At 37.6% G+C, this 119,404-nt stretch overlaps 1 protein-coding gene across 1 annotated transcript; it reads right to left on the bottom strand.

Annotated features, from left to right (window-relative positions):
• Positions 1–21,409: 21,409 nt before the first annotated feature.
• LOC309672788 (rab GTPase-activating protein 1-like) lies at positions 21,410–84,109 on the bottom strand. Its single transcript, XM_082484383.1, has 13 exons — positions 84,086–84,109; positions 61,363–61,527; positions 57,274–57,466; positions 54,976–55,186; positions 53,945–54,119; positions 53,041–53,201; positions 52,103–52,213; positions 48,937–49,003; positions 47,597–47,699; positions 46,081–46,247; positions 41,195–41,342; positions 26,401–26,494; positions 21,410–21,656 (listed from the first exon to the last, which is right to left on the bottom strand). Exons 2-13 carry the CDS (start codon positions 61,492–61,494, stop codon positions 21,458–21,460), a joined length of 1,761 nt encoding a protein of 586 aa, XP_082340509.1. The 5' UTR covers positions 61,495–61,527; positions 84,086–84,109; the 3' UTR covers positions 21,410–21,457.
• Between the last annotated feature and the right edge of the window lie 35,295 nt (positions 84,110–119,404).

Genomic DNA, 119,404 nt, shown 5'->3' with positions numbered 1-119,404 from the left:
TGCAACAACAGATTAGTCCCCGAGTACAGCTTTAAGCCATAGCTATCCATACCACAAGCAGAACAATAGGAAGCAATTTTTATTCCTCCTCTTCCCACTCCTCCTATGGGGGAGGAAGAGGAGAACAAACAACACTGTGCACAGGCATGGCAGCAACCAGTACTTCTCCCTCCCTTCCCTGGGCCAGTTCGTGGTGGTCACCAGAGACACAAAGGGCCAAAACATCTTAAAATGTACGTTACAATGTCTCAAAGACACGAGGGCACGTTACATAAGCAAAGGTAAAGCCTAAAATTAAGTGGACCACGGAAACTACATGCTCAGTGCATCTTGCTCAATACAGATTTGAATACTGGTAAACTACTAAAGCTTCCAAATGTTACAGTGATCACTGAGTCACCTTGCTGACAGGTCAGATCCAGCTGATGTACAAAACCGCAGTGCCTATTACTCTGTGCTCAGAGTACCGAACTCTGATAACAAGCCCTCACATCAGCCAAATGTTTCAGGTCTTGTACAAGAAATCCAGATACTGCTAAGCAGGTAAGAGGGAACAGAAAAATCAATGGCAACCTCTGCTGGTTGGTTTTCAATACAGGTAAAATGTTTCCCTTTCGTGAGTTATAATTGAAGGGACAAAGTGATTCAAAAGTAAGGAAGTTTAATTTCTTTCTCTGTGGATATATGAGCAGGCTTCCTTCAGTACCGAAAAAAAAAAAAAAAAAAGTCAAAGTCATGCTGTAAGCTGCCAGTGGCTTTATCACCTCAGCTACTCCCGCAGCCCAGCTTCCAGTGGCATTTTCTAAGAAGCAGCAGTGCAAACTGCAACAGACTGACTGCACTAACTGGTACTGTATTTCATATATATTTGGAGGCAAGTGAAAACTAAAGCAGAAATCAGCTAGTCCTGACGAAACTATGCAATTGCAGACAGAATTTTACAAGGTGTGGCAATACTGGAATGTTGTATTAGAAGCAGCACATTAAAAAGCGATATGGAAAGTTTTCTATCTGTAGATTAGAGACACATTAGGGACTCTAGCACAGTTTTAAATAAAACTTGCTTCAGGATTTTTTTTTTTTAATTATTATTTGCGTGTCAAGAAAAGGAAACAAGAAAGAGAAAACAGTTACATTGGAAGGATTTAATGGCTGTCACCAAGGCAGTATTTTACATGGTGGATAAATTCCATAGCTGCTTACATCCAGCAGAAGGACTAAGCACTCCTTCAAGCTGAATAGAAGGAGCAATTCCACACCTTCTTTATGAATTGCATCAGCTAGAAACAACAGAAGTTACCACCCAAAACAGAAGACTCACACCATCTGATCCTGCTGAAAACAGAGGAGATGTGGCAGGAGCTCGAGCTTTGTGTATAAAAAGAAAGCCCATGAAAGCAGTGGTGATGTGTGTGACCCTGTAAAGAAGCGAGATAAAGCCTCTCAGGCAGAAAAAGTCCATACAGAGGTAGATCTAGAAGCTCCAAGCAAGGCAACAATCTATTACACATTTCTTTTATTCAGAGAGGAATAGGAATATTTGTTTTCTAACTCTTTTTTTTGTAAGGCAACAGGACCAATAGAAGCAATTCCTGCAATGCGCAAAGCAGTATCTCAGTTGCACCACTCATTTCTAGTTTGAAGTCTTCCAGGACTCTCCATGTTAAAATATTGGATGGTCAGCTGGATTAAAAGGACAACAATAATTTCTGTAAAATCTTTTAAAAACACATTGATTAGAGCAGAGAGATGCAGCTGAGAGTGTGGGATGAGGAACATAATAGTTATTTACTTAGATGCAGACCTGAATGACAACATTGATATAAATACCAGCTATTTATCTTCTTTTCTTCTCCCCAACTCTCTCTCTCTTTTTTTTTTTTTTTTTTTTTTTTAAGTATTACTTTCTTTTATCCACTTTCTGCTTAGCCTATAGAACAACGGCATTTCTTCAGTTTGCTCTATTTTTATCTTAACTACCTCTGGCATTTACTTGTCCCCCACATCCTACAGACACCCTGGTTTTGTTTTTAATGCCTCCAGAAAAGTTCTGTTCTATAACGCTCGTAGCTTGTAATGCAGCTTAGAGTGAGAGGAGGATGAAAAATTAGTAGTTGCCTTAAAAATTGTGTGTAAGTGGTTAGTTTTTTTACATCAGGCTAGTGTTTGAAGTTGCTCTCTGAATTCATATTGCTGTATTTAAGGCAGAAATCAGTTTTATTTATTATTTGTAATATAAAGCCTCTTCCCAAAATCCACCCACTACAGCTCTCTATTTAAAAAATTGCCATGAAAATCTCTAGCTTACAGAGACTACACAGGAATATTCACCTGAGTACAGGCATATAATATGAGATATGAAGTATACATACATATTTATAACCATTATTTTTTCTCACAATACATCTTAAACTTCTTAAACACTTTTTGTTGGATGGCATCTCTGGATATCACCTGGTCCAACACCCCGCTCAAAGCAGGGCCAACTTCAAGGTCAAGTCGAACATCAAATTTAGGCCAGGTTGCACTTGGTCCTATACCCAGCTGAGCTATGAACATCTCCAAGGATGGAGTTTCCACAGCTTGCCTGGGCCCCTGTTCCAACATTTGACCACTCTCACTGTGACTGCCAGTATCTGCTAAGAATTCTTCTCATTGCAGTTTGTCTTCATCATCACCAAGAATAAACACACTTGAGCCAGTGGTAAAAGACCAAAAGTGTTAGTTCTCAAGGATACTACAGTATCTTGTAGAAAGTTTAAACCCATGAAATATCTCTCCACCCGAGAGTCTCATTTATCAGTTTTGCTATCACAGACCAGTTTCCTTTCCTTCTCCCACCCACTCCATAGATCATAAAGAAAGCATTGTAAAATGATTTATGGCAATGTCCCTCATACTCCAGTGACTGCAAAAAAGACCAAGTGATAAAAGTTGCACAGCTACATTTTTGAAATGTAGATGACCTTGTGGAGCACTTACCTCATTGTCACAGGAAAAAATTATCCCCAAAGCCTACATAAGCCTCTTCTGCGTGAGAGGTGAAACTGAATTTGATGGCAGCAACAGAGTAGGTTCTATAAGGTAGGGAAGAAGGAAGGGGCTGGTATAATTTGGAATGGATGGTGGAGGGAGTTCAGGTAAGAGGCTGGAAGGGGAGTAGCTTTCTAAAAGGTCAACGTATGAGGGATGTGGAAGGCAGCTAATGATCCCTTTTCCTTTTACTATTACTCCAGCAGGCTCTGCTTCAGCCTGTTCCTCTGCTGGACTCACACCCCCAGTCCTTTTCTAATACTGTTTCTAACGAGGCAAATATTATGCAGTATCATATAAGTGTTAGGTAATTAGGATGCTGTGATACAGAACAAGAAATTGGCAAAAACATTTTTTTTTCCTGTGTTGTGGTAGATCAGTAGAGAAAGATGGGCATCCACATTTGCAGGTTTATTGTGCAGTCATTTCATGCTGTTATTTACCAATTACATTTAAAACTTCTAAAGTTTGAAACTTTTAAATTAGCTACTAACATTATTCATGTATTTAATAAATATTAAGCAACTTTTCAGTGTAAATTGCTACAATCTCCCTCTAAACATTACCACTGTGATCTCATGGATTAGATGGTTACTTTTCTGAATTTTACATTAAAGAACATTTTTCTTCAGGAAGAGCTTCCCTCAAGATTATATTGATGCTCCTATGACAAATGGAATGCACTTTACAAGCTCAATTCGGAGCAACAAATACCACTAAACTTCTGTGCCTCAAATCAAGAGAAATAAAACACTGTGCAATAAACTATCTATCAGGAACTGCATTTACTTTGGGGAAATGCTGTGAAGTCTAATGAATGGTGATAATTTGCATGTTCCAGGAATTAAACATAGCATTTGCTTTAAACAAACAGCACTTAAAAACAGTACTTAAGCTACATAAGGATACTATTTACTAACTGACCACATATGGCAAGAAAAGCTCCAAAATGAATTAAAATGGACAATGTAAAAACAACAAAATGTCTTTGGATGGTATGAAAAGAAAAAAATTAAGATGTGTGCCCTCAGACAGTTTCATGTGTCTGCCACTAAAACTAACCCACCTGCCCTTAAACTAGCAGTAGTTAAAAAAAAATAAAGTATACCGGCTAAAGAATATAGGCTTATTATCTACCACCACTCCAGGAATCCTGATGGAGGGCCCTGTTATTTGCATTGCTTTTCCTTTAGCTCCTGCTTTTGATTGCGTGACTAATGTTTAGTTAGTGGTTTGTGAAAGCATACTGACAGTCTAAAAGAACGTGCATTTAATTCAAAATTGTCCCTCTGCATTTCAAGTACTATAACAAACCCGTGTCCTATCCATGCAGCTGTCTTAACATAGAACATAGCCTCTACACATGGAAGTACATTAGAGTGAACAAAAATGAATTAGCTATTAATTACACTGCTTTCAAGAGACAATTAAAATTTTCACCTGTTAAATCACAGGACAAAAGATAGCAATTAAGAGAACTGTAAATGAAAAAATACTGAAATTTAGAGAATAGTCTGAACAGTGCAGGTAGTATTACCCTTTCTTTTCCCGCAGGAATAATTTCTCATATTTTAAAATAATACTTAAAAGATTCTTGTAATACTGCATTCATACAAACTTTTAGAGGCGTGTTTTGACATAGTTGTGTTTTTACCAATACTTTTGTCTATATCAAGCCAGGAATTACATTCCATAGCTATTGGTAGGTATTCTAAAATGATATCACAACTAGGCACCAAAAAAGTATACGTTCCAAAGGATTGCCCCTGACTTGGCAGAAGCATAAGCTCAGTCAGTATTAGTAGTAATTCCATTTCAGCAGAGCTAGAATAATAGATTTGAAGGCTACTAAAAAAAATCCCAAACACTATGATCACCTGCTTTGATTTTTCATACACTGCAAGCCAAAGAGTTCTTTTAAACTATGGCATGCCCTTTTAAAAGGCAACAAATTTTGATTTAATGAGTTCAAATGACGAATAATTTATTGCAGCCTTGATTAGGAAGCCAAGTTCTAAGGCCTGTGCAAAAGCAACTACTAAGATACAAACACAAGGATCAAACCCGTGAACATCTGTCAGTCTTTCAAAATCAGAAGTTTGGACGCACCAAAGAATAAAGTTGTGTAGTACCCACAAATGTGACTTTCATTCTTCACTGCCTTTTAAAAACAAGTGACCAAAACCAGCTGCACCCAATATTATTTCTTTAAATTCTCCCAAGAGCATCACTTCTATTTCATCCTCAAAGCTTTCCTCAGAACTCAAAGTCAAGGCCACGCATCCATAAACTACTGTGTGATCAACACTGCATGCGCTTCCAAATCCTTCTCTATCTCAATACCGTACTTCTGAACATCACAACCATAAACCTGTATGACAAAAACCTCCCCACCATAACATTTGGCAATTTTTAATCTGTGCTGAAAGCTGTAACACAGAACATTCATGTGCAAAATTTATCATCTTCTCAAAAATAGTTTTAAAACCTTCAGAATTATGCACTTCAATTGTCTTTTCTAAAAACTGGCAGCTAACATCAAGTGACAAATTCACGGACACATGTCAGAAACAGATTCAAATCCACTTCTCATGGATGCGCTGTAGGTTAAATGGTCACAGTACATTCTCCCAGAACATCTAGTCTAACCTAGATGGGCTGGCTGGAAGCACGTGCTTAGTCACATGGAAAATTTACATTTTGATTTGCGTACATAATTGGCACATTCCACCCTAAACTCTTCCTTTAATAGATTTTTAAAAATAGTGCTTCCTCAAGGAGACAAGAGGCGGCTCAGAAAAACATTGAACAACTAGGATCATTTAGGAGAAAAAGTTATGGCTTCAAATGTTGGTGTAGGCAAAAATCAGTTAAGAACTAAATATTCACTATTTGCTTTAGTGCAAAATCTACTGAGGAGCACGTGGTACTGACCCCAAATTTGGACTAGTAAATCCAATTCTGCTATTTCTTGAGAACAATAAAGCTGAAAACAATCAAAGTAAATTGTGAATATTAGAAGACTATCTTTAAACAAAGTGTTACTCAGTATTACTATTCTATCACTTTTGTGAAGAAATGGAAGAGAGGAACATGGAAAGGATATGGCATGAAAACTATTTATAAACTGAAGCGTGGCACAATTTCTTTTTATGGATTTTAAGCTCATCTTCATTTAGACCAAATTTTCCGCCCAGCTGGAACTGCAGAAGAGGTATCGCTTATATTCTTTTACAGCATGGAGTCTGTATCAGCACACACTTGCATCAGTAACCATACATGAGAAAGGACCAGGAATAGCTTCCTATGAAGAGGGGTCTAGATGGAAAATTTGCAAACAGAGGCAGTTGAAGTAGACTCCTAGGTAACTCACAAACATGTAACTCAGCAATGATAGATGTTTGGAAAATGCTGCAGAGTTACTGATATTCAAGTTACTGATTTATTTTTTTCCCAGAGTTAAAAACTAGCTAATTAAAATTTATAAAATCATCTCACATTTGATAACTGTGTTTCAAGATTAATAACATCTAAACACATTCCACTTCCAATAACTAGCAAATTTGGTATTAAATAAGTTTGATTGTATTAGATAATGAGGACGTTTATATTTATAAATAGAAATTGGCACATGTAAAATGTTATGAAAGCTGAGAAATTATTTTTTTTATTAAAAAAGAAATACCAAACCTGACATTATTTGCCATCTCTAAGAAAAAAAGAAAAAGAAATTAAAAATATACTTTATCAGTACTAAAAATAGGTTAAATATAAAGACAGCATTTTTTGAGAGAATCTACAAGTCCTTTTCAAAAGGATGCTATCAGGGAATATAAAAGTCAAGTCTACAGATAAACTTTAAGTCCAACTTCTTTCACCAATATTAAATTCACATGGAAACCTTTCCCTTCTGCTCAAAATTACGGTTTGAAGCTAAACATCAATCTCTTTATTCGTGTGTTTTTAAGATATATCACATATAACTTCCCAAAACTCGGAATATCAACACACTGAACTAAATACTGGCCTCTAACTAATTGATAACATGCCTGGGAAGAGCCATACAGGAATAAATGGAAGCACTGGGTCCTACCTGCTATCTTTGCATAGGATGCTAGTGGCCATCATTTTTATATGGCCACTAGAATTAATTCGGCTTGAAAAAGCATGCAGCATGTTTTCTGAACACTCTTCTTCCCAGCATGTCTGTAATGGCTGCTGCAGGAACAAACTGAGCATAATTTGTTCTCATATTTTAATGAAAGATGAGATAAAGAATAACATAACAAAAACGGAGTTACTGGCTGCAAAACTTAAACAGTAATCTTTAAAGCAATCTTACAGTAAGGAACAAGAAAACAACCAAACAGAAAGAGGGGCAGCTTTCAATAGCATAAAGAAAAATGCTTCCCGTTATCAGTAGCAGTTTCCTGTATCTTATTTATAGCCATTCCATGCAATGAAATAAAGATATTGGAAATGACTAACAGTTATGGTTTTCTAATACATTAACTGCAACACATAAAAATGAAATCCCAACAGCAATTTTCAACAAAGGCTTTATACAGTGTCTTGCATTAATTTTTCTGCATAAGTTATGAAAACACTCAGTAGTCAAAAAATTGTCATAGAAATGGAATAAGGCTAGATTAAAAAAAAAAAAAATTTTTTCAGCTTATGTTCTAACCAAAGTGCTCACAGGGGAAGAGCTTTGCTACATTTCCTTTCCCCCCTGAAAGTTCTTTATAAAATAAAGCAAAAAAAAAAAAAAAAAAAAAAGTGAGGAAAAAATGGTTACATTTAAAAAGCTGTATTTTATTGTTATGGCAACTGGTGTGCTAAAAATAAAGAAATAAAGTTGTTATGGCAACTAGAATTTTAAAGGCAGTCAAAAGTAGAATAATCAAACATTCTGCTGGCTTAAAATATAACGTCTATGACTCAATTTTCAGAAAGAGCTTCAGAGACATGTAGTGGTTAGGTTTTTTTGGATTCTGCTCTGGGTATCACAATTAGTACAAGTTTCAGAGAACTCCACAGAGTATAAGGGAGGAAATCAAGGTGAACAGAAAATTAGTCATTCGAAGTTCTCATGGTCAGCAGGAAGAAACACACACCTTATGCCACTTAGTTAATGTCCTGGCGACCTTACCAGTTCCATAAAATGTATCAGCTTATTCCTTAAATAAACAGCAATAGGACAGTATTTATGTCATCACAATGATCGAAAGGCACTATATACTTAATTTAATTCATTAAGTATCTTTTAAGTACTGAAAAGTACCAAAATTCATCCGTCTGAAGCAGCAGAGTTCTGCCCCTTTATATGTATGGAATCACAAAGACAACTATAATTACAAGATCATAATGTATTTAAATTTCTGATCCATGCTTGATCATCATTACAGGGCTCCTAGCTATACAAGCACTTCCACAACAATCTTGGAGAACTCACTGTCTCCCATCCAACACTTGTCAGATTGTCAAAATTACTACTTCTATTAAAAAAATTAACAGAACTGTGCACTGTGAAATGTTCCAAAGCCCATTCTCAGATAAGCCTTAATTAATACTAAGCAAAATATTTAACAGATACTTCAGAGTATTACAACTAGAAACACTAACTTATACTAGAAATATTTGCACTGGAACCATGTACATAGCATGTGCTAGCATCCCAGTGTAAGCCAATATTTTAACACAGTATGTGTCTTGTGTTTTGTCTTCACTGCAATTAATCGAGGTTCCTACTAGTGTTACTGATAACTCTTTTCTGGCCCATATGAAAAGTCTCTCAGCCCAGCCAAAGAGAGATTTCAGCAGGCATAAGTAGGATGGTCAAGAATACAGATCACAGTCAGGTTCCTCCTTCACTTGTGCTAAAGGGAAAAGAATCAGATTAACTCCTTATTGCAGCACAAAAATCAAGCGATGTACACTGGAAATTCAAACAACACACACGGGAGTGCAAGAAGGATAACACAGACAAATTTCAGTATATTTTTGTAGTTTTGCTTCCCCAGCCTCAGTGTTAATCCTTGAGGCTAGATACACAGTTAACTCACTCCCTCTTAAGCACCATGTGAAGCCACAGGTATTCCTAGAGATGCACATAATGTAGGAGAATACATTAAGTAATGAATCTGTGAAAGTCAACAGCTTCTGCAAAGGAAACTCCGTGTACACAGTCACTATACATGACTTTTCATCAGTCAGGATAAGTCTTAGACATATGAGTATCAAGGCTTTAAATCAAAGTTTTAGAAGTTTTCCATCTAATGATTAGGCTAAAGGAGCCAGGTTGCATATTTCAAGCTTTGTTGCTGACTCAACCAGCTACTGAAGACAAAAGACATGCTGTCCTGAGCTTTCTATGAAATTAGTTTCCTCATTTTCTAATATTCTAAACGTAATCAAGTGCATGGTTGCCTGAAATGTAAGTTTTGAGTTCAAAGAAAACATGCAGCAGTCCTAATATCACTCTACTTAACTGACAGCTATGTAAATCCATTGCTTGCATTCAGCATCCGGGGTCACATTTCTTTTTATATCAGGTATAGCCATTCTGAACTGAAAATAAATAAATATATATACACACACATATATACATATAAAAGCATCCCAAATGAATATTTATTCTAACATTTGCAGGCACATTTTATCCCTAACTTGTTTCTATATTTTCAATTTTCCATAAAAGAAGAATTTGAGAGCAAGCACTTTCATAGAAAGGCCAAGGAAATCCTGGAAGGTGTGACAATAAAGACCAAAAGTGCTTTCTGAAATTAGATTTACAAAATCATGAAAGAGAGGTGGCATTGTTCCAAAAGGTACCTCTAACTCCTTTGCCATATAGGTAACAAGAAGCATAGTTAATTAGACTGCAGTGTTACATTAACTCAACTAAGGCTATCTGAAGGCTGCCCCAAATGGCCTCACCTCTCCTTCCTGCCCTGCCCCAGCTATCTGCTCACATCTCACCCCTTATGCCACACCTAGCAACAACACAGCTACGCAGCGAATCAGTCTCATTGCTGTAACAGAGAAATGGGGAAGTTTTCTAAATAAAAATCTATAAATTATTGTGATGTATCAGCCTTGCAATTGCTAGATAAGAGTGTACAGAAGAGACAGAACATGCACTAAAACAGATGTCTTCTGGCAAGCATGCAGCCCGGGTAAGGCACAGCCTGAAACTGCACCCCCTGTATACGACAATTTAGTTTTAAATTCAGGTTGCGTATTCTATTACCCACTCAAAAAAAAAGGTTGTATTTTGAAACTGGATTGCTTTTGAGAGAAACCAGCCATATGAAGATGGCTTTGTCACACGAAGCATATGATTAAAAAAAGTGAAGCTCCATATCATCAATATTCAGCTGTCAGCTTAAAAAACAACTGATGAAAATTCACAAGAAAAAAAAATTCTTAGCTGCCAAAATATTTGGGAATGTCCATAGAAACACACGTAAAAGATTATTAGAAAGAGTATATGCACTAGCAGACTACAATTGATCTCCTTTTGGTTAGTTTACCTCAAGAGCTACAAATTTGCTTGCTGACAGGGGAAATTACTCTTAATTGGTACGAGCATACTCATCACTACAAAGAGAAAAAAATGTTTTAATAGATACACGCTGTAATGAAGATCTATAGGTCTCTCATCTCTTCTGAAGTGATTACAGTAAAATGTAATACTAGCTCAGTCCCTTAGAAGAATATCCTAAAGAACGTAGGAATAATACTGTCATTTGCGATTTTATCATAACAAAGTCATATATAAATTAAGGTAGCAAAAGGTATCAGAGTTCACCCCTATATTAAATTCCAGTTTGAATTTAAGTGATGTATTCATCACTCACATATGCTTTAATTTTTCTACACACGCAGCTCAAGCCTTTCTGGGTTTTGTTACTATTTCAATTACTATGAATTGCCCACTGCTAGCTGCAGGCTGCTATCATAAAAAATGCTTTAATAAAATGTTGACCACCAGTACTGTTGATAGCAAAGGCATTTTAAGAGACTTTAAACACCAACTGTGATTCTTTGGAGAAATAAAAAAAGCCAGATAAAGTATAATTTTGGATCCTTTGATTTTTAGTGTTCCTCTCTAAGCATTTAGAGCTCTATGTTTAATTCTTACAGCATCAAACATTATTGTATTGAAACCAGCAGTTAATAGTCAGGAAAAGGTGGTTTGCTCTCTTAAATAAATGCATTTAAGATTTTTGAAACGTTAACCTTCATAAAATAGTCACAGGAAATATTGCTTACTATAAAGACTGACTCCTGCATCTTTTTCTGCGTAAGCAAGTATAGCCCCAGATTGGGCTTTTAGAGAAAGCAGTTCCTGATGGTTTGAACAACCTTTCAAAAAAATCACACAACAGAATCTACAAGGAAGTTACTCTCTGCCTTAATTCAGTCACAAACCATTCCAAATGAAAATCTGAATTTCTAGCTGTAATTTGTAAGAGACACAGTAATTTTTTGATAGAGTCACTGTATTTGCATATGCAAACCATTTGCACATGCCAACACAGCAGTTCAGCAACCCAGTGACACACAAATGGCCTTCGTATTTCAAAGTCAGACTGAAGCTGGCCTGAAATTCTTTTGAAGACTAACATTACTGTTTATTTACATGTGCATTAACAGAAACTCTTCAGCCTTACAAACAAGATACTTAAAATCCAATTACTCTCATTTTCAGTGCAGTCTTCTGATTTCCAGAATGTAGATGTCATACGGATAACATCACCTAATTCCTCTCATTTTAACTGCTTCATTACAGTAACATACAAACCCCCACCTCTTCCTCTCACCTTCAACAGCTCCAGCCCTTGAGTAATGCAGCCTCCTGAATGCCAGTTATGCAACCTTTGTTTGAAAGCAGGGGATGGTTAGGAAGAAGTGAGTTTGAGATGAAAGAGTAATACCAAGAGAAGGTTGATAGTTTTAAAAAAATAAATAAATTATGCTTTCAGGAATTGCAGCTCTCTTGCAATGGTAATATGTACATAACAATTTGCTTTGTCTAAGCTGTGCCTTACGCTCTAACAGATAGATGCATACACACAGAATGAATATGCATTACATAATGACAACACGCACTGCAGAGAACTTCAGAAAACGATCCAATTTTACTCAGTCATGTAGAATACCATTGTTTAAAACGTCTTCTTCCTATGGCTGCTCTTTCAGCATCAGCATCATTACTGCTACAGGAAAACTGAACATGTATTAACAAACCAATATTCAAATTAAAGTAGGATACCTATTAATGTTTTATCTAGGAAAGCATATAATGGATTTTTAAAACGAGCTCTGAGGTGCCAAGCATTTACCAGAACCACCAGCTATTGCTACACACTCTACTGTAAAGAAATAGTGAGACACTGAGACATCCCTGCCCCACCCTACCTAACAAAACACTTTTTATCTGCATCAATGTACATATATCCAGCGTCTATGAGATGTATCAATTTTAATATCAAATCTTCCAGTAACCATCATTTAAAACTATTCAGGCCATAATACTGATATTACCCAATGTTTTATCATTCTATTCGGAATGATGGGCAACTATGCTCCCCTGTTTTTGCAGATAACGAATTATAAATTCACACAAACAAAACAGAATACAGTCTCCAAGAGGGCAAATACAAATCTCATTTGCACTCCACCCATCAGAACAAACATGTCAATTGACATGACTTTTAGAGCCGGTAGGTCATACAGGGACCCAAGAGCCAGGAATTGTATTGCAAGTGTCATTTTAGTGCTATCATAAGTAGTTACATATGGAAAAGAAATTGCAGGAAAATTCTTAATGTGGCAGAACTTTTAATAATTTTATGCAGGCTCTGAAAAAAAAATATTATTGGTGTTATTTTCCACCTCAAATATCATACCTAAAAGTTAAAATTGAGATGACATAAAAATAAAAATTACTAATGGATGCTACTCCTTTTTCTTCCTGAAAAGAGCTGTCATTAAACTGAAGAATTTCTTTGAAGATGAAGAGTGAGAACAAGATTTTCCCTTTTGTGCACACAAAATTGAAAGATTTTCTCCAGGTGAGCTCTAAATGAATCAAAACTTGGCAAATTAAATTCACCTCAGGGACATTTTATTCCTGAGTTTGTAAAAGTAATATTAACATTTACTATGAAACTAGGTACCCTGGTACATTCATAATAAACTAAACCTTTTATCTGAAGTCTGAATTTAAATGAAGCTATTTAAAGAATTAAACTCCTGTCAACTTCTGCTCTTCAGAGGCAATATTTTTTCACTAATTTGTAATAAGGTATTTTCAATTCATATATACTTTATTATTCCACAGTATGCACTGCTAAAATAACTCAAACAAGTGGAAGACTGTCAACACTAACAGCTCAACTTATACCAAAAATGAGGCATCCCAGCAATCCAACCATCATATAATCTGACATTTCTCTGCAAACCACATTAAATTATAAAAATATCAAGAATCTACTTGCCATTAAATGAATGATCTCAGTTTAAGAGAAGAATTAAGTAACAGTCAGCCTATCAGAAAAGGTGGATAAAAGTAAAACTTAAGAAACTGCCTATGGATACTGAATTTAAAAGAAACATGAAATGGGAAAAGTTGCACGTACACCTCAAAGCGATCAGTTCCTCTAGAATTATTTTGCTTAATATCTAAGGTTCTCATTCAAAAAGCAATAAAACAGGTATTAGTTACCTTTCTAATAAACTGAAAAAACCCACAGTCTTCTTATAATGATAATTGATCCCTATATAAGGATCCTTATACAAGCATATAGCTATGCCATTCTTCATATCTAATCTCTCTAAAAGTTAAAGACAACCATTCCTAATTAGTACAGAGAAGAAATAAAGATGCAAACAAAAAACTAGAACAACAAAATATAATAGATCAACATTTCTGAAACACTTTTACTGCTGGGAAGTTTGTTCAGTGCAAAAAGACAGGCATGCTACGTTTCTAGTATTTGTAATCACAAACTGGGCAAGGTACTGTCTTCAAAGATTTCAGGATGCTTTCTTGCAAAAGGGGGACCTTTATAATTTTCAGTATCTATTTGCCATAAGCACGTGTCAAAAAAAAAAAAAAAAAAGATGGTAGTCATACCAATTTTGGCTGTAGTCCAGAACAGCAGTCTATTTAGAAACATGACAGTGCTTCACTTCACAGACACATTTTTGAAAAACAACTGCAAGAAGAAACCCGCGTGTTACATGCTACTCTTGATGCTCTCACACTGTGTGACCAGACTGCTTAACAGACAAAGCTCTGATGAAATGGGTCACTCCCCACTGTACTGGGCAGAGAACATACAAGTTACTCCTCACTATCCACATACATAAACTCCCCCATTTTCAGTTAGGACAAACAGATGCAGCATTCTGAACACAAACATTTCCTACAAAAATACTCTAATGTTTCAGTCCATTAACCAACCTGCTGTGGCAGCTGGTGAACAGTCATCTTTTTAATTAGACACCCTTACTGATTAATTAGTCTCAGAACACTGAGCAGTGGAACCCTGCACGATGCCATTGGGACAAAAAATATTGCTCTTCCAAGTGCTAACTTAATATCCTTTGGTATTGCTGCAAATAACAAGCTTGATTAATTTTCTACTCAAACTAAAATAGCCTTCCTATGTAAGTAATTCTCTCAATCTACAACTAAACTGTTTCAACCCAACATTTTCAAACAAATAATAAATAAATAAAACCCCCACAAACATGGCATCATGGTGCTGGTTTCAAAGTTAACTGCATTTGATCCTATTTGCTTAGGCACAGTGGCTCATTTGTAATCTCCTCCACTTTCCATTTACTAACTATGCAAGTAAACTAGCAATAAAAATTAAAAAGTCAAGTAAATATTAAGTATAAAGCAAAGAAGCAAATACTTTTTTTTTGTTTGAATAGTTTTGGTAATACATTTCTACATTAGGTTTATATGAAAGTTGATCTTTACTTCAGTCCTTCAAGATCAGTTTGCAGATAGATGCACTAAGGAAAAGAGATAATTAAAGTTAACTGAATGCATTGAAGACTACACTTAAGCAGATGATGACACTTCAACAACGATACTTGCTATTTTTAGCTATCCTATTTCTAACTTTTAATTTTGGACAAGAGACCACTATTGCACCTTTGGGAGAAGAGATAATACAGACACCCATTTGTAGGACTTCTCACTATCCTATCACTATGAAAAAGTTTCTGTTTTCAGAAACTGCTTATAATAATGAAATACAGATGTTAAAGAATTTCAAAGATTTTTCTCTACGGTAGGTCTTCCTTTTCTGTAGAGATTTGTAAGACAAGTGTTAAGATTGATCCAATGACCACCCAGTTGGAGGCCCGCAGCAAAGCTACAGCACGTCACCTCTGCCAACAGCGAAACAGGCTGGAACCCACAAACCCACCCATAAGGAGGAAACAGAGACAAAAGGGCAGCAACGCGGTCAACGATTTACACAGGCTGAAGCCAGCAAGCTTCTGAGGGAAAAGACCTCACCATGAAAACTGTTTGGCTTATAGAGTACCAAAAACTTGTCAAAGAAACAGTTTGTTGCCACTAATCCAGAGAAACCCAAGAGGTGTAGGGATGACCTTACAGCCAGCACCCCTTGTCCTCCGTGTCACACACCGCTGATCCTGGCCAAGGCAGCTGAACAGATGTACCACAGGGCTGGTGACTACATGGATACAACAAAATTAATGTGTAACATGTAATTCCATCAGTGTATGCAGACTGCTTCTATTTGCCATCATTTACTGTTCTTTTCAGCAAACAAATGCTAAAGTTTAATTTAGTATCTGGGCCTGCAAAACTGGTTAACCTGAGAGGGATCCTTAACTTTCATTTCTTTCTTTTTTCTTTATAATGAAAGGATTTGTCTTGTAGGAATCAGAAACAATAATAGTGGTTCAAACAGAACAGATAAACTACATCTATTAGCTCTAAATTTATTAGATTTCATCCAACCTAAAAACCAAGACATTTGTTCCATCTTCTGCAGCAACGGAACATACTTTCATATAACTGGTTCCTACTGCATGAGAATTACACTTCTGTGTGACTACTGCCAATTTCAAATTATTATATTACTGAGATCAGTTATTTTCATGATACGGCAATTTTTAATCCCCAAATCAATGCCTCTCGTATTTGCTTCAGACTTTGGAAGAATTCTTACGATTTTCACTCTTCCGCAGAGTGGCTTGAAATGTTATTGGCCCAGATGCAAAACACCATTACACAGTCGGCAGACAAAGCTAGTTTTCGGCCAACTCTTCTGAAGCCTCACCCTTTAATTAGTTACTATCTCTAACTGTTCTGGGCACATGCTCATATTGCCAAAGGAAATTATGACAATAAACAAACAATCTTATTTTTGGTTCTCGTATAAGTCATGTGGAACGACAGCCTTTCAGTCTTGCTTTAAACCTCAACTTCAACTCAAAGTCACCAGCCATTTCAAAAATGGGCATTCACATTCATATGCAAACTTTCATTGGTTTTGAGTAACATAATATTACCAACTTCTACTTTATCTGAAACCAGATTTCTTCTTCTGATCATACTTTGAAAAATACTGATAATAAATTTAAAACAGGTTTTGTTTTCTTAAACCAGAGCAGCAGCAGCATTTAAAAGTAATCTATATATGCTGTTAGATGAACTTTACACACACAGTTAATTTCTTAATGGAAACCAGACAGTAAACTGAAAGTCTTTTATACAGAACTGATACATTTCACAATCAGAAATCCTACCTTAAAATGGTCCATCCAAAAGTTTTCAAACTACAGAATGTGAACAACTGTCCTCTTTTTCTGTTTTCGTTATTTTACTTGGGCAACTACACACAACCCTGACAGGTCTTAATTTCTAAACTTAGGAAAAAGTACTTCAGTGGAGGTAATTTCAAGAATAATTGGTAACAGCACTACAAAACAGGCACCCAGTCCATAACACTGAAAAGGATGGAAAGAAGTCTTGCCCGACAAATTCAGCAGCAAGAACACATACAAGAATGAAACCATCAAAACCACAAAAGCAGAAGGTTAATAATAGGCAGCATAAGATATAACGAATAAAACATCTGTCTCAATTCAGGTGCAACAAGTGTTTTACAGTAAGTTGCTTTATGACCGCCATCAAGTGACAAGAGATTTCTAACGATTTACACATTGACAGTGCCTGACACCTCTTCTGAAAGGGACAGCGTGGAGTAAGGGCAGCAGAGTGGGGCAAAGTGGAGTATAACTGTTGCTGAAGACAATTACCAGTCACCTCAATTGTAAATAGGGTAAACTGTGGCTTGCCATTGGTCAGTTTATCTGAGCTCAAAATATATCTTGTCATGGGAAAAATTCATCTGAGTCTCTTGAGAGGAACCAGTGAAGCTGAACAGGAAAGAATGTAAAGTAGGCAGGAGAAAAAAAAAAAATCTATCAATGATATAGTTTATGCATGGTTTTCTACTTAACAAATGGATCTGACATTCTTTTACAAAAGGTCTATATACATGTACCAGTATTACCCCTTCATTATCATCACACAAGTAGGTTTTTCTCACTCTGATTTACGTTTGTGTTTTCCTTAAATATACATATATATTTAAAGATATGTATTTATCACTGGTGGTATATCTTTTATTTTCCCCTTTCTTTACTGTGCCACATACAGCGGGTCAAAAGCCTATGGCACACATGCCAGAAAGGTAACTAAGACAAATTTTGATTGTCATACAGTACAGATTTACATATATGTCAGAAATGAAGCAGCTGCCAAATCACAACTCCTACTCTCTAAAATTGTATGCAAGACCTACTATTGTGCTCCAGTCAAAATTTCTGAGAGGCTCATGGTAATCACCAAGCCGGAACTCAGCAGGAGACATGAGATGTAGCAAAATAGAGCTTGTCAGTAAGAAAGTATTTGTGAGAGCAAAAGTATTTCTTTCTCCCTTCCCTCATGGAACTCTGAACTCAGGTAGAGATGGGAAATGTATCAGCATCTGAATGTTCTGATATGGGGAAGGAAACACAGTTCACTAGATCATTCTTGACAGACTGTTGACCTCCAGTGCAGAGGACTAGAGGACATGCCTTTTGGAGAAAATAAGTACAGCATTGATTTTCCTAAATAAGACAGAGATTTTATTTTGCTTTCTGTGCTGAACTGAAATACTAAAACAAGCCCCAAATTACTCTCTCCTACAGAACACATTGAACAACACACTCCTCTAACTAAAAAATACTGCAGTAGATTTCAGAGCTCTGCATACAGATGGATATATACAGTATAACATGCATTCCTGATCTGTTAAGCAATGTGTACGATAGTTCCCTAATCTAACATTCTATTTTCACACAAACTGCATGTAGCTGGAGTGGAACAACAAATGTGCCTGTATTGTGGTCTCTAAAGTAAATTTAAATGTTGAGAGTCTCTTATCATTCAGTTCATCGCAAGGAACACGTTTTGGGGTGCCAACAATACAATTCTCATCCACCACTAGTGAGCACAGTTTCACCAGGAGTTAACCAGCAACACTGTAGTAAAGTTCCAGTTTTTACCAGATTTCTCTCTGTTCCCCGTAAGAGGTAGTCATATATTAGGTATCATATGTTCAATACTAATAATTCCAGTGATTGGGTTCACCTTTTAAGCTATGATAGCAAAATGACAGTTTTCAAGATTTGTTCCTCAAAGATTCAAGATTTGGCCCTCTGAAATGTTCGTTAGGAAAAAATTTCTTTGATTACTTTAGATCTCATAATTAAAGATATCAAAGATGCTTTTGAAGCCAAGCCTCATTCAAGAAAACTTACTGGTAAGTACTGGCTAACACTACGCTATAGTACTCTATTGCATTTTGCTATAGAGTTACCACAGTTCAGCCATGTTATTTTGATCACCAGACAAAAAATCCCAACTGCATCTATATAAACTTACTTTCTTACAAATCCCTGGGTGCAGAGATTTTTCTAGTGATTTCAAGGTGCCCTCTTTCTCACTGAGGTACTGCAATTGGCAGCTTAGCCCAACGGTGCAGGTAAGGCTGGATGACCAGAAAGGGGAAAAGGTTGGGGTACTGGGAGAGCAGGCTCTTATGAAAGAGCTATTACAATGAGCTAGGAGACAGAGCAGCACGGTGTTACAAAAGGTTCAAGGGAACTAGCTAGTAAGGGGGAGCTGTTTAAGGGGGAGACTTGTACCAGGGGGAGTTGTATGAGGAGGTAAGCAGGTAGCAGGTCAAGTTTGCAGATGTTTATACCACCTCCTACTTCTTGTATCTCAGCACACTTTATTCTCAGTACTGCAAGCACAGAACAATGCCACCTCTAACCACCAAGGAATGTCTTACAGAAATATGCTCAGGAATGCACGTGCTTACAGAATATACTACTGAAGTGGTCAAGACACCCACAAAAATATCCAGCTTCCAGAAGTGTGCCTAAACAAAAGAGTAATGTTAAGTAGAATGACCAAAATAGGAGACAATGAATCTGTGTAAATGTATGCATAAACTGGAAGAACCAAGACAAAAGCCATCTGTCTGGTGGAAAGAATAAATAATTATGGAAAAAACAAAGTACATGTTGTTGGTATATTGGGATGGTAGCATACAAACAATGAAGAAAAAAGAAATCAGTTCTGCTATTTCATACAGAAGAAGAAAGTGAACAATCATTAACTCTGAAGTTTAACATGCATATTATTATTGACACATGTAAGATAACACTACAACAAAGATTTTAGTAAGATTCAGAGAATAATATATACACGCCCCTCTCTCTCTCTCTCTCTAAAATAGCTTAATTCACCTTACAAAAAATGGGCCTTAGCTTTGGTTTGGTAGATTCTCTCCTGTTCATTTCTTTTCATGAATCCTTTCATGCAATGTATGCCAAATGATGTGATCACCAGCAGTTATATACAGTAAGACTACAGAAAAAAAAATTGTGAATTCAGAATAAAAGTGATTTACTTCAGGAAAAAAACCCGAGTTTGAATAAATGCTTCAGTTTAGAATAAGATTTAATTTTATAATCCATAACAGCATAATATTTCATATTAAATACTGTATGCAATATCATCTTCCAAAATATACATCACTGAAATATTTCTGTCATGAAAAGGACAAGTGTAGCAAGGTATTTTTAAGGCATAAGGCCTTAAAGTCAAGCTAAGGCTTGTATTTTAGAAGTTTTCTACTCCCTCCTCCGCTGTGAAACAAACATCTTCCCCACTTTTGGAAAGCAAGAGCAAAATAATGGAGGTGGTTTTGATGCAACATGCAGCTGACAGATGTCCTGTGAATGGTTTCTAAGGAAAATGTAACCCAACTGCAACGTCAAAAAGAAAAAATTACACTACAAAAACATCCTTCTTTATTGGTAAAGGAAAAAGTCATGAGGACAGCTCTCAGCCTGGCGATGCTTTTAAACTTTACAAACCTAGCAGGTAGGTCAAATTAAGAAGACAAGTATCAAAAGTTATGACATTATGAAAGGAAACTTTTACTAACAACGTGTACCCCACAACTTTTGTATGGACAGATGATTCATTCCCTAGATAACAAATCCAACACTTTCTATGAGCAACATATAACATCTTCATCTGTTTCTGCCATTATGACCATTTTTGAGACAACAAAACCAGCAGCAACATTTTTGCTGTTTTTCATCAGAGTGCATAAATAGTCTGCAGTGGCAAGAATTTTAGGACCCCAAATTGTGAGTTTACCTCCTGACACTGCACAGAGTTTTTATTACTACACCACAGTGGTACTCAACCTTTCAATCACAGCTATAAGCAGTCTGGAACGTCTAGGCAGACAACTTATTATAATATTTACTGACTGCACTGACGACATTAGGCTAACAGAATGGAAAGAGATTCCCAAAAGGATTCCCCTCTCAAATTGCACATACAGCAAGGAGACTGGTTTCTTGGTAGGTAAAAATGTTTTTAACTTTCTTTTTTAAAATAAACAACAGAACAAGAAATGCTCAATTTTTGAGGTTTTGCTTGGTTTGGTTTTTTAAACTAAAAACCAGAAAATTAAGGCATAAAGAAAACAGAAACTGCTGAAAAAACAAAGCAATGAACATGAGTTTATTAAAAAAAAAAAAAAAAAACCACAACAAAACACCTGAACAACAAGCTGATGTGCTTATTATCATCACAGCAAGCGAATAGAAAGCTAAATGTCAAGCATTACTACAGATATAGGTCAGCAATTTCTATTGTTAATGCCATTCAGCAGGTACCCATGGCAGGAGGTAAAGTCACAATTTCAGTTGCTTAAACCAAATCCACTTGTTTCACTCTTTTGCTAGTTTTCCACTGAATAAAACTGCTGCACACCAGAATTCATTTTAACCAAAGAAAAAAAGAAAGAAAGAAAAAAAACACACTTACCATTGTGATGAGAACTCTATATTTATCCAGCATTGCCTGGCTATCATGGCATCCTGCCAGCAACTGCCAAACCTCTGCCCTTAGCGCTTCTGGAACACCACTTTTCACCAGAGTAGATAATCCGTTTGGTCTCACAACAAGATTGTTATGCCTGAGAAACAGACAATCATTTGCTTATTATACTGTAACTACAGGAGTAGAAATCAAGATAAAACATATAAAAAGTTTTTAAGCTTTCCAACGCTATTCTGAAAAGTAGAGTCAGCAACTGCAACATAAACTTTTCTTCCACTTGTTATGCTAATTAGCATTTGTCAGATGGAAAGCAAAAATTCTGCAAGGATTTACAGTAAGAACCAGTGGCAAAGTGTAACGATACCCAAATTCTCTAGGTGTAGAGAAATAAATAAAAATTAAAACAATAAACAATTGCAGAAATTGAACTAAATAGGCTAACGAAGAACAATTTGAATTGAAAGAGAAAACTATGCCATTTGTGCAGACAATTCAATTTAAATAGTTATCCAACACACATGTTTAGCTTAGGTTAAGAAAAGGAAATTAAAAACAACCTAAGCTGTATAGAGAAATAAATTTTGGAAAACAAATAAAAGCCAGTTTTAAGAGTACTAACACGAAGACAGAAGTTCTGGTTTTGCACTTCATGCCAAGAGTATGTTGCAAGTCCCACAAAGCAGTAACACTTACACATACCTTGGTAAAATCTCACTATTCTGAATAAATCTGCCTATTTGTTTGAGCTGGTGTTTGACTATCTGTTTATACTCCCACCAAGAATGTAGGAAGACACCTGCAGGATGACTTTTTTTATTTTCCAACACTACATAATTAATCTTATAAAAGTTGGTATATAGAATTATGAAAAGGCCATATTCAGAGAGACTGAATACTAAAGATATGTTTTTTCAAAAATAATCCAGTCACTGAGTGCATACACTTAGGATAAAATCACTGCACATGCACAATATTGCAGAGCTTTCAGTCACAGATGTTTAAAAATCCTTTTCAAGATAATAGCGTTTACTGATCTACATTAAACCTCACTTTGACTTATTATGGCAATTTTCATAGCAATGCAGCAGGAAGACCACGTGAATTGATTCTTTATTCTTTCTAATGTAGAAAGTGCTTTGTTCTGTTATTGTTTTGACCATTGTTATGTTTTTCAACTCTGCTGGCAGGAGAATAGTGAGAGTGGCAGTTTAGCCAAATGCTAGCAAGCTGTGATTAAATTAAATAACCTGCAATTTGACCCTCGATTTTAAGTAAATGTTTAGAGTACTCATTCTTTGAAACAGGTCATTAAGATGTGAACAGTTTACCACTACTGTTTAAATTTAAAAGGTGCTCTAAATGAATTTTTACCTATATATATATATAATGCCTTGATTCCTTTAAATACAGTAATTATTTTAAATTTTAAATGTGTAGTACAATACAAGTAATTTCAAACTTTATCGTTCAGTTAGCCAAACTAAAACCCAACTAGTCCCTTTTCTCTTCTTCAGTACATTTTGCAGCAAGTCACATTAAACTAATGGTCTTGTGATGGGAAAAAGCTAGAAAGAAAAATCAATATTCACAGAAATATTAAAAGGACTACACGCTCTAAGCAGTAACAAAATTATGAGATGTCCATTCAGGAATAAATAAATAAAATACACCAGAAACTTAAAGCTCAAGTTGTGTGAAAATGAAGCATTCATAGCACACTTCAAATCAGTTTGGTTATTACAGGATTTGGTCATATGTGTTATATGAGAAATACAGAAGGCCTTCTCTGAGGACTTGGCAAGCAGATAAAATAAAATGAAGAGCTAAAAAGATACATTCCCATAGAAACGTAACAGGGAATTTTTCAGTGACACCAAGAAAACAATACAAATAGCTTATGGCAACAACTAACAGAGATGCAAATTCCATGCTGTAATACCATCCTTACTACTGAACATATTCACAATTGAGAATTCAACTTGCTACAGTACACCAGATTTTACTGGTATTGTCACATATTTAGACGGTTTTATGGTAGAGGTAATACTTTAGCAACATTAGTCCATGCAGTAAAGCATAACTCTGTTACTTCAATAGACAGCTTCTCAGTTTCTGAATGTACATTTGGGAAACAGCTTGATCATTAATAATCCTTGCTCTGTATTCTAGAGTAATGAACAAATATGCATTTTTCCTTCTTTGTGTAGAGGCCCAGGCACTTTGCATTCCTAGACACTTTCTGATACCTGCTTGTCTCAGACTGTAACAGAAACAAGCATAAAGTAAAAGCTTGTCTTATTTTAGTCTTATCCTTTGGCACATGGGAAAAAATGGGTCATTCATGGATACTGACATCTTTAATTTGTTAGAAAGTGCTGTAATTCTCCTGCACAAAATTCAAAGACATAATTTTAAAACATCAAAGAGCAAGGATACAGAACAGCGATGCATAGACTATGCTCCAACTTGACAAACAAATATTTATGATCAAAGACTGCTATTGACCATTAATACTTTAAAAAAAAAAAAAACAAACACACATCAGAAATAGTTAAGTACTCCGATAAACTAGCTCAGCTTGCAAGAACAACTTTAATGTTGAGGATGCAGTAAACAATAAAATAAATTTAAAGATATTCCATTACTTTCCAACTGTTTATTCTGCCTTCTTGGTAAATTATCTTATTCTTATTCCTGTTTGTATGTTTGAAGGAGACTCTTGGAGCAATGCTTCTGCTGAGTCAAGTCTGTTAGGTTACAGTGACATTTTAATGAAATGACAAGAAGCAATCTAAGTGCAAGAAATTTTTCATCTAAGAGACAAATCAGCACACCAGTTCTCCAAGTGGAAATGTTAATTTTTGTTTATTTAATTTTTTTTACAAGTGCTCAGATATTCTACTAGCATATGTTGCAGTTTTCAACACACTAGATTTTATTTCAATCTATTTTTAGTTTTCAAATTGTTAACATTTTTCATCTGTTACTCTTTCCCAGTTTTGTTCTTAAATTGTAACATAACACTATTCAAGAATTCAAGTATTTCATACACTTGAATTTATCTCAACAGGTAATATTGCTCTTAAAAAAAATGTTTGCTACTGCTAATCTTCAAGCTGGCTGGGATCTCCCATTTCTCATCCCATTTTTAACTCATTTTAACTAAGGTGTTTTAACTCAGAGAATCATTTAGTAGTTAAGTGCAGAAGATATGTTTGGGCTTCAAAATAGTTTACTCCAAAAGTCTTAAATGTTTTGCCTCATTGAATAACTTGAAGAAATAGTTGGTTACGTGAAACTTGAGAGAATGCGCTGTGGACGGTTCTCTACTTCAGCATGCTAGACAGGAGTCCAGATATTTCTCAAGGACAAAAGTTAAAACTAAAAGAATTGACCAACAGCTAAATTAAAAAAAAAAAAAAAATACAACCAACCAAAACCAAACCCTACAAAAAATGCTAGAAAATTAGCATCTTCCAACACAAATGCAATGCAGATTGAGACAAACCTGCCACACAGTTCTTTAAAGACTCAAGATGACCTTCCTCATTGGCCTTGGGGTGCCAGATATAAAACTGCAAACAATTTATAAACTCTCTCTTGGGATGTCCTTTAGGACACTCTTTGGAAAGTTTTACACAGCTCCAGAGCGGATCTGTTTACAGCCCTTTCAGGTGAGGAAAACACACTTGTCTATAGGGAATCAACTGGGTTCCACATTTTCCTCAGTAAGACTATTTGTACAATTATTCCATTAAATATTTGTGTTTGCCTAAAAAGATCTTTCATTAAGGCCAGAAACTTGGATGACAAAATAGTTAAAAACAAGCAGGAGGGATGGGTTCTGAAGGGAAGGGTTCCAGTAAGCTCAATAAAATCTTGTGATGTCTCATTTAGTAAACTTTGCATGAGATCTCCATTAAAGATGAGGTCAGCAGCAAGAGGCTGTGTTCCTCCAAAGCTACAAAGTAGTTCAGTAAAGGGAGGAATTGACCAAATAAATCCTTAACATGTTTTTCAGCTCTCTTTTCAGAGTTAGGAAAAGGAACCTTTGCCAATTGCAGATTAAGGGCTTCTGCTTATTTTTGTCTCAGGCAGCAGTAGCTATTACTTACATAGGGAAAACCAAATAAGTGGTTCTGGCATTTGCTAGTAGTATAAGGTCTCTCAGAGGTAGCAAACACAGACTTTTTCCTCTCTTGGCAAAGTATACACTGCTACTGAAGCACTTAATTAAAGTACAGAAATAACAATGTTGAGAACATACTCTAGGCTTACAAATATTCTTCATTTTACTCTCCAACAGAAACAGCTTCAGTGAGGGTAACAGTCTTTCTAGAATTCCTCTTCAAGTGCTTACATATAGCACATTAAAAAAAATAGAAACAAGAAAAAAAAAAAAGTGTTTCTAAACAAATTAATCCATTAAATATACTTCATACATACGTTGTGTATCTAAGCACAAATAGCTTAGATAGGACAGACTGGAGTTGCTCTGCCTTTTGTAAGTGCACTAAGAGGCACTGAGTTTCATGACAGCTTATCCAGTCCCAAGGAACACAGGTGGCCAGGAAGTTCTGCATTTGAAGACTCACATCTGCAGTGTGAGCATACACGGACGTATTCTCAAACACTGAACAAAACAAGATTTTTGCAGCCACTGTGCAAGAGACTTGTCAAATAACTATAAATTAAAATAAAGAAGATTTACCAGTCCCTTTTAAACTAGGTTTAATAAACACACTTTAATGTGTTTTGTAGTTTAGTTTTTTAACTGCGTAAGCTGAAGAATTTCAAATATCCTGCTCAAGAGCATACAGAATCATAAAACAAAGAAAAGGTTACTGTTTAAAATCTAAATTTAAGAAATGAAACATTACCATCTCCCCAGTAATTCTCCCCAGGAATACAAAATCTTCTCAGGACAATCCTTTGACACATCACCAGTGCCACTGGAGAGTTCATTATCACTCTCTGGAAGGAAAAAAAAAAAAAAAAAAAAAAGACAAAACAAGAAAACAAAAGCATGCACAGATTTACCAAAGAGAACAGACATTAGAGATGCATACATGTAGGTCTCAGACTAATTGTTCTCACTTATCAGTTTTAAAACCACAAAAATATATACAAAATATTAGTGGAACCATAAAGAATGTTCAGCAGACTTGACAAAACAAGTGTATTAATAAAGTTACCATAAAGTTCAAGAGAACAAGACTAGGGAATAATTCACAGCACTGTTACAGGAAAAAGGGCTGGGATCTAGAAAAGCATTATGTGAGGAAAAGATTCAAGGCTGTCAATTATCCATTTAATGAAATTTCACAATGCAGTATTATCTAGAAGTCGCATCCACTCCAGACTTCACATAAAGAGAACTCTCTTTTAAAACACAGTAGATAACGCTACTTCATTATGCTGCATCCCTTCCATGCCATTCTGCTCTCATGTGGCACTCTGATCTCAAGAAGCCTACTCAGAGCCACAAAATAATATTTTTTTAATGAAACAAGTTCATGGATGAGCAGTAAAAACACTGTGCCATTAAAGGTCATATTGCATAGAATACAAAAGAATGCTTCAAAGGACAAGAAACCTTGTAAGCATAAAGAATAAAACACTTATGGAGGAATATATGTCATTATCTTTTCTGATTTTGTTTATTAATCATATAATGTAAGCCTGGGATAGTGTGCTCAAATAACCATCCAACCCAAGTAACCATCCAATTTCCAAGTGTCTTATGGGTCTATGCAGCTGTCCACAGTAAGTTAAAAAGTCTAACTCTTTAGAGCAGCTCCACACGTGAACATGGTTTTGCAATTATTTGGACTTTTCCCAGTTTTATCTGAATAAAATACTGCTAAAAATTAAACGAGTAAATTTCAACACCATCAAACATTGACAGGGCTCCAATTCTCAGCATCTTTACTATGAAACACAGCGACAGCCCCATTATCCTCTGAGGCCTCTGAAGCTACAGACAGCTTAGATGTTAGAGTGTCTCCAAGGTTGTTCTTTCCTATGAACTGAGCTGTCACAAGAAGCTAAAATTAAACAAAAAAGGAGGACCAAAGCTATATCCGCTCCCAAAATACCTTAGATACTGTCTTCAACACAGCTTAGTCACATTCGGTTGCTGACCTAATATCTTTAATTCCTCAGGTACATTAAACACTTCAACTCCAACTTTGTGTAGACAACAGTAGTAGTTCAGGTAGAGGAGGATCTTCAGTACTTATACGATTATCCTCTTAAATCTTCATCCTTGTCATTCTCATTTCAGTTACACATTTCTAATTTATAGTCTCAGCAATTGTCAAATACAAGTTGTCACTAAAAATACCATCAGTGCTTGAATTTGACAATGAACCATGAGGACAAAGACAGCATATGCTGTATTTCAAGGACAATTAACAGGAAAAATGCTGCCCTGAGAGAAGCATATCAGAAATCTCTTTGTACTTCAAATTGAATATTAGATTAGCGAAATCCTCTAGCTTGGAACCTGTATGTACAGCTTTACAGGCCCCAAAATACAGACCAACCTGCATTTAAATACTTCCCCTTTGAATTTAAAAACAAACAAACAAAAAAAACCAACAAAACCCTACCCACACTCATCATAAATCTATAGAAAACTTGATTTTAAGGTTTCCCAATCTTTTGCATACATTCACTAGATCTAAAGATATGAAGATCTAAAACTCCCAAATTTATCATTTTAACTAACATTTGATATAATTATAAAAAGTTTCCCAGTAACCATAGGAACCCATTAAGTTCCAGTGGAAGAAATGTATTTGAAGACTCAACTTTCCTTTCATTTTAAAATTCCAAAAAATATTGCAAAGGAAAATTTCCTCGCTTACCACCCAGACCTCATAATATCTAAAAAAAAGTGAAATTAAAGCAATTAAATGCATTACATTTTTTAAATTCTCTCCTCTCCTGATTTGCCTAACCAGATCAAAGAGATCGATTCTAAATGCAGCCCTTATACTTCCCACGGAAACAAGGAAAAACAATTTTGAGGAAACCTTCTCTAGACTGAGTACATCAGCCATTCAGAGACACAAGGTATATGTTAATGATACCGGTACATATCAAGAATCTCAAGAAACCTGGCTCACGCCAGAAATTTATCATAAACCACAATTTCAGAAAGGTTTCACACATTCAAGGTAAAGACAATTCAGCACAAAATTCTGAAAGGAGAGATTTGAATTACTTTGGAGAGACTGAAGAACTACAGTGCATCTCTACAAGAGCTACTGCTGAAAATATACACAAGCAAATCTTGCAGTCTGAAACAAAATCTGATAAAGATGAATAAAATCCCCAAACAGACCCAAATATTTAAAAATTAATACTTTCAGGAACAAAGCACACTAGTTGTTACCTGATCCAAACCTGACCTTGCCAAGGAATACCAACATCAGACAACAGAAACAAACCCCTTATTTTCTCACTACACTAGTATTCCATGCAAAATTCTTCGAAGTTCTTAAGGAGATCAGTGTTACATATCATACGTATTCCAGCAAGATACATCACAAAGCTACAGTGCTTCAGCCTTGAAAATTCTTTCATCTGGAAGGCTTAACAGTATTTGGAATGTATTATTCAGTTATATGTCAGAAAATCACAGGCCTTAATTAGAAATGCCATATGCTCCCTTTCAAAAGATACTAACGTCAAACTTCAAAATAGAACAGGGCAAAGGATAGAGAATAAACAGCTTTAAAAATGTCTACTTTGTTTCCACTCTAAAGACTATTAACATATTCTAACCTGTGTAAGCATTTAGGTATAAATTAAGGGGGAAAAAAAGAGAGGCTGTGGGAGGGATATTTAACTGTAGATGTTCTTCTCCGAAGTGTACTTGTATACATTTTCCTCCACATTCTATAGCAGCTATAAACCAGCAGCATTAGCCAGACCATGATTTTATCCACCCTTATTCTGCTGGGAATGCCACAGATTGCTTCTGCTAGATGTACTGTATACTCCTCTCCTTTATTTGCCCTAACCTCTCAGAGCCATTCAACTGGACAATAAAATTGATGCCTCATCAGAGTAAGAGGAGGATGGCAGACATCTCGAGGGAGCAAACCTGAGGGGCTAGGCTGTAAATGTGCGTACACAAAAATAGCCTTTAAGAATACTTACAGATAACAGTAAGCCTCTCGGGTTTTTTGTTTGTTTGTTTTGAATTGCCTTTTATTTCACAAAAAACTCAACTTTGTAGATGCCTCATGAACCAATTCCCTCAACTCAGTCTCTGTTTAAAGCAAGCCTGAAGGATCGCACTTCCACAGTGAGCATCGCGCTGCATGGCATCAGCATAGAATCATAGAATACTCTGGGCTAGAAGAGACCTCTGGAGATCATCTAGTCCAACCTCCTACTCAAAGCAGCTCTAGCTGGATCGGGTCTCTCAGGGACCTGAGTTGGAGGGTAGTTTTGAACACCTTCAAGAAAGGAGATTATAGAATCTCTCTGGACAACCTGTTCCACTACTTGACCACGCTCATGGTTTAAAAACAAAGAAGCCAACCAACCCATCAAAACCATCCTTTCATCTAACCGGAATTTCCCAGATTCCACAAAACCATCCTTTCATCTAAACAGAATTTCCCAGGTTCCAACTTGTGTCTGGTGTCTCTCAGCCTGGTGAAAGAGTCTGGCTGCATCTCCAAGTCCTCTGATATAGTAGTTGTAGACAGCAGTAAGATTCTCCTCTGTACATTTCCTTCTCCAGCCTGAACCAAGCCAAATTCCCTCAACCCCTCATTGTACATTGTGTGCTCCTGTCATCTCCCCAGCTCAGTGGCCTCCACTGGGCTTGCTCCAGTGTGTCAATGTCTGTCTTGTAGCAGGGAGTCCAAAACTGGAGAAAAAAAAAAAAAAAAACACCTCCAAACACAGTCTCACAAGTGCTGAAAAGAGGGGATGGTTCGCTTCCCCAGATCTGCCGGCTAGACACCTGCTAATAGAGTCCAGGGTGTGCTTCGCTGCCTTTGCTGTGAGGGTACAATTGCTGACCCGTTTTCAACTTTTTGCCTGCTGGGATCTTCAGGTACTTTTCTGCAAAAGGCACTTTTTATCTGGGTAGCATCTAGACTGTCTTGTCACATGGGGTTATTCTGTCATGAATACAGGACTTTGCACTTGCCTTTGTTGAACTTCATGAGGTTCCTGCCAGTGCACTTCTCCGGTATGTCCAGGTCCCTCTGAGTAGGAGCCCTGCCCTCCAGCATTACTGACCACTCCCCCCAATCTGCTGTTGTCCACAAACCTGCTGAGGGTGCACTCAGTCCCATCATGCACATGATTAATAAAGATATTTAACAGCACTGATCCCAATAATGATCCCTGAAAGATACCACTACTTGCTGGCTGCCAGCTGGACTTTGTGCCATTGATTGATTCTTTCATCTCAGCAGTCCAGCCATCCTTCCAACCATATTATTTTTCACTTATCCAGTTCCTATCTCATTGACTTAATGATAAAGACACTATGGGACACAGTGTTGGAGTCCTTGCTAAAATCAAGGTATACAGCATCCACGGCCCATCCTTTGTCAACAGCACAGGTCACATTGTCACAGAAAGTAATGAGGTTGGTCACAATGACTTTCCTTTCATAAATCTATGCTGGCTGTTCCCAATGACCTTATTTGTCTTTCACATGTTTAGAAACTCCTTTTGGGAGGATTTGCTCCATGACCAGTCCCATAGACTGAAGTTAGACTGACCTGAAACTTCCTTCTGGCCCAATGACACTTGCTTTTCTTCTTTTGGACATTTGCCATTTGCATGAGATAAATATGGAAGCACGTACAGATATCACTCAGGCTGGGGAAGAACATCTGGATGACAGATTTTGCATATAGTCTGTTTTGTCAGTATACCTATAGACAAACGTGTAAAAAGCCGTCTCTCAAAAATCTGTAGGGGCATGCAAGAAGAAACTAAAGAAAGCATCGAACTGAAAAGACTGGCAGCCTATTGGATATACATAATTTTGTGCCTGCTCCATTTAGAAACACTCATTACATAAATTATTTATTATTTGAGCAGACTTTTCAGAATAAGGCACAGAGAGTTGTATTTTAAGTGGCCCAGGACTAACTTTTATTACGTAACAATATTGACTAGACTCGATTATAACTCTCTCTCGCTCTTTCGAAAAACAGACTGCAACTTGCAGAAGTATGACTGTTGGTATGAAAGACCTCTTAGCACTTTAGCAGCACCTTTAGCAAAATAAACTATGGCTCATTATTCTTGGTAACCAATAATTTAGAAAATGCTTTTCAAAGTATCCAATCTTCCATGTAGCAGACACACCTCCTTGGATTTCGTCTGATCTATGATAGCCTGAAAGGCTGTTTTTAGTGGAAAACAAATAAAACTTTCAGAATTAAAATTAACTTTGATATGTAAAGGCAATAAGGTTATTTTGGGTTGGCGAGTGCACGTTTGGTTTTTTTGTTTGTTTGTTTTTTATAATAAGGTGCCACACAAGACCACTCTATGCAGTAAAATGGCTGTACACATTTGGAGCATGGTAAAACCATGAGAGTCTGACTATCTCCCAAGAAAGCAAAAGAGTGATTAAGATGAGCCTTATGAGACAGCTCCACTAGGTTATCCAAGTTCTTACTTTTTAACTTGACTAAAGAGAACACAGGTCTTGATCATACAGTCCCCTGCAGATATTCATCTAACCTAATGTTACAAAACCTTCAGTTACCTCCCTAAGCAGTTCATTCCAAGGACTTCATTATTGTTACTCTATGGACTATACCTGTCATTTCAAACCTAATTCTTTCTACTTGCAATTTATACCAATTACCTTTTTCTCCTAAACAATTTTAGCACATCTCACTTCCCCCCCCCCCCCCAAAAAAAAAATTAAAGTCTTTGGTTTTATTAATTTATCAAAGGACAGATTCTCCAGATTTCCACTCATTTCTGATTTTTTCCTCCTATATTTTTTCTTGATGAGAGGTGTTGAAACAAAATACCGAGGCAGCAAGTGTTCAAAAAAAAAGAATTACACACACAGTAATTCTTTATTATCAGCAAATATGCCACAGGAAAAAAAAAAAAAAAAAAAAACATAGAGACAAAATCTTGGCCTCTTCTTCACTCTCATTTACTGTGGTAGTGCAAGGCTTTTGAGCCCACAAATAAAGAACATGGAGCACCTTTGGAGAATAACTCTAATATTCACAGCAGCACTGACAAGTTGTGCAAAGACTGTAACAAAACTCTGTGAGAAACCAACTCAGAAAAAAAATCAAATAGCAGAGATGTTCCTCTCTCTAATAAGGTAATTAACAGACTCTTTCGAACACAAGTAATCAACTGTGTTTATTGGTATTTTCCATTTTTGGCTTGAGGAAATAGATTCCGTTCAAGATCTCTTACCTCCACTTCTGTTGACATGAGCATTAAATATGCTGGAATGTTTTTCATCTTCCTGTTTTTACAGTGAAAGAGGATTTTTTTTTTTTGGTTTCGGGTGTTTTTTTTTTTTTTAATGGGCCTTTCTTTGCATCTTCCTTTAAAAGTTTTCCTTTACACAATACTCCCCTTATCCACGTTTAACACCAATTATATAGCTACAGAACTACTTTTCCAATAGATTCAGATCACCTCAAATATGACAATGCCTTAGAAGTGAAACTCATTTTTCAGTTAACAAAAAAGGCAAATAAGGCAGAAAACTATACTGTTGTTTCACAGAGTTCAAGCATAGAAGTAAGTCAGTGAAGTACATCCTAAAATGAGTAGAAATGCATGAATATAGCAGATAAAAATCAACAGGTGGGATTTGAGCACTGAAGTGATGAAGAAAAAAGGATTTTTAATGAGTTTTAATTGAGAAGCTGTTACAAATGAAATACAGAGTAGGTGGAACTGAAAAATAATATAGTTGAACCAGCCTGAAGGAGAGGGAAATTAGGTCATGAAGATAGGTGGGAAAAGAATTTGAATACTTCAAAAATGAGAAGTTTGATTTTTATGTAGGAGAAGAACAAAAATGAAGGGGGAGATGAAGTTGGCAGCATATTATCAGGGCAACAAGATATAGACGTTACTGACATGGAATCATTCCACACATACTAGATAAAAGAGGATCGTGAGAAAGGCCACAAAAAAAAGCAAGTTTCCATTTATAAGGTAACAGGAAATTATGTAGCATGAACTATAGTTTTACCAGGAAAGATAAGAGTGAAACAAAGTTTAAGTCATGAAATTCATTCTAATATTAAATAAGGTAGATTTTCAGAAAGGTCCAACTTTTCAGTGCATTACAAACTGTTTTGACGAAGACAGAAAGATTGCAAAATGCCTTCCAAATGATATCTTTATGAAATTACAATCCTCAGTATGTTTTCTAATTTAGAGGGAAGAGCAATAATCAGGAGCAGAAAAATATGGATTTATGAATATGAACAAAAATAGATTTTATTAAATTCTGCTCATAAGAATCTTCTGCTTTTATGCAAGTTAGATAATTAACTTGAAGAAAAAATAATTTGGCAGCTACTGGAGTACATATATAGAGAGTAAAAACAAAAAAAAGAAAGATACCTGAATTCTTTACTAAATGCAAACTAGTAATAGCAAAAAATACTATTTTTGTTCTTATTCCTTTTTATGATTTGTAAGATACACAATTTTCACTTAGAATCATTCAAGCAAAAGCTAATGCTGTCAAATCTCAAAATTTTGACTACCTTGCAAGCAGTTTGCAAACTTAATTACTTCTCTTTGTAACCGAAAATCTGGATCCCAAAGCCCTTCCATTTGATAAACACTGAACGAGGGTGGAACAGCATGGGATTGGACGATGTCTGTTTTTCAGTCGCTGCATACAACAACGATTTTCACAGGCTATAAAGAAGGCCGTGCAAAATCTCTCAAAGGACACACATTTCTACTTTGAAACAATCCTGTTAGTTGTGTGAAATAGCTAACCAAACTGACTTCTTTTTTCAGTTCAACAAAAATTTCTGCATTTAAAAACATATCTCAATTCTATGTCATACAGTTTTCTACACAGGCCCTGTATTTCTGTTATATTAAAAAAGAATCATTTAAAAACAACAACAAAAGACCACAAAAATAAGCCTTAACTGTGCATCTAAATCTGAGTGTAGAAACATGTGCAAAGAGATGATTCTACCCTTGTGTAGTGAACATACAAGTGGGCCACCATGACATATCTAAATTTGATGTACAAATGCTTAAAGCTGAATAAAAGAAAGGAGAAAAATTATCACTTCGGTTCAGTAGTTTTGCTCCCACACAGATGACAAAGCCAACTAAATGCTGCACAGTAGAGGTATTCTTGTAAATATAAACATCTTCCACATGCACTGTGCTGTCTGAAAATTGACAGGTTTGAGAACACACAAGAAAAATCAAATTTGAGATGCTGTCACAATTCTAAGGGAATGCAATTCTTTACTCTGCATTAGTAATTTACAAATTTGTAGATTAGTATCTACTGCCATATTTGATATAATCAAATGCTAAACAAAAAAAATCACCATTATAAACACAAAAATTATATATTGCCTGCCATTTACTTAAAGTGCCAAGGCAGTATACAAGGCACTTTAATTATAAAATACTTCACAAAATACCAGAAAGCTAATGACCAAAACTAAAACCACAAGAATCTCACTTTGAGGTTAACAATTATTAGTAAAAAGCCGGGGGAACTGTTTGTTGAGAAAAGTCTTTTTCATCATCTTTATATAAAGGTGGTTAAATAAGGTAATTTTTTCAATGATATGAAATGTGAAATTATATGGGCATAGTAGTGGCAGCTTGAGGCCACACAAAACTATGGCACTCACGACTGAAACCTGAGAAGATCCTCTAGCAATACGAAGTTATAATTCCTAATAAGCCAACAGGACTGCAAATCCTTTCTAAAATTACTTTCAAACTACCATACTGTTTATAGGCAGACAAGGAAAAGACAACCGCTACCAAACTAAAGCATCCAAAACATTCAAAATAATCTGCAATTGCTTCCAAACAAGATGCAAACAACAATTTATGCTCATTTATTACTGAAAAATGTCTATTTTCTACCATAATATGAAGTGATTTTATGTAAACTATAAAAAAAAAAAAAAGAGACTGAAATCAAAGAAACAGATTTCACCTATGTACCCAAGGAACTGAAAACTCCCTTAATTTGAAAGAATTTTTTCCTATCATTCTGCAAGATTAAACCAAAAGTCATCAACAGATTTCCCTGGAGTATTCATGAACCGTAGGCCAGAATTACAGAATTATATTTTGCCTTGAATTTCACAAAGTTAGTGTGAGCAACAGATTTTGTCAGAGAAAGAATCCCTACATACAATGTGCTCCCAGATGCACCTTGCAGGAGTGTCTTGTGGACACTAGAGAGGAAGAGAGGAATATAATAGCTCAGAGTAAGTCACGCTCATTGCTTAAGGGCCTAGCCTGCAAACCTGGCTTTACAAGTGAACTCCAACAGCAAACTCCAACAGGGTTATAAGACAGCAAAGAACTTGAGTCCCAGTCAGGTGACCTTCCCTGTACTTCCATCTCCCTATAAACCGCCAACAGAAACAACCTTAAAATTCCCCAATTTACCATTTCATTTACAACCCTGCAATTTCATTAAACACTTCTGTAACCCACAGAAGTGCTTCAAATTCAAAACATTTCAAATACTTGCCTTTTAACAGAAAGGCCATACTGGCATGAACAAATTTAAATACAACTGTTAATCAACAAGAACTGCCACAATTCAGGGCATATTAAAAAAATAGTCTTCTGCACTCAGTTGGTTGTTGCTGTTTGGTTGTTTTTTTTTATATACTATGGAAGGGATCGTATTCTTTCTGGCAGCACAATTGATAGCTGCAGAAGTCAACTGAGTCCATTTTTAATAAAAAAAGTTAACTTGTAAGGCATGAAAATAACCCAATGCAAGAGAATGGATAGCAGAGTCCCTAAAATGACATCAGGCTCATCAGGAATATTTTCATTTGGAAGCTATATATCTGCATTCCTCAGAAGTGCTTGTATTTTAAAACTCATCTCTTACGGAACTGCAGTAAAGGGTTCTTGTCTGAAGATAGCCACGAGCCAAATGACCTCATGAATTTACGATTCATAAAGTTTTAGTTCATTTTTATGAAGACAGCAGAAAGACTCCAATAGTGATTTAATTGATCTTATTCAGGACTCACCAACATTGCTCTGTATTGGATTAATATAACAAAGAGTTCGTATGAATTACATAAAGCTATTTTTAGTTTGGATAAAAATGCAGAGTTGACTATTTCCACACTACTAATGTCATTCTTCTCAGTCATCCTCATTTGTTCACACTTTCCCTCATCGTAAACTCCTATTTTATCACAAAATACTCTCAATAGCTCTATTGACTCCTAAAACACCACCTCCTCTACTCCTTTGCTTTTTGTATCCTGAAAACAGTTTCCACCAACCCACAACATTTGACACAGTATCCTAATTTAGTTTGTCTGATCATCTCCAATCATTTAGTATTGCCCACTCCTTATCTACTGTACGCATACATATCTACTGTCCAATACACCACACTCAGATTTCTTTGAAGCTTTCAGGGTCCTCTATCCTTTCATTTCTATTTTCATTGTCAAATTTCACCATCTCCACACTGAATTTCCATACCTCTTACATTATTTTTCCTATTGTATAATATGTCTTTCTTTTTGTTCTTGGAGTCAAGACAGCTAGAGAGCACACAAAGTTTTACCCTTTTAAGTTTGTTATTTCTTCTCTTTTGCTGCCCTTTCTTGCTTCTACAGCTTCATACTTACACATAACTTCTTCTTCTTAAAGGCAAATAACTAAACACCAAACACATTTCAAAAGGATTCTTTTTGTTTTAAGTCCACTGGTTTATGGATCAGTATCCACTATGCTGTCAACTGCATTCCTGCTCAATTCCCAGCTGTCAAAAAAGTAACATGTAAACCATCAAGAAATCTATTGCTGCGGTAAATAAAAACACAAACTCAAACAGCACTGCATTCCTGGAAGTTATTTGAGAATGTTCTAGAGGAAACCTACAACTCATGCTGAGAAACTTTTGGAGACTTGGTAGGCATGTTATCTTTCACCTATCATGAATTACCTGTTTCAGGATGTCTGCTAAACATGTCATGTTTAATCTGCATGCAATTTATAGATTGGAACAAGAGCTAGTAAACAGACACTTGGGACCACATCAAACTTCAGCAAAAAAATCTTCCAAGTCAGTTACAATCAGGCTAAAGACTATTTTCTGGTTTTATACAGCATTGCTCCCACTTATAGTGATCCTTAACCTTCTACGATTATTCTGATTCAAGAAGAAACTCAAATGGAGTTATCTAGTGTTCTCCTGAAATGTTACGTTGTAGTTTAAGAAAAAAAAAAAAGTAGTAAAATATTAGAGCCAAAAGAAGGTCATCATTTCATGTCTGGTCTAAGCAAACACTGCTGCTAAAGAAGCCAACCTATTCTTCTCCCTTCTCCTTTGTTATTTGTTTCTAGGACTACATTCTCCTTGCAAATGCTTCTGCTGGAAAGCAATTTTCTCCAATCCTTAAGCTCACGCATGCAGCCAGCCACCTCATCCTGCCATAGAATGACACTACAATAAAAATGCACTATGCAGCTTTGCGTTTTTTGAATAATACAATGTACAAACCATCACTTTTGTACATGTTCTCAGTTACTCTTAATGCTCCAAAAAAGAGAAAGATTAGTTCAACCAATCGGGCTCTTCACCTGTTACAAGGTTCTACTCAAAATTAAATATTAACAATGTACTTTTCTGCATATTGAAAAAAATTATACTTAAATCTGTTTTATTTGAAACCTTTCCAGAAAGAGTAAGAATTTCCTCATTATATATTTGAATCTTTTAAAATTATATTCTGAAATTAATAGAAAATTTCTCATTAAGGAGTGTACCTTACATTCTAGGTTTTGACAAGAAATCATTAATATTAATTAAATTTTTTAAATTATCTCCAAAGCAAGGAAACTTAAATGACTGGGTTGCCAGGAATATCTATTACAATATTAATAATTTTTTAAAAAGTGAGTTTGATCTGAAAGATCTCTAAGCAGCTATTGCACAATCTTTGCAAAGATCTTCATTTTTTTATATAGCTGTTCAGATGAAAAATAAAGCTAAAATGAGAAAAGAATATTAAAAGCTAAGAATATTATTTAGGGAATATATGATCTCAATTTTCTATAGGCATTTGCTGCATATTGGAATGGGACTATGCCTAATACTAGTATAGTAATTATTTTAAATCATTATTGGGGAGAGGGCCTTTCAGTAAGACAAAAAGAACAAGAATATTGGAAAAAAATGCCTTCTTATGAAAATCTTTATTCATATACTCATGACATAAGACATCCCACTGAGCTGTGTGTATGCGCACACAGAGACTACACAGAAATCAGGTAAGGTGCAAAAGAGGCATGCATTCTTACATTATACAAATGAAACTGCAATGTATAGTGCTTCTGAAGTAAATTAAGTAATATTCTGTGGGCATGTAGGATATATATGAGGACATAGCAAAAAAAAAAAAACCAAAACAAAAAACCGAACAGATAATAATCCTCAATATCTGTAACGGGAACACCAGCCTCTGGCCTATGAAATAATAAAGTCCTTATAATGGACACCTGCCCTAGTCAGGTTGCAAGCAGAAAAATAAAAAACCCCAAAACTTATACGGCCAGGAAGCTACCATTCTTAACATTAAAGTAAAGAAAAAGCCTTCTTCCAAGGCTAAGACAAGACATTGTAAACTCAAGGGTTTTTTTTCCATCATCATAATTAGTACCCTGAAAAGAAAAAGAAAGAAAAAGAATGAAGAGATTTATTTAGAACAACTGCAAATGACTCATTTAACCTGCATATCCACTAGGATAGATAACTTCTAGGAAGATAACTCTAAATGCAGTTTCCATGAGAACAGAGTCACATCATGATATTTTTAATGTCTTCTCTTAGGAAGTAATCTACATTTAAAATATGGAAACTAGCATTAGGAAGCTAAACCAAAGTTTAACTTGGGTTCATACCCCAGTGGAATACTTTTACTCTATAATAAAATAAAGCCATGCTATAACAGCACCAAGAGGACAATATCCACATTATTACTAATTGCACTACATTCATCAAATTTTGCAACAGTGCTTTACTACTCCTAGTAAGAAACAATGTTAAAAAAAAATAAAAAATGTTCAAGTAATTGCTTAAACTCTATACTACCAAACAAGCTCCAGAAAACATTCTGACTATACAACTCAAATATCCAACAAGGAAAAGAACACCCACAGATGTTCAACTACACTACACTGAACCACAAGACCCAAAGGTCAAATCTGAAGTAATTCTTGCTATGAACAGTAAAGCAGTCGCAAATACCAATTAAATATAAAAGCTCCTTTAGAGAAAACAGTATTTTTACAATTCAGAAGTGGTACTTGATAAAAAGGAGGGAATAACAGTGATAGTCAATGCCTATCCCACTCCCTCCCAGGAATCAGTAGAAGGTTTTCAATTCACCAAAGAGCGCTTGGTTGTGGGCTTTGCAAGCCTGGTGCCACCTGGGATACGTGGGTTGGTTTTTTTTGTAACTAGAAGAGAGTAACCATACCTGTCTGCTCCTGACTGTTAATCAGAGGGTTATGCAATTTGTATTGCATAAACTAATATCCAGCTACTTACCTATAAGTAAGAATCAAGGAGGAATTTTTCTGCTGTATTAAGTGAGACTTTTTGTAGTATTGGCAGACACTGCCAGAAATTTGAATAACAACTTTGTAAAACTATCACAAGTTCATGTAGGTCAGATATCCAAATCGAAAATGGGACATAGAAAGCCTATTCTGAATGCTATGGGCTAACCCTCAGAGTACAATGAGAGGACAGGAGGCCAAAGGCCTTCAAAAGAATGAAGAAACAAACAACGACAAAAAAAAAAACCAACAGTGGGAAAGACACTGAGGTACTGTTAGCTTTAGACGGGGCAAGCAAATACACTTGGTTCATGAAAAGCAGCACAATCCCACAACTGCACCAGCAGATATTTTGATAAGCCCTAGTTATAAATGAGGAGAAACTAATTACATGCCAAGAAGACAGTTTGGGGATGGGAATTCCCCATATGAGTCTGTCTGGGATTTTTTTGTTGGTTTTTCTTTACAAACAGGCATTTAAAGCCCACCATTTCAAAGCCCATTTCAATGCTGTCCTTTAGCAGCACATTCAAGACAAATGGCTTCTGATCAGAAGAAAACACATCTTGAAAAGGTTTTCTACCTTGAAAGCAGAGCACAAGTGCCTCAGTAACACATTTTGAAGCACACAGAAAAACAGACATGCTTTGTCTGCTGCTGCTACTGGAAGAACTCCAAATAATGGGTTGGTAAAAAGGCCATTACTAAAGAACTGTTGCTAGCAGAAAATTATGTGTGATCTTTTTGTCCAAAACAGTTGTATTTCTAATAGACACTAATAGGAAGAATTAAATGAGTAAATTAACAGCAGAAATATAATAGCACTATCTATGGGAACTGTAAGCGCTCATTTATTCTTACCTTCTTCTGCCTCATCCTCCTGGGATGAGGACATAGGACCTCCTCCACTCGTTGGGCTGACCAATTCTTCTTCTCTTGCAGATTCTCTTTGTAGACTGACAACTTCATAAATTGCATCCCCAGCACTTGTGTGGCTTTTTCCTTCAGACTAAAACAAAATATGTGTATGTGTTAGGTCCCCACTGTTGATAAATGAAGTTCTAATAGCATGCCAAAACCAAACCCAAACACATAGAAACAAATCTCCTATCAAGGCTAAACAACAGTTTGGGCAAGACTCCCTCAGATTTCTTTGCAATGGCACCAGTAGACTGGCAGTAACTGACAGCTCTGTTTCTTTTTAAGTTTTATAGGTAGAAAGTATAAATAAAAGTGCATTATTTCCAAAGCTGCCTCTTAACAACCATTTTAAGTATTGTTCAGATCAATGATAAAAAAAGCTTTCCAATTTAAATAGCTATAATGAGATGAGGCCAAAGAGAAACCACAGCAAAAGAAAAGACGAGAAAACAAATAGGAAAAATATTTGAGTAAGTGACATCACAGAAACAGGAATCAAATGCCTGAGGGAGGCAAAAAATTTAATGGTAAAAATTTTTAGTAGGTAAAGACAAGACTAAAGAAGAAACAAAACCTCATATTTTTTGAAAGCCATAAACTGTGAAAAGCTCCTTGTAGTGTTTTACTCTCTAAAAAAATAAATGAAAAATTCATCTTTCTTCCAGTAAGTATAATTTGTAATATACTCCTTTCAGTGGGGAAATATTATTGGCTGTACCTAGCTATAAAACTTGTGTTTGTATGCCTAAGTTTTATTTATTCTTACTTTTAGATACGTGCACGTGTGTGTCTGTGTGTGTGTGCACGTGTACAAATCATGAATATCTGTCAATCTAACAGTTACATTAACCTGGAAATTTGAGCGTGGTATCTGTAACCATATATATTTGAGGACAGAATGTCTTCAGGGGAAATCATTTTGTTCTGTAGAAGTTGTTTTTCTTCCAAATCTGTCTCTTTAGCAATTTGGTAACTTTCAAGGCAAACTACCTCAAAGGTTTGGGGACAGGGGGAAGTTGATTGTTTTCTTTTTACTTCAAGCTGGAAAAGTTCATAGTTTAAGTCTTTGATGTTCAGTGGACTTTCACATGAAAAAAGTAGTCAGTTACCTATACTTCAAGCACTGGATACAAGGTTGCAAGTTTCAAAATAAAAGTATTAGTTTCTCCTCTGAGTTACAGTTCTGAACACAATTATTATTCAGTGACATGCAATGATTAATATATTTGTAGAGAATCGTATAAAACTGCAGACTAATGATTGTATTAAATGAACCAGCCCAAAGTGTTGTGCTATTCTGTTCTTCGTGCATCTTGCCTGATCTGTTAAAATAAGGTAATTTTTTGAACATATTAAAAACATCAAATTAACCGTGAAAAAGAACACAATTTCAGCTACAGAATATTCAATTTGTTTAAAAAAAAAAAAAAAAACAAACAAAATTATGATAAAGTTGGAAGACTCCATGACACCTTAGCTGGAGATGCACATGAACTGCTGACCAGCACTTGCAATTTCAACAACCTGGTGAAATTATGCAGATGGGTAGCTTAAATAGGGACTGCTTGGACTGACACAATATAAATTCTTTTATATTGAGAAAACTTTCCTACTGCGTTTTAGATTAACCGTTCAGATTTGCTTCCTTTAAAGCTGATACACCCTGGAAGCAGTGGCTCCAATTACCAGCCAGTTTTACTGACTGAACTTCTCAAGAAGTCAGCTTAATGAACTTCAGGGTATAGGCATAAATACCCTGCATTTTATAACATTTAGCAGGATGATATTAAAGCCATTATCCCCGTTTTATTCTTACAGAACACCATTATCAAGTAATTACAAAGTACTTGGTTAAATCAATCAAGTACAAACACCACTAATATTATTAATCATTTCTATCTATAGCTTTTACTTTTGAGGGAGTAAGGCATGAGGTCCTATGGATTTGTTGTATGTTACAAGAATTACAAGTCTTCACCTCCTTGTACATGTTCTGGTTAACTGCAAGACCCATCTCTATAAAATGTAAATAATTTGGTTATTTGTTTTTTCTGAAGCACAGATTTGGTATCTACAGGAATCTACCTTTACAAGGATCACGTTCTAATCATGAAAATGCGCATGAGTAACACAGTGAGATAAACAGATAGATAAGACAGATACATAGATAAATAGAAAGAAAAATCCTAAATCACACAGCAACCTGCATTTACGTCATTCCTCATATCTGACTGCACCTCACCAATCTTGGTTCAGACTATTAAATCTATCTGAATCATTACTCAGAACAGCTCCGATTTTCTTCTGCCAATTCAGACAGGTCCCATTTACCCCTTGCAGGAAAATGCCATTTCATTGCTTGCTTCCTTTTGGAACATCAGTAATGAATGCTTCCTCACTGGAATGGGCATGTTGCTGACAGACCCCAAGTCTAAAGTTTCCTCTCAAGGACTCTACATGCTAGAACTTAGAACTGGGCAGACTGCATTCATGCATGTCTCACCCACAGTCAAACACGCTACATTTGCACAATGACCGACAGCATTATTATCATGACTTTACATCAGCAGGAAATTATACCACAGGATTTGTTGTCCTGCACAGAGAAGCCACCTATGTTTGGAGCTGAGGCTTTTGATATTGTTATTTTTATATTATTATTTTTTATTATTATTATATTGATATTATTATTTTGGTATTGAGCAACCAGGTCTAGTGGGAGGTGTCCTTGCCCATGGCAGGGGGGTTGGAACTAGATAATCTTTAAGGTCCCTTCCAACCTAAACCATTCTATGATTAACCCACTGTTACATTCCCTAGAATCTACTTAAACTCAGCTGCTTTCTGGCTGATCCAAATGCCATCTGCAAAGCTATTTTCAAAAAAGTAATAGCACACTGAGGTACAGTGCCTTTCAGAGGTATCTCCAGAAACAGCTATTGCAATACAAACTTTCCATCTGATAATTGGCTAAATAAGATTTGCTACAGGTCAACCAGAGAGATTCTGTCATCCAGAATCAGGACTTAGTCTTATAGAAAGATTACAAAGATTAAAAGTGTTCCTCTCCCAAAAGTCTGCAGAACAGCTCCTCAGAATTTTACAACAGGAAGAAATGAATCTGTTTCTTCAGGGTGGGGAGGCAAATGTATGTTGCCACATTATAAGGGGTGAGAAAAAAAAAGAAAGCATCCATGTTACTCAATTAAAAACAGTACAGTTGCAAGTGGTTTAAAGTGAAAGTTTAACTGATTATAGATAAGTATCAAACAGCTGAGAACGTAATATTTTCAAATGTGTTTTCTTTAAATTTAAATTTTATATATAGTCAACATTTGCATATAACGGGTTTCTCAGATTTTCTTAAATTCTAAGTTGCTACACTAAACTCTAGAAGAAACAGAGAAACAGCATTGCATGAGATTTATTTACTAAGTGTTAAACACAGCTGCACTTTTGTCATGTAATAATCAACATAGCTTGTTTTTTCAGACCTATTACTATGCCCCATAGGAAGATGACAACTCAAATATTCACATTAGGCTCAGTAAAATTAAATCACTGCTCTTTGATTTCATTAGTCAAAGATGATGGACCACTATTCCTATGTAAACAGTACAGTTAGCCTTTGCTGTTCACTTTTTGAACAAATACCACAACATAAGTTTCTGGAGAAAGCAGGTCAACAGTTGCTGCAGGAGGATGCAATTATGCATCATCCTACAATGATAAAGGGCACACATATGTACGTTATGTACCTCACCCACTGCCAAAAACGGAAGACACTTTAGCATTCTACTCAACAGATAACTATTTAGCAAACATTACCAGATGGGATGGATATATCATCTCTCAGTGCTCGAGGAAAAAATAAATGCACATTAATCACACAGGCACAGGACAAGAAAGCTAACATAGAGGGGACACACAACTATGCATTAAGCTTCATCTTAATCACTTCCCTCTCTGTAGAATCGAGCAGTGTTTGTACAACTTGACTGAAAAGCCAAACTTGAAGGGACTGACTTCAGAGAAGGTTTTGTTATAAATGGTTATTTCTTTACTGCTATTTGAACATTTCATAAGGTTATAGTCACCATCTTGAAATAATATGAAGAATGCTAATTTAATAAACTTATAACATTAATGCCCTCACCTTTCACAAAGCCCTGAGGCAGTGAAGGACAAGAATGTAGATCATTTTTTACCCTCATCAGCAACTACAAGGGAGAAAACATGGCAGCTTCTCCATGAATCAGAACTTACTTTTCCAGATAATCTTCTTCCAAACTTATCTTTTGAAAACATGGAGAAATCTACCTTCTCAGATACTTTGAGAAAACAAGAGCAATAATCTAACTCTCTTAAACCTCTGCATAAGGTTCCTTTCCCTTTAATTGATTATATTCTTACAGCCACCTACCTGCACATTTTGAATCTCAGTAGCCAGGATTTCCCTTTGATACATATTAGTTGATTTTACAATGAAAAATTAAAGAGTCATTTCCCAGTTTTCCCAGTCAAATGGACTGCTTTAGATGCCTGCACAAAGGTCAGACTGTATGAAATTATAGAGAATTCAACAGGCAAGTTCAAAATTGTTTAAGCCCACAAAGCCAATGACTTATGACTCACTATAATTCAGTTTGCAGAGGCATTGAACATTTATCTATGCTCCTTAACCATTGTGCATTTAAGGATCTCAGCAATAAACAGTTAAAAGAAACAAACTACTGAGGTGCAGGTGTCATGATAACTTTTAGAAAGGTCAAATTATGACAGACAAAACAAATGCTCCCAGCATAAAATTAAAAACCATGCAATACCTGCTTTAGCTTCATATAAAAAGTTTCTGTGAAGGTTTTTCTGCTGAAGTACCAGAAGCGTTCATTGGCAGGGTACACACGCACAACAGTCTCCAGCAAAAACCGGACTGGCTCTACTACTTCAGTAACAACCATATCCACTGCCACAGTCATGAATACACGCTTATCTAAAACAGAAAAGCAAGTCACATACATAAAGAGTAGTCAAAGTTCAAATTTCTCTAAACAGTAAATGACAGAAGGAAACTTGTTTAAATTCAAAAACCTTTCTATGTAATTATTGATTCTCTTGCACCCATTTTATTTATCTGAGTTCTACACTCTACATGCCTGCTGCATAGAATGAGGGTATGCGTTAGTGTACCAAGTAAATGACAACTTTTTGAAACAAAGACAATCTGCCTTTGTTTTAAAGATAGGAGCAAAATGTCATGCAAAGAAAAGAGCATTAAGATACATGATCCATATCGAACAAAAGGAATGTGCACAGGATAAGTTCACAGTTTAAAGTATAAACTTACTGCTGAGGGAACACATATATAGCAAATCAGTGTCAAGGAGCTCCTACAGCATTGTTTGGTTTTTGCAGGTGTACAGTGCAAGAAAAGGATTGTTGCTTCTGGAATCATTCACCACAGAGAGAGGTAGTGACCATCATTTTCCATCATAACTGATATCTTTCTTGCAGGAAGCACAGATTTTTAAAATAAACTTTTAGAATCAGACATTACAGATTGCTAGATTTTCTTGTCTTATCAGACCAAAGAGGCAAGTGGGCATTAAAAAAAAATAAAAAAAAAAAAAAAACACAAACAAAAAAGCCCACACAAACAAACAAAAAAAAACCACAAACCACACCACACACACAAAGTCATATCATAAACCAGAAACTGTGTCAAGCTGCATAGCAAGAGTTTTGCCTATAGGCTACAAGAAATAATGTGGTTTGAAAATCCAGCAGCAAGAACAGTGACACCGGCTGTATATACTTCAAGCAACTGATGTGAGCTCTGCCGTGGGATAGGAAACAAAGTCCAGATTTGCATTGAAACCTTTTACATCACATCAGAGAACATCAATTCTAGCAGTAAGAAACTGTGCTATACAATCAAGCACTTCAGTGTTTCTCTCCCAGCTGCCCCAAGATGAAGAGATTGTAATGCTATTTGTAATCAACTCACCTCAAAACTAAAAGAAAGAGAATAGCAATGCTCAGACTTACACTGCTTTGCTGAGTACAGAAGGTAGAAAACTTCTGCAAAAAATCACAGTAATCAGGGAACAGGCACATAAGCCCCAAACACTAATTTAATGTCTCTATATGAGTAACACACGGCTCTCTGAACAATTATTCACATTTCTACATTACATACGTTTATACAGTAAAGTTCCTAGCCATGGACTCTTGGAACGCAATGATGTATGTACTCAGACCTATGCACCATGATTTCCAGGAGAAAATAGATACGCCAAACCCATGTCAGGTAAAACAAAGTTACAAAGTACGTTAAGTTACCTTTAGGAGTTTCCTCATTAAGCACTAGGAACATGGGTGCATTAGGATTCCACATCCCAGTAATCACATAAGCCTTCCCATCAGAACTCTTTCCCATGGATTCCTAAAAATAAACACGTACAGGATTCTACTAAGAGTCATGGTTTGAGACCAAAGAGATTGAGCATGGGGAGGTGAAATAGTTCGAGGAACTTCAGAGTAAGATTGTGTTCGCTCTAGAGAACACAATCCAAATAAAGAATATGAAATAATGTATTGAGAAAGGTTATAGAGAAATGGGAGAGAAAGAAGAAACATTAGAAGAGGAGAAACACTACATAAGAAACTGAAGACTCTAAGATACTTTATCAACATATTTTTTTCAATGCTTATTATAAGCATGAAAGCATGGTGGAACGTCTGCCACTCTACTTTCTGAGCAGCTGAAATGGTTGCTTGGAGAGGATGAGTTAAAAGAAACTTCCTAAAATTAAACTCAGTATACATAGAAATGTATATCTTAGCAGAGTAATATGTTAACAACACCAAAGGTCAGGCTGATTTTTTTCCCCACTCAGTAATTATAACTGACTTGCTCAGGCATGGACTTATATTTGTAAGTATGCCAATGGACTGGAATTCCAGTTCATAGGAAGTTGAGATTTAAAGAGCCAAATTTCAGGATAGTATGCAAATAAATCATCAACACGAGTAAAGAAATGGGCTAGGTAAAACTGGGATAACTGTACCAATACAAAATGTCTGATTGGTTTAACTCAAGCACTTCTTGACTTGAAAATGGTTGTATTCTTATCCATGGCATGAAAGTAAATTGATATTATCAGAGAAAGTATCATTACTTTGCAGTTCTCTTAGAAGCAACTCATAAGAAATTAAGATTGTAGAAGACAAGTGAATACTTCAAACTCTGAGCAAGAATTTAAATTCAAATGAAGTAAATAAAGGCAAAGTTTCCAGCGCCTAGGAAAAAATAAGACCACTCCCCTGATGCCCAAATATAACAACAATTATTTGCTCTAAATTTTAAGGCAACAAGGTTAACACAATACAGAAAGCTCAGTTATTTGTAACAACCGTCAGCTGACCTAATCAGTGTCTTCACCAATTGAAGAAAAAACAAGATGCCACAGGTTTTTACTTTAATTGAAATGTTTTACCCATCCTATGTAACAAGTGTGTTTCTGGTTTTAAGATATAAACCCCAGGATTTAAGAAACAAAACAAACAAACAAACAAACAAAAACCACAACAGATGAGAGGTTTGTTTGGTTGGGTTTTGTTTGTTTGTTTTTTAAATCACCTCTATCTTACTAAATGAATTATTTATTATTAAGCATTACCATGTCTAGTAGATGCATGTCACTGTTCTTCACATTTCGTCCAGGGCTCAGTAGCATCCCAAAGCATCTGTGAAGTTTATTTAAAAAAAAAAATTTAAAAGATAATTAGCTTTTCAAAATACAAAAGTATTTTGTTGAACATAATGGCACAGCCACCTACTGCTTCTAATTTAAAGAAAACCTTTCTTAGTAACTTTTTGTTAGTGTTATGGCAACGCTTAGGAAACATCACAATATGTATTACAGAAGTGATAATGAAATTATTTTCCAGAATGAAGATGACATAAATCAGTGTCTGACCTGTGAACAATCATTTATTCTTAAAGACAACTTAGAATAATGAGTTTAAAGATACCACCAATTCCTATACATTAGTGATGGAGACTGGCAAGAAGAAATTCACCCTCTCCCCAGTCCATTTTAAAAATTATTTTTCATACAACCATACGAAAAGTTACAAATTCACACATTCTATCACTCATGATGTCACTGGTATAAAACATCATGTAGCATCATGGGCCCTTAAAAAAACATGCTGAATTTTTAGACTTTCATTCTTTATTTTTTTAAAGCTGAACTTCTGTATTATACAGGGCCTTGAATTCCAGAATTCCAGTCCAGTTATTTAACAAGAAAATGTTCTTGATATTTTTAAGAGTAAAAAGAATAAGAATTCCAAAACATTCTTAAAACATTCACATTTTCAAACTTTCTGAATATCAAAGGCACTACTCAAAAGAGGACCAACTTGAACTGGGTTCCCCAGGACCTTGCCAAATCAAGTTCTGAGCATCTCCAGGAACAGAGAATGAATGATTTCTTTTGTCAACCTGTTCCAATGCTCAACTGTCTTTGTACTGACAACAACTGGCCTCATTCAGCAGGGGAATTTCCAGGGAAGTAACTTGTGTCTATTGACTCTAATCCCACCACTCTGCATCTCCAAGAAGAGTCTTGTTCCATCTCCTCCATATCCTCCGACCAGGTATTCGAATACACCACAGAGTCCCCCCATTCTCATCCTATTATAAGTCTGACCAAAGGCAGTTCTGTCATCTGGGCAATCCACTATTTATAATTTTCAGCAAACATAAATTGTAAGAGATTGTTTGAACATTCATAGGTTAGCAATGAAGAAAGAATAGTTTCCCAGCTTTCAGGCAAGCACACTGTATCATGAACAGAGATATAATAGCAACTATCATTTCAGTAATGCTATTAACTGTAAAAGTCTTAAGATATGCAATTACTAAACCACCTAGTAAATTTTCCCCCATTACATTTGGGTATATGATTTTCATTTTCCACCTCATTACACTGAAACAGCAACTTCCATCCACAATTGTATTTTTCCTTCTCTATATCCTTTCGCTACCAGAATCTTAAAATTAAAGTGGTAAATAAAACAGTAGACAACAATTTTGATTTATCTATATAGCATAATGCAGTGCCATGTAAAGCAACCAAGGTAGCTAGGATGCTAGGACTTACATTTAACCACACAAGCAGGCTTCTCTGCGAGACTAATTAGACCAGCCAGAACATTACAGTAGACTGACTACTTTCTGTTTCTGATGTAGAAATAGCTCTGAAAGGGCTATAATTTATAATAATAGGGGGGTCACTAGCTTCTGGTATACCTGCTAAAGAAAACTGTAAGGGTAAGATTCAGTGGCAGGCAAAACATCTATGGTCTTCAAAGACAACAGCTCACAGATCTCCTAGCTCTTGCTGTACTTCTCTCAGATGTACACAAGTGCTGATGTGTGCCAGTCAAAATTTTTGGGAAGTATGCTTCCAAAAGAGTCAGAGTCAGGAAGAAGTAATCCCTGCCTCTCACAGAAGCAGATACTTAAGATAACTGGCAGCATCCTGCTACTAGAAGAGTCAGGGCTTCTCTTCCCACTAAGTTCAAAGAGCAAAATGAGTTCAAATGTGCTCAGTACCCTTACTTGCAGAGGAGGCAGATTTTACGCAAATAGTTGTCAACACATTCAGTCTCCGATTTGAGGAGGCTGAAGAACACACCCAAGATTCAAAATGACCTGCATAGACTGTGGGCCTCAGTCTTGCCACTTCTGACATGTTGAGTTTTCTGCACTTACAACTGGGTACCAAGTGGCTATGTGCAGGTGCACTACTCTTTAAATTCAGCTAGTTTCTAGACCTGCAAAAAAAGAACTGAAATTATTCTTCACTAATATATATTTCCATTTATATAAATATAAATGCTACCCACAGATAAGGCTGATGGTATTAAGCTAACATGACAACATGATCTTTAGGAGTTTCTCGTACTGCTGAGCAACCAGCCAATACTCTTTTGGTAATATTGCCATCTGGTGGCATTCGCTATTTTTAAAAATCGAGCTATTGAGAAGGAATTTCCTAATTCAAATCAATACAATACTACTGCACTAACAAGAGTCTACTGCTAATGAACACATTGAGTAACTTATTCTTCACATGCATGGCCACTTATTGTGCAAATGCTTTGCACAAAGAGTTGGATTATTCTGCCCAAAAGGGATTCCTCTCATGTAACTTCCAGGAAATACAGCATGAGTCATCAACCATACCTGAGCTCTTCACCATCACTTCAAGATAAACATTAGAATCATATTATAACAAAACTACAAAGGAATCCTACTCATCTTGAAGACTCCACGAAAAGATTGCATCTTCTAACCAGCAGGTTGAGTCCAAACTTGTCGTGTTCCAGTACATTGCTCTAACAGATTAATATGCTCCAAGGCATAACATAGCTCAGACAACCTAACTTGGTCCCTTTGACTAAACAGTGAAATGCTGTTAATGCAGGATTACAATAAATGTGTGGGTTTGCACTACTTAAAAACAACAGAAAGCAAAATCAAAAGCATTTGAATGTCATAAGTACCCTAACACCACACTGAAAAAAAACATTTAAAAAAAAAAAAAAAGGAATGTTTGAGCCTGTTTCTTGTTTTTACTTAAAAGTCACACAAATACTTCCAAAGAAATTCAAAACTGAACCATGCATCTATAAATTAATTCTATTGCGCAATCCTACTTTCTGTGTTATTGTTGTATGTTTTCTGTCACATAACTCAGAAAGCCAGGGAAAAGTACATCAAATACAATTCTCTCAAAAACTTAACCTATATTATTTTTATAAGAATCTTACCTTTCAATGGCCAGTTCTTTGTTTGAGAGTTGCTGAACTGTAATCACCACTTTCTTCTCAATTCCCTGTTTAAGCTTGAAATATAATTTCTCTCTATCCTTTGGCACAGGGCTAAAAGAATAAAGAAACAAGTTTCTTTAGCACAGGTATAGAAGATTAACCGTTAAGTAAAGAAAAAAAGAGTAGCAGCCCACTTAAACTGTTAATGGCTCAACTAATTTGAGAGACTTTCTCTACCTTTTTTGACAAGTTAATAAACCGGCACTGAAGAAAAACAGACTATAGGCTCACACTTAGTATACTAATTGTCTAGGGGATTTATAGAAAAATGTATCCAAAAACGCATGGGATATTTTGGGTTTTAAAATTATAGAAAATATGCTCTATACTGGCTATGAAGCAAAAAAAAATAGGAAATTTTCACAGAATTAACTCTTATTATCAACTCTCTCTTCCACTCAAAAAAATCTTGTCATTAACTGTTAGGCAAAGAATACTTTGCTTCCGTGTCCCCTGTAAGGCTTAGAGAAAATTACATTTTCTAAATCTTCAATAAATTTGGAATTCAATAGCCTATTTAAAAGAAAAAAAAGCATTCACAAAAAAAAAAATGAGACCACTAGACCGGATTTACTCAAGAAAACTGGTTTCACTAAAGTTTGTAAAAGACTTCCTATTATCTTTTCCATTTACACAGGCCTACCTTGAGCATCCCTACCAGAAATCATGTATTTAAAAGACACTAACTTGAAAAAGGTATCCTGATTTTTAATCTTTTCACAGAAAACATACACAGAAGAAACTGTAGTAGCAAAGTAACAGCTTCCTTTTTATAACAAGTCTATTTATGAAAAGAGGCCAAATCTATTTTACTGCAACATAGTAGCTGTGCATTCTGCACAAAGAGATTTCTACTTTTCCCTTTCCATTCAGATTACCTAAAATTCCCTTTTCCATCATCTTCTTTGACTTCTAAGGAAACACTGAAAGTGTACACATCACTATCTGGAGTAGGAAGAACAAAGTCCTTAACATGATCAGATGCTTGTTTGGAAGAACGTTTGAACGCTGTTGAGAAACTATATAAAATTCGGCTGACCTGCAGAAAAGCAAAAAAATTAGTAGTTTTATCAAAAATAAGAGTATTTTTAATGTGGTATTATGATGTATTTTTGAAGGACTTAATAATCAAGCAAATTCAGTAACAACAACTCCTATTTCCACTCATGTCACATTCACTGCTCATGGAATGCTCATTAAGTTAATATACAGTACAAAATTAGGAATGCAACTCATTAGAGGACTTGAATAACGTACTTTTCAGGTTGTATATTTAACAACACAACTTACAGCTTGCTCTTGCAGATGTCAAAAAAACAAGGAGATTTCTTCTTTTTCAACCTCTCAGTTTTCCACCCTAGAAAATCCTTTTCTCCCAAACTATCACTTAGTTCTTCCTAAAATATCTAGGGCAGAGTACTGTAAAATGAGTCTTAGTAACTCACAAGGTCTACACTGCAACCTTAGACTGAAACCTACCCAAATGAGGCCTGAAAAACAAAATATTTGTCTTAAACTTAGGTTTTCTAAACCTTCCCAAACAGTGCACTTTGGCATTTTATTGAAACACTAATAGAAGAAAATAATTATTAAAAATAATTAATTATATTAATATTCATGTATATTAATATTCATGTGCAACTAGCTGCACATTCTGTGAAATTCATTATATGTGTTAACGTATTTTTCAAGGCACTATATACCATTTCCATGTCTGGAGTAACTTCTTAAAATACTGTTTGTATCCTTTTTACAAGTCACTGTACAGCATTTAATACTTACTGCCTCTTTAATCTCACAGGAAAAAACGTGGATCTGGAACTCTTCGGTTCCACAGCTGCTTTCAGTAAATGCAAAACAGTCACTCTCTGAAGTCCCATTTTGTCCACGCACACAAAACAACACCTTATAGATTGGAAAAGAGGCTATCTCCACATTGCTTGATTGATTTATTATTCTGTCAAGGGAAGGAACAGGGAAAATAAAAGAAAAAGGTCAGTAAAACAAACAGGCCTACCTAAAAGGCTTTTCTGCAATTAGATAAACAAATACCTAAACTGTAATTACTACTAAATTCAAGTACCCAACATGGGCAGTAGGAAGAGAAATGTCAGGCTTTCCAAATTGAGGAGTTGAATGTTTAATTTCTTTTATACTCCATAATATAGACAAATATAGTATCTCTATAACATGCAATAACGATGACCATCATTGCCCTGCAATCAATAATGAAAAACATAGACGTAGAAATGTAGAAACCACAGCAACTGTAAAAATGCAAATTGTATACAAAGATCAAAGAAAATTCAACATTACAAAAGAATTAAAATCTCTGTTTAAGAAAACATTAAGAAACCATTATTTATTCAGTTTGGTTTTATTATTTATACAAGACTGTATAGCTTAGCAAAAGCTTACTGCCATGTTCAGGTGAATATTAAAATCACAGATCTAAGGGCTCATACAAAATTTTAAACTCCTCTCAAACTCAGAACACAAAAAATATTTCAGAAACTTCAGAGAAATCAACAGGGGTAATACACTTTCCAGTATATCTCTTATTATCATATTTGTACAGAGATGCAGGTAGAAAGATATGCTTTTGTTGACACTGTATGGCAACCACAACCACCAACTATGTACCTGCACGTTAGATTTCAGCATGCATTTTGTTGCTTCAGAGGAATTCCTCAAAAATAACTGTCTTCAGCAAGAACTTTAGGCACAAATCCAGCAATTCTACTTCCCTGACTAAGTCAGAATCCACCTTTAATGTGTCTGTGCAAGTAACAAAAGAAACATTTGTATGTTACCTTACAGAGCCTTCTGGAATGTTTGGAACATAAAGAGTCACAGGTAAAGGGGCTTGACTTGAGGATTTCATGTTTGCCATGGCATGTAGAGCTTCCGGTTCATTTCGAGGGGCAGACACCTTTGTGCAACCTAAGTAAGTCAGTTTGTTAAACAATACGCTGTCCTCTTCCAAGGGTTCACTGGGAGAAGATGCCTTTGGTGCAGAGATTTCTGAAAATAAAGAAACCACTTCTTTAACCGCTTGTTTTTATTTTCACACATTGTTTTCTGAATGAATTCCATAGCAAAATCTCCCACTTTTTTTTAAGAATGGACCAGCTCCAACAGTAAGAAATCCACTCAGCAGCTTAACATTGTTAAGTCTATTCCAATGCAGGTTTCCAAGTATTGCATAGGTTCAAATTGCCTTTTGGTTCTTTTAGCAGCACTAGAACACAGTTTTTCCTTAAGCTCTATTCCCCAGATGTTCTTTAGTTTGCCTATGCCTCCTTCTAATTCCTACTCATCATTTTGCATAATGATGCCTCGTTAATTTTCTTCTCTCCCATGCCTTTCCAGCTTGTGCAGAATTATTAAATGTGGTTCACACTTCTGGATAGCCACATTAAACTGCATGAAACCATCAGGGAGCTGGAGAAAAGAAAAGGGATATCTGTTTGCTCCTCTACTCAGCAAAAGAGAAGCATTCTTTTTCCACTATCACACTGCTATGGACAGGGGTGACCTCGAGGGAGCTTTTAGGGATTTTGTTGTTCTTGTTTTGTGGTGGGGTTTTTCTAAGGCATTTTGACATTTCAGAAGCAAGAGGAGAGGTGGAAGAAAAATTCATAAGTATGGAATCAGAATAACCTAGGTTGAAAGAGACCTCTAGAGGTCATCTAGCTTTAACTCCTGCTCAAAGACAGATCAGGTTAGATTATGTCTAGTTTCAAAACTGGATCAGGTTACTCAGGGCCCTATCCAGCTGAATTTTGGTATATCTGAAGATGGATATTCCAAACCTCTCTAAGCCATCTGCCCTCTGTTATTTCTATTTCTTATTACTGTTGCTAATATTTCTGTAATACTTAAATCATAAAGGTTGCAAATTGAATTATTTCTATTGAAGAGCAGGGAAAAAAAGTAAAGTATTTACAAATTTTTTTGTTCATTCACGCTAAGGGTTATGTTCTATTTGAAGCACATCAGTCTAAAAATCATGTCAAACAGGGAGGCAGTAGGTAAGTTTCTCAAAACAGACCATTTAAATACAGCATACACGTAATTATGAGAAGGATGTTTCCATGATGCATAAGGTGTATATCTTATGCTACCACAAAAAAACTTTTTTTTTTTAAACTTCCCAAACAGATGTTATGGAAATTATCTGATACAATGCCACAGAAATGATCTGCATACTACTGAGGGAAAAAGAACTCTAAATCAAGGCCCACAGAGATGGCCTATTTTACCTATATTGGTATTCCTAATTTTTTTTAAAGTAAAAGCTATCAGAAGGTAACTGAAAAGATCCAAATTCTTTGGTAATTATTCATTTTCTTATATTATGTTTCAGAGTTATTAAAAACACCACAGCAAAGCCACCACTGAAATACGTATAGACTGCTACCCTGCACAAAGCATAGTCAGCTCAATTCAGAAGTAAAAATCCAAATGAAACAGAGAAGTCCAGATGAGCTTTCAGCCTTAGATTATTCAACAGCTTCTAAATACTTCTGGACCTAAGGAACAGACAGGCTTGGGAGGTAGGGGGCACTTTACATAAAAAGCTTTCAGTCCTCCCTTTTTCATCAAAATTTCAAATACCAGCTAAGTACCACAATCATTCCTAGCAAATGTCAAATCTAAAGCTGTCCTTACTGATACCTGGTGATAAAACCAGGGCTGAAGAGTTTATCAGTTTGCTCAGGGTGTATTTCATTTGCAGGTTGTACTGTCAATGAACACCACCATGAAATTTCTCATAGTGCACCACCATCATCTCCAACTCATCTGTAGTCTGTTTAGCAAGTTACCAAGTTACCTGATACTTAACTCCTAATTCTTCTAGGGCTGGAGAAAAAATGAAAATTATCTTGACCAAAACAGAGCAGCACAGGTTATCGATCTGACGATAATCTATTCCTGTCTAAAATCCACAACTAATCAGAAAAGGAGAGAAGGCTCCAGGGTATTCTCCAGTGTAATTTTGGAATGAAGTTCCAGAAAGCTTTATATTCATTTTAAAGTTAACTGGAAACTGCATAAAGGAAAAAAACTGCCATATATCACTGGGGGGTTAAGCACTTCAGCAATACCTGTAGCAGAAGGGTCTAAAACAAGGTGCAAAGATGGCTGATATGTTTGACCTGCTGACCTATCTCCAGCTGCCTGGCTGCAGGCATCACTGGAACCTTCTTGGAGAACAGTGAAATCATTCTGGTCTTTTTCAGAATCTCTCAGTATCTCTTCCATTGCCTTCTCCAGCTGATCATCTCCATTTGAAAATACCTGTAAGCAGGAGATAACATTTTTTTAAAGCGACCTGTAGCTTTACTTTCACTATTATTTTTCAAACATATAATCTTACTAATTGCAAAAGTTAAGAAACTTTACTAAACGCAACACCACACTAATCATCTCTAAGACTGTATCATAATATAACTGACATCCATTTTACTAACTAGAACTAATCATGCAAAGCTTCTGATACCCACTAAACATTCACAGAACATGACTCATTGTATCTTTTCTTTTTTAATATTTAATACTACAAAAATTAGAAGTTATTATATTAATTAGCAATAACCAGTAAGAAAATTGTGTATTTTTATAAATTACCAACTTAATGTACAAACAAAACACTTAACATTTAGCTTGATGTCAACTTTTCAGGTGTGCAGTATTAAAAAATAACCTCAACACAAATGAAAAGCTGTGCTTTGTGGGCAGTTTAAATGACCAAAATAAAAATAGCTACACTTTCTTTTTCCTAAAGATTACTGAGAATAAGAGAAATTCAGCATTCTCCAAGAAATCCAATTTTTTTTAAAGATGTCCTGAATAAAGCATCTTTTTCCCTTGGTAATTCAGCTCATTTCAACTAGTCTCTCTTCCCTTTGTGCCTAATCCTTATATTTCCTGTTCCTCAAGGTCTGCTCACTGATCTATACATGCTTACAGAAAACGACAGGCAGCAGAATGACATTCTTTTGATGAATAAAAAGGACATTATAGACTTTTATTTATTTCTTACATAATTCTCCACCTGCAGAATCAGTGTTTCACAAGGTGATTAACTTAAAAGCACCATGAGGACAAGTAACCTGGCCACAGCTGCATTCTTCCTCCAGAGTCGCATAATATGCCAGCAGTGGTGCCAGATACTTGCGTTCTAGTTTCACATAGCAGTTGGCTGCTCTTCCCGCCCACCAGTCATTGTTCACAGCAATTTTCCTGTGTCTTTCAGGACACTAATATGTACCTCAAAGCTTAGCACTAAAGCACACTGGTGTCAAGGATCTCAGAATCAACAAAATTAAATCAAGTATAATCCAATGTCTCTTCCCATTCCATATAATGGACATGTTCTCACTGCTAGTCCAACAATCATCCATCTAAAAGCTACAGACCTCTCTTGAAAAAACAGGTTTGTGTGTTTAGATCCTTCATTCAGAAGAAAGAGATCAGACTTTGTTACAGATTTGTCTTAAAGAAAATCTACTTTCCTAGTCACATTCAAACCATTTCAGTTCTTTCATCAATTGTCCCACACATGGGGGGGGGTGCAAGTGTAAGGAAATGGCAAGAAAATTATAAGACACATTCCCCAGAAAAAAAAAAAAAATAATACAGCCTTTCACAAGTACTAGCTTTTCAGACCAAAAAAACCCTCATGGCCAATAACAAAGTTGCATCACGGATTCTACCTCTGGTTTATCTGTCTCTTTCCAGACATAATTACTAAAGAAGCAGCTGGTGTTTAATACAGACAGAAATCATCAGCTGTAAATAACTGCTAAACAGTTATGCAAAGACAGACTAAGTACTTATTGTCGTTTCAAGGGGAACAAATTCCTATTGTTCCAAGCAGACCAAAACCAGTAAATCAGCTACTGCAACTGGAGAATTTTCTAATTAACCAATCTGCTGTCACCCAAATGTAAAAATATTCTGCTTTTTAGAGGTAGAAAGCATTTAGAAAAGGTCTTAGTCATGCCTAAAGTAGCACTAAGCATGAAAACTAAATTAAAAACTAAAAAAAAAGATCTTCTGTGGTCTATTGCTATGCAGCCTAATTACAAGCGCTTAAGATAACAACAGTCAGAGTCTCTGGTCCCTAAATAAAGAATACTTACCGTTTTCATAGAATGGTTTAGGTTGGAAGAGACCTTAAAGATCATCTAGTTCCAACCCCCCTGCCATGGGCAGGGACATCTCCCACTAGATCAGGTTGCTCAAAGCCCCATCCAACCTGGCCTTGAACACTTTCAGGGATGGGGCCTCCACAACTTCTCTGGGCAACCTGTGCCAGAGTCTCACCACCCTCACAGTAAAGAATTTCTTCCTAATATCTATTCCAAAACTGCCCTCTTCTAGTTTGAAGCCATTACCTCTCATCCTATCACTACATGCCCTTGTAAAAAGTCCCTCCCCAGCTTTCCTGTAGGCCCCCTTTAGCTACTGGAAAGCTGCTATAAGGTCTCCCCAGAGCCTCCTCTCCTCAATGCTGAACAACCCCAAGTCTCTCAGCTTGTCTTCATAGGAGAGGTGCTCCAGCCCTCTGATCCTCTTCGTGGCCCTCCTCTGGATCCGCTCCAACAGGTCTATGTTCTTCTTGTGCTGAGGACTCCAGAGATGGACACAGTACTCCAGGTGGTGTCTCATGAGAGCAGAGTAGGTCACATCCCTTGACCTGCTGTCCATGCTTCTTTTGAAGCAGTCCAGGATATGGTTGGCCTTCTAGGCTGCGATCACACATTATTGGCTCATGTGAGCTTCTCATCAACCAACACCCCCAAGCCCTTCTCCTCAGGGCTGGTCTCAATTCATTCTCTGCCCAGCCTGTATTCGTGCTTGGGATTGCCCCGACCCACATGCAGGACCTTGCACTTGGCCTTGTTAAACTTCATGAAGTTTGCACAGGCCCACCTCTCAAGCCTGTCCTGGTTCCTCCGGATGGCTCCCCTCCAGGGTGTCGACCACACCACAGAGCTTGGTGTCGTCAGCAAACTTGCTGAAGGTGCACTCAATCCCTCTGTCCGTGTTGCCAACAAAGATGTTAAACAGCATCGATCCCAGTACCGACCACTGGAGAACATCACTCATCACTGGTTTCCACCTGGACATCGAGCCATTGACCGCAGCTCTTTGAGTGAGACCATCCAGCCAATTCCTTTTTCACTGAGTAGTCCATCCATCAAATCCATGTCTCTCCAATTTAGAGACAAGGATGTAGTGCGGGACAGCGTCAAATGCTTTGCTTAAGTCCAGGTAGATGATGTCAGTTGCTCTTCCCTTATCCACCAACACTGTAAGCCCATCATAGAAGGCCACCAAATTCATCAGGCATGACTTGCCCTTAGTGAAGCCATGTTGGCTGTTACTGATCACCTCCTTGTTTTCCATGTGCCTTAGCATAGTTTTAACTGGCCTGTAGTTCCCCGGGTCTTCCTTTCTTCCCTTTTCGAAAATGTGGGGTTACGTTTCCCCTTTTCCAGTCAGTGGAAACTTCACTGAACTACCATGATTTTTCAAATATAATGGAAAGCAGCTTAGCAAGTTCATCCACCAGTTCCCTCAGGACATGCGGATGGATTTCATCAGGTCCCATGGACTTGTGTGCCTTCAGGTTCCTTAGATAGTCTCGTACATGATCTTCTCCTAGGGTGGGCGGTTCTTCATTCTTACAGCTCCTGTCTTTGCCTTCTGCAACTTGGGCAGTGTAGTTAGAGCCCTTGCCAGTGAAGACTGAAGAAAAAAGTAATTTCAGTCCCTCAGCCTTCTCCATATCCTGAGTGACCAGGTCTCCTGTTTCATTCCGGAGAGGGCTCACATCATCTCTAGTCTTCCTTTTATCACTGACACACTTACAGAAGTTTTTCTTGTTGCCTAAACTTTAATCTGAAGCTCATTCTTTGAAAAGAACTTTTTAGTGCTCTTACTAATGTATAAATCAAAAAAAATACTACCAAAACTGACCCCTGAAGGAAAACTGAACTGCCACTTTTGGACAGGTCTGCTTAATCTGAGCTGTTAATTTCACTGGTAATGAGCAAGGACAAAAATTACAGTCTAAAAGTCTCCTCAAGCACACACAAGTATCTTTAATCAACTACTCAAAAGAAGTTGCAATCTTTTTATCAATACAAATCTTACTACACATTTAAAATAAAGTAATAGTAAACCTTCAGCTGAGGTTTTTCATCTTTTCCAGAGGTGTCTTCAGATTGCTGATGAACCAGGACAAATTCTTCATTAGCTAACGTGGATACACTTTCTGGAGTCCTACTGGTTTTGCTAAATGTTTTGACTTCCATCTCAGGTCAATAGTCTCCTCCTGCCACAAGAGCCTAACAAGGAAGGAAAAATATTAAATAATTAGTTTTGAAGCTGTAAACAATATGCTAATAGGTGTAATATGAAGTTGTTTTGAAATAATCTAATACTTAAAGTTATATGAATGTATTATACCATATTCCTCAAACTCCGATTTAATTGGTGTAAGGAATCTTTTTTAAATAGCAAGTACGATTTTTAGGATGTGTGTTTAAAAATTCTATGATTTAACAGCAGTGACTGTTATCTCTGTATATGGATAACACATGAGGAAATTTACCTCAGAGCTTCCACTACCCTTGTGTTTAATTTTCCAGGGTCTGCTCCCTCTACCTCCTGAATTCCTGCCCTTTATTCTCTCTCATACAGGTATATGTGTCACACACGTTGTGCAAAGATACAGGTTATCTGAAGGCTAATTTTCCAAAAACTGCATATCAAAGTGTATGCTAACCACATGAAAACATATTTAGCAATGGATTATGTTAGAATTGGTTTTATTACTTTTTGTATCCATAGGTGATGAAGTCAAAGGTGATACTAGACCACAATCACATCTTTCTCAGAAAATTTATCTGAAACCACCTACAACAGAGTTAAAATTAACCATGCTACTTAACAAAAAATCCAGAAAAAACAAACAAAGGAAAAACTATAAGTATTATGGAGACCAAGAACATTTTTTCCCTTGTCTGCACAGCAAAAAATAAATCTAGAAACAAAACAAAAAGCAAAACAACCATCAGCCTATACTTTACAAGCTCATATAAAAATACCGAACTGAAACCATTCCTAGCATCTTGGAATGAAGACAGCTACTGTAGGTATCCACCAAATAAAGACAGTATCACCTACATTAATTCAGAATTCATTCCCTAAGAAATCAGGGAAGACAAAAAATGAAGAACACTATACTAGACTTTTTATATTTTAAATGGATCTAGGTTTTTATATTTTCTGTGTTAAAAAAAGAAAACACGTATTTTCAGATAGGCTTGATAAATAGCACGCACTTCCAGATATGGTCTATTTCCATACCAGTTTACTAAAAGCACTACTCTTGCTGAGTGATGGGAGTTATTGTGCTTAAGACTCAGAGTTAGGAAGAGTCACATATAGCACAGGGGGAAACAAACTGCTATTGTCACCTTTGCAAGGCTGGAAAGTGCCTAAAGATAGGTAGCTCAAGCAAATGTCTGTTGTGACTGGTGAACAAGGACAGGTTTAGCTTCACATTGCTTTTCATAGTAGTACCAAGGTGCAGAACTGTGCCACGCTTGCTTTTCAGTTACAGTTCCAAAACACCAAATGATCAAGGAAAGAATTCAGATTTAGACTTAGCTATAGAAAACCACAAAAACAGCACTTAAAAGAAGACATGCGAGTTCTCCACCAATCTGAAAAGGCATTACTTAACATGCTAGCCACAAGAGGCAGTTTAGCAACTTCAGACGAAAAAACAAATGTGGGAACCAGACTACTTTCAATACAAAAATATTTTGTATCACTTCTGAAACTACAGTCAACATGCTTTTGCCCTTTCAAAGACCTGGCTTGTCATAACCGTTTATACATGCAAATCCACGAAAAGATTTTCCCTCTCCCTAACCTAGCGATAATTTTACCTATCAACCCAGTGAGGGTATTATATGTAGAAATCTCAGAATAACTAAAGAATTCAAGTTCTTCAGATAACTGACTTGTATAGCATAAAAACTTGTTAGAAGATTCACATTATAAAAAACCCACTAAACAACAGCTATAATATTCAGACAGTGATTATAAATTTGGATTAGCAGTTTAACTTGCTCTGTTGTCTTTCCTCTCTCCAGACTAAGCATGAACTCACAAGCATGAACAGTTTTCAGACAGATGAGGTAAACTGAGCTCCACCCAAGCCTAAGTAATAGATTCACCGCTGAAGTAAGTTTTGTTTCAGTGTCTCAAAACACCTCTGCTTAAAAGATCTTTCTGGCAAAAGAAAGACAAAGTTTTAACACAAGATTATAAGTATGTTATAAAAAGTTTAAGTCAATGTATTTTTTGAACAAATGCCACGTTGTAAAAATGTTGCTGAAGAGCTTGTCTATTATTTGCAATAAACAGAAGGTCTAAGTAAAAAATACTAATTTCAAAGTAAATGCATGATATAAAAGTGAATGTCCACTATCATAGAACTCTTCAAAGGCAATGAAAGGACATAAAATTGGGTTCCCCATGTACAGCATATCCTGAGTAATCATTAGCTCTGCAGTTACACCACCATTGGAGAAAACAGCAGAGGGTGACTGTCAGTCACATCAGGAGCAAAGATCTAGTCTACCAGAAGCCGCTCTCCCTCCCACTCCATACCTACTATTGCTGGACTTTCTGAAGATGCCAAAGACAAAGCCTCACCACTATTTCTAGCACGTTTGCAGAAAGGAGATATGCTACTTTGACAATTTTTTGTGGTTTAGTCTATTTACATTTACTTTTTTGTGCTTACTTATGGGAGAATAACACAGGAACTCCAATACAAGATGGTGCTACTATATTAATTATCAAAAGACAAATGCAAGCTGCTAACATTACCATATCATCAGTTCTTTCTGCAGCAAAGTAGGAACTGACAGGCACACTGTGAACTAGGAAAAGTTTTTGGTAGCAATATTTTAATAACAAAACCAGGGAAAATGTAACATTTGTAAAGCCAGAGAAAATTATGATCGTGCAAGTAGAGAAGCATACTGATGTACAAAATATTTGTTCTTGCCCTATGTGGATAAAGGCAGCTTAAGAGAATTCCTACTTCCTAAATTTTAATCAGAAAGACAAAGGAAATATTATAAACATTAGATGACTGCAAGGAGTTTCTCATTCAGATCAGATACTTAAAAGCATACCATACACATTCCTGCAATTACATTTGAGTTGCGAAGCCTTTAATGTCATTAAGAGAGTACTCCAAGCTTGCCTTTACAATCAGCTTAAACCACCACATCGAGTGCACAGACATACCTTTTTCAATACACAACTATGGTAGCTGAAAAAACGACCACCCCAGACTCCCTAATTCTAACCTTTCATTATAGCCTGCTCCAACCTGCCATCGCTATTATCACTCAAATGCCCTCTATCCCTTTTCAGTCAAAACAAAGGCACATTAGTTTCAGTTTAGTAGTAAAACACAAACAGGTTCGACATTCAGGAAGCGAATGCCTCAACCAGAAGAATGCAGTTCTACACTCCTTAGCTCACACAAGTACTGTTACAAGAACACATCTACAAACCACTCAGGTCTTCTGCTAAGACAACCTCTTGATGTCCATGCTAGAGGACTTGCCACGTGGCAAATTAGTAGCAGTGCTCTAGATCATTCGAGGAAAAAGCGTGTATTAAAAATGAAAATCTCAGAGTATATAGACTGTTTATTTCTTCCCCTATTCTAGTCACATACTATTTAGAAAACAAAAGCATATTTTGTAATCAGTCTTTGATCAAAAATAGCTTTTAATGCTAGAGACAAACTAAGTACCAAAAATCATGATCAAGTCATTTTCAAATTAAACAACTTGATTGAAGTTCATGTCAAAGCTTAAAAATGTAACTGTGAGTCCCATGAAGATTATCAAGATTTATACCATCTTAAGTAGTAAGCTACTTAGAGGGAAAAAGTTTATTTCTATTTTTACATTATAAAGGCCCATGATCTAATACTTCAGCTAAGGACTTCTGAGGAAAAGCAGTAAAAAGAATAAAAACCTCCCTGAAAGACTCATGCATTAAGGTTATTTGGGGAAGGGAAGGGGTAGAACATCTGAAGGGTTTTTTTATTCTTTAGCAACAAAAAAAGAGATACGTGCATTCTGGACTTTCCAGTCACCTCCAGTCAGTAGATGGTTATGTCATGTCATTTCCCTTTTGTTGTTAGCTTTAGTCCTATCAAGGACTTACTCCTTGTTTACTCACTACTGAGTTATACACTTGAATTCCCCTCTTTCCTACAAAAGGTAACGAACAAATGACAGTGTTCCCTATTAGACACATACAAAATCTAAGAACACACCTATACTACTAAACTCATAAATAAGTCTTTTTTTTTGCTCGTCCTTTCTGATGAAATGCTGAAAGTTAAGAATGTAAGAATTTATTCTTGATTGCATTAGTCAGAACATATAGACAGTTGTACAGTCTACAATCATGTTAAGTTTATTCTCTGAAGTTAGCAGCAGACAATCCTGAAGCTGAATGCCATCTCATAATACCGATGAAAGAGGATTTCGTCTTTGATTTATCAGTTTAAAGTTACTGGGAGGGCAGTAACCAGCAGAGAGGGGCTGACAGTCAGGGACAGGAAAGTCAGCAAACATAATGCACCCCAGTTACTTTTGCATGAAGTCCAGTGGCTTAGTTTAAGCCGATAGCGCAGCTCAGTTCCAAATGAACAAACGTGGCCGAGGTGTAAACACACACACACCTTCTGTTCCGCCAACACTGCTCCAAGGATTAAAACCTCAGACCAGATGGTAGCTTCCCAAACCACCAGAGCCAACAGTCAGAACTGCTCTTCCAACAATGATTCAGAAAGATGACAACAAATTGTGCTTTGAAAGTTCTCTTCAAGGTAAGAAATACTGGGAAGTATGTACTACTACTGCAAGAAACTAGTTTCTACAAAAGAAGCATCTTGAATAGTCATGCTCTTTCCTATAGAGAAGATCATTTTTCCTCCACACTGATGAAAAATAACACACAGAAAAAAAATTCTGAAACCCAGCAACAAATACACAGAAGGAAATTTTCCTAAACTCAGCTAAATAAAGCCAAGTATGATAAAATAATTAAAATTTTAAAAAGTAACAGTTTCAGAAAATTCTTTCTGACAAACAGGTTTTGAGACCAAATGATGCTGCAAAGTAATTAATGATGATACAAAGTAATTAATCACACTTACCTAGTTTTAAAAGGAGGGTGGGTGAGAGGTGGATCTTGCTCCAAAAAATATCTTTAAGTTGTAGCAATACTACAACGACTGAAGAAAAGCTGTTGCTTTTCTCTGTGAGCGTTATTGTGTAGTTTTGGTCAAGTCACTTCATCTCTCTGTTGTACTTTAGTTCCCTGTGTTTTGCTTATACAAAGTCCTGGACAAAAGCTAACTAAACCATATTACTTTGTATATAGGTGTTTTAGAGCCAGAGACCAGAACTTACTACACGTATATATATTGTACTAAGCTTTAGGAGTGCAAACCTAGCGGCTTCCAGAAAGGCATCCCAGGTTCACTGCAGCTTGCTTTACAGCTTAAGCAGCTGAAGAGCAGGAGAAGCTGAAGAACAGCAATCCTGGAAGTCCCAGGTGGATTCAGCATTGTATCAGAGTAAGGGACACAGGACAGAAACGCTCCTAATTCCCTCCCTCCACACCTCTTCCATGTATTTCACATTGAATCCAGACTTGCAAAACCCCACCGCATGCAGAAAGACAAATACCTAGGTAGTGATGTATGCCCACAGGATTGCTGGGCAGAGTAGCTCAAGACAGGGCACTGCTGGCAATACACAGTCACTATTACAGCAGAAAAAGAATCAAAGGTAGGGCTGCTGACTTCCCAGAAGGGAGCTGCTTTGCAGACTTGATTAGATTCAAAAACTTCCTCATCAAACTGGTCCCCAAAAGTAAATACCAATTTTTACATGAACCAGTCTTCTGAAGCAGTTACCAACCATTTTGGGGTTTACTTTCAGTTTGCGTTCAACAAGTATTTCAAAGTTACTGCTCAAGTTCACTGCTGGCAGAGGAAAAGAAAAAATAAAAAATCTTTTAATTTTGTTTCAGCATTATAACCAACAAAAAAACCCAAAAAATATTTGATAAAAAGTAGAGCTATGAAATAAAAGGAAAAGACAACAAAAAAGCAAGATAAATGTTGATCTACCTATTTCCAGTTAGCAACAAGAAACATGTTTTAAAAGGAAGCTTCCTGCCTTCTTGAAAGAAGGCAGTCAAGAGAAGGCTAATTCATACTTTCTTTTCACAAACAAATAAAATTGGGTCCTGTATTAAAGAAAGGTTTTCAAACCCATATAGTTTGCCTGATGATCTCAAACCCCAAATAAGATACTGGTAAATAAGTTCTATTTCAGAACTAAGGTTCCTCATGGGCATATCTGGAAACTTTCTGAAGAGGAAGGTCCAGTACAGCTATGCAGAGATTCATCTTCTGCTAACAGATGTCCGAAGAACAAACGTACACTGAAAGGCATACTTTATTCCCTTTTTTTGAACCACATAATACAATGCACAACAGCAGAAGGAGCATTAAGCTGACTGAACCTGAAATCACAGATGCTACATGACTCAAATTTCTAGTTTACTGAAGTGATGTGGTTACATTCTAACTTGCCATTTAGAGAAATGGAAGCTGGACAGACACTGACAGTTTTACACACACGAACATACATATAACTGAGTGTCTCGACCACAGCACTTTACTTTTAAGAAATGTGTCAGAACTATGTGTTAGCTCTCACTCCATGCGCTTGCTAACATTCATGAGGCACACAGAGCTCGCACCCCTACGTGCTTGCCAACATTAATGAGGCATACCTTCCCCAGAAAGCTAACAAATGCTTCAAATACACAAAGCTTTACCTTTGCCTTCTCACTCAGAATAACCAAGTATATGAAATTCCTTATCGTTGTTGAAGCAGAACAGCTAACCATCTTCCCCAAACCTTTTCTTCTCTATTGATTGAGTGTAAATGCCAGAAGAAAACCCTAGGTTTGAAAAAATCAGTTGGTTTAAATCTCAGTGAGAACAGCAGCACTATAATTTTATCCTTAATCTCAACTTCTCTTTGTGCAATCTTTATGTAAGCAACTAGGTCTCTATGTTCATACTCTGGTTTATTATCCATAAATTATTTCCCAGTATCTTATCTCTGGCAGTGGGGAAAAAAAAAAAAAAAAAAAAAAACTATCTAAAGCACACATGGGAAAAACAAACAAGCAAGCATTTACTTGGCTTACCGATACTGTTTCACAAGATTAAAATCAACCTAATACAGAGAGATGACTGCTGTATAGTGATATTATAAATAAATATACATATATGTACATAAAAATTCTTCTAATTTTGATGAAAGCAATATTAAGAATAGAAAAACCCAAACAAACAAAAAACAGAAAGCCCCCACAACTAGAAAGTAAACGCATAGCTTATTTTGGCAACACTGTCTCCTCTGGGAAAGCCAACAACTAATATGTAGGCAACAGCAAATAATTAGTCTGTTCATGGATGGCAAACTGTTTTTAATTGTTGTACCGGGTGCCTAGATACAGAGGTTTTGCAGACTGTTTTCACACATCAATTTTACAGCCAAGGAATAACAATTTAAGGAAAACAGAATCAAAAGTAGTACACAAGCTAGAAAATGTTTACCCTTCTTCAAAAACATACTACATCCACACCTTATCAAACGAATTTTAACGAGCACTTTTTAAGCACACTGCATTATGAATACTGAGACATTTATTATAAAGGAGAGAAGTAGCTTTCCTGACTTGAATCTCTGGATTACGCATAAACCACCGAACCACTTAAACATCACAAAGATTCATAGTTTGGAGTGCCTTGGGGAAAAATACTGGGTTTATTCATCTTAAAGCTAAGATCAGCTGAGAGAAGAACCCTTCCAGAGGAATGTTAGGCATGTGGTTGGTACTTAAGTGGAGATGACTCAGGTAAGAAAGCAGCTGACATTTACAGCCAAACAGAGAAACACCATTTCTCCTCTTCAGCAGAGATCATCAATCACTGCAAATCAAAGGCATGAAGGAAGATGACAAGCAAATTTAAAAACAAAACAAATCCACTGATCTGAACACCTAAAAGAAGAAGTATCATGAACACTAGATGAAATATCAGTCCAGGTAAGTGAAAGAATATCAGTTAAGCTGCTAGCTACAAAGGTAACCTCCTGTCAAGATGGGTACTTCCTTTTTCTTTTTATTTGTGGAGTTTGAGCAAATAAGAGTCATGGAGGACAAGCTACACGACAAAACAGAGTTAAAATAAGGTGGGGGGAATTCTTTTTAAAATGAAACAAACAATTATTCAGGCCTAAGATTCGTCCATGCACAGAAGTTAGTGGCATAAGAGACATCAGCTGAAGAACAAATTACACTAGCATACATGCTTCTTACTGACACAAATTAATTTATGGTGTTTACAGGCATAACCAATGCTAGCTAATCCAATTAGTGCTTAACCAGTTTAAGGAAATACATTTGATTTTCTGCTAATTAAAAGGGGGGGAGGGTGAAATCTTTCTCCTCCCTAACCCCTTCCAAAACGTACAACTTAGAAATAAGTGTAAATAAGATGGCTTCTGCTACCCTAGAGGAATTACCAGTCTTCATTTGTACCTTATTAAAAAAAAAAATAAAACCACACCTATATGTCAAATTCTGACAAACAGGTTTACTCGGTAGCCTACCAGAAGTTCAAACAACTATCTTAAGCACAGTAGCTGATTCTGCCTCAAGGATAAACCAAACAATGCAAATAAAACAACTCTAGTATAGCTTCACACTGTTTCACTGTCATCAGCTAAGCACTAACACTTCAGCTTCTTGAGCCAGTAATGAATTCTTAACTTTGGAAAATATAAAGTAGCAACAAAAAGTATCCAATTTTTCCTAGCTGGAGTTTGACAAACTTGGATTTCCTACTTTTTTCATTGCTACATGATGCTCACAGTCAGCATTCAAATTGAAACCAAGCACCAGACGATTTACTGAACTATACAGCCACTCACTCAAAAATATAATGACCTATATTCCAGAGGAAAGCAGCAGCATAAGACAATAACTGTTTTAAAGATATTATTTTATGGTTTATTCCTTAATAATAATAGTGTTGGTCTAATTTAGCCAATGGGACAACCTGTCTCCATTAAATATATTGAATATTTCAACCAGGTATTTTCTCCACAAGCTGTTATTTCCAATAAGAATTACATGATGTAAAGCAAAAGAGACCATATGGAACAGCAGTATGATACAATGCAGTAGTGTTCCTGGGTGCCAATCTTTCTCCTTGCCAAACAAGTGCCTTATAAAGTGTCACTTCCGATATCAGTGAAACACACAAGAAATCTTGAATCATTGCCTGGCACCGACTACCTGCAGAGTTAGTAAAATCCTTGTTCCTCAAAGCCAGAATTTTAAGTTATGACAATTGTTATCTTGAGATTTGCAATATGCATTTTGGGAATATTAAGTTTTGCAGATTTAACTTGAAATCGCAAAGTTTTGTTCTTAACCACAGATGCTCCCTTTATACTACCAACCACAGACAATGAGATTGCTATTTCTCTATTTCTCAAAAACAGTTCAACTGCTGTCAGTCCAGCAGACTAGACTAGACGATGTTTCAAGTTCTCTTCTAATCTCATTTTCTTTAGTTATTTTTCTTAATTTTAAGTCTTTCATTCTAGTAGTTGTGCAAGGCAATCATGAGTTGTAAATGAATAACCACTCCAAACTTTTTTATTATTCAGTTAGATTTTCCAAGATTGCAAGAACTACGAGTTTGGATTTGACTGCCACCTAGACCTCTACTGCTTTTGTATCAAAACTATACAGTTTCTACAGTGCACCAAAGACTTTATAAGAAAGAGAAACGTTTCCTTTATAATATGAAACAAAACCAAGCTTCTTGTTAAAAATAAATACTTCCACACACTTTATGCACTTAAAACCCTCTAGGATCCAAGCTAAGATCTTAAATTGTCACTTGAAAATTTAAGTATTTAGCTATAACATGAAAAGACGGAGAAACCACAGCTATTTTAAAGACCAAGATTAACTGAAAGTTAAACCTCCTGAAAATTAAGATAACTGCTTGAAATTGAGAAATACAGAAAGGTGTACCTGACAATTAAAAGCCACTCTACACGACCCTGTTTGTAACTATTGTCTCTCTTAGTCCTATGAATGATGCAGTGCAGTGGTTCAACTAGCATTCTAATTTTTATTTGACCAGTAAATTCTTAACACCTTCTACGAGCCAGAACTAATCTCCTAGAATTCCACATTCCTGGGGCAAGTTTTCATAACTATATTCTGCGATGCAGCTCTACTGCTAATTTCAAAGGCCTTGACAGGTTTTAGAAAACGGAGAGTGGAAACTCATGAAAGAAAATAAAACTGTTTCCTTAAGAGAAAAATTATCTTCCATTGCTAAGAACAGGTCAGTATGTAATCAGAGTGCTGTATTAGTACCAGGTATATCTATCCCACCTAATCACATTGTGGGGGGAGAGGGAGGGAACACAGGGCTTTCCTTCACTTTCTGCTTTTTCAATATAAGGTCTGAAGATAAAAACAATTTGCTCATGTCATTGATCAAGAGGAGAAACCCAAGGTTTGGCCTCAACATGCAGATCACTCTTAAAGTTTTCAAAGGAACCTAAACTTTTCCAGGAACTGGTATGAGATGTGCCTGTGAAAGTTTCTGAAAGATGCATACCAAGGAATAATGCATATCTTCCTTAATTGAAACAGAACTTTTTTTTTTTTAATGGCAGTATGTTTTTTGAGAAGATTTCTCCATGTAATCAACTCTAATCAAATCATTCCAAATCCATCCTGTAATCCAAGGAAGAACTACTGCTTTACTACTTGGAAAGGTAGTACCAAAAAAAAAAAAAAATAACAATAATCAACTAGCCCTATACAAAAGCCTGTTCATTCAGTTAATAAACTATTAAGAATATTTTATAATTCTGACAAAAAAATGACTTGACCTAAAGGAAGAATCCTTCAAAGCTGTGTGATCAAGTATCTGAAAAAAATCACACAAAAAGATGTTTCTGTTGCATTACCTGAAGTTACCTTCAAATTTTAACCCAAGAATGGTGTGTGCGTGGGTATGTGTATAGATAAACTAACACTGGCAGATCACGTATGACCTTGCTTTTCAGAAGATGGTATGCATGTTTCCTTCCAAAACATTTTTCATACCAAGCCCTGGAAAGCTTAAGAATTTCTTAAGCACAGTATTTCCTCCAGACTGCCTGAAAAGAGAAATGGGAAAGAGAAAGAACACGCGTGCCCTTTTTCCAAGACAAAATTTCTCCTCTTTACACCCCAGACACCATAACAAGCAGAATTTATTTTTCCTCCTAAAGGATTAAAGAAAGAGCTAACTTTAAAAAAAAAAAAAAAAAAAAAAAAAAAAACATGTAATCAAAAGGCAGGTATGATCTCCTGATGATTCTATTTTACACTCTTGTTTAAACATTCCTTGTAACAGCTAACAAGTACATTTCAAGATATTAGAGAAAACAAAAAGCCACCTTTAATCAATGATTACAAGGAAGAAAGGTTTTCAATAGACAAATTAATCTGGGGCTGCCAAAGAAAGTTTTTGGTTTGGCTATAAAGGATAAATTCTATCTTAAAAAAATCATGACAAGAAGACTTTTTAGATAGTTCTTACGGTGAAACTGTCACTGTGCTCAAAGAAAAGCAGCTCAAAAAAATTTATTTTTTTTTATAAATAAGTGTACTCTCTTAGCCATATCACCATTATCTACATCTTATGCACCTTGTTTATTAAATTGAATGACTCTCGTTGATTATATTTGGTGTAAGCCTCAGGCTAATCTAGACCAGTCTATAAAATCACAGAGTAAGTTCTTGCTGGGGAAAAGGTATTTAAAATAATACAATATAGTTCCTCATATCATCAGCAAGTATAACTGCAAGAATCTTGCAAAAAGCTGACAGAACTCTCATTAATTTTCTTGATGCAATCATCTTGTCTAACATTACCCAACAACCATGACCAAAACCAGTATGTCTGTTGAGACAGGCTATCCAGAGTAAATTGAATTAAGTGTTATATCGTATTTCTAATTTGATACATTCACCTGCTTGCATATCACAAGAAATCCTGAGAAGCCAAAGAGCTGTACAGCAATTGCAGATACCTCTATTCTTTTTTTTTTTTTTTTTTTTTCAAATCACAGTCTCTCTCTCAAAGTTTAAGATAGCTTCCCATATATAAACATGCTGTACTATCAGTTTCAACACAATTGATGCTTGGTTGTCATTAAATACAGATACAAAAGCTTACTATCAATGTTTACATACTAAATACTTCCACAAAACATTTTTATTTCTGGAAACAAGGGGAGGAAGTTATAGGCAGCTAATCTAAAATATAAAATTCATGGAAATGTGAAGAAGTATGGAATATTCTATTTAGCAGTTATATAAGCATACCCTTTCCACAACAGTATTTTCAGCATACTACCTTGGTCTCCATTTAGGGAGAGTGTTAAGTTATGAACTCCCTAAGCACAGTACAAGCTAGCAAAATGACAAACACACAGTTGAGAGATTGCAACTGACAAAGTTGGGCTACCCCAACCAATCTCAGAGCTGAAGTGTTAGAATGGGTACAACTGACACCATCAGAGAAAAACCCATGGAAAAGCAAACCATTTACAAGGAACCCAAACCCAAAATACACAGGGCAACCTAGATGAGCACCAGCATTCTACCACACACCCAAGTCAAAGTTGAGTCTTCAACAAGCCCAACAAAGCATCCAAGCCCTACCCGGGCAAAAAAGAAGGCTGTTCAGAAGCCACAGCAAAACAGATTATATTAACTGCATATCTCACAGTGTAAGAATGTAATCTATTATGGCACCTCACACGAATTTTCTGGGAAGTGTACAGAATAATACAACTACTTTTTCCATGCTCCACAATAGGACCCCAGGAATTCACTTACTACCAGGAAGAACAAAAAGCAGAATCACAGAGGCCATGGAGAGAAACTGGGACAGTATGCTGGAAGAAGGATCACTTGCCTTACTAGAACCTTTGACTTCTCTGGCTACTATCAAAAACTAGGTAATAAACTACACTTCAGCCTGACCCGTTTATGATCAGTCTCACTTTCTGATGTCTCAATATCATGAAAGAAAAGAAGAATCGGAAAAGGGAAGCTATAAGGGTCAAAGGCAAATACCGCAGTCACAACAAATATGAGGAACTTCCAACTTCACGTTAGTCTTTTGGGGCTTGACAAAGTATTTTCTTCAACGTTTTGATCAGCAATTTCCCCTCTCCCCTCACAGTTTTTATACATCCCTACAGCAATAAACAATAACAACATTCAAAACAATGTAAAAATCAGCTAGCGACTTTTCTACCGTGCCCTTAAGTCGTTTTCATTCCTTACTCTTTTTTTCCTCAAAAACATTGAACACTTCTCTCAGGCAGTTCTCAATTTCTTGGAAATTTATACTACAAACACTATTAACAATTAGGATCAAGTATAACAAGAATAAAAACACCTTTTAATGATAGAAATGTACATCTATGAGCAAACACAAACTCTGTTCACATGAACAGAAAAGACTAATATCTCCATGGGCTAGTCTTCACTGCACCACCCCATCTGAGTTCCAATTCCAGTTTTACTCCCAGACCAACTGCTGACACATACAAAAAGTTCTCTTTCAACTCCATTGCTGTTTTGCACTTCAGTGCTCACAAACACTTAGATCCAAGCTGAAAATGTTGACACTTACAAGCTAGAGATATTTCAGTAATATTGTGAAGATGCAGCAGGTGTAGAACTGTCTAGAAAACCTGCAATTCTTCCCACTTTCTCTACCAAGATTGCACAAGTATCCAGTCACACACTGAGACTGGACAGCTTAAGTGAATGACAACTAACCCTAAAGAAAGAAAGGAGGATTAGAGCATTTCTTCAGCCAGTTCAACACTTGACTACACAAGCACCTACATTAGCACAATAAATGCACAGAACACAGACAAAAACAAGCAGCTAGGACCGAGGAAAGCTATTGCTATTGCAGCACTGCCACCAACAAGTTACTTGTGAGAGTTCTCTTCAAAATAACAGGCAATAATGAAAGTATACACCAATGGAACAATATAAAACAAAGAGTTCACAGAATGGAAAAAAAAAAATCCTTCTTCTGCCACATGCATTTCAGATGGCTCAGCCTAAATCATATAATCTGGTATTCGTTTCTCAGTAACATCTAAAAAAAATAATCACGCTCCAATGAAAAAAAGTATCAGTTCAAAGCATTCAAATTCTTAATAAAGGGTAATACATCAGTACTTTATCTCAGGACAAAGAAAAAAAACTCCAAATTATTTTTGCAAGCTTCTTTTAAAAGTTTAGCCACTTATTTAATTTCTCCTCCTACTTCTAAATTAAAATTCTGGACCTTGTATTCTGTATCTAAAGACACACACACACAAAGGCAATGTATTAGATCAAGATTATTTGCATTTTATTTTCACATTGATTTGCCTGCAAAGCCCTGAGAACTCAAAAAGCATAGCAAAGCATTCATCCTAAGTTAAAATTTTGGAAGAGGAATAAAGAGTTAAACAGCGAAGAGAAAAAATTAACATACTTTTTTTTTTTTGCAACATATTTGTTCAAAATACAAATACGCATATACAATATGTGTACACAACATACAGATACGTGTATTGGAACAAATCTGTGGATCTCAGCAAAATAATTTTGCCCAATTTCAGAAAAAAAAAAACCACAATAATAGTTTGCATACACAATAGAAGCACAAATGAGAATCATCTTACTTATTATACTGAAATAGTAGATAACAAGATTCTAGATCTCTGTGAAATGCAGTAATCTAGTCAATATATCTAAATTGAATTACTTCAAGCTGTTTCCCACTGGAGAAATTTCAGTAAGTGCATATTGCTACAGAATTTATAATTGAAAACTTCTACCTCTACATCTTGCAATACAAAACTTGCCATATAGAAGTTTTGGTAGGGAAATAAAAATAATTAAAAAAAAAAAGAATGCAAGAGACATTCTGACACAAGTATTTGCCTGCAAGAACAGACCAGTGATTGGTCATAAACGATAAATTAAATTACTCAAAACTGATTCCTTACATTGAAAGGATTACTGCTATGCGAGTCTTATAGCAAGTATCAAGAAAGGACTTTGCTGTCACTTACATTCACACCCATTCTACTCCTCACCCATGTCACTGACTTACTATATGATGTTGAGCAAATTACTTCACTTCTAAGCCCAACATTAACATGGAAATCATACTCAGCTTCTTAACAAATGGTGTTCAAGTCACTGACTGAAATCCTCTTCTAACTGACAATTTACTGATTCTCAAAAATACCTTTCACTTTTCTTTTTTCTGCCCTTTCTGTCTTTACTATTTAGAAATCATATGGGAGATGCTAAGAATTTGAGAAATTAAGCCAGGGAGTTGTCCACCATCATCAGTACTGAGCTTCACTATTTAAGAGTTTGCCAGCAGCCTAATGTAAAATGAAAGATAGCATTCGAAAGGCAAATGCACACACTGCAGACCATTAACTACAGTGGTTACTGAGCATTGTTTTGCATAAAAATTTAACTCCACTCAAATACTTTTCTACTGTATTAGAAATTAACTCAGAACTCCCAATCATGCTAAAAAACTTATTTCTAGATTAAATGGATACCAAAGACCTATTCAGACAGAAAAGCTAGACCAGTAACCGACATACCTGAGCCCATAATCAAGTCTATCTTGGTACTGCTAAGTTAACAAAAGTACATCAGCACAAATCACAACACTTAAACCAATTAAGAAACTGAAGGCAACGTCAAGCACATGCAGAGAGTTTAAACCAACTAAGAACTTTGCCTCAAACTATTTGCACAGACTATAACTCAACAACCCTCGCTCTAATTTCTTCCTGAACAACTGAGAAACATAAAACTCAAAGATAACAACTTAGGGGTCGAATGAATGCATGAAACAAACAATCCCCCGCTACTCATTTAAAATGGTTCAATTTCCAAAATTTTGGTTTATTCCAATGATTTCTAAAATGAATTTATTCATTGACAGAAAACCATGAAATTAATTCCAATTGAAAGCACTTACATGCAGACTACATTAAGTTAAATATTAATTGAACCATCTTGCTGCTAAATATCAACATCTCCTTTTTATCTACAATGCAAAAATAAAGGAAGAGCATACACTGAAGCTGTAAATTTCTACCTGGCGTTAATAATTTTAGGGGGGTGGGGGGAGATATGGTTCATTTTTCTCATTGTTTTGTCCCCTTGGCAGCACAGTACAAGTTGCATTCTACATTTTAGAGTGGACTCACTCCCTTACCACAAGAGCTTAGTAATGCTTACTGCTTGCTTAGTAGAAACTGACATCTTTCGTTCAAACATTTCATGCTAAGGTTAGAATCATTTATTAACCAAGACTTCAAAAAAATATTTTTTTCAAAGTTTTACACATTTCTAGATATGAAAGGGTAAAAAAAAACAGTTTTGATCTCTGCTTCAGAAGCACACAGAAGGTAAAAGCAAGCAGAGGCTACCCAAGAAGAATACAGAGACACAGCCTGTGCACGCAAGGATGGCATTAGGAAAAACAAATATCAAGCTGGAGCTAACACTGACAAGGGATGAAGGGCAACAAGGATGGACTCCTGTGTCAGCAGCAAAAGAAAGGCTAAAGAAGAAGTGCTCCCTCTGCTCAGCAGGACAGTGACCTAGTAACAAAGGTTAGGGAAAAGGCTGACAAATTCAATGTGTTTTTTACCCCAGTTTTCACTGGTAAGGTCTGCCCTTCAAGCCCCTCATACCCCTGAGCCTAGTAGCAGAGTCTGCTGGAGTAAAGAACTACCTCCAAAAGAAAAGGACAGAGTTTGGAAGCACCTAAGGAAATTGGAAATACACAAGTCCACAGGACCATACGGGACGCATCTGAGAGTCCTGAGGGAGCTCAGTGTCATTGAGACTCTACCACTTTTTGAAAGGCCATGAGATTCAGGGAGATTCCTTATTACAGGTAAGAAAGGCAAACATCACACCCGACTGCAAGAAGAGCAAGAAGGAGGATGCAGGTAACTACAGATCAGCCAGCCTCACATAAGTCCATGAGAGGATTAAGGAGAAAATCCTTCTTGAAGCCATTCCTATGCCCAAGGTGGTGATCGGGAATAGCTAGCATAGCTTTAGCAAGGAAAAATGATGCCTGATGAACACAATACCTTACTGCAAGGTGATGACTGGCTTAGAAGATGATGGAAGAACACTGAATGCAGAAGGCCACTAACAACAGTCTCCCACAGTATCGTTACAGCCAAACTGGTGAGACAGGCACTGGCTAAGCGAGCAATAAGGTGTTTGGGAAATTGCCTGGACTGCTGGGCTGAGAGAACAGCAATCAGCAGTACCAAGTTCAGTAACAGGTGGATACAGTCACATCCCTTGAGGATTACCACTGAAAACAGTAACACCTGATGTCTTTATTAATAACCTGGATGGTGGGACAGGGTGTATCCTCAGCAAGTTTGCCAATCACACCAAATTGGGCAAAATGGTCAATAATGCTGGAGGGCAGGGCTCCTACTCAGAGGGACCTGGACATACTGGAGAAGTGCACTGGCAGGAACCTCATGAAGTTCAACAAAGGCAAGTGCAAAGTCCTGTATTCATGACAGAATAACCCCATGTGACAAGACAGTCTAGATGCTACCCAGATAAAAAGTGCCTTTTGCAGAAAAGTACCTGAAGATCCCAGCAGGCAAAAAGTTGAAAACGGGTCAGCAATTGTACCCTCACAGCAAAGGCAGCAAAGCACACCCTGGACTCTATTAGCAGGAGTCTAGCCGGCAGATCTGGGGAAGCGAACCATCCCCTCTTTTCAGCACTTGTGAGACTGTGTTTGGAGTACCATGTCCAGTTTTGGACTCCCTGCTACAAGACAGACATTGACACACTGGAGCAAGCCCAGTGGAGGCCACTGAGCTGGGGAGATGACAGGAGCACATGATGTACAATGAGGGGTTGAGGGAATTTGGCTTGGTTCAGGCTGGAGAAGGAAATGTACAGAGGAGAATCTTACTGCTGTCTACAACTACTACATCAGAGGACTTGGAGATGCAGCCAGACTCTTTCACCAGGCTGAGAGACACCAGACACAAGTTGGAACCTGGGAAATTCTGTTTAGATGAAAGGATGGTTTTGATGGGTTGGTTGGCTTCTTTGTTTTTAAACCATGAGCGTGGTCAAGTAGTGGAACTGGCTGTCCAGAGAGATTCTATAAGCTCCTTTCTTGAAGGTGTTCAAGACTACCCTCCAACTCAGGTCCCTGAGTGACCCAATCCAGCTAGAGCTGCTTTGAGTAGGAGGTCAGAGTAGATGATCTCCAGAGGTCTCTTCCAGCCCAGAGTATTCTATGATTCTATGCTGATGCCATGCAGCGCGATGCTCACTGTGGAAGTGCGATCCTTCAGGCTTGCTTTAAAAAGAGACTGAATTGAAAGAATTGGTTCCCTGAATTCCAGCAAGTCCAGTGGAGGCCACCAAGCTGGCCAGACGGCACAAGCATGTGACATACAATGAGAGGCTGACAGAACTGAGTTTGCACAGCCTGGAAAAGAAAAAGCCCAAAAGAATCCTTATCGCTGTCAACTATGTAACGGAAGGGGCCAGAAAAGACAGAAAAGTGCAGAAAGGACTCTTATGGATGGTACACAGTGACAGGACTAGAGGCAACTGACACAAGTTGGAAAGTAAATTCCAATTAGCTTAAGGGAAGGGGGGGGGGAGGGGCGTCACCAAAGGGGTAGTCAAACGGGGAAACAGGTTACCCAGAGGGGTGTTAAGGGCTGGAACAACGTTATTTAAATTGCTCTTGCTTTAATTTCAGCAGAGAGCTGAATTAGATGACCTCCAGAAGCCCCTTCCTACCTAAATGATTCTATTTCATTGATGTATTATGTAATCTGCCTACAATTCTATTTCATAAACTTTGATTCAGCTATTTTTGCATCAAGTTTATTACTTTTAATCATACATTTAAAAAATTCAGTTGTCCTGTACATATAGTAAGCATGCATCCAACGTGGTACACAAAAACTTAAGCATCTCTGATCTACTTGCCTTAGAACTTCTTCCCTTTGTACCACTGTGCTTCCCCCATAACTAGGGAACATAAGTTTTCAGCAGCAGAACCATTTCACACTTTTAAGCTTACTTGATATAAAAACAAACCCACACTTCCTTTCATATCCTAATTCGTGTTTCAGGGATGACCAGAGTGGGAAAGCAAGAGGGTTATGACCCATCTCACTTAGTGGCAAAACCTAATTTTTCCTCAGTCCACTTAAAAACATTAGAAAGACCTTTGTCCCTGCTGTTCTTTCCAAAAAATAAGAAACATTGCACCAAACAAACAGAGGTTCTCCACAAAGGCCTTACTCATCTTTCAGAGTAATCTATTTAACTATGCAGGTTTAGGAAACCCATTTAGGTACTTATTACAAACAGTCACACACACAACAAACTCTACTTTTTCTCTTTCAGCTTCACAAAGTTCCCTCTTGGAACCTTTTCTGATACCAAAATTAAATAAACACCCTAAATGCCACAGAGATAGTTTCTAATAACCTACACATTGGTTTTGTTTCTTCTTGAAGAATGCAAGAAAAGGTGAAATAAATCAATTTCAAACTCTTCAAATATGGCTTTACTTATGAACCAGGACTCTGTGAAAGAAGAAAGAATCCCTTCAGCAATCCAGGTAATCCAGGTTACCATAACAGCTCTTTTAATAGCTGTACCAGTATAACAGAGCAAGACTGAGGCTGGAACAAAATGCCAAAGATATGAATTTCAAAAAACAAATCTTATGAAAATATACTTGAAGGTATCCTCATAGCCATTAAAAGGACACTTTTATGAAGCTCAATATGAATCCTTGAAATGTGCATTTTAATTTTCACTTAGAAGGTAGTGATTAAAATTCATGGGGAAAAAACTGAGAGTTATTACAGGAAAAATTAGTATAGTTAGTGGTCAAAAGAGAAAACAAACGTTCAGTGTTGCACTTCAACACGTTTTTGCATCCATTTGTTTAAGACTGCTGCTGCTTTTGGTACCAAGATCAAAAGTGCCAATATAACATATCAGTCCATTGGCTACATAAAATGGGTATAATCTAATAACAGGTTAATCCAGACTGGAAATCAGAAGATGTGTAATTACGAAGGTCAGTCAAGTTTGAAATAGCCTTCCAACTATATACAACTGATTATTTTTAAATTAGAGCTGAATAAATTTACAACAATGCCGAGATCATTCCTTGAAATTAACAAATCAACAAAAAGTTTAGAGAAAAGAAAGGATACGCAAAGGAGAGAGCAGAAGAAAACAACAGCTACTTCCGTGGACACATGGAAAGAAAATAGAGACATGGAGGTGGCTCTTTGTCGTGGTTAGGCAGTAGTCCATTTAACGTTGCCAAAAGTAAATTAAAAAGACAAATGACACCATGGCTTCATAATCAATGTAAACCAGTACTGATAGAAAAAGAGAGAGCTCCTACCACCCTTACTATCATTTGCTACTTTCACTACAAGTGGCATAAACCAATCAAAAACACAGGGTGGCTTCTTTTAGCAGTAGTGCCTTCTTACATTAACTTACTGACCATAAAACCATGACCCATACAAGTGCATCACCCATCACAACTTACGTGACTGTATCAGGACTGTGGTTGTCCCCTCCTCCCTATCAACACACTTCTTCCTCGTCTGGATTGAGACAATCTCCATATGACCAGGCAAGTGTGCTGGTTCAGGAAGTCGGTCTAACCAAAAAAGTAACTCAAGGAGGAAAAAAAAGAAATAAAAGTACTACTTCTTGACCAGATTGGTTCTCTTAAGTCACTTCCCAGCTGTGGAAGTCCCATTGATGACATAAGGGAAGGAGCATCCACAACTCACATTGTCTTCAAATGCTACGGAGTACATACCAGGAACATAGTTTCCACAGAAAGCCACATTATGCCCTGGCCCTTTTTGCAATGCCCTTATTAACATTACCAAATCTTAATCTGTGAATCACTTTTTAAAGGACCGAATTCTATTTTTAACCAAGCAATACATTTCACTGTAACCATCTTAAAGAAAATACTGCTGAGTACTTCCAAAAATGCTCCGGTTTAGTTTCAATTCTTCTAACACTGGAGTCAATTTGTGCTTATACTTGTAGTCCCTTCAAGTTTAAACTGTGAACTAACCTCTTAATTAGTATCATTAATACCATATAACCCACATAAACAAACAGAATTGGCTCCAATCCTACTTAAAAGAGACGTAACTTGCAGAATTAATCTTATATCCCCAGTAAATCTTCATGAGATCTGCAGCATGAGCCAGTCTGACAGGCACTCAAGATTTTGGCCTATATCACAGAGATTCGGTCAAATAAAGCCATGGTACCTTTCCTGAATTTAAAGGGATAATAAAATGTTGCTTGTAACATCACCAAGATCTCTCTTTGGAGACAGAAAGGACAGTTGCCCTTCTTCAAATTTTTATTTGAAAAGTCACCAACAAGGTTGTAAGACTACAGCTTGACAGTGAGAGAGAAAAGCAATGCTTACTTAGACAAGCTATTTCTTATTTGTTGCTGGATTTGTTTCTGTTTCGAAGAAGAATTGACACTTTAAATCTTTTTTTCCCCTTCTTACACAAAAGAACGGATGCATACATACATACAGCTATGAAACGTGGTAAGCTATGAATTATTTACAATACTATCAAAAACAAGCCATCTTAACAACACAGCTTTGAAAGAGTGACAGCAAGAGCAAGGTACATGCCACACTTCAGAAACTTAGAAACGAGCAGAGTTGCCAAGTCCATTTCATTTAGAGTGCCATACCCCCTTCAGATGGTTTCAGCAAGTTTTGACGTACTCTACCTAAAAACAAAGATTTTTGTACTGGATCACTGTTAGGGAGGGCCTAACTGTGGAAGGGGGCTTGGAAAAAAGAAGAAAAAAAAAAGAGAAAAGGAAAAAAAAAATACACACACACAAAAAAAAAAAAGTGGATGAATCCGAGCCCTGTAGACAGCACAGATTTAGGACAGTAGTTTGCTAGTTTTGGCTCTTGGGAAGTGACTTCACTTTTCCTAAGGAGGAGGAGGAAGGGAGATGAACATTTCCACAACCCTCTCCCTTCCCTCAACAAGAAAACAACTTTTTTAAAATCCCCCACTTTCCTCCAGCTCCGCTCCTCCCGAGGCGGCATTACTCCAGCGCCCAGCCGCGCACAGGCAACTCCCCCCGAGACACAAACACAAGAAAACACGAAAAAGCGGCACCATGCCCCGAACGGGCACGCACCTCCTGCCTCCCTCTTCCTCCGCCGCCGCCGTGAGGAGGGCCGGGGCAGGCGGCCGGCAGCTCCCGGGGCCGCGCAGCCGGCCCAGAGGCGGCGGCCGTGCCGGCAGGGCCCGCCGAAGAAGGAAGCCACCACAGGTCACCGGGCACTGTCACCCCGTGACACGGGGCGGGTGGGGCGGACCAGCGCCCCTCTCCGTCCCCGCCGGTTCTCCTGAGGGAGCGGCGACGCTTCCCGCCTTCACCCCTCAGGAGACCCCCCCGCTCCCTCCCCTCACCCCGGCGAAGGAGGCCCGGGGCAGCGTCCCCCTCTCTCACCGGTGGCAGCCAAGCCGTCCTCCCCGCTCTGCTGCCGCCTCCAGCCCGTCCTCCGCCCGCCTCCGCCACCGGCACTACTGCGCAGGGGAGCGGGGAGGGGGAAGCCGAGCAAGAAGGGCTTGGCGGGCCGCGCAGCCGCCTCAGGGCCGGGCCAGCGCCGTCCACATTCCGGCGGCGGGTGGATGGCGGAGCGGGCGGGGGCGCGCGCGCGCGCGCGATACACTCCCTTCCCCCCCCCCCCTCATCCCCCGCCGCGCTGAACACGGCGCGAGCGCCGGGACCGAGGGCGGGCGGAACGCGAGCGGCCCTTACCCGCCGCTACAACCCCTCCGGCGGTGCTGCTCGGACGAAGGAGGATTCACACGGGGGTTCCTGCGCCCGGGACCGTCACTGTCCTGACAGGGCCGGTTGACCGTCGAGGAGCGGAGCCGCCACCCCCCCGACCCGAGTCCAGCGTGGCTTCATGGGAGCGGCGGCCCCGGCAAAACGTTTACTCTTCGGCCCTTGAGAAGGGCTGACGCCTCAACGTGCCAAAATTCGTGACCGCAACTGAAGAAGAATGGAAGAGACCTACAAGTCATGGTGCTCTTTAAAAGAAAAAAAAAAAAAAAAAAGACTTTTTTTTAAGTTTGGCTTTTGATTTTGTACCCCAGTCTCACTAAGCGGTAGATTGTGTTTGCTTATCAATAGTGTTTTTGCATGGTTAAACAAATATTTAATATTCAAATAGTAAATATATGTGTATGTTTAAATAAGTACCAGCATTGTTTATGTTTAAATAAAGTATGTTTAAATAATGAAAGATTGTCCTGTTGGCTTCTTTTCTCTCTATTTTTGTCTTGTGAAACAAATTACGTTTAAATTAACCACATAATTTATACAGCTTGTCTGTGTTCTTTCCATGTCAGATGTGGATCGGCAAAACCTTGGGGAACGTCAGACCACAGCCTTACATAAAATAACTTTGTTGTGTGAAAGGCGGCGGGCTGTGTCCAGTCACCCCGGGACAACCGGGTTCCCCGTGCGGGCCCTGTTCATAGGCTGTTTTCTCCTTGCTGGGGTCGAGAGCAGGGAACGCTGCGCTCCTCACTGCGACGGCAAGAGAGGGGGTCTGCTCCCACAGCTTGTGTCTAAGTGGCGCGGGTGTTGAAAGGCCACAGCGCTGCCAGCCTCCCCTCTCCTCCTCGCTACCTCCTGCAGAGGTGCGCCGCTGGGAAACTTTGGGGTAAAGGTTGAAGCACAGTTACTTGTAGCAGTGATAATCAGACTTCTCTGATTCCAGAGATCTTTTCAACGCGCTGTTAAGAGCACAGCCACTGAAAGTTGGTACGTCCGAGTGTTTAATTCTCCTGAATGCTCATTCGTATGCTGTAAGAAAACCAAAGCACATTCTCAATAGGCAAACAGGCAGAGAGATGGTTTATTTGTTCCATGGTCTTTTTGCATTGCAATGCTGTAACGAACCACTCTCAAAGCTGGCACGGCGAGCGCACAAAGGAGAGCATTTCCCAGAGACAAGAAAAGCAGGACTGTTTGGCCAGTTGTACACTATGTCAGCCCCCCACTTTGTTGTTGTTAGTGTTATATGTCTTTCCCAGTTGTCTGCAGCTGGTGTAAATTAAATTATCTTCAGATTATTTTTATCACACCACAGGGTTCAGGTAAACCACAAAAACGTGGGGAAAGAAAAACAATGAAGGGGGAGGAGAGGAGCGATTTTACTGAATATTACAATAGGGGCATAATAAGAAAAAAGTTTCCCTGGCATTGTATTCAGATGCTGCACGCTTATGTACGAATATGGCTAATAAACAGGAGGAACTGAAAGTCATATTAATAACCAAAAATAAGAATAAATTGTCACAACTGGTTATTGTTATGGAAAGGTAGATTTTGTTCAGGAAACATGGGTAAGAGAAAAGGAACATAAGGCATAGAGCTAGTGAAAATATTTGGATGATGGCAAAAAGGAAAGGTAAAGAACGGTGTCACAGCAAAGACCCGTTAGCAACCCACAAACTAAAAACATCAAGTGCATGGTACTTTAATTTGAATAAAATAATCCAAAGCATAGGAACTGGTGATAATGAGACCTGAAATAGCAAGATACTTACTCAGAAAGGAATTTGGGAGACTTATATGGGTGACGATGGTCATTAAGTAAGTTAATAACTTTTCAAAAGGAAAGGAAGGAAAATCAAGACAATGGACTTGAATAAAATAATTTTTGGTAAACTCACAGTTTGAATGCCAAATCCCACTGTAGCAAATCTAACAAAAATTACACTGAAAAGTTTGCCATTTCCCATAGAATCAACATGAAGACCACAAACAGACCATCACAATGAGAAAGCAAGCTAGTGAGAGAAGAGTCTGGCTAAATATAAACCATTTCAATGGCTTTTGAAAAACACAGAATCTAGGTTAAATTATTAAAACTGACAACAAAGTGACTGCCGTAATACACTGGGAAAACCCAGAAAGGTTAACGTACAAAAGCGCTAAAACTATCAAAGAGCCATAGAGCGTAACAGCAAAAAGCTTACATGAAAGATTACTGGGGAAGAACTGAGTTGCTCTCAGGTGGGTGAGGAAACTATTATCAGGTCATGTGAGAAAAAAAAAAGCCTCTTTTTTTTTTTTTGCTTTGTTCTTCTCCAAAATGTCAGCTGTAATCAGATAGCTTACACAGTTAATATTAGCAACATAAAAACAAATGATCAAGGTAAACAAAGGAAAGAAATTGAATCTATTCAAGTAAGATGCTTACAGAAGTCATGTGCCAGGTAAGTTTCAGCCAACATATTTAGCAAAATGCCGAAGCAGTCTCAAAGCTATTCGCAATCACCTTCAAGAACTCAGAAAAGATAGCTGAGGTTCCATAAGATCAGGAAAAAGAAAATGGTACCTACCTTAAAAAAAAGAAAGAAAAGGATGTGAGTCAGAGGCTAGTCAGGTTTACTTTGTATCAGGCAAAATACTAGAACAAATTATTAAGCAAATTATTTGTAAAGCCTTGGATGAATAATTATCAACAATAACATCTCAAAAACAAATTGTGGAAACTTGACTTCAGCAAGGCTTCTGCCAACTCATCATCTAATACTCTCCTAAGAAGGAAATAGGAGCATCAGCTACACAAAACTTACGCGAAATGGTTAGAAAATGGCACTCAGAAGTAGTGTCAAGTGATTCACAATGATATAAGGAGTTTGTAGCAAGTGAGATCTCCAGATCCTTACATCCTGAGTCCTGAACTGCTTCTGTGATGCAATAGGATAGAGAGTATTTGTATCGTATTTGTGGAGGATATCCTTTTCAGGTGAGAGCGGCAAGCATTTTGGAAAATATAATTAGAATTGAACAACTCATGATGAGTTGGAACAAAGAGCTGAAGTAAATAGGATGTAATTCAATAAGGCGAGAACTATTACCTATAGCTGGGAATAATTGACTGCAAAAATGTAAGATGGAGACAAAGTGGCTAAGCAGTTACTTTACAGAAAGAAGTCTTGGTTCATAGCAATTCACAAATAGAAAATGAGTCAACAGCGATTTGGTGTTGCAAACAATATCACTGCTTTACTGAAATGTAGAAAAAGACTGTCCAACACAAGAAGAGCAAAATAATTCTTCCACTCCACTGAGCTCTAAAAGGCTTTCAGCAAAGAACAGTTCTCAGTTTGGGGCACCTCCTTTCAATTAAACAAATCTCTGTGGAGAATGTAAAGAACTACCAGAAGTCTGGACAACTTGACCTTGAGTCATACTCAAGGATAACTGAAAGAAGTTCAGTTGAATATCTGAAAAGTCAGACATATGAATGTACAGCCTAGGAAAACATGAGAACTCGATGTAAAGAAAGCAGTCTGTATGTATATGAGAAAAGTGAATACACATACAAGCCCATCTGTTTGATAATGGAAATAATTTTCCACTGCATAATGAGCTCTTGAGCTAAAACACTTACAGAGACTTTCTTTTTTAGCATACTTAAATCCTCATATCTTTAATATCCTGTGAGGTGTGATAAAAATCCTGAAGATGTAGAGCATCCATACATTGGGAAAAAAAAAAAACAAACCCACAACTTCTTTTAAAATCCACTAAGGAAAAAAAATCAATGCCAGGCCTCTCCTGCATTATCCACTACGGGGAGCTGAAGCGTAATATTTCTGGACAGATGGTGATAAAGGAATCCAGTTGCATACTTAATTGGAGCTATAAAGCCCATGAGTATTAATTTCCACAACCTGACCTCTACAGAGCTCACATATAAATATTTGTCTTGATAGAGGGAATTCCATTTAACCTTCTCTGAAGGATAATGGAAAGCCAAGGTTATCCAGCGTGTACTCTGAACGGACATCTCCCGCAACCAGTCCTTCTGCCACTGCCAGAGACCTGTCTGTGTCAGAAACAAGCAAACTACTGGATCTGGGTGGGGAGGTCTGAAAACATACTTGAAGAATTCCTATTTAGGAAGTAATTAAGCCTATCCCCATAACTAACAGGAAGAAAGTATATAGTTCAGAATAAAACCACCAAATTTGGGGGCAGGAATGCTGGGAAAACATATTTACACATCTATTTTAGAATATACTAGTGTGCAACTTGTATGGATGGCATGGTCCCAGCAACTTTTTGTATGTTTGTATCATTCTTGTTAAATCAGAATTTCCAAAATAAAAATGAAACTTTAGTGAGAGTTTATAACTGATCCTGCTGTGGTCTTTTTCTGCTGCAGCGTAGGCACTAGCATTATCTTGGGGATCTCGCCTCAGGCCTTTACAGTGTGTTTGAGCACACTAGCCTAATATACCGATCTTATTGCTGGAGTAAGCTTTAAAACCCAGAAAAGCAAGCGACTTCTTACATCTTTAGAACTAATAGCATTGGAAGGAAATACTTAGGAACAGCTCACGCAGTGACTTTTCTCCAGGGAGGTTTGTTACCCTTAAAATCATAGGGCTGGTGCCAAACATCATGTGCCAGAGGTAAAATGGAGTCAAATTCCCTCCAAAAGGTAGTTGTTTAATAGTAGTATTAATCAATACTTGAACTTTATGGGAAGCACTTTGCTTTTTGAATAATTATTGACACTTTCTAGATACAAACTGTGGACAAGTTAAGTTTGATGCATTAAAGATGTTCAGCACATTTCAAATATTCTAATTAAACAGTGACACAGCCCTAAATAAACACACTGTCCACATAATCAAGAACAGAATATATTTTATAATGTGGTTGTTATTTTCCCATATTTGGTGGTTCAATAGTACAGAAATGAGTTTACAAGTTATTTCTGACAGAACAAATCAGTAAGAATCTGACAATGGTTGCAACTGCAGTAATAGCTTATTTTCAGCAGTATTAAGTGGGAGAAAACATACAGAAGTGTTGTTTCTAGAGTTTTTAAGAAGAAAATGTGGCCTTTGTGTTAAGTTACAACTATAGATGTAATTTCCAAACTCCTTCACCTTTACCTGCCTCAAAAAACAGTGTTATTCTATTTTACAGTGAATTAATTGAGATCTACACTACCCATAGTCCCTCAGAACTAAGATGGAATGGAATTTAGTCCTGGATTCCTAATGAACAACTATAAAGTATTTTGACATTTTAATGAGCTAGTGTATAAATGCAAAGCCATACAAATACATTTTAATTAAAAATGAGATCGTGTCTACTGAGGTTTAAAAAATTACCAACATTCTTTTTGTAGAAATCAAATTATTATTTGTTATTCTTACATATTACTGCTACATTTTAATGAGATTTGGTATGTTCTTTTTGTATGTTGCAGATTTACAAATTTAGGGCATAATTTCCTTGTTACTTTTGCATGATTCATTTAGGAATGCAGTTACTCTTTAGAACATTAATACCTTATTGACTTTAGGTATCATAATAACAGCAATACAAAGACCTATGAGGAATTACTGACAAAAGAAGACTTGTGTAACTTCCCTAAAATATGTATCCAAAGAAACAATAGAATGGAATCAGATAGCTTGAATAATAAAGAGCATTATAACACTTTTGTGAATTAGACACAATTCAGTAGTTGAGAACCATTTGAAAACAACATCCAGAAGGACTCCTGTGGTATATAAATGCATAAATCTACAATACAGTTTTAATTACAAGTGCAAAATCCTTTCTGCTGGGATTCAAAATGTTTAAAAAGAACAGAAACCCTTTCGTGGCTACACACTTTTTAGAGCTGTGATCTGTAGTTTGCAAGACATAGCTCAAGACATCTGCATTACACCATCAACACATAAAATCCTTTTGCTACCTGTCAACGTGTCCTGTGCTTGTGTGAAGAGAAACAATGTCCCTGTCTCTCACTAGGCACAGACTTTTCTGGCTGTTAAGTTCCTGATGGTAATAAGATTTCTTTTCACACTTAAACTTCTCATGATAAATTTAAATTTTTGCTGTCTTTCAGCCAAGTGTAACTATGTATGACTACGTATAAGACTGCAAGCACGTAAAGGCATTGTGCCGGTCCTTTCTCTGTGTTGGGAAAGAGTGACTGGGCTGTTTGTCACCTTCTTGACCCTGTCCTGTAAGATCTGAATTGAGTGTCAGGCTTCAAATGGCATTGCTAAATTGGTGGGCTCAGCTCAGTAAATGGTCAGTAAAATGAAAGGAGCATCCCTTCTTTTCTGGGGTGGAGGGTGGAACAGGATAGGTATCAAGGAAGCTTCCTCCTTCTCAGAAATGTGGATTTGATGATTTAATTGGTATTGAGTTCAGATTTGATGGAAGAATTTGAGAGTTATATTGATCTTCTGAAGACCTTGAAGACCTGCAGAGACCTAGAAGTAGAGATAATACTGTTTCACATAAGCTGTGAAACAGTTGTGTATGTAATATAAATTCACATGATAATGTATGTTTTACAGAGGTCTTATCACTATGACTTTTATTCTTTCTCTCTCCTTCTTGTGCATGGCATTATGAAAAAGCAACAATAGAGTCTAAATCTATATCAAAATTACCAAACCATTAAACAGTGTGGGGAAGTCAAATCAATTTTCTTTATATATTTTGTGTAACTGTTGTATGCACTGTATATAGTGCACAAGTTAACATCAGCTCACTCATGCTGTAGCCAATCATGTATCAGTCAATTAATGTAGACTATAATTGTGCTTGCCTTGGGTTGCTCAAGTGATTATAGCTCTCTATCAAAAAAAAAAAATTAAAATCTTTTATAGGGTCAACAATATTTTTTCCTGGTACTTATATAGTTCCAATGCTTACATTTCATGCTGCTTAGTTAGATCTTTATCTTGTTTTAGCTATAAGAAACAAAATTAGGTAAGTACAAAATGTATGACAGGAAATGCTACTCTCCCATCACCAAGTGCTCTGATGTTCATATACATACACTAAGTATATCTATACATATTCATATATATAAACATACAGCCATACCCACATAAACACAATGTGCATTGCACGCGTTCTCTGATCTATGTATCTACAACTGTTCTGATGCTACATCTATACACTTCTGCCTTTAAAACCCAGTGTCCATAAATCTAAATGTGTTGACCTCCTTCAAAAATGAAAGATGTGCCTAAAAGCTGCCTTAAAACACTGCATCTGAATCTTAACATCATCAAAGCTTCTGTAACTTTAGGCCCTTCTTTGGTAAGCTGCAATTAGTAGGCTTCCCTAGGGAAGCCCTGCAAAGGTGTAAGGACTAAGAAAGGAAGTGTATCTTTATATGCTGCAAAAGGCAAAGGGGAAATAAAGCCTTCCCTATTGTCAGCATATCCCTACCCGACAATGTGTGTATCTATTATGAGAATCCCTGACCTTCAAAGCAACCCCTCTTCGTCTGCAAGTTCTGAAGAATAAGAAAATTGAAGTTGTGTGAGAAACTGTTTTCTGAGGAAAACATCCATCACTTGGCTGTTGGTAAGATCTGATACCTAAACAGACAGACGAGCAGCAACGGCTATGGGATTCAAGGTTAACAGAGCACCGGTCTCTTTCAGGCTTCAGAGAAAAGCTGAAAAATGAAAAGCAACCAAGCAGTTCTGGTTTGATGAAATAGTATTTCCTGTGACGGAAGACTTCAAAAAACTTGAGAAACAATAATTTACTATGCTATGATGCAGCTTAGTATTTAATAATCATACAGAATTACAAGGACTGGTCGCAGATTTCAGGTGGGAGCCGTGGTTCAAACACAATTTTCCTTCCACCTTTACTGCTGAGAAAGTTTAGCGATACCAAAAAACAGTCCCTCCCACCAATGAGGTAAGTTATTTTTTCTTTTGCGTACTTTTACCCAAACATAATTCCTTAGATTGAAGGGGTGCAGAGCCCCTTCTAGAGGTACTGGTTTTATAAGCTGTGCCTGGGCCTGACTGCATTTTAATAATCTATGAGCCTGGAAAATATACTGGGGTTATGTTTTTATCTCCTGCTAATAAAATTACATGGGTGGGTACATCAGTTCTGGTAGTCGCATTGGTCTTCTGAATAGTATTTCACAGGGAGACAGTTTTGTGGTTTGTTGAGGTCTTTGCCAAAGATTCATTAAGGCTAAAGGTAGTGTGTGCAAAACACAGTTATTTATTCAGCTGCAGCATAAATTCTTGGTGCAAACCAATTCTTCAGCACTGTCTGGGCTAGTGCATCACCTGGATGGTAATGCATTTTTGCAATGGGAATCAGGTATTGCTTCAGTAAAATGGGAAGGTTTTCCATACTTGCCCTCCACATTCCCTGGGAGTCTTTGGTCGCTTTGTTGCTTTTCCAAGAGTCAGCTTCTTCAGCAGGAATAGTCAAATAAATCTCTTCAGAAGCAAGCAACACCAGGTCAGACTGTTGCACTGCTTGTGAGCCCAGTGGTTCATACGGCAGTTGTGTTGGGCTTTAGCTGCAACATCGGCTAGACCATTTGCCATTTCTTCTTTTGTCCTTCACCAGTGTGGGCTGGCTGATGAACAACAGCTAGTTTCTTTGGCAACTGTATGGCTTTTTTTTTTTTAGTAATTTACTCCCACTAGAAGTTATACACCCACGCTGCTTCCATAATGCCCAGTGGCATGGCACACTCCAAATTCATATGGAGAATCAGTATAAATATTTACAGCCTTTTTTCTGGACAGCTGGCAAGTCCTTGTTAATGCAATCCATTCTGCTGCCTGTGCCCTCAGCTTCAGACTGAGCGATGAAGCCTCCACTGCTCCCTCCACAAGAGTTACTGAATAACCCGTAGCCCAGTTGCTGTTTACATAATGTGAGGATCCATCTACACGTAGTTCCATATTGGGATCTAGGAATGGCACATCTGTTAGATGTCTGGGTGTCAGCTATACAAGATTCCTTAGAGGTACTGGCTATTAACAAATCATCAGCATATTGTACCAAAATAGATATTTTTTTTTAAACACACCATTCTGCAAAACTTTTACTAAAATTCTAGAAAAAACAGTGGTGGACCCAGGGAAGCCCTGGCAAAGACTTGTCTACTTCTGCTGTATTTTTTCCCAAGTAATTGCAAAAAATGTATTGAGGATCCAGATGGATAGGTACTCTGAAAAATGCAGCGCATAAGTCAATTACAGAGTACCAATTAGCATTTGCTGGAACTAATGTAACAATCGTAAAAGGGTCTGGTACCCCCAGGTGAGGAACTATGACCCACTCATACTGCCCAAAGATCTTGCACAAACCGTTAAACCTGTTTGATGTTTGGTCCCAGTTTGGGTTTTCTGATCGGTAGGACAGCAGCATTGCAAGGGGACTGACATTCTACCAGTATTTCCTTTTTTATATATGCCTCTCTTAGTGGTGCTTCACCTGCTATGGCTTCAGTACGCAATGGATATTGTCAGATCAAGGGTGAGTTACCATCTTTAGTTTGAATATGTACTAATGTGGCTGATTTGAGCAAGCCCCTATCCATGGGGTTCCATCCCCACAATGAAATCGGTATGTCTTTTAATTCCTCCCCAGGAACCACCCCTCCCGCCCCGCAAGACGTGGGTCTCCCATAGGAAACCCCCCAAGCCTTGGTCTTCCTGGGAATCCCCCTAGATGCCTGGGGCTGCCCAAGCTCCTGGGCCCTACTGGGAGCCCCTGTCCCCACACATCTGGGTCCCCTCACTGACCCCCATGTCCCCCCAGGTCTCATTCACCATAAACCTCTTCACAGCCATGGCTGGAGCCACCTTCAGCCTGCAGCCACACTGCATCTTCAGGGGCAACCTGGCTCTGCTGTGCCTGGGTAAGGGGGCCCAGATGCCTGAGTCCACTGCAGAGGGGTTGGGGACAGGGGCAAGTGAGTCCCCAACCACCCACCACGTGTCCCCTCTGTCCCCACAGGCACTACCATCCTGCTATTTTTCATCCAGGCTGTGGTCTTCATTGTGGGGCTGGGACTCTTCCAGGAAAACTACAGGGGAACCAGGAGTCCCTGACCCTCCATGGAGGACCCAGGCACCCCCTAATGTATTATAAATTGTTATATTGTTAAAAAGCACTTATTTTTATAAATGGTTATAAATGTATTTGTAAATTATTAAACATTATAAGCAAATTATTCTATATTTAATACAAATGGATTTATTGACAGTCGCTATTTATTCTAAATTTCTCTACAGTCTGGTCCTGAGCCTTGCAGCAACAATTCACCCCTTGGCCACTGGCTCCTGCCCCGGAGGCAGCAATCTGCGTACCCCCCAGGCCAGGGAGGGGGCATTTACCCTTCTTATCTGCCCTACACAGAGCACGGGGTGGGTATCTGCACCTGGGGGAGCCTATCTGCCCCTGGGCAGGGCATTTTCCCTGGAAGGAAGATTTGCCCTTTGGGGCTATATCTACCCCTGGGGAGGCAATTTACTACTGGGGGGGTTACTTGCCACTGGGGCAGGCATCGACCCTGCTTCCTGCCCACAAGTTTGCCCCCCAGAGCCACTGATCTGCCCCACAGCCCCCATCTGCCCCCAGCCTCACTTGCCCAGGCACCATGGGCAAGGACCCACGGGGACACCGGTCCCACAGGGCCCAGGCAGAACTGTCCCCACAACCAATGTGACCCCCTCAGCGTGATTTATTACCCCCCTGGGGGGGGGAAATTTCTCCCCCCATAGCCAGGATGGGGGCACAGACCCAGCACAGATCCCCAACACCCACAGCTCTGGAGGGGTGTCTGCCCCAAGCCAGGGTTTTGCTCCCCCTGGGGCCACAATTACCACCCCAGGCCCACTGTTACCTTGAGCTTGAGCTCTGGATGACCCTCATGACTGCTCAAGGGATGACTCCCTCCTGCAACGGGGGGAGAAATCTTCTCTTCAGCCAAGTCATGGTGCACTCTTTTGGAGGACATATTGCCAAGAGCTGGGAGGAGGCAGCCAACAGACAGTTGGAAAAGAAGCTGAAGATCATGCAGAAGGAAAGTAGAAAGTCAAAATCTCCTCCTAAAATGCCAATCATTATTCAAGATGACAGCCTTCCTTCAGGTCCTCCCCTGCAGATCCAGATCTTAGAGAGGCTGACAACAAACGGCATGATTAGTAATCCCAACTCTGCCAGTAGACCAGCCTTCCCTGTGAAATCCTTGGTGCAAAGGGAGGTGGAGTATGCAGAGGCCAGGAAACAAATATTGGGCAGCACAAGCCCCGAAGAACAGGAGAAACCCATTCTAGAAAGACCAACACGGATCTCCCAGCCAGAAGACACCACACAGCCCTATAATGTGATTAGGCAGACTTGATGATCTTAAGGGTCTTTTCCAACCTAAGTGACTGTATCATATGGTTTTTATTTCTCTATTTTTTTTATTTATTTTAGCAGCTAACATTGAAAACTAGACTGAGGGTCAGATTTTTATAATTTTAATATTGCATTCCCAAGATTCCCCTTTAGATTTGTGAGCTTGAGAAGTGCAAGACAAAGCCAGTTTGTTTCAGTCTCTGCCTGCTGACACTTGTAACTTGTAGCTGTTACAGCTGAGAGATCAGTGAATGAATGAATGCTTGCTCTCAACTGGTTTTCAATGTTTGACTCATGTATGCAGGGTAGAAACCGTTTTATCCTGTCTATTTAATATGCAAATAAGAGTATATATGGGTATGTGCTTCCTGCGGAAGGAAATCTAACCAGAGGGTGGGTTTTGTGTATGAAAATAGAGGACACTCCTTTTTTTTTTTTTTTGCAGAGCACTGTGTGTTAATGGAAACATTGATAAGAAAAGCTGCTGCCAGGGAGAGACAGTGATAAACTGCAACATAAACAACCTTCCCGTATCAAATTGCTGAACTGAAGTTCAACTACAGCCAAGTTGTAAAGACTGAGGACTTTATGAGGAAGCTGAATAACTTACTTTCTGATGCCTGTTTTTACATGCAGGTAGCGTGTGTCTGCCTAGCAGAGCTACTAGAACACCAAAAGCATTGGAGACAAACAGACTGGAGAAACTGTGGCCTTATGTATGAGAAGGAGAAACTTCCTGAAAAGAACAGAAAGCATGCTTCTCAAAATATTTTGAATTTATCAACAGGCTAAAACTTTTGCCCGTACCGTAGCCTTCCATGTGCCTCAATGAGTATGTAATAAATATCCATTAATCTCTGAGAAACTGATGTCACTCTTGCTAACATGAAAATAACTGCATGTCTTAAAACTGTATACATAATGTAAGCTCCATCTGTGCTCACAGTAAGTTCTGATCCTTTCACTGTTGTTTCTTTAGCAATTATATCAGTAGCTTATGTAGAAAAATAACACCAAAAGTAGTTAACTAGCCAAACCACAATTCCACTCTTCCTGTCTGGTAATGGCATCTAATTCCACTATTACTTACTATTTTTCATTCAACTTCCTGATTCCCTTTAGTGAATTTCCTTTTTCTTCTGTAAATGCCACCTCCTTCACCTGCTGGAATCAACAAAGAGTAGGCAGTATCACACAGCATGTCAGATTACTATAGCCTTCAACCAATAAATCACCAAGTTTGAAAAAATCTTGTTATTTTATTAACAATAAAAGATAGCAACTTCTTTTTATAAAACCTGTGTTCTTTTTAGCCAAGCTAAAAAAATAAATTTAATAGTTAGAACATTAAATTAAAATTAAAAAAAATAATCTTTCAAGGTTAGAATTAATGATGTAACTCTTGATGACAGTTTACCAAAAACAGATGAACATATACAACAGGAACAAATTATACTGTACATTCACAATTCAGAAAGTTCTGTGTTTCCTGCTGAAATTGAATTGCTGGAATGGTGTGTAAGAGCCTTTTACCAGTACAGTAATGAGAGACAGGAAACTGAGAATACTGTGCTGAAAAAAAATTTAAAAGTGGAGGAGGAAAAAGGTAGCGTTTTGCATGTGTGAGAATTTGCCTGTCAAAGTAGACATGATATGTAGAATCCGGTAAAAGAATGAGGGAAATCACCATACAGCTATGATCTCTGGAAAATAATTCAGCCTATCTAAACAAAATTTATTTTTGTATACATGTCTCAAAGATATCAAAAATCCCCAAGGGATGAAATGTAAAAAACGTCCCTCTGCAACTACCTGAACAATATACTTTTTAAAAACTGCTAGAATTGAGATCTGAATAAGCAGCAGCTACTTGAGACACACTAATATAAAAACACCTAAACTTACTTTAAGCAGTTATTCATATGTTAGGATTAGGTAAGGCTTACTTAGTTCTTTACTTTTATTTTCCTGTGGGAACTGATAGTCCCATTTGTTGGAAGATGCACTGGGCAAGTCTTGTATCAGGTATTCTCAAACCAAACCAGTACAAAACTTTGAGTCTTTACAGATGATACTAAGCAAGAATAACTCCTGGAAATCATCAGCATGTTTTCTTTTACTGCAGTAATGTGATGTGACTGCAGAGATGTAAGACAGTCCCACTTTTTACTTGTAGTATGAGTGCTCTACCTGGGAAATTTGATTGGAAAAATTACTCAGATAGCAATTTAGTCATAATGTAATTACTGTAACTTGCACAAGTATGGAGGATGCATAAAGTGTAGCGGTTGGAACAGAAGACCAGACTGTGGGGTTTATTCCTCATCATGCCACTGCTTGCTATATGAACCTGAAAAACCTCTACAGTTTAGCTTCCCCTGCAAAGTGAGAGTAAAGTTGTGGTTTTACATGCAGCTAAACAAAGGTACTGACTTGCCATAGAAAACCTGCGCTGACTGCATTGCTCTACCTGTCTTTCATTTTCCCCCAGCTTTACATAAGGAAATCTGCCAGAAAGGAACAGAAAACTACATTGCTAATTTAGGTCGTTCTCAGCTTTATACACATACCCAAGCTGTAATTCTTATAAAATGTAGTTTTCTTAATTCTTTACCACCTCAACTCGTATGTTCCTTTGCTAAGCTCAGTAAAAGGCTGTTGTAAAATGTGATGCATCAATATTATGAAGGAAAAGAAAATATTTCAACATAATTACCACTGGAAGAAGGAAAGGAATTAAAGGGTCATACTTCTGCTTTTTGTTGAGCCAGAATAAAAAAGAAAATAAATCAAGGAACTACAGTGCAAGATAACGAGGTGGCAGCATATGGCACTTGGCAGAGGCTCTAGACCCTCCCCAGGGGACGGATTCAGAAGCCAAACAGATGGTTATTTCAGCAGAGGGCACCAGAACAACAAGTCTGTGGTAGTGACTTTGACTTGCTCTGCCCAGTGAATATTAAATCTCTAATATCCTCACAGCCTCCAAGTGGGTGTGCATCCTTGTTATACTGTGAATTCTTGTACCTCATAATGCTTCAAAATTTTTGTCACACTTAGAGAGAGGTGTTGCTGAATGACACTGGAAACTGGGATTAAAGCAAACCAGGCAATATAAGCAGGAAGGCAGTAAGGAGTACCATGAGAATCTGTGGCATACTACTATGTCAACATATTGCATCCCTAAATGATAGTGGGACAAGGAGGATAATGAGATGGGACAGTTAAGTGAAACTCCTAATCAAAGGGATTAGAAGGGATTCTTCATCATTTCTGCTTTTTTTCACAGCAACTGAAGCCACAGTGTATCTTTATATAATTTTTTTTTTGCATTCCTAGCAGCCTGAAAACACAAATGTTAAAAACAGACTGATATTCTGCAAATCTATGACATATAGCATGAAATAACTGCAAAAACTTTTGCAAATTTTTGAACAAATCTGATAATGTTTGGTGGGTTACACAGCATTATTTGCTTGTGCAAATTGAATGGCTGAGAGAGAAGCATTCATGGAGGAATATTTTTACGCTTATGCACTTTACGTTCCTTTACATCATTCAAGCTTCTGTTGTATAAAGGAAATCTGAAACCTTGTAGGTTATGGTCAAGATACTGAGCATGTCCTTCCAGAGTTAAATGCTTTATTTTGCTACCATCTTATTATTGTTTTAAAACAAGCATATACAACTAGTTCTAAAAGTTGTATCTGAATTACATGGACTTGGATGATATTCAGCAAACTCTTTAATGAGTATTGGAGTTTTTTGCAATGATTACGTTGGGCGGATATGCTTCAGTCTTCTGCTCTTGTCAGTGGAATTTTATAAAAGTGCAGGAAATTTAGGTTTTGTTAACATGATAGTCAAGCACACAAAAGTGCTAAAGATTTTCTTTTCTGTTATCTTTTATTTTATGTGATATATTCAAGAGTGTGAAATAACAAGGACAGTTTTTTAAATGCTTGCAGCCAGCTGGAAAAATATTTAATTCTTGCCTTTCATTCTGATATCACAGGTTTCAAAATGAGAAATTTTCCATTATTATCAGCTTTACAGGTCACACAGATAACTAAAATAGCAAACTGAAACATTGCCAACACATTAAAAAAAATTTTCTTTTTACAAAGACAGCTATTCTGTTACCACAGTTTTATACCAGTTCTATATGCAAAGAGTAATATAAAATTGAATCATGAGATGATACAATTTGACAGTTACACTGGTATTTTACCTATTTCTCTCAGTCACACAGGCTAATATGGAGATTCATTTCTAATGTATAATCTGAAGAACATTACTAGGGTGACCACAACTGCAAAATCTAGAACCAGGCCTATATGTTATCCCCTTTTGGAACAAAATAAAAGAAAAAGAAGCACTGGAAATTTGAGATGGTATGTTGTAGAATCCAAACTAATTCCCGTGGGTTTTTAAGGACGTAAAGGAAAGAACAATGTGAATAACTGGAGATAGATTACAACAGATTTAATAATAAACTGAAATGAGATATGAAAACAGTAATCCTAAAAGCAAATACTGTTTTGTTTTTCATATGCTAAAGTCGTGTGTCATGCAGGAAAAAATGCTGCATAACCAGAGAAAGTAGACATTAAAAATAATGTAGGTATCTAGTGGGATCAGTTCCCAAAGATGGAACAAGCTCATGTACAAATTTCTGAACTTTTAAAATCCAGATTAAAGAATAATCATTAGAAAAGCGTTACTCTGACAGAAGTCTAAAATGGGGTTTGATATTTAATGTACTCATCCTTGCAATGTTATTTAGTAAGAACCATAGGTCATTTCAGATCCCACTTCTTTAAATTTAAACAACGCAGTACTGTGTTAAGCTATGTTGTAATATTGAAAATTGTTGGCAACAAGTAAATACTGGTAACACAATTTACTAAGTGTAACAGAACCAAGTGCTGTTGGGAAGAGGGAAAGAGGGAAAACATAAGCTACCTGAAAATGAAAACTTTTCAGCAATATAGGAATCATATACAAGAACCAAGTACAGGAAGTGGTGGAAGTCTCCAGATTGGAGTATTAAAAACCAGACTGAACAAAACACCAGAATTATGTACTGTGTATACAATCACCTGCTATAAACCAGGAAGTAAGAGGATGTCCTCAAGCCTTGACCATTTCTAGTTTCTGTGCCTTTGAACAAAGGTTGCAGAGAACACTTACCGTTTTAGCTCCTAGTGCTGGCTTTGTGTCCAAACAGGGTGCTAAAAACTTCAATAAGGTTCATATTTCTAGCATAACATTTAGGAGAGGAAACTGCAAAAGATAGCAATTGCTGATTGAAAATTTTCTGTGGTTTGTACAGTTTTAAATCAGAATAATAGGATGAAGACAATAATTAAATTGACTTAGAATAACGTGCAGAGATGTTAATTTTCAAGAGGGAGGACTAATTAGATAGGAGTATAATGATTCAGGTATTTTTTTCTTTTTAACAAACTATGCTGCAATTTGCCAATTGGCTATATGAAAGATTTTGCTTCAGGACAAGGACTCTTACATAATTAATACAGTCATTAAGAACAAGTGGTATTAATGTTTCATTGTGGCATTGTAGGAAGTATTACTATGCCAATATAATGATAAAAATGTAATAATGTACTAATATGTGATCATCCCTGACTTCCGAATCTGGCTAACTATGATATTCTTGATTAAATAACTAATTCAGATATTTTATTGTGTAAAGATTCTAATGCTTACAAACACTGATTGTTTTAGATTTCCATTTGTAGACTAATAAATCTTTCCTGTTAATCTCCTTGAAATAACAATAAAACCATAATGCTTAAGATTCATACTTCCATGTTAAACTTCCCAATTTACACATCTTTTGTAACTCACAGTAAGTTAAATGTGGTCTTTGTAAAGATCTTAGCCTTTTGTGTTAATAAGATTCCAAATGCCTGCAAATATGGCAAGAAAACCCTGTTTTCAGGAATTCATTTAATAGCTGTTCTTAGTATTATTTTATTCAAGCCCTAATCCTTGGTAAGCATTAAGGTTAATTGTTTTGGTGGAAAAGACTAAATAATAGAGACAATTTCTTCAGTAAAACTGAGAGAAATAATAAATTTAGCTACTATTACCACATTTCTTGTGAAGTGAATGCGAAAACCTGTCTGCAATCAATACAAGAGTCAGAAATAGGAGAGGGAGACTAAGCTATCACTACACTGACTTTCCCTCAGGTCCAGGAGTCCAGCTTTATTATTTGTTTCCATGTTTCTGTCTGCATGTCATGACCCCGCTTCCTTTTGCATGTCGCTGTCTCAAGCCCCTGGTTCTGGGCCTGGTTTCTTTTGACCTGACATAGCACTGTTTTAATGGTATCTCAAGGTCACGTAGTCTTCTGCAGTTTGGATGTTGAACTGATAATACAGTGCACGCTCCTCACAGTGTTTTAAAGTGTTTGGAAGTGCAGTGATTCCATGTCTAGCACCCTGCCCAATGACCTCACACCACCATTGATCCCGCAGAGCCTCCAACTGGGCATATACATGACAAAACACCTGGGGAATAGGGCAGGACCACCTAACCCCATTTTTGTTGTTAAATTTGGAAATAAATTTGGACAAATTCCTTAATATTTTACCCCAGAGTTCATCTTCTCATAAAATGGGGAAGCAATTTAATGATACCTTGAAATAGTCTGATGTTAAATAATTAGTTCTCAAAGCATTTTAAAACTATCAGTATGTGCTAACTGAATGCAGTGCGTCGTCATCATCGATACTTGTAAGACATTTTATAACTCCATTTTAAAATTTCTTCTGTAGCCCAACTGTAGTTCAGGTACTGCGCAATACAGGAAGGCTTGGTGGGGCCCCAACACATCTTACCTGTGGTATTGTTTGAGGCTGAGGATGAATCAAATGTATCCTGCAGCAAAGAAAGCTACGGGGGACCTCCTCCATCGCCAAGCCCAGCTCTGCTCCTCCCCATGGGCCTGGTGGGCAAAGCAACAGGGTCTTTGCCCTGCACAGCCCCAAAGAGTGTGCCTGGATGGGGAACAGCATTCGTGTTTTTTCCCCTCTGAGTAAGAAAATAAACCAGCCCCCAAGCTCTTAAGATTTGACGGCATGAGGCAATCACAGGGGGGAAGAAGAGCACCGCAGCGCACCCCGATTAGACGAAGCCCTCCCCTGCTGTGGACGCTGAGGGAGAGAAAATGGCGGGCTGGGGGCTTTGGGAAGCGCTCAACATGCAGAGACCTCCTCAGGGCTACACTTAGCCTATGAACAACCCCGTAGCCTCGCTACGCCCACCGTGATCATGGGCGACAAGAAGATGAGGTAGAAGAGCGAAAAACCCACCCAAAAGGCGAAGGAAGGCAGCGAGGAGCACACACCACCCCTGACAGAAACCGACGGCGCCCCCGCCCTACAGCACCATCCCTCACTCCGCCGGGCTCCCCCGGCGCTCTAGCCCGTGACTCGGCTCTTTCTCTCGGTCCCGCCCCGCCTGCCCGGGGGCCGGGCGCAGGAAGGGGCGGGCGGCAGCGGCGAGGCGGTGCAGACAGGCAGGCAGCGAGGGGAGGCAGCCGACGCACAAGATGGCCGCTGCTGCAGTGGCGGCGGTGGAGGGGCGGCAGGCGGCGACGGCGCTGGGGGGGCCCCGGGATCTGCGGGTGCTGGTGGAGCAGGGCGCTGCGGCCGCCCCCGTGTGCCGCAGCTGAGGGGGGCGGTGGTGGCCGCTGCGGGGAGCCCGGCCCGTGTGGTGAGTGCGCTGTCTCCTCTGCCCTCCCCCCCAACCCCCCCGCCTCCCCCGCTGCCGAGCTCGGCTGAGGGGAGTGGGGAGCCGGGGGGTGCGGGGAACAGTGGGGCTGGCCTCGGGAACGCTGGCGGGAGGACTTTGCTCCCCTTCCCGGGGAAAGGAGGCGGAGGGGCGGACGCTGCGCTTGCTTGTGGGGCCCTGTGCCTCTGCCTGCCTCGCTAGGCCTCTGGCTCCTGCCGGGCTCGATTTCCGAGTGTCCCGGGCAGGGAGAGAGCTGCGGAGGCTGCCGACCCCGGTGCGGGGGAGGCGGAGGGGGGTGGGGAGAGTCCGGCGCTCGGGTCCGGCCTGGGGCGGGGGGGGTGGGAAGAGGCGGCATCGCCTCAGGCTACGGCAGGGAAGGGACAGGCAGCTTTTGTGTGGCCTGCGCCTGCTGTTGTTTTTCTAGGAGCTCTGCGTGCCTGGAAAGGAGAGAAAACGCATCCCCGTGTCGCGCTCGGTATAGTTAAACGAACAAGGTGGGGGTGGGGGATATAAGGTCAGAGCTCCCCTCTTCCCGCGGTCGGTGGGGGGGGTCAGACGGACGACAACCCCATCACCCCCCCCTCCCCCCCCGGGTTGTCGCTCTTTTGTCTGTGGTGCCTGAGGGAAGAGCGAGGTGGCCCCCGACCTCCCTCTTGCGCGGTGATAAGACAAAACAGAAACTCCGCTTACTTTCACTAGTTTTTTTTGTTTGTTTGTTTTACCCTGGTGTTGTTTCCCCTGTTGGATTAACAGGGCAAAGATGGGTAAGGTTTCTGGCCGGAGTGCGGTGTTGGTATAGCTGTATTTTAGTGAGCTTTGGTGGTTGGGAATGTCCTGGTGTCAGTTTTTGTCCTCAAAAGCTATTGTGAGGCCTGTGCCGTTTTAAAACGGGGAACTGATGCGTTTGTTTTTTTTCCTAGGAACCGGGAATACTTAATTTTCTCCACATGCATGTATGCTTTTTTCCTCGGAGTAGCTCTCTTATTCTTTTATTTTCGGTCAAGTATGAATGGAAAATCTTCTGCCCTTCCGGTGGCAGCTACTGTTTTCTGTGTGTTTTTACTGTATTGAAAATGGCCGAAGTAAAAAATAAAAAATAATTGCAAAGATGATTAAAAGGTCCGCGGTAACCTGGACTGTTGCAGAGCTGCTTTAATCATTGTAACTGGTTTAGCAACACTATCTTCTAATTACTGTGCTTGGAAGAGAAATGCAGTTGTTAAATTCAGTGTTTATACTCTATTTGCATCATATAGCCATAGAGTTGTTAGATAATGCAGCAGTACTATGAAGTAGAAATTAATATGTTCCTAAACTTACCTTTTTTGTTCCCTTCAGGCTTATAAGGATGTGGCAGGCATTAGTTTTTATTGACTGAAAATGTCTATATTTCTGTGTTTGAAGTCAGTGAAGCCAATAAGAGACTTTATAGTTGTATAAATAACTCAGTGTTCCTAGGAGGAGTGTGTACCTTATTGACGGTTTCTAAGCTTCACCAGTAGCACCATGGCTTTCTTCGGTCCATTAATACACAATGTTGATATGAAATTATGGTTTCCACTAATATAAATAGAAGCAGACGTTATCAGTTAGGCGCCTTTTCTTTTCCCCGCAATAGCTTTACCTTCCTGTCCTAGAAAAGGTTCTGTCAAAGCAGACAGCTTGACAGGCTGCTTTGAGGGAAACTTAGAAATGCAGGTACCATCAGTGCAGTCTGCTTTGACAACCAGAGACTTGAGTGGTGTGCTTGTCAATCACTTTTGAGCAGCAGTAACCTTAATGGAGATGAGTGGGAAGTTACTTGTATGTTTTCTGGTGTGGTGTTTTTTTTTTTTTTTTGTCAGCTTTGTATCCAAACTAGCTTAGTTTAAAGCTAAATATTTTAGAAATGTATGATGGGACTATTAAATGCTGATAATGATTTAAAAACTGGTGTTCCAATGAACAGATGAATGTATGAATCCAGAAATTGTGTACATTAATATATCAGGGTTTAATTTACGGGTATCTTAGGACATGTATATTATTATATAAAGTGGTTGTGATAAAACAGATGAACAGAAATCAACAAGATTGCTTTTGGAAACGTCTGCCACATTGCCAGTGATTCACCAGAAATCTGGGTGGAAACCATTATGAATATTTTTGAATTAAGCATTGCAGAAGCTGAGATTCAGTGAGCGTGTATATTAAAATATTGACTTAATTTCTTCATATGTGGTTCAGAGGTGTTGGGTGAATGCTGATGGTGATCATCTCTGATGGCGATTGCAAAGACTGACACCCCATTTTATTTAGGGTCTATATCTTATAACTAACCAGTGCTGTAAAAGGCTGTTTCATGATACTTAGGGAATTGACCTTTCCCATTCTGTAATACATAACAATATGAAGGATAGTTACTTTTTTTTTATTCCACCCAAGAAATCATATGGTTTACATGCTGGATAACTGGAAAAAATGTTTCATCCGTTTGAAAGAACTTGTGGAATCATAGCTTTCAAACAGTGTGAAGTGTAAGGCTGAATTAGAAGGAAAGAACTTACCTGCATTTAGGCTCCCAAACATTCTGAGCATCTCAAAATAGCTATGCAACAGTCACTATAATGTACCTTTTTAGCAGATGACCTGTTACAAAACATTTAAATTTTTTTGCAAAGCCTGCTCATCGTTTAAGATTATTTTCCCCAGTGGATTCATGGGATCATTTTGCAGATGAAACTCCATGTGGTTTTGTGGTTCTTCTCACACCCAGTAAATCTGGTGGTTGTTTGCTGGAGCATCCCAAGTAATATCGGCTGTTATGCCAAAAAAAAAAATCTTGACTCAAAGTACATGAGAGATAAGCCATAGGGGAATTTGTAGCTTGAAGTTAATGCCTTGGACTGCATTTGGTAATGAATATGAAACCATTGTCATGCAGGAATAAAGATATAATATGCTTCTGTTGTGAAAGACTGTTATATAAACACCCTGCACCAGCTGAAATTTCAGTGTGACCTTCAAGATTCTGTGTAGGCTATATTACAGTAATGCAGTCTGAAGTCTGTGGACTCATGGTAACTGAGAAAGAAAACCACAAATATTTACTTACGTTGTGTTACTTTCCTTTCTGTACAGAGATATTCCACAGTGCATGCTGAATTAGGTGCAGTTCCCATCACTTAGTTTGACCGCTTGTTTTTCTCAAGAAGTGTGTCTCTTGACTGTTATCTTTTGCATCAGTTTCATTTTCTTGGTTACCAGTACGGTAAAAGTTAAAATGGTATTAGATTTCAAAGGGGTAACTGATTTCTAATGAGTTTTTTCATTTGTGGAAATGCGTAACGGGCAAGAAGGTGCAGAAGTTTTATCATCTTATTGTAAATAGTTTTTTCTCATATAAATAGACTTTCTGGTTAAAGTGAGGAAATAGCTTTCCTGTTACTGCATGGTAGCAACACGTTGCGTGCTACCAGCTGGAGAAGGAAGGGACTTTTGTGATAGAAATATCAAGATTTCTAAACCATTTGTTGCAAATTTATGTTCTCAAAAGCAGTTCCAGTTGTGCAGTGCTCTGTTGGAATTTATAGAGGAGTGTGTTTCATGAAAGTGTGATGGGCATTCCCTTATCACTCCTCTTTGATATTTATTTCTAATACAGTGAGAAGGAAGGCAGCTACATGTGGTATGGGGCAAATAGATTGCAGTAAGACCGGCAGAATAACCACGAGTAGGTATTGCTGCTACCTTTGAGAAGGTAGCTCTGGCTCAAGCTTGAAGTTGGTGTGAGTGAGACACTGTTGAATTATGCAGATGAAAAATGTTATGTTGCGTAATTAACAGCATCTCCTGAGTATCAGCATTGACATTGGGAAAATCTAAAGAAAAACATTCATTCACACAGGAAGAAGGACCTGTACATCCTTTTCAGCCTTTTACCTGAAAGCTTCTGCTCAGCATGCTTGTTTTTTTTTAATTAAAAAAAAAAATAATAAAAGGAAGAAAAAAGTATCTTGGGAGATGTAAAGGGCACATGTACAGTAATACCGAAAATCTCCTTTTCACTTTATTCTATGCCTTTACAAAGAGTATTTTGTACAATGTTAGCCACACTGTTAAAAAAGGGGGAATTATTGGGAACATGGAGAAAAAACTTCATATGGTAGATGGTTGGGAAGAAGAGAGAGGAGGCAAGGGAAGAGGATTGTTTTGACAGACAAAAGAATTCAATTTTTCCAATTTTGTAACATAAGAAGTGGAATATATGCAGTTGAACTGAAAAGCGGTGCAAGTGTGGCTGAAGGAAGGAACAGATCTTTCATTTGCTTCACATAGATAGTGGCACAGGTTGCTATGTAATTTGAGACAAAGAACACAGAAGAGAGTATTTGTGTCAGACAGGTAATACTGTTGTAAGGTGAGTCAAGTTGAGCATTACAAAAGCTGGAAGGTTGTTGACAATTATTCATTCCAACCTTGAAGTCACTAAAATAGCCGTAAGTGACATGTTCTTGCTCTATACATCCCTCTTACTACTGATTTATTGAAAAAAGTCTTGCAAAAACACTTTTTTTTAATACTTCACATGAAGTGTTATTTCTAAATTGCACAAATACTTGGTGTTTAGGGGTGCCTCATGTTAATCTGAGACTGCTGTAGTGGGACTGTGCTTCAGCTACAAGACAACTGAAGAAACAAAGCATGTGGGTTAGCTGCAGTAACTGAAATGTGCTAGTCTGGGAGAATCTAGATCGTGCAGGTGGTTCCTGATTTCTTTTGGTTTGTTTTTTCTTTCAACAAGGAAAGTCTGGCTTGTCTCATCCCCCTACTACGCCAATTTAATCGGTGTTTTTACAACGATCTAATTAACTGCTGTTTAAAAGCAGGCTGTTAATCTTAACGTACAATCTGGGCATTCCAAATGTCATTATTTTTCAGGACGCTTCCATGTTTATCAGACCCTGTCAGGATAAGCTTTGAAGGTTGAGGTATGGTTGTTTTTAAACCTGTTGTTCATAATAAAATTGTGGTTGATCAGCTGATGGAGCAGTAGTGCTTGCAGCCTGGTTCTAAAGGTCTTTTCAGAACTTCCTCCTGAAATAATTTCTAGCAATTACTTCAGTTCAAATGGTGAGCAGGTTGGTAGGTTTTTCAGTTACAATTTTTAACTTCCGTATTGCTTTGAAAGGAGACTTCTACTGGAGTAGCGGGAATCTTGTCTCTCTATTATGCCTTGAAGGTTTTCGGGAACCTGCAAGCTAATTATTTTTGGTAAATTGTGGCATGCAGTGTTGGTCTCCAACTCAAATTTAAGAGTTATCTTTTGGGCAAAAGGAGTGAGGTTCAATGAAGGTATTACGAGGTGAATGAATTGAAATCCATGCCGAGAGGGGTGGTTTTAATTACCTACTTATTAATAAACCAGCTTCTGTGGAACACTCCCAGTGTTCAGTAGCATTTAATTTTTCTCTGTGCTTTGTTTTTAGAGTAAGCATTATGCATACTGACTTAGCACTCTTCACGTTTTGTAGCAGTTGTACTTTAAATGAGTAACTCTTCCATGTTCTACTACAGTGACTGTGTAATATAAATGCCCTTCAAAAGTGAGTGAAATAAAACTCTTTACTGTTGACTTACTTTTCTTGTAAGTCATATTCTTTCAGCTTGTTTGCCCCTGCTCCCCCCCTTTTGTTATCAGTTTAGAATGGAAGTCCTTCAGGTACTATTTGGTGTTAGGAACTGTACAAACAAATGGAAGTGTTAAGACTCCTTCCAGTGTTTGCGTCTGATGAATATGGGACTCGCCTTACTGCAAGACTGAAGTGTTTTGTGCCCTTTACTTTTTTTTTAAATTCTATGCCAAGATACAAGAACCAAAGGAGAGACCTTGAAATTAATGACCACTAAATTTGAAAGAAATAATAGAAAGTTACTTTGATTAGCTTACACGGTGGTGTGAAATTTTGGCATTCTGCATAAACATTATTTTATGACTATTATTAATTCTGGCAGTTATGAAGGCCTAATGATAATTAAATCTCGTGTTTCTGAGTGTAAGCTGTTCTCCGGGAGGCTCAGTAGAAAATTTTCCCCTGTCTTTACAAGCAAACGTTGTGCTAATGAAATCTTGGAACAATCTGCTCATGAGTCCAGTGAAGCAATCATCTCTGTTTATGATGTTTCACAATTTAAAATTCCTATTTCAGTTCGTTTTACAAAAATTGAGCCTGGGTTTTGTGCCACAATGAAGTGCTCTGGGTCGTTTGAGGAGATGCAAAACAGCAAAATGCTGTTGTGCTTCAGATAGGAGGTATGGAAGAAAGAGTAGGAGTGTATGCATACCGTGAAGGAACAATCAGCCTCCCCCCTCTATAAGTGAAAAATCTTCCCAGTGGTGTATGCATTATTTTCTAGCTTGATTAGGTAGATATTTCTTGAGCTCTTCTAGAGCAAGTAAGTCTGTTCTACATGGCACTTGGGCTTTTTTTTTTTTTTTTTTTTTTTAGACATGTCTGCGGAGCTCAGGTATTTACATGTAAGGTACCAAATTGACAAAGTACCCTGTTGTAAACAGCAGAACTAATTATAAAATTCAGAAGATATTCACAAATAGTTGTTTGTTATAATACTGAAATTGTCGTTGGTCACCTGCATTGTTACTAATTATTGTGTGGGAAGACATTAAAATTAAAAAAATTTTGGAAGCTGGAAAAGTACTAGCTTATATTTAGCAGCTCCAGAAAGACAGTAATTCTTAGTCTTACCCACTTTCTAAAGAGAATGTGTATTTTGTTTCAAAAATAGATCAGAAATTACTAAAGCAATTACAAAGAAAATACCACTCTCCCATGTATCCTTCCAGACTTGAAATTGCTTTTCTATAAAGAGTTTTGGTTTCTTTGCTTGCTCAAGTGCTCTGTTGTCTTGTAAGGTTGTTTAGATATTTTTTGTATTCTTTTTTTTCCCCTAGATCCATGGATGTCTTCACCTCTCCTGTTCTCTTTAATGATCTTTCATTCTCTGGTATTAGCTACTTTCCTTCTAAGTGATTTTTTTTTTTTAATTTAACTTTGTTCTGATATGAACCAGTATTCCATTCAGCTAGCTAATGCAGGTAACAGAGATGGCATATTGCCTATTAATTTTGTTGCTTTGACAATTCAGACTTGCAGGATGGGCTGTTTGGATAATGGAGCAACCGTGGGACTCTTTGTTCTTGGACTTCACTGGGTACTATCAAAATGTCACTGCTTCCTCTGGAACTGGTGAGAAGTTAGGAAGCATTGTTCATGGTGCACTCCCTCGTGACTACTTTGGCTGTTGCTGTAAATTTGAAAGGAGAAAGATAAAAATAAGGCTAAACTGGCTTGATGGAATAGACTGGGTAAGTTAAAACAGAGGCTACGACTCAGGCTGTCCTTCCTGTTTATGAGTCATTCTCCTGTTTAATTGTGTGAAAAGGTCTCCTGTAGAATTAATTAAAAGAGAGGTCTTAGTAGCGCTGCAAAAAAACTTTAGTTAAAACGGTGAATTTTAATTTTAGTCTTCCATGTTTAATCAGGCTTTAAGGATGAAAGCCTGGACGCTATTACTTCTTTGTAGGTGATTCATACAACAAGTGGAAAGAAAATGTTATTCAGGAAAGTGAGAATTAGTTGAACTTTGTTTGCTTGGAATAGTCCAGACTATTTTAAATGGGACTATTTTGTTGCCAGCTGTTGTTGGATTCTACAGAGAATGTGTGAGCCATCAGGGTTGCTTTCTGGACTTGCTAATACTTGTGTGCGTTGTTAATCTGATGTATTCGTGTTCTGTATTAAATCATGTTGTGACTGCTATCTGAAGACATTGCTTCTGTGATACCTTTTTATGCCACTTATCTGCTGTGTTGTACTTTATACAGAGCCTCGCCCAACTTGAAGACAACATACTTCACGATTCCCTCTGTTTTTCTCTTCTGAACCATCTATTCCATTTGTCAAGTTTAGGATCTATTTAAGGATCTTCAGGAAGATGAAAAATTTGGTTTGCACTGATAGTTGTGATTTAGTGCATGGAACATGGGCTCAAAGTAAGGGTTGACCGTGCGTTTGGAAACCCTCCAAATCATCCCATCTCTTCGCTTTTTTGTAAGAGTAAGAGGCTGCTTATCAAAAACAGTAGGCAGCTGGAGGTATCAAGGAATGACCTTGTTCTGATTTGTCTCGGAATGCATTGGGAAACATAGCTTTTCAGTTTTCCCTTCAGTGATGCTGCTTAGCATTTTACTGGTGACTCTGGACATAGTCATAAAAGTTCTATTGGCGTGCAAGGTACTTCTTATTTTTATTATTAAAATAATAAAGTGAAAGGCTGTGGACAAAGCTCTCTGAAGGACTTTTCCAGAAAGCAAAAAGGCACAGCCCAGTCATACTTCCCAGGCTAAGGACCTGTATTGTGATAAGTCACCTTTAATGGCCTACTTGGATTTTGAGAATAGCATTTCTCTTTCAGCCTTCTGTTTTGAGGGCTGCTGGAAGAGAAGGGCAAACTTCTGGTTAGAGCAAGAGAGATCTGGTAGTGGAGACTTGACAGCTTTGTGGCTGCAAAGCAAAATAAATTCCATAGGTTATATTTGTACTAAAATTATTCCTTTTTCCTAATTATTACCAGAGTTGAAGACTTCTCACTGAGCACTGTAATTTTTGCAGAATACATTCGGGGAGTGGTGGTGGGGAATACTTGGCAAACTTTTAATCTCTCATTTATGTGTGATGTTCTGTCTCCCTTTGTTTTTGCAAATGCTAGAGAAAGAATAAAAATAGGACTAATAAGATGGCAGAAAAATTGGCAAGTTGCTTTCAGGCTTTTTAAAATCACTTATTTTTGTACCAAGTGTACTGAAATTGATCAGTTGGGTTATTTTACATTAAGTGTCAAAGTCTCTGCACTGTAGTTCATTGAAATATTTCCCCCCTGGTTTTGCAAGTCTGAGGATTTACATGGCTTCAGCATGCAGAGAGATACATGGTTAGCTTTTCTGGTCACTCCTTTCTCAGTGGAACTTCACAGTCAAATGTTTCTAACAAAATTGCACACAAGGACTGGGTGGGGATGTCTCTGGGTGTGTTTTCAGCTTTTGTGTGTTTTCAGCTTTGCTAGACCGGTTTAGAATAGAACAACTTGAGCTCTGTCAAGCTGAAGCTTTGGCATGATGTACATGATTTCAGTACATACCAGAAAGAAAGGCATCCACAGAAATACTTGGTATCTATACTAAATCTATACTATCTAAACTATACATCAGTATTTGCAGATGTAATGGTGTGGCTATCGCATTAGGCACTGCATGGTGAGAATGAGGTGTGGTGTCAGTATTACTCACTAGGTATTAAAACGATCACAGGTGTATTTTCTTCTATTTAAAATCTGAAGGGGAAATAAAATTCCACTGTGTCTTCCTGTGAGTAATATATGAATTCACCTGATAAATAAAAATGCTAGGTGTCCTCCCCCTTCCCCAGGACAGGGGGGAAAGAAAGCCTTAGAATGGTTCATTTGCCAGTTCATGTGGCAGTGATTGGGAGCCTTCAGGAAGGGGAAGTGAGTGACAGCAATCCTTTCTTCCAAGCACATCTAATAATTCATTAATGTAATTTCAGAACTTCGTGTAGCTTTTGAGAAGTGGGAATAGAATCCGTCATGCTGATGTGACAACCTGGTGTGTGAGCTGTCATTACAGAATCAAAATTGACAGCAAGCCTGTGAAAATCCAGTGACTGCTGTATGCTAATAAATATGTTTAAGTACTTTGTTCCTGCTAGGTTTTCTGTATTACAGAAAATAATTCCCAGTGCAATTATGAGGGCTTAAGTAGTGCTATTACAGGTGGCTTTGGCTTATAGATTTGGAGAATTTTCTTTTTTGAATTGTTGTCATTCTCTTTTACCTTATTGGCGTTGCTTTTATTCCCGAAACAGTGAATGGCTAAATACAGGAATATGTAAAGGGATGTCGCATGGATGGTAAGATGGGTTCAGTGCCTAGTTTTCCCTTCGTATGCCTTATTATGTATTTAGATACCTGCTGTTTAATCAAGGGCTTACACAAAGCGAATTTAAATGATCGTCACGCAAATATTGTCTGTACAAGGCTTACTTGTCACCCTGGCTTGATCTGCAGTAATAGATGTGTGACTGGCAGCTAAGTGCATCCATTCTATTTTAAGACTCTAAAAGAAGAAAATTTAAAAAATAGAAGTAGCTTTCTGTGTAGTCCATGTGTGCAGTAACTGTAAAACATTTATCAGATTTACTCTCACGGTACCGGAATAGGTACTATTGCAGTCAGGGTGTGTGAAGACTCAAACACTTGTAGTCTCATAGCAGTCTGGGATGGTGTGCCTATTGAAACCTCTTGGTGGGCTGTAACCACTTCAAGGAGATTGTTAATGGAAGTTTAAACACCCAAGTGAAGCAAAAAGATGCCTGACTGTGCAGCTACTCTTGTTTTCTGAGTATCTTCCAGTCTCTAGATTTTGGTTAGACTTGATCTTAAAGGTCCGTTCCAACCTAGATGATTCTATGATTCCATCAGTGAGGTCTAATCTTCTGTGAATAAGATTCATTAACAGAAGTTTATCCTTTGTTTTTAAAAAGGTAGACTAGTTCAGCATGCTATGGAGAATTATATACTTTTTACTAACAGGACTCTGGCAATAGAGTCTGTGAGATTGTCCCCTGCGTATTTTTTGTTATGTCATTCCAGTTGCTGATACTGCTATAATATAGTTGTAATATGTTTTCAGAGATCAATACATCTTTTAAGACTTAGCATTATGAACTGAGAATGAGAAAATTGTTCTTCATGGACTATTCCACTTTAGAATGAGTTTCACGCAAAGTAAGTACTAAATAAAAGAACTTTCTTCTGAAAGACAAAATCACATGTCTAGAGTAGAACTGTTTTTACAAGTCCAGGGCAGCAAAATTCATCAAGTTGGCAGTGGATTTTTAATTTACTTCCAGGGATTATTGTATTTTGCCCTCTTGCTTGGATGCTTTCCAAGTTTTGTAACTTTAAACTTTAACTAGGGTTGTAATTCAAAACCTCTTTTAAGAGGGTGTAAGATACTCTTTTTCCCATTTGAATTCAGGTTCTTGCCAAAAATAAATGTAACTTTTATCCATTACTGATAAAAGGATCAACGGGATGTTGGAGGTTTGGATTTTTTCTCTTATACATGACTGTCTTGCATTGTTTGCTATATTTAAAAAAAAAAAAAAAAAAAAGCCAAGCAGCAGCTTTCATTTTCATGGTTAAGCTACAAGATGTTTCTTATTGGTTAAGAGTAAGTGTTTAATGGAAACCCTGAGACTTGAGCCTTTTGTTTCCACTCACTAAAACCACGAGTACTGTTTTTAATGATCTTATAAAGTTGAAAAGATGCTATTTTTATAAATCTGGAAGGTGAGACTAACAACAAAGCAGCAAAATGTTTAAGTTGGGTGGTTGTTTTTTTTTTTTTTTTCTTATAATTGACGGTTACATGAAAAGTCTCATTCAAAAGGAGTACCTTGCCCCAGGCTATTTCTGGCCTCTGGAACTGCTCTTTTTAGCAGTGCTACAAATTGAATCACGGGGTGCCAGTAGCATTTAAAGCAAATGAGGCTCAATTACATTCTGAGTCAGAAGTACCTGAATTAACCTGCTTTTCAGCATCAGTTGTGTGACCTCTCCTACTGATATTTAAAGATTTTTAAGCCCTGTGTGAATGGTAATTTAACACTACTTAAAAGTGATGAGCAGGTTTTTCCATGCTCAATAGTGTTTGGATTTTTTTACAGCAAAACTATGCTCAGAGGTGTGGAGAAAATCTTGAATAGTATGTTGTTGACGAGCTTTTTTTTTTTTTTTTTAATAATGCAACTGTTACGACAGAGCTGAAACTCTCCAGGCTCCCTGCCATTTCTGTGACAAGCTGTCTCTTAACCTTGGATGACTCCAGAGCTTTAGTGTAGACTAGGTTATGTTATTAAAACACAATTGCAGCCTGTGTCATGGAAACCAGAATAGTCATCTGTGAAACTTATGTTCTTTATCTTAATATTCCTGCTATTATTACCAGTGAAGCTACTACAGGGCTAGCCAAAGGAGGAGATTTGGCTTAGTTTGTAAGCTATTTTTTGTATGGGCTGTTGTAGGGTTTACAAGATTGCTTCTTTGCTTGCAACTCTTGGTTTCAGGAGCAGTAAGAAAACTTGGAATTGTGGATTGCTACAGTGTTCTTTCATCTTTAGATAGCACTTTGCTTAGTGATATAACAACAATGAGCTGAAAGGATGGTTTTGAATGCATTTGCGAGACTTGCACCGTCAGTAAACATTGGTTAAATCTAGCTGTGAAGCATTATTTTTGAAGCACAGATATTTTTTAGGTGGATGTAGTATAAAGGAACAATTCTTCGGGTTGTTGTCACTGGAGTTCCTTATTCCATTTCACCTACTCTCATCATGCCAAACTGTTAGTCTAGTCATGCTCATTGTTAGGATTTCCTAATAGCATTTAAATGTGTAGTTAAAAGTTAGCCAATACTTTAGAGTCTGCTTCCATTAATGAAGACAATACTTAAAAATCTGTGTTGCCCTGGTTGTGCCAAAATAAGCTGCTCATGAAACTACATCTGAAAACTAGATAAATCTGTGTTAATGCTGAAAGAGACTGTCTTGAAGTTTCCCTCTTCTGTGCCTTCCCCACTGTCTTCCCTATGTTTCCAGGACTACTTGACCATTTAACAGATCTGGAATGGCTTTTGGAACCTGTTAGAGACTAATGTGGGAAGGAAAGGGATTTGGTTTTGACAGGCTTAGGTCCCCGGTGTAGATGACATGTTAGACCTAGAGCTGGCATGAGAGTACTTTCTGAGAAGCAGTTCTGACTTGCCCCACTGTAAGCTATGTGTGAAATGGCACTGAAAATGCCAAATAGGTAAAGTTTCGTTAGCTGTCTTTATTGGTGGTAGAATGAAAATCTAAGTGTGGATGCTTCAGTCCTCACAAGGATAAGGTGGATAACCCATGTTAGTGTGTGGTAAGCAATGCAGGTTATTATTTGCTGTCTTAGAAGAGATGAGATTCTGTTGCTGCGGTGTTAAATCTCGACTGGAGTATCATGCTTGTAGGTAGTGGCTATTATGTGGTCTTTGTTTACAACTTGGGTGTTTTCACTAATCTTTTAACAATTCTCTTGTTGGCTCTAGACAGGATGAGTGCAGCTAGACTTAAGATGTGATCTGGGAGAGAAACAGGGAATACCTAGATTATTTTCTGTTAGCAACTCCTCAGTCTGTTTACCTCCACTTGTTGGAAGCGGTTGTTTTGACTGCAGTGTTGCAGTAAGTGGAATGGTGTTTTAACAAAAGTTTTCAAATGTGGATCTTTTCTCTGAAGTTGATGGTGCCATACAGTTTCTCACTAATTTAGAAATGATACCACATGGTTGACTGAACAGGTGCCTGAAGCAGAGGAGCTGATATAGTTTAATAATTCTGTCTCAAAATCTTTGAGAGGCGGGTGTAACAGGGTATAGAATTATAAGAAGGCTCAGGGGGTGAAAAAATTTGTCATTGTGACCACCTGCTATGGCGAAATGTATGTGCCATACATTGGCACTAAGTGCTCCTTTGCCTTTTGAAATAACATCGCAGTAGTCTACAGATTGTTTTGCATACAACATATAATAAGAGAACCTTTCTTGTGATTATAATATGTTTAAAATAAACTCATGAATTAAAAAAACAGGCCAATGAGCAACTATATCAGTAGTTTTGTTTTAAAATTCATTAGTTGTTTTCACTGCTCCTAGATGACTTTGTGCTTTTATTAAAAGATGATTTTGATGTTTAAGTGCAGTCTTTCAAAATAAATTGCTTTCAAGGTAAACAGAACTGAAGCTTTATTAGAGACTACTGTTATGTAAACAGTTATTAACATGAAGCTGTTTGACATGCGTTTTTAAAATGAAGGCAGCATTTACTAAGTGACAAGAAAAACTACCTTCAAATCAAAGAAATTAAAAGGAAGAGGGGAAAAAAAGAAGAAAAAAAGAAGAATTTCTGAGACAAAGTTGTCAAATGGACACTTAAAATATTTGTTTTCTGAATACCTGTGAAGTCCTGTGTAAAATGGGATTTTACATTTACGTTTTACACTTTCAATGACTCATTGAGTTTGGAAGCCTCTTCTTTCCTGTGCTTGGCAGTAGCATTTATGTTCGCTTAACTCTGCTCTTGCAGGTATTTCAGTGTTTGCTTACTATTGCACCTGGAATTTTGGACATATGAGGTTTGTTTGTTTTTGTTTAAATCTACTAGGTAGTTTGAAAACTAATAAAAACATGTTTTTGGGAGACTGAATAGAGTGTAATGCTAACCCTTGAACATAAGGGGAAGGAGGAAGTTCAGACAATTACTTGATTCTTGCCTTGTAAGTCTATAAAAGAAATATTCAGTAATATTTTCACAGTACACTACAAAAAGCGTGCATGCACACACAGAGCGCTCAAAAAGAACCGGCTTTGGCAATTTCTGAATTATTTTTTTTTTCTCAGAGAGAGTATGTCTTTTTTACAAAAGTTTGCTGGGGAGAAGGGGGTGGGGGAGAAAAGGTTGTGCTGTAGGTTGGAGAGCTATTTTTTGGGCAGTTTCTGACCAGTGTCTCCAGCCAGACTTTAATTTTCTGCTTCTCTGTCTCATTGTTTCACATTGCAATGATAGTATTACTGTAACTGTAGTGCCACTGACATCAAAGCAGAATTATAGTTGCTGAATCAAGTTGGGAGAGAAGCTCTTACTGGAGAGTGGGTGGCAAGCAACACTTTCTAATTTTTTGTTAGGTTGGTTTTTTTTATGCTTTCTTTTTCATTGAATTGTGCTGGGTCTTAACTAAATGATTGATGTCTACTTATCTTGGTGGCAACAATATCTTCTCCCCTCCCCTCTTTCCTAAATTTACTACCAAACGCCTATAGTAGTACTTGGGTAACTGTACATTATTCCTGTGTGGAAAAGAATGATGCTGCCCTCAGTGATTTTGATCTTTAATATGGTTTCTCATTAACAGATGCCAGCCTTATTACTGTAATGATATTTTTGATACTTCAGAGCAGTAAAAGTTGTATAGAGGGGAAAAGAAAGGTTAGATTCAGCAGTTTAGGACTCAAAACACACCTGTTCTTTCACATGTGCCTATGCAGCTGAAGTTTTTGTAGTCTCAAGAATGCTACCTATTTCCCATTACTTTCACTTCTTGATTTTTATTTAGATGAGCTGTTTGTGTGGCTGATTTGTTGCCCTGTTTCAGTTAAAATGAGGTACTGGTTGTGTAATTGCTGTCCACCCGCATTTCTGCCTACCTGTGTTTATTAATGAAGATCTACATTTAAAACTGCTAGCTTCAACTGGGGAACAACTATACAAACAGTTCAGCTGAAACATCTTAGAATGGAATGAGTAAAGAAGAGTAGTGACTTCTTTAACTGACACCAAGAGGTAATGTGTGTCTGTACCCTTGAATTTGAAGACACAAGTTTGTCCTATTTACCTTTACTATGGCTTCTTTCATGGGTGATCTGATGGCAAGCACTAGCAAACCTGGAAGTTGTGGTTTTGTTTGTTTGTTAGATCAATTAGACAAAACTTTTTTGCTATAAGGGTCTTATATAAACTCTGAAAAACTGTCACAGGAGAGATTAGTCCTCCTGGACACATGAACTTTAAACTGATTTTTTTTTTTTTTTTTTTTTTTGGTCTTCTGGTATGGATAAGGAATTGCCCTTTCTTTAACT

The sequence above is a fragment of the Vanellus vanellus genome (assembly GCF_965231255.1).
Source record: "Vanellus vanellus genome assembly, chromosome: 5".
NCBI lineage: Eukaryota > Metazoa > Chordata > Aves > Charadriiformes > Charadriidae > Vanellus > Vanellus vanellus.
This window is presented reverse-complemented; position numbering and strand designations above follow the sequence as displayed.

Coding starts and splice junctions, on each gene's coding strand:
- LOC309672788 (XM_082484383.1), bottom strand. CDS start 61,494: ATGGAAGTCAAAACATTTAGCAAAACCAGTAGGACTCCAGAAAGTGTA. Junction 49,004..52,102: donor AAAGAACTGGCCATTGAAAG/GTAAGATTCTTA, acceptor TAAACTTCACAG/ATGCTTTGGGATGCTACTGA. Junction 46,248..47,596: donor TAATGAGGAAACTCCTAAAG/GTAACTTAACGT, acceptor TTTCTGTTTTAG/ATAAGCGTGTATTCATGACT.